This window comes from Leptodactylus fuscus, chromosome 4, assembly GCF_031893055.1.
Source record: "Leptodactylus fuscus isolate aLepFus1 chromosome 4, aLepFus1.hap2, whole genome shotgun sequence".
NCBI classification, from domain to species: Eukaryota; Metazoa; Chordata; class Amphibia; order Anura; family Leptodactylidae; genus Leptodactylus; species Leptodactylus fuscus.
In genome coordinates, this window is record NC_134268.1 from 1,437,246 (window position 1) to 1,578,994 (window position 141,749).

The following is a 141,749-nucleotide window of genomic DNA, read 5'->3' on the forward strand; positions in this document are numbered from 1 at the left end:
ACCCCAGATATACAGCCTCCTCCATTATACCACATGTACCCCAGATATACAGCCTCCTCCATTATACCACATGTACCCCAGATATACAGCCTCCTCCATTATACCTCATGTACCCCAGATATACAGCCTCCTCCATTATACCACATGTACCCCAGATATACAGCCTCCTCTATTATACCTCATGTACCCCAGATATACAGCCTCCTCCATTATACCTCATGTACCCCAGATATACAGCCTCCTCCATTATACCACATGTACCCCAGATATACAGCCTCCTCCATTATACCTCATGTACCCCAGATATACAGCCTCCTCCATTATACCTCATGTACCCCCAGATATACAGCCTCCTCCATTATACCACATGTACCCCAGATATACAGCCTCCTCCATTATACCACATGTACCCCAGATATACAGCCTCCTCCATTATACCTCATGTACCCCAGATATACAGCCTCCTCCATTATACCTCATGTACCCCCAGATATACAGCCTCCTCCATTATACCTCATGTACCCCAGATATACAGCCTCCTCCATTATACCTCATGTACCCCCAGATATACAGCCTCCTCCATTATACCTCATGTACACCAGATATACAGCCTCCTCCATTATACCTCATGTACCCCAGATATACAGCCTCCTCCATTATACCTCATGTACCCCAGATATACAGCCTCCTCTATTATACCACATGTACACCAGATATACAGCCTCCTCCATTATACCTCATGTACCCCAGATATACAGCCTCCTCCATTATACCTCATGTACCCCCAGATATACAGCCTCCTCCATTATACCTCATGTACCCCAGATATACAGCCTCCTCTATTATACCACATGTACACCAGATATACAGCCTCCTCCATTATACCTCATGTACCCCAGATATACAGCCTCCTCCATTATACCTCATGTACCCCAGATATACAGCCTCCTCCATTATACCACATGTACCCCAGATATACAGCCTCCTCCATTATACCTCATGTACCCCAGATATACAGCCTCCTCCATTATACCTCATGTACCCCCAGATATACAGCCTCCTCCATTATACCACATGTACCCCAGATATACAGCCTCCTCCATTATACCTCATGTTCCCCAGATATACAGCCTCCTCCATTATACCACATGTACCCCCAGATATACAGCCTCCTCCATTATACCACATGTACCCCCAGATATACAGCCTCCTCCATTATACCTCATGTACACCAGATATACAGCCTCCTCCATTATACCACATGTACACCAGATATACAGCCTCCTCCATTATACCTCATGTACCCCAGATATACAGCCTCCTCCATTATACCACATGTACCCCAGATATACAGCCTCCTCCATTATACCACATGTACCCCAGATATACAGCCTCCTCCATTATACCTCATGTACCCCAGATATACAGCCTCCTCCATTATACCTCATGTACCCCCAGATATACAGCCTCCTCCATTATACCTCATGTACCCCAGATATACAGCCTCCTCCATTATACCTCATGTACCCCAGATATACAGCCTCCTCCATTATACCTCATGTACCCCCAGATATACAGCCTCCTCCATTATACCTCATGTACCCCCAGATATACAGCCTCCTCCATTATACCTCATGTACCCCCAGATATACAGCCTCCTCCATTATACCTCATGTACACCAGATATACAGCCTCCTCCATTATACCTCATGTACCCCCAGATATACAGCCTCCTCCATTATACCTCATGTACACCAGATATACAGCCTCCTCCATTATACCTCATGTACACCAGATATACAGCCTCCTCCATTATACCTCATGTACCCCAGATATATAGCCTCCTCCATTATACCTCATGTACCCCCAGATATACAGCCTCCTCTATTATACCTCATGTACACCCAGATATACAGCCTCCTCCATTATACCTCATGTACCCCAGATATACAGCCTCCTCCATTATACCTCATGTATCCCAGATATACAGCCTCCTCCATTATACCACATGTACCCCAGATATACAGCCTCCTCCATTATACCTCATGTACCCCAGATATACAGCCTCCTCCATTATACCTCATGTACCCCAGATATACAGCCTCCTCCATTATACCACATGTACCCCAGATATACAGCCTCCTCCATTATACCTCATGTACACCAGATATACAGCCTCCTCCATTATACCTCATGTACCCCCAGCTATACAGCCTCCTCCATTATACCTCATGTATCCCCAGATATACAGCCTCCTCCATTATACCTCATGTACCCCCAGATATACAGCCTCCTCTATTATACCACATGTACCCCCAGATATACAGCCTCCTCCATTATACCTCATGTACCCCAGATATACAGCCTCCTCCATTATACCTCATGTACCCCCAGATATACAGCCCCCTCCATTATACCTCATGTACCCCCAGATATACAGCCTCCTCCATTATACCTCATGTACACCAGATATACAGCCTCCTCCATTATACCTCATGTACACCAGATATACAGCCTCCTCCATTATACCTCATGTACCCCCAGATATACAGCCTCCTCCATTATACCTCATGTACCCCAGATATACAGCCTCCTCCATTATACCTCATGTTCCCCAGATATACAGCCTCCTCCATTATACCTCATGTACCCCCAGATATACAGCCTCCTCCATTATACCACATGTACCCCAGATATACAGCCTCCTCCTCCATTATACCTCATGTACACCAGATATACAGCCTCCTCCATTATACCTCATGTACCCCCAGATATACAGCCTCCTCCATTATACCTCATGTACCCCAGATATACAGCCTCCTCTATTATACCTCATGTACACCAGATATACAGCCTCCTCCATTATACCTCATGTACCCCCAGATGTACAGCCTCCTCCATTATACCTCATGTACCCCCAGATATACAGCCTCCTCTATTATACCACATGTACACCAGATATACAGCCTCCTCCATTATACCTCATGTACCCCAGATATACAGCCTCCTCCATTATACCTCATGTACCCCAGATATACAGCCTCCTCCATTATACCACATGTACCCCAGATATACAGCCTCCTCCATTATACCTCATGTACCCCAGATATACAGCCTCCTCCATTATACCTCATGTACCCCAGATATACAGCCTCCTCCATTATACCTCATGTACCCCAGATATACAGCCTCCTCCATTATACCTCATGTACCCCCAGATATACAGCCTCCTCCATTATACCTCATGTACCCCCAGATATACAGCCTCCTCCATTATACCTCATGTACCCCCAGATATACAGCCTCCTCCATTATACCTCATGTACCCCAGATATACAGCCTCCTCTATTATACCTCATGTACCCCCAGATATACAGCCTCCTCCATTATACCACATGTACCCCCAGATATACAGCCTCCTCCATTATACCTCATGTACCCCAGATATACAGCCTCCTCTATTATACCTCATGTACACCAGATATACAGCCTCCTCTATTATACCTCATGTACCCCCAGATATACAGCCTCCTCTATTATACCTCATGTACACCAGATATACAGCCTCCTCTATTATACCTCATGTACCCCAGATATACAGCCCCCTCCATTATACCTCATGTACCCCATATATACAGCCTCCTCCATTATACCTCATGTACCCCAGATATACAGCCTCCTCCATTATACCTCATGTACCCCAGATATACAGCCTCCTCCATTATACCTCATGTACCCCCAGATATACAGCCTCCTCCATTATACCTCATGTACCCCCAGATATACAGCCTCCTCCATTATACCTCATGTACCCCAGATATACAGCCTCCTCCATTATACCTCATGTACCCCAGATATACAGCCTCCTCCATTATACCTCATGTACCCCCAGATATACAGCCTCCTCCATTATACCTCATGTACACCAGATATACAGCCTCCTCCATTATACCTCATGTACCCCCAGATATACAGCCTCCTCCATTATACCACATGTACCCCAGATATACAGCCTCCTCCATTATACCTCATGTACCCCAGATATACAGCCTCCTCCATTATACCTCATGTACCCCAGATATACAGCCTCCTCCATTATACCTCATGTACCCCCAGATATACAGCCTCCTCCATTATACCTCATGTACACCAGATATACAGCCTCCTCCATTATACCTCATGTACACCAGATATACAGCCTCCTCCATTATACCTCATGTACCCCCAGATATACAGCCTCCTCCATTATACCTCATGTACACCAGATATACAGCCTCCTCCATTATACCTCATGTACACCAGATATACAGCCTCCTCCATTATACCTCATGTACCCCCAGATATACAGCCTCCTCCATTATACCTCATGTACACCAGATATACAGCCTCCTCTATTATACCTCATGTACACCAGATATATAGCCTCCTCTATTATACCTCATGTACACCAGATATACAGCCTCCTCTATTATACCTCATGTACACCAGATATACAGCCTCCTCCATTATACCTCATGTACACCAGATATACAGCCTCCTCTATTATACCTCATGTACACCAGATATATAGCCTCCTCTATTATACCTCATGTACACCAGATATACAGCCTCCTCCATTATACCTCATGTACCCCCAGATATACAGCCTCCTCCATTATACCTCATGTACCCCCAGATATACAGCCTCCTCCATTATACCTCATGTACACCAGATATACAGCCTCCTCCATTATACCTCATGTACCCCCAGATATACAGCCTCCTCCATTATACCTCATGTACCCCCAGATATACAGCCTCCTCCATTATACCTCATGTACCCCCAGATATACAGCCTCCTCCATTATACCTCATGTACCCCAGATATACAGCCTCCTCCATTATACCTCATGTACCCCCAGATATACAGCCTCCTCCATTATACCTCATGTACACCAGATATACAGCCCCCTCTATTATACCTCATGTACCCCAGATATACAGCCTCCTCCATTATACCTCATGTACCCCCAGATATACAGCCTCCTCCATTATACCTCATGTACCCCCAGATATACAGCCTCCTCCATTATACCTCATGTACCCCCAGATATACAGCCTCCTCCATTATACCTCATGTACCCCCAGATATACAGCCTCCTCCATTATACCTCATGTACCCCCAGATATACAGCCTCCTCCATTATACCTCATGTACACCAGATATACAGCCTCCTCCATTATACCTCATGTACACCAGATATACAGCCTCCTCCATTATACCTCATGTACCCCAGATATACAGCCTCCTCCATTATACCTCATGTACCCCCAGATATACAGCCTCCTCCATTATATCTCATGTACCCCCAGATATACAGCCTCCTCCATTATACCTCATGTACCCCCAGATATACAGCCTCCTCCATTATACCTAATGTACCCCCAGATATACAGCCCCCTCCATTATACCTCATGTACCCCAGATATACAGCCTCCTCCATTACACCTCATGTACCCCAGATATACAGCCTCCTCCATTACACCTCATGTACCCCCAGATATACAGCCCCCTCCATTATACCTCATGTACCCCCAGATATACAGCCTCCTCCATTATACCTCATGTACCCCCAGATATACAGCCTCCTCCATTATACCTCATGTACCCCCAGATATACAGCCTCCTCCATTATACCTCATGTACCCCAGATATACAGCCTCCTCCATTACACCTCATGTACCCCCAGATATACAGCCTCCTCCATTATACCTCATGTACACCAGATATACAGCCTCCTCCATTATACCTCATGTACACCAGATATACAGCCTCCTCCATTATACCTCATGTACCCCAGATATACAGCCTCCTCCATTATACCTCATGTACCCCCAGATATACAGCCTCCTCCATTATACCTCATGTACACCAGATATACAGCCTCCTCCATTATACCTCATGTACACCAGATATACAGCCTCCTCCATTATACCTCATGTACCCCAGATATACAGCCTCCTCCATTATACCTCATGTACCCCCAGATATACAGCCTCCTCCATTATATCTCATGTACCCCCAGATATACAGCCTCCTCCATTATACCTCATGTACCCCCAGATATACAGCCTCCTCCATTATACCTAATGTACCCCCAGATATACAGCCCCCTCCATTATACCTCATGTACCCCAGATATACAGCCTCCTCCATTACACCTCATGTACCCCAGATATACAGCCTCCTCCATTACACCTCATGTACCCCCAGATATACAGCCCCCTCCATTATACCTCATGTACCCCCAGATATACAGCCTCCTCCATTATACCTCATGTACCCCCAGATATACAGCCTCCTCCATTATACCTCATGTACCCCCAGATATACAGCCTCCTCCATTATACCTCATGTACCCCAGATATACAGCCTCCTCCATTACACCTCATGTACCCCCAGATATACAGCCTCCTCCATTATACCTCGATGACACTTGATCTCGTGTCTCCTGAGCTCCGGTTTTCTGTAATATAATATGGACATCTCCTCACTATCACAGGGACGCGCGGCTCCCCACTATCATCTCGTTCGTTGCTTGATGTGATTTCTGCGTTCCAGCAGTTGTTGCTTCGGCCTGGTCACTACATATTTATTCTCCTCTTGCATTTCTCTCCATCCTTTGAGTCTTCAGGCTTTTTGCTTCTCCCTATTACTTGTGTAGGTCTCATGTATTCCTCTGTCCTGCCGACACCATCCTGGGATTTCGGTCTCTAGACTCCTCTGTCTCCCCCTTATCTATGTGATTTATGGATCTTGTAATTGGAGATGAATAAGATTTATACACTTTTATTATATTACTTGTCTGGTTTTTCTTGGTTTTGGTTAATGTCATATGTGGCATACACTGCTGTCTGGGCACAGGAGGGAAGGAGCTCAGTTTTTGGACAGGTTTTTGGACACCATGACACTATTGTAGAACCCTGAAATGGTCTATTGGGCGCAAAATGATAAAACCCCTTGATAATTTTCTTTAGAAAGTTTATAAAATGGGGGTCACTTCTTGGTACTGCAAACGCGACACCTGAAAACTATTCCAGCCACATGTGCCCTGCAAAAGCCAAATAGCGCTCATCCCATTCCGAGCCCCCCATACAGCAGATTATGGCCACATATGGGGTACTGCCGTGTTTAGGAGAAATTACCGAGGGGGGGGGGAGGCTTTTACTCCTTTATCCTCTTGTGAAAATAATAAAATTTGGGACTAAGTTGGCGCTTTATTAAAAAAAAAAAAAAAGGAATGTTTCATTTAGCTGTAGGGTCAAACTGCTCATTATATCATATATACAGTACACAAGGCGATATATACAGTACACGTGATTATATATATATATATATATATATATATATATTACACAAGACAATATATACAGTACACGTGATGATATATATATACAGTACACATGATGAGATATATATATATATATAGTACACAAGACGATATATACAGTACACGTGATGATATATACAGTATACATTATGATATATATACAGTATACATGATATGTCCCGGTTGGAGGGAGGTATGTCCCGATTTAAACTCAGATCTGTGTCCAGGGGACGCAGATCTGAGTTGAACACATACACGGCTAAAGCAAGGAGCTGTCACAGTTCAGCTCCTTGCTTCGCCGCTGCTACTGGCTGTGTAGACGTGATGTGATGATGTCACATCGCGCCTACAACTGTGTGCGAGAGAGAGAGAGAGGTACAGAGAGAGCAGCGGGGGAGCGAAGGAGAAGGTAAGTGTAATGTGTACACTGAGGTGGAACGTGAAATTGGGGGCAGATGAAGGAGAGGACAGCATGACACTGGGGGCAGAGATGGGGGGGGACATGAATCTGGGGGCAGAGATGGGGGGGACATGAATCTGGGGGCAGAGATGGGGGGGACATGAATCTGGGGGCAGAGATGGGGGGGACATGAATCTGGGGGCAGAGATGGGGGGGACATGAATCTGGGGGCAGAGATGGGGGGGACATGAATCTGGGGGCAGAGATGGGGGGGACATGAATCTGGGGGCAGAGATGGAGGGGACATGAATCTGGGGGCAGAGATGGAGGGGACATGAATCTGGGGGCAGAGATGGAGGGGACATGAATCTGGGGGCAGAGATGGAGGGGACATGAATCTGGGGGCAGAGATGGAGGGGACATGAATCTGGGGGCAGAGATGGAGGGGACATGAATCTGGGGGCAGAGATGGAGGGGACATGAATCTGGGGGCAGAGATGGAGGGGACATGAATCTGGGGGCAGAGATGGAGGGGACATGAATCTGGGGGCAGAGATGGAGGGGACATGAATCTGGGGGCAGAGATGGAGGGGACATGAATCTGGGGGCAGAGATGGAGGGGACATGAATCTGGGGGCAGAGATGGAGGGGACATGAATCTGGGGGCAGAGATGGAGGGGACATGAATCTGGGGGCAGAGATGGAGGGGACATGAATCTGGGGGCAGAGATGGAGGGGACATGAATCTTGGGGCAGAGCTTATTTTTGCACATAGCGCCGCATTAACGTTGGGCAACGCCACTGCAAAATAGCGCGGCGTTAACGCAGCGCTATGTGCAAAAATAAGCACAAAAAACGCCAGCGTTACTCAATGTGAATACAGCCTAAGTTTGCAGAGTTTTCCTCCACGGACTTTGTTACAATTATTTCTATGGGGAAACTGCCGGCGTCTCCATAGACTTAGACTTAGACCATGACTGCAGAGTGTGCATAGACGTCACTAGACTCTCCTCCACTTTGCAGGGACTGTAACACACAGTGATTTTTCCCGCAGTGTTTTCTGCCCCCGGGGCCTCGGCCATAATGAGATTCTATCATTGGGAATCTCCTTTGTTCCTGCGCATATAGTGGCCGGCCTATAGGAAGGATATGCCACAGGTCGCTTTGTATGGAAATCTCCTCACTGGCTAGTGAATGAGGCCGCTTTATTAATATGCTAATGAGCTTCCAGCGAGCACCAGGAAGTGTCTGAGGCTAATTAACTAACAGGAGGGATGTGAGGAATGGCCTCTAAAGACGTGCAAATATATGCGCAGGAACCCAGGAGTCTCCCACTGATAGATCAATGTATGAGCAGATTTATTGTTCTATGTGACCCAGGGGAGGGGCGGCGGGGACGTTACACTTGTGTCTGTAGAATAAATATATATATATGACTGTCCCTTCATGTGCTTGTACATTGTAATCCGGTCGCCCCTAAAACGTCTATTTTTCTGAACTGACCAACCCCAAGTTTGATAATCTCTCTCCGCTATTCCGCCCCACAGTGTCCCCATATACTGTCCCCCCACACAGTGTCCCCATATAGCGGCCCCCACACAGTGTCCCCATATACTGTCCCCCCACACAGTGTCCCCATATAGCGGCCCCCACACAGTGTCCCCATATACTGTCCCCCCACACAGTGTCCCCATATAGCGGCCCCCACACAGTGTCCCCATATACTGTCCCCCCACACAGTGTCCCCATATACTGTCCCCCCACACAGTGTCCCCATATACTGTCCCCCCACACAGTGTCCCCATATACTGTCCCCCCACACAGTGTCCCCATATACTGTCCCCCCACACAGTGTCCCCATATACTGTCCCCCCACACAGTGTCCCCATATACTGTCCCCCCACACAGTGTCCCCATATACTGTCCCCCCACACAGTGTCCCCATATACTGTCCCCCCACACAGTGTCCCCATATACTGTCCCCCACACAGTGTCCCCATATACTGTCCCTCACACAGTGTCCCCATATACTGTCCCCCCACACAGTGTCCCCATATAGCGGCCCCCACACAGTGTCCCCATATAGCGGCCCCCACACAGTGTCCCCATATACTGTCCCCCCACACAGTGTCCCCATATAGCATATAGTCCAGTAGGCCGCAGCCTAATGGTGTCTGTGCTGAGGCCTATGTCCTATGGTCGGTCTCCTGTAGGTTTCATTCAGACATAAAGAACCAGGAGAACATTTACTGTGAAAAACTATTTATTTAGTGCAAAAAAATTATAAAGTGCAAAGAGAAATAAAACTACAAATATTACTGACAAGCAGATCCTCGAAAGTGAGAAATCCTTGGTGCGGGGGGAGGTCCGGGGATGTCAAACACTGTTTTGTTGGGGGGGAAATCGATTGAAGTATTTATGTCCAGGGGCGGCGGGGGGAGGGGTAATTGTGACCAGATTTGGTAAGGGGGATTACTAGAGGTGCTGGCCATGTAACTCTGCATGGATAAGGCAAAATTGGGGTAAAGCTGGAAAGGGTGAATGCTGGGAGGGGCCACCACATTAGGGGCCACACAGGTGGTGTATGAGGTGGGTAAGTTCCACAGGATATTCGGGAAGGTCGCTGCCGGGTCTGGAACAGAAGAATTGGTCTGTGTGATGGGATCTCTGATGGGCTCTGGAGGATGATGATGATGGGATTCCTGGGGTCTGTAGGGCTGTCCATGGAGAATGTAGGGGGCGAGGTCATAGTCATAGAGACACTCCTGCCGCGTCACCGCCGTGTTCTGCAGCTTCATGGCGTCCGCAGGAATCCGACTCACATCCACTGCCCAGTAGTTTCCTTTGCCTTGAGGTCTGGCCGGATCTTTCAGAACCTGAAACAAAAAGAAAAGTCCGGTCCTGGTTTACAATCAAATTCTAACTCAGAAAGTAAATGAATAATTGTGTAAATGTGAGCGAATGAACAGAATGAAGACTAAGTATTGTACAATCATCTCCCCGGCCATAGAGAACGCTCTAGCACGAGCCCCATTCAGTTCTTACCTTTATGAAGCAGTCATTGGCTGACAAGTTGTGTCTGATGGAGTCTTTCCAGCCTTTGTATCCGCCTTGGAAAAACGAGAACAAGGCGCTGATGTCTCGTAGAATCTGAGAACAAAAACATTCAGTCCTGGAATCTGTCAGGAGATCGTGACCGGCGCTCACCACTGACTATGTGATGGACATGATGGACTTCTATGGGGTTAGGACTTCTCCCCTAAGATGGCTGATAGTGATTGTATAACATCTACAGGTGCACTCACATGGTGCAGTCCATGGTCCAACCTGGTTCTTACCTGGGGCAGCTTGAGCCGCTTCTCTGGGGCCTGCTGGATAACCAAGGCGATCAGGGCCAGGTAGGAATATGGAGGTTTGTCGTATCTCTGGTAATTCTTCTTCCCAGGCGTCTTCTCCATTTTCTTAGGAACCTCTGAGTCTTGTGGGTTCTCTGGAGGATTTGTCTTCTCTCTGTTGGAAGGGCCAGTTTGTGGAGCCATAGCCAAATGTTGTCCTCACAGCTTGTAGTGCTGGGTGTGATGTGAGCTTGGAGCAGGGAAGGAGCCTTGATATCTGCAGGTCACCTCACCTAGGACATTGTTATGTAGATCCCCCAACACAAGCAGATCCCAATGCTAGAGAGAAGCCCTGTCCAGGAAAACAAAACCAGGAGCCGACACCAAAAGATTCATTTCCTGGGAGAGCCCCATGTGTAAATGTGTGAGTGTGTGTTATGTGCTGTATTGTTCGGACTATAAGATGCGCCGGACTATAAGACGCGCTGGACTATAAGACGCACCTAGGATTTAGAGGAGGAAAATAGGGGAAAAAATTTTAAAGCACAAAATGATAAAATATTTAATATATGGGAGTTGTAGTTTTGCATTTATAGGGGCCAGATGTAGTTTTTAGTTCTACCATTTTGGGGAATGTCTATCGCTTAGATCACCTTTTATTTAATTCAGAGGCAAAACGGTGAAAAAAACCCGGCGGTTTGGCACTTTTGATGTTGGCGTTCACCGTACAGGAAAAATATTAGTAGATCGGGTGTTTTCGGACACAGGATAACTAATGTGTTTCATAGTCATTTCATGTGTTCTAGGGAAGGAGGTGATTTAGAACTTTTCTTTATTTTATTTTTAAAGATTTTTTTAGATAGCAGTGACAGGCCTGGAGCCAGTCTGCAACTTTACAGGTATAGGAAGGGTGGGAACCGGCCCCGGGGGTAATTAACACTTTGGGGGGAGGGGGGGGGTAAGTTTTTATAAACACAGTCCACAGCCAGACTCCACAGTGGTTGTATAAACAAAGCCTTCACATATGCAAGGATACATCCTCCTCCTCCTCCTCCGGGCAAGGACTTGTAAACAGGAAAACAAGTAGAAATGTATCTCGCACCACGTAATTACAGTCTCTAAAACATCGCTTTTATTATAGCGCCAATTAGTCCAGAAAAATTTCATTACGACACGACATTAAGCATAAAAAATGAAATCCAGGGACATCCCAGACTACACGAGACGTTCAACACGACATATTGGTCATATTAGCAGATCATATTAGCCGACCAATATGTCGTGTTGAAGCAAATTTTTCTGGACTAATTGGCGCTATAATAAAAGCGATGTTTTAGAGACTTTCATTACCTGGTGCTGGATACAATTTTTTCGACTTGTTTTCCTGCAGTTAGAATGCTTTCTGATTGCAGGCTTTAGCTTCGGGCCTCCGCATATAGCGCAAACTCAGTTGCAATGGTGGCTGCTCTGCAGCAGAGCGGCCGCCATTACAGACCCGGGATTCGCTATAATAGAACAATGAATGCTGGGGAGGGGTTTAGAGGCTGACACAGGTGCCGGGGCCTGCAGCATTGCTACCCTGCAGGAAGCCGCCAGCGGCAGGAGAATGCTGATACTGCAATTCTGCTCCTCCGCCCTCCCTTATAGGACTATTCAGACTATTCTTATAGTTATATTCTTATTCTATATATAGCTTGTATATACTGTGTGTTATGTATATAGCTTGTATATACTATGTGTTATATATATAGCTTGTATATACTGTGTGTTATGTATATAGCTTGTATATACTATGTGTTATGTATATAGCTTGTATATACTGTGTGTTATGTATATAGCTTGTATATACAGTGTGGGTTATGTATGTAGCTTGTATATACTGTGTGTTATGTATATAGCCAGGGTCGGATTGGCCCGCCGGAGCACCGGGGGATCCCCCGGTGGGCCCCCGGGCCCCGACTATACTACTAATCATTTTAGCATAGGCAGGGGCCCGATCGGGCCCCTAACCACCCCATTGATGATCGGGCCCCTGCCTATGCTAAAATGATTTCAATCGGGCCCCTGCCCATGTCAGAGGAGGATTAGGGGAGGCGCTTAGGGCGCCTCCCCTAATCCTAAGAACCAGAGCAAGGAGAGCTACCGATCTCCTTGCGCTTGTTCAGCCATCTACGTATCAGCTTAGGCGGCGTCATCACGCCGCCTACGCTGATACACAGACGTCTGAGAGAAGAGCATGCGGCAGCAGCGGGAGTAGCAGCGCGCGGTCGGACGGTAAGTATAATAACTTTTTTTTTGGTTTATACCAACCCGGACCTGCTCACTGCCGCCCCCGCTTCCCCTTGTATTTTAGGCCGCGGCAGGCGGTAGTGAATAGGCCCGGGCCAGGCCGCGATCCCACTGCCGCTAATATTATACTCAGGGGTCTTTTCAGACCCCCGAGTATAACAATCGGGGCCCCAAGGGAGGTGAGAGAACATAATAAACACTGTTACTCACCTCTCCGGGATCCGGTGTTACTCCTAGCTGGCATCGGGGCTATATGGTAATGCCCAGACGTCACGTGGTCTGGAATATAGGCCCGGAGCCTGTTCTAGCAGTAACATATAGGCCCGAAGCCTGTGGTAGTAGTAATAACCTGTTACTGCGAGCACAGGCTTTGGGCCTGTATGGTAACAGGCTGTTACTGCTACCACAGGCTTTGGGCCTATATGTTACTGCTAGTACAGGCTTTGGGCCTATATGGTAATATCCCAGACCACATGACGTCTGACACATTACCATATAGGCCCAAAGCCTGCTAGGAGTAAAATCGGATCCCGGCGAGGTGAGTAACAGTGTTTATTATGTTCTCTCGCCTCCCCTGAGGCTCCGATTATTATACTCAGGGTCTGAAAAGACCCCCGAGTATAATAATAGTTCATGGGTGTGCAACTGTGGGGCATAATAGAGCTTGAAAGATCCACTGTGGCCCCTGTAACCTCTATTATGCCCTACAGTGGCCCCCCTGCAACCTCTATTATGCCCCACAGTCTATTGTGCCACCGTGGGGCATAATATAGGCTGCAGGGGCTGCTGTGATATATATATATATATATATATATATATATGGGTTGGATGTGTGGAGAAGTGAGGAGTCAAAGATGTCTGTGTTTCAAACTTTACAGAGTCAAGTCACAGCTGGAAGAAGTGGTCATGGCGGTCCAAAGGGAAGAGACGGGAAATGTGGGAAGACGTCTCCTGTGAGTATTACTGCACAAAATATTACTGCATTGTATTTATTGTAATGTTGTGATTTATTGTAATGGTACTGCTAGCACCCTCAATCCCCCCGCTGTCTGAGGTGGACAATTGAAAGATGCCCCCAAATCTTTCAATTACTGCAACTCCCAGCAGCTCCAGATGCCCTGGAACTGTTGAGAGTTGTAGTCCACCCACCCCATAGATAATGTCCCACTCTATTGTTATGCTGGTGCCCTTTTCTAGAGCTCCAGCATAACAATATCCAAGTTTCAGAAACGCTGAGGACTTAGGATATGTTCACACATCAGTATGCCATCCGACCGTTTGAATTCAGTTTGACACTTCAAAACGGACTGATACACATACTGATCTCTACTCTGGTTACAATTGCTACTTGTAATCCCCTTATCTGTCCTCTAGGGGGCGCACAGCGTTTGCTATCAGTATACAATCAGTATGTGCATCAGTCTGGTGTCAGTATACAATCAGTATGTGCCTCAGTCCGTTTTGAAGTGTCAAACTGAATTCAAACGGACGGATGGCATACTGATGTGTGAACATACCCTTATCTGCCTGACAATGCCTGAAAATGGCTGACACCTGGCGGACCTCATTATGTTAATGAGGTCTGCCACTGTCTGTCTGTAACCGCCATTTTGATAGTCCACCTCTCCGTCATTTTGGTCCCATTGTGGACCTGTATGACGGAGAGCTTGCTGCTGTTGTGAACCTAGCATAAGGCTATGGCTACACTATAACTTCTGTCATACAACCAAAGATGTGTCGCCCTGTGATTCTTTCACTCATGTTAGTGAATGGAGTCACATTGCAACCTGAGGGACCCAATGCGACTCCATTCACTAATGTGAAAGAGTCCCAAAGGGACACTGCGATCTTTGGTTGCATGAAGGAAGTAGTAGTGTAGCCATAGCTGTTTTGCACACTGTATTGTGCGTGAAAATGCACTTTAAACGTGTATAATGGCAAAAACTGGACGGGCGATATTACATATGGCAGTAGGGTGGGCCCCTGGAAATAATCCCACTGGTGGGCCCTAGGCACCCCAGTCCGACCCTGTATATAGCTTGTATATACTGTGTGTTATGTATATAGCTTGTATATACTGTGTGTTATGTATATACTGTAGCTTGTATATACTGTGTGTTATGAATATAGCTTGTATATACTGTGTGTTATGTATATAGCTTGTATATACTGTGTGTTATGTATATACTGTAGCTTGTATATACTGTGTATTATGTACACAGCTTGGAAGCTGCGCCCCCTAAACTAATGTATGAAGAGATATTTTAACCCTACAGATGCTGTACATTATATTAATCCCATGGTGCTCTGTACATTATTATATTAATCCCATGGTGCTCTGTACATTATTATATTAATCCCATGGTGCTCTGTACATTATTATATTAATCCCATGGTGCTCTGTACATTATTATATTAATCTCATGGTGCTCTGTACATTATTATATTAATCCCATGGTGCTGTACATTATTATTTTGATCCTTTGGTGCTCTGTACATTATTATATTAATCCCATGGTGCTCTGTACATTATTAAAATAATCCCATGGTGCTCCGTACATTATTATATTACTCCTATGGTGCTCCGTACATTATTATATTACTCCCATGGTGCTGTACATTATTATATTAATCCCTTGGTGCTGTACATTATTACATTAATCCCATGGTGCTCTGTACATTATTATATTAATCCCATGGTGCTCTGTACATTATTATATCAATCCCATGGTGCTCTGTACATTATTATATTAATCCCATGGTGCTCTGTACATTATTATATCAATCCCATGGTGCTCTGTACATTATTATATCAATCCCATGGTGCTCTGTACATTATTATATTAATCCTATGGTGCTGTATATTATTATATCAATCCCATGGTGCTCTGTACATTATTATATTAATCCTATGGTGCTGTACATTATTATATTAATCCCTTGGTGCTGTACATTATTATATTACTCCCATGGTGCTGTACATTATTAAATTAATCCCTTGGTGCTGTACATTAGTATAGTAATCCCATGATGCTCTATATATTATATTAATCCCATGGTGCTGTACATTATTATATTAATCCCTTGATGCTGTACATTATTATATTAATCCCATGGTGTTCTGTATATTATTATATTATACCGTGGTGCTGTACATTATTAAATTAATCCCATGGTGCTCTGTACATTATTATATTAGTCCCATGGTGCTCTGTACATTATATTAATCCCTTGGTGCTCTGTACATTATTATATTATACCATGGTGCTGTACATTATTAAATTAATCCCATGCTGCTGTACATTATTAAATTAATCCCTTGGTGCTGTACATTATTATATTACTCCCATGGTGCTGTACATTATTAAATTAATCCCTTGGTGCTGTACATTATTAAATTAATCCCTTGGTGCTGTACATTATTACATTAATCCCATGGTGCTCTGTACATTATTATATTAATCCTATGGTGCTGTACATTATTAAATTAATCCCATGGTGCTCTGTACATTATTATATTAATCCCATGGTGCTCTGTACATTATTATATTAATCCTATGGTGCTGTACATTATTATATTATTCCCATGGTGCTCTGTACATTATTATATTAATCCCATGGTGCTCTGTACATTATTATATTAATCCCATGGTGCTCTGTACATTATAATATTAATCCTATGGTGCTGTACATTATTATATTAATCCCATGGTGCTCTGTACATTATTAAATTAATCCCATGCTGCTGTACATTATTAAATTAATCCCTTGGTGATGTACATTATTATATTAATCCCATGCTGCTGTACATTATTAAATTAATCCCTTGGTGCTGTACATTATTATATTAATCCCATGGTGCTGTACATTATTAAATTAATCCCTTGGTGCTGTACATTATTATATTAATCCCATGCTGCTGTACATTATTAAATTAATCCCTTGGTGCTGTACATTATTATATTAATCCCATGCTGCTGTACATTATTAAATTAATCCCTTGGTGCTGTACATTATTATATTAATCCCATGGTGCTGTACATTATTAAATTAATCCCTTGGTGCTGTACATTATTATATTAATCCCATGGTGCTGTACATTATTAAATTAATCCCTTGGTTCTGTACATTATTATATTATACCGTGGTGCTGTACATTATTAAATTAATCCCATGGTGCTCTGTACATTATTATATTAGTCCCATGGTGCTCTGTACATTATATTAATCCCTTGGTGCTCTGTACATTATTATATTATACCATGGTGCTGTACATTATTAAATTAATCCCATGCTTCTGTACATTATTAAATTAATCCCTTGGTGCTGTACATTATTATATTACTCCCATGGTGCTGTACATTATTAAATTAATCCCTTGGTGCTGTACATTATTAAATTAATCCCTTGGTGCTCTGTACATTAGTATAGTAATCCCATGATGCTCTATATATTATTATATTAATCCCATGGTGCTGTACATTATTATATTAATCCCTTGGTGCTGTACATTATTAAATTAATCCCATGGTGCTCTGTACATTATTATATTAGTCCCATGGTGCTCTGTACATTATATTAATCCCTTGGTGCTCTGTATATTATTATTTTATACCATGGTGCTGTACATTATTAAATTAATCCCATGCTGCTGTACATTATTAAATTAATCCCTTGGTGCTGTACATTATTATATTAATCCCATGGTGCTGTACATTATTATATTAATGCCATAGTGCTCTGTACATTATTATATCAATCCCATGGTGCTCTGTACATTATTAAATTAATCCCTTGGTGCTGTACATTATTATATTACTCCCATGGTGCTGTACATTATTAAATTAATCCCTTGGTGCTGTACATTATTATATTAATCCCATGGTGCTGTACATTATTATATTAATCCCATGGTGCTCTGTACATTATTATATTACTCCCATGGTGCTGTACATTATTATATTAATCCCTTGGTGCTGTACATTATTAAATTAATCCCTTGGTGCTGTACATTATTATATTATTCCCATGGTGCTGTACATTATTATATTAATCCGATGGTGCTCTGTACATTATTAAATTAATCCCATGGTGCTCTGTACATTATTATATTAATCCCATGGTGCTGTACATTATTAAATTAATCCCTTGGTGCTGTACATTATTACATTAATCCCATGGTGCTCTGTACATTATTATATTAATCCCATGGTGCTCTGTACATTATTATATTAATCCTATGGTGCTGTACATTATTATATTATTCCCATGGTGCTGTACATTATTATATTAATCCCATGGTGCTCTGTACATTATTATATTAATCCCATGGTGCTGTACATTATTAAATTAATCCCATGCTGCTGTACATTATTAAATTAATCCCATGCTGCTGTACATTATTATATTAATCCCATGGTGCTCTGTACATTATTATATCAATCCCATGGTGCTCTGTACATTATTATATTAATCCTATGGTGCTGTATATTATATCAATCCCATGGTGCTCTGTACATTATTATATTAATCCTATGGTGCTGTACATTATAATATTAATCCCTTGGTGCTGTACATTATTATATTACTCCCATGGTGCTGTACATTATTAAATTAATCCCTTGGTGCTGTACATTATTAAATTAATCCCTTGGTGCTGTACATTAGTATAGTAATCCCATGATGCTCTGTACATTATTATATTAATCCCATGGTGCTGTACATTATTATATTAATCCCTTGATGCTGTACATTATTATATTAATCCCATGGTGTTCTGTACATTATTATATTATACCGTGGTGATGTACATTATTAAATTAATCCCATGGTGCTCTGTACATTATTATATTAATCCTATGGTGCTGTATATTATATCAATCCCATGGTGCTCTGTACATTATTATATTAATCCTATGGTGCTGTACATTATAATATTAATCCCTTGGTGCTGTACATTATTATATTACTCCCATGGTGCTGTACATTATTAAATTAATCCCTTGGTGCTGTACATTATTAAATTAATCCCATGGTGCTGTACATTATTATATTAATCCCTTGATGCTGTACATTATTATATTAATCCCATGGTGTTCTGTACATTATTATATTATACCGTGGTGATGTACATTATTAAATTAATCCCATGGTGCTCTGTACATTATTATATTAGTCCCATGGTGCTCTGTACATTATATTAATCCCTTGGTGCTCTGTACATTATTATATTATACCATGGTGCTGTACATTATTAAATTAATCCCATGCTGCTGTACATTATTAAATTAATCCCTTGGTGCTGTACATTATTATATTACTCCCATGGTGCTGTACATTATTAAATTAATCCCTTGGTGCTGTACATTAGTATAGTAATCCCATGATGCTCTATATATTATTATATTAATCCCATGGTGCTGTACATTATTATATTAATCCCTTGGTGCTGTACATTATTATATTAATCCCATGGTGTTCTGTACATTATTATATTATACCGTGGTGCTGTACATTATTAAATTAATCCCATGGTGCTCTGTACATTAGTATATTAGTCCCATGGTGCTCTGTACATTATATTAATCCCTTGGTGCTCTGTACATTATTATTTTATACCATGGTGCTGTACATTATTAAATTAATCCCATGCTGCTGTACATTATTAAATTAATCCCTTGGTGCTGTACATTATTATATTAATCCCATGGTGCTCTGTACATTATTATATTAATCCTATGGTGCTGTACATTATTATATTATTCCCATGGTGCTGTACATTATTATATTAATCCGATGGTGCTCTGTACATTATTATATTAATCCCATGGTGCTGTACATTATTAAATTAATCCCTTGGTGCTGTACATTATTACATTAATCCCATGGTGCTCTGTACATTATTATATTAATCCCATGGTGCTCTGTACATTATTATATTAATCCTATGGTGCTGTACATTATTATATTATTCCCATGGTGCTGTACATTATTATATTAATCCCTTGGTGCTGTACATTATTATATTAATCCCATGGTGTTCTGTACATTATTATATTATACCGTGGTGCTGTACATTATTAAATTAATCCCATGGTGCTCTGTACATTAGTATATTAGTCCCATGGTGCTCTGTACATTATATTAATCCCTTGGTGCTCTGTACATTATTATTTTATACCATGGTGCTGTACATTATTAAATTAATCCCATGCTGCTGTACATTATTAAATTAATCCCTTGGTGCTGTACATTATTATATTAATCCCATGGTGCTGTACATTATTATATTAATCCCATGGTGCTCTGTACATTATTATATTAATCCTATGGTGCTGTACATTATTATATTATTCCCATGGTGCTGTACATTATTATATTAATCCCATGGTGCTCTGTACATTATTAAATTAATCCCATGGTGCTCTGTACATTATTATATTAATCCCATGGTGCTGTACATTATTAAATTAATCCCTTGGTGCTGTACATTATTACATTAATCCCATGGTGCTCTGTACATTATTATATTAATCCCATGGTGCTCTGTACATTATTATATTAATCCTATGGTGCTGTACATTATTATTTTATTCCCATGGTGCTGTACATTATTATATTAATCCCATGGTGCTCTGTACATTATTAAATTAATCCCTTGGTGCTGTACATTATTATATTAATCCCATGGTGCTGTACATTATTATATTAATCCCATGGTGCTCTGTACATTATTATATTACTCCTATGGTGCTGTACATTATTATATTACTCCGATGGTGCTGTACATTATTAAATTAATCCCTTGGTGCTGTACATTATTAAATTAATCCCTTGGTGCTGTACATTATTATATTAATCCCATGGTGCTCTGTACATTATTATATTAATCCTATGGTGCTGTACATTATTAAATTAATCCCATGGTGCTCTGTACATTATTATATTAATCCCATGGTGCTGTACATTATTATATTAATCCCATGGTGCTCTGTACATTATTATATTAATCCCATGGTGCTGTACATTATTATATTAATCCCATGGTGCTGTACATTATTAAATTAATCCCATGGTGCTCTGTACATTATTATATTAATCCCATGGTGCTGTACATTATTAAATTAATCCCATGGTGCTCTGTACATTATTATATTAATCCCATGGTGCTCTGTACATTATTATATTAATCCCATGGTGCTCTGTACATTATTATATTAATCCCATGGTGCTCTGTACATTAATATATTAATCCCATGGTGCTCTGTACATTATTATATTAATCCCATGGTGCTGTACATTATTATATTAATCCCATGGTGCTCTGTACATTATTATATTAATCCCATGGTGCTCTGTACATTATATTAATCCCATGGTGCTCTGTACATTATTATATTAATCTCATGATGCTCTGTACATTATTATATTAATCCCATGGTGCTCTGTACATTATTATATTAATCCCATGGTGCTCTGTACATTAATATATTAATCCCATGGTGCTCTGTACATTATTATATTAATCCCATGGTGCTCTGTACATTATTGTATTAATCCCATGGTGCTCTGTACATTATTGTATTAATCCCATGGTGCTCTGTACATTATTGTATTAATCCCATGGTGCTGTACATTATTGTATTAATCCCATGGTGCTCTGTACATTATTATAGTAATCCCATGGTGCTCTGTACATTATTATAGTAATCCCATGGTGCTCTGTACATTATTATAGTAATCCCATGGTGCTCTGTACATTATTATATTAATCCCATGGTGCTGTACATTATTATATTAAGTGCAGAGAAAAAGAATGCCAAGAGTGTGTAAAGCAGGAATCAAAGCAAAAGGAAGTGAGAATAGAAGACAGATTGTCAGCTGTGTCACACTGTTTGGTAAGTCTATAATCTCACATGTTACTTCAGTGTCATCTACAATTGTCATAGTCATGGAAATACAGAAAACTCACAGAATGAGAAGGTGCGGCCAAACTTTTGGTCTGTATTGTATATAGATATATTTGATATATATATATATATATATATATATATATATATATATATATATATCACACATGTATAGTTTTACAGGGGCGGGTGTTAAAGAAACAGCCAACGCCATCCCATTGTGTGCATGCAGATTAAATAGGACTTTACATAAGAATATTATTTTCCATCCCCCTATAGTATTGTACAATCTATCCGTCATCTCTAGTGATAATTGTTATTACTATTATATTAGCGTGTAACAGATATCGCTAGAGACGTATATTACTGTAGCAAGCTCCGGTATGGACAGGACAGGGATTGGGTGAAATGTAAACTTTATCCATGACTTTGTATATGTTGTGTAAGTGTTTGGTGAGACTTATTTTTTTGGTGCTGTGACCTGGACAATGGTAAACGTCTGGGTCACAGCGCCAATAACCTTCCTGGTTATGTTCAGGGGGTATAACATAAGAATACCCCACTAGTAAAGCTCAGGGGGGAATTACATTACACCTGTATGTGACAATCAGAGAGCAAAAGTACAGTATGCTCTCTGATAGGAGGGGGGTAACAGGGACAGAAGCCCCTGCTACCGGGGGGAAGCATCCTGGGGTCACCTACAGGTTAGGCACAGGTAATGCTGATCTTTCATTATCACTGTGCAGGCTGCAGGGCTCCTCATCCCCCCCTCCCCTTCCTACTACAGTTCAAAAGATGCTTCCTTAGACAGGAGGGGGGATTTTAGAGCCCTATATTTCAGGGCTGGATGGGGCTATCATGATGGTTTAAGATTCATTTTAAAGATGAGAATCTCTTCTCTAAAATGATACCAAGGTCTTCATGATAGCCCTTATAGTAAGGGAGCGATTCACTGTTGAATATGCTGTCGGGAATTGAGATCTGCAATTGGCTCTCAATGCCAAATATCATTTTCAACAGCGAATCGCTCCCTAACTATAAGGGCTATCATGAAGACCTTGGTATCATTGTAAAGATGAGATTCTAATCTTTAAAATGAATCTTAAACCATCAATATAACGTCCAAGGCAGGGAAAAGGTTAAAATGGTTTATATATCTTCAGACTGAGGGAAGAAGCGAAACTTCCCGTATTCCTCATGTTCCGTCTATGGGGGTTATCAACATCTGCTCGTCTCTACCTACTAATCCAGATTGAGAATTAGAGAGACTGTAAAGAGGAAACCGGCCAAATACAGAGTAGAACGGCCAGAAGTAATGTTACTCCTCATGGACACCAATGTGACAGCTTATTCCTAATTCACATGACAGGGCGGGGCTTTATTTTATAAGTTATCACCAATATAACTGCACGTCTGTACAATAAGAGAAAGAAACCATCATGAGAACTGTTACAAATATCAGCCATCGGCTACACTCGGTGTTACACAATAAGTTACACATTAAATAGCTTTAAACATTCCACGTCCTCATTTGTAACCCTTTAGATACCCCCACGTGGTTGGATACTGAACAGGTAGTGTAGACAGTCTGACTACACTGAACAGGCGGTACAGACAGTCTGACTACACTGAACAGGCGGTACAGACAGTCTGACTACACTGAACAGGCGGTACAGACAGTCTGACTACACTGAACAGGCGGTACGGACAGCCTGACAACACTGAACAGGCGGTACGGACAGTCTGACTACCCTGAACAGGCGGTACGGACAGTCTGACTACCCTGAACAGGCGGTACGGACAGTCTGACTACCCTGAACAGGCGGTACGGACAGTCTGACTACCCTGAACAGGCGGTACAGACAGTCTGACAAACCTGAACAGGCGGTACAGACAGTCTGACAAACCTGAACAGGCGGTATAGACAGGGTGATGCTACAGAAGTTTTTGTCTTCTTTTACGTTGACTCTACAAAGTTGCAGATGGCGTTGAGGAAATCCTGTGGCCGCTCGGCGTGTACCCAGTGTCCTGCACCTTCGATGTACTCCACGCTGGCGTTTGGAAAGAGACGTTCTATGTCTGGATAATTCTCTGAGCTGGAAATATAAGTAACAGCAGTTAAACACGGTATATATGTGTTATATACAAGCTATGAGTGATACATGTTATGTGTTCTATATGGATAACAGATACACCGATCCTGTCTGAGATATCAGGTGGACAATGAAGGAGAAACAATGAAACCTTACAGAGGAGACTCCGCTTTCTCAGGACCCCGAGATCACCGGCTCTACCTGTGTTACTTCCAGAGATATCAGCAGAGGAGAACTAAGTCAGGACTGGAGTCATCTGCCTAAAAATACGCCCGTCCTGACCGGGTGATCAACTGGTGATGTCTCTGGATATAAAGCAGATAGAACTGCAATGTGAGCTGAGAATCTCATCCTTCATGTGACCCCAGAATCCCTGGCCTGTGTTATAAGGAGCCCGGAATAGAAGCGATGAGCAGGAAACTGAGTGGATTTCACAGACCGGAGCCATTACAGTGTGTATTAAATGCACGGCCGCAAACTACCGCGGCGCATACGATCCCCGCTCGAAATGAATGGGAGCGTGTACGGCACGCAAAGGGTCACGCGGCGTACACGTGCCACATCACGCGGCACATTACACCGTGTGAACGAGCCCTTAATGTCACAAATGTGGCCAGAATGTAGATATACACTCACCGGCCACTTTATTAGGTCCACCATGCTAGTAACGGGTTGGACCCCCTTTTGCCTTCAGAACTGCCTCAATTCTTCGTGGCATAGATACAACAAGGTGCTGGAAGCATTCCTCAGAGATTTTGGTCCATATTGACATGATGGCATCACACAGTTGCAGTCGCAGATTTGTCGGCTGCACATCCATGATGCGAATCTCCCGTTCCACCACATCCCAAAGATGCTCCTCTATTGGATTGAGATCTGGTGACTGTGGAGGCCATTGGAGTACAGTGAACTCATTGTCATGTTCAAGAAACCAGTCTGAGATGATTCCAGCTTTATGACATGGCATTGCATTATCCTGCTGAAAGTAGCCATCAGATGTTGGGTACATTGTGGTCATAAAGGGATGGACATGGTCAGCAACAATACTCAGGTAGGCTTTGGCGTTGCAACGATGCTCAATTGGTACCAAGGGGCCCAAAGAGTGCCAAGAAAATATTCCCCACACCATGACACCACCACCACCAGCCTGAACCGTTACCGATACAAGGCAGGATGGATCCATGCTTTCATGTTGTTGACGCCAAATTCTGACCCTACCATCCGAATGTCGCAGCAGAAATCGAGACTCATCAGACCAGGCAACGTTTTTCCAATCTTCAATTGTCCAATTTCGATGAGCTTGTGCAAATTGTAGCCTCAGTTTCCTGTTCTTAGCTGAAAGGAGTGGCACTCGGTGTGGTCTTCTGCTGCTGTAGCCCATCTGTAGCCTCAAAGTTGGACGTACTGTGCGGCGTTCAGAGATGCTCTTCTGGCTACCTTGGTTGTAACGGGTGGCTATTTGAGTCACTGTTGCCTTTCTATCAGCTCGAACCAGTCTGGCCATTCTCCTCTGACCTCTGGCATCAACAACGCATTTCCGCCCCCCACAGAACTGCCCCTCACTGGATGTTTTTTCTTTTTCGGACCATTCTCTGTAAACCCTAGAGATGGTTGTGCGTGAAAATCCCAGTAGATCAGCAGTTTCTGAAATACTCAGACCAGCCCTTCTGGCACCAACAACCATGCCACGTTCAAAGGCACTCAAATCACCTTTCTTCCCCCCCATACTGATGCTCGGTTTGAACTGCAGGAGATTGTCTTGACCATGTCTACATGCCGAAATGCACTGAGTTGCCGCCATGTGATTGGCTGATTAGAAATTAAGTGTTAACGAGCAGTTGGACAGGTGTACCTAATAAAGTGGCCGGTGAGTGTATACAACATTGTCCTCGGTCCATCTATGTACTCACCATCTTCTAGTAATGTCCGTGCAGGATATCACTGCTTCATCCCGGTGGGGTAATAGCATGAAGCTGCCACCCTGCACACTGGCCCCCTCTACTGGTAAGTGCACTGGAATTGGGGCTCTTTACTAGAAAAATGGAGCTCCAATCACTAGAATAGAGAACTTTGCACTGAATTTAGTGTTTTGGTTTTTTTTTAAGCTGCTGTAGACAGGACATCTTAGCAGGTCGATATCACAGATGTCGGGGTAACACGGCTTTTACGGGCGGTGTTACTCCATACATGTAAAATCTACAAGCTGTACTTCGGGAGATGTTCAGTCATGGTTATGGATAGTAAATGTATTTGTGATATTTAATAACAATGTTGCAGGGCTCAGAAATCCGAAAATCTCTCCTTACCTAATATACGGAGAATTGGCTCCTCCCAGGAAGAGCGTCGGCCCGGTGTAAGAGGAATGACACTCCGGGAAGTCTAAGATGTCTTGCAGATGATTTGAGATGGCGTCAAGATTGACTCTCCACTTAAAGTGACCGTTCTCTTGCACAAGGTTGGTTAATAAAAACTGGCGAATAGAAGATTCCTGTACAAAGACAATAACAACATGGCTGAAACGTCACGTCCTGACTTATGTGACATGCGAGAGCAGATCTGGGTGTGGACGGATCCTGCACAGACGAGTGCACAAGTGTGACAAATGTGCAACCCTATGGTCTGTGCAATGTGCATCTCCAACCACAAGTGGTCCCCATAGGGCGGTGTACAAAAGTGTATAAAGATGATATTTAGCAGAATGAGATCCTTAATTCATTGGTTACAAAATTGGCAACTGAGCATGGAGTGTCAGTGAAACCCAAGATAGTGAAGTGATGTTGCGTCATTTCTAGTCACCTGACTAATGCAGTGAATTAATGTCCTCAGCCGCTACACGTGCTTAAAGGGGTTATCCAGTTTTTAAAAATAATGGGACAGGAGATATCCGTACACAACACTTCCTCATAGACCCTGTTTAAATTCAGCCCCGCTTATGTGATTTATTGTCAGGGCATTGACCACAGCTGGGAAGTTTCATTTACAAGCTCACTACCCCTCCCTGTTAGCAGTTCAGCCAGCAAAGGAACCATCACAGCAGCACATGATAACTGAGTCCCTCCTATAGACCTCAGATGTGGGAGAGATTTATTACCTGGTCAGATATGTAGCGCTACAGGGATTGAAATGTGACACAACACAAACCCCGGGAGGGAGAGAGTGTGAGCGTGTCCAGGGATTTCAGTCCAGGGGAGAGTGTAGAAGGGAGCAGGCAGATGAATCCACAGATTAACTGCATGCAACTAACAGGGATACAAGGAGCAGCAAGTAAAATGAGGCCAAGCAAAGACTGCACAAGGGGACTGCTGCGGATGTATCTGGAGATAATTTTTGGAAGGTGGAGACCCCCTTTAAATGGCCCATTATTAGTAGCAGACGACCCCCACCAAATACAATTATTATGTCGCTCCCAATAAGTGTGACTAGATCGGCCCCGCGCACATGACTGCTGCTCCATAGTGATTATGGGAGTCCCAACACTGTAACATCTGACAGCTATGGGGTCTATAGGGTTAACCATACGTGTGAAAGAATAGGCAGACAATGGTCTCCTCCAACCATGGACTGAACGTGATCCATCCGCACCTTGACTGTTGTGCTGAGCTGCTCATCTGCCAGTCTCCTGGCCGTAGACCTCGGCATCTTCCCTTCCAAGCTCACATTCTGCATCACCCGGATATACTGAGGGAATCCCGTCTGCGGTCGTGTAGGACTAGGACTAATGTCCACCGATACCAAGCGCTCCACCATGGCCGGCTGACAAAGAGGAAAGAACTAAGTCATTTAGGTCGATATATTGGTATAAGAGGCAGGTCACATTGTGAAGGTTGTAAATATATGATCGCAAAAACATTGTTATCCTTAAAATTAAATGCAGTATAATTATTTACATTTGAGACTGGATACATAACAAGATGGCCTCCAGGGGGTGCTCAGGTGTAGCTTTCAACAATGTGGAGAGTCGCATGTTCAGAAGCCACACCCACAGAATCACATAGCAAGAAGTCACTCCCACAGGAAATGACATCAGATAAGCCACACGGCAAGGAGCTACATCACTTCCTGGTCGCGGCAGGCGGGTTTTGACAAGAGAGAGACGCAGCTCACCGCATCTCTCTCGGTGTCAAAACCCGCGCGGGCAGTTCACGTGTGAACTGACCCTTATACCAACTCTCCTCGTGTGGTGTGAGATTTCATTGAGAGCTCTTAGTCTTTGAATTTGGCCAGCAATAGTCACTCACAGCTTAGCTGCTGAACAGGGGACCACAAAATGGCCTTGTGTCTGACAATTGGTGCCGTGACTCGGATCACACTCGAGGGGGACCGGAGGCTCTTTGGACCGAACAAGTGTCACACCCAACAACCGGGAGGTGCCCAAACCTGGAACTTGATCAACTCCTCTTTAGAACACAGTAAGTTTACTGATTTTTTCCTAATCATTAACTTACCTGTGTCTTTGGGCATTTTCCGTAAGTTGGGGCCTGACGGGGTCGATCCTGGGGGGCCAGTCCTTACGACGGGACCCCTCCCCCGCTGTGTGATCTAAAGAACTTGATATTTGTAGTCGTGTGTGACTGACTATTGGCTGTATATTTTGGTGCTGTGTGGGGTCAGGGGCACTGGAGTGGCTGAGAGATCCAGAGGTTAAATAAGTTGTGCGTGCAAGAAAAAATAAAAAATATATATATAGGGGTTGTTGCCCCAGGGTTGGTGCCCATGAGTGTTAGAGGGGTTGGTGCCCCTAAAAAGGTTCTTGTAATAGGGGTTGTTGCCCTTTTTGTAAATTGTGAGGACTGAGTTTCTGACCAGTATATAATACACCACTGAGTAGTCAGCAGATTGTAGGATACGCCCTCTTAGCAGCATTGAGAATAGCTCAGTGCCATCAGTGAGGGTAAGGCTGGTTAGACTGTCAGTCAGGTGTCCCTTCAGTGGACACAGACTTAGGGAAACTGCATCTCTCTGCCACTTTAGATCCTGTGATTACTCTCCACCAATGATGGACTCCTTTAAGTCCATGTTCATAGGCAGCACGGTGGCTCAGTGGTTAGCACTGCAGCATTACAGGACAACATCTGCAAAGAGTTTGTATGTTCCCCCCGTGTTTGTGTGGATTTCCTCTCAGAATCCAAAGACATACTGAAGAAAAACAACAACAAAAAAACCCAAAACCCCTCATGTCTGTGTGTGGGATACAAAAGAAAGGTAGAGTGCAGGCTACTGAATGGGGGTGGGTACACAGAGGTACAGTGCCTACAAGTAGTATTCAACCCCCTGCAGATTTAGCAGGTTTGATAAGATGCAAATAAGTTAGAGCCTTCAAACAAGAGCAGGATTTATTAACAGATGCATAAATCTTACGAACCAAAAAGTTATGTTGCTCCGTTAAATTTTAATAAATTTTAAACATAAAAGTGTGGGTCAATTATTATTCAACCCCTCGGTGTAATATTTTGTGGAATAACCCTTGTTTGCAATTCCAGCTAATAATCGTCTTTTATAAGAGCTGATCAGGCCGGCACAGGTCTCTGGAGTTATCTTGGCCCACTCCTCCATGCAGATCTTCTCCAAGTTATCTAGGTTCTTTGGGTGTCTCATGTGGACTTTAATCTTGAGCTCCTTCCACAAGTTTTCAATTGGGTTACGGTCAGGAGACTGACTAGGCCACTGCAACACCTTGATTTTTTCCCTCTTGAACCAGGCCTTGGTTTTCTTGGCTGTGTGCTTTGGGTCGTTGTCTTGTTGGAAGATGAAATGACGACCCATCTTAAGATCCTTGATGTAGGAGCAGAGGTTCTTGGCCAAAATCTCCAGGTAGGCCGTGCTATCCATCTTTCCATGGATGCGGACCAGATGGCCAGGCCCCTTGGCTGAGAAGCAGCCCCACAGCATGATGCTGCCACCACCATGCTTGACTGTAGGGATGGTATTCTTGGGGTCATATGCAGTGCCATCCAGTCTCCAAACGTCACGTGTGTGGTTGGCACCAAAGATCTCGATCTTGGTCTCATCAGACCAGAGAACCTTGAACCAGTCTGTCTCAGAGTCCTCCAAGTGATCATGAGCAAACTGTAGACGAGCCTTGACATGACGCTTTGAAAGTAAAGGTACCTTACGGGCTCGTCTGGAACGGAGACCATTGCGGTGGAGTACGTTACTTATGGTATTGACTGAAACCAATGTCCCCACTGCCATGAGATCTTCCCGGAGCTCCTTCCTTGTTGTCCTTGGGTTAGCCTTGACTCTTCGGACAAGCCTGGCCTCGGCATGGGAGGAAACTTTCAAAGGCTGTCCAGGCCGTGGAAGGCTAACAGTAGTTCCATAAGCCTTCCACTTCCGGATGAAGCTCCCAACAGTGGAGACAGGTAGGCCCAACTCCTTGGAAAGGGTTTTGTACCCCTTGCCAGCCTTGTGACCCTCCACCATCTTGTCTCTGATGGCCTTGGAATGCTCCTTTGTCTTTCCCATGTTGACCATGTATGAGTGCTGCTCACAAGTTTGGGGAGGGTCTTAAATAGTCAGAAAAGGCTGGAAAAAGAGAGAATTCATCCAAACATGTGAAGCTCATTGTTCTTTGTGCCTGAACTACTTCTTAATACTTTAGGAGAACCAAACAGAATTCTGGTGGTTTGAGGGGTTGAATAATAAATGACCCTCTGAAGAAACTTTTCACAATTAAAAAAAAAATTAAACAAAGAAATAACATTCAGCTGCAGAGCATTTCACACTTCCAGGCTGATCTACAGTCCAAATGTCACAATGCCAAGTTATTCCGAATGTGTAAACCTGCTAAATCTGCAGGGGGGTGAATACTACTTGTAGGCACTGTATATGTGAGAGAGACTGTATCCCCCGCTGATAATATGTGACATGGAGGAGAGACTGTATCCCCCGCTGTATACATGAGAGAGACTGTATCCCCCGCTGTATACATGAGAGAGACTGTATCCCCCGCTGTATACATGAGAGAGACTGTATCCCCTGCTGTATACATGTGAGAGACTGTATCCCCTGCTGTATACATGTGAGAGAGACTGTATCCCCCGCTGTATACATGTGAGAGAGACTGTATACCCCGCTGTATACATGTGAGAGAGACTGTATACCCTGCTGTATACATGTGAGAGAGACTGTATCCCCCGCTGTATACATGTGAGAGACTGTATACCCTGCTGTATACATGTGAGAGAGACTGTATCCCCTGCTGTATACATGTGAGAGAGACTGTATACCCTGCTGTATACATGTGAGAGAGACTGTATACCCTGCTGTATACATGTGAGAGAGACTGTATACCCCGCTGTATACCCCGCTGTATACATGTGAGAGAGACTGTATCCCCCGCTGTATACATGTGAGAGAGACTGTATACCCCGCTGTATACATGTGAGAGAGACTGTATACCCTGCTGTATACATGTGAGAGAGACTGTATCCCCCGCTGTATACATGTGAGAGACTGTATACCCTGCTGTATACATGTGAGAGAGACTGTATCCCCTGCTGTATACATGTGAGAGAGACTGTATACCCTGCTGTATACATGTGAGAGAGACTGTATACCCTGCTGTATACATGTGAGAGAGACTGTATACCCTGCTGTATACAGTGCCTACAAGTAGTATTCAACCCCCTGCAGATTTAGCAGGTTTGATAAGATGCAAATAAGTTAGAGCCTTCAAACAAGAGCAGGATTTAGTAACAGATGCATAAATCTTACAAACCAAAAAGTTCTGTTGCTCCGTTAAATTTTAATAAATGTTAAACATAAAAGTGTGGGTCAATTATTATTCAACCCCTCGGTGTAATATTTTGTGGAATAACCCTTGTTTGCAATTCCAGCTAATAATCGTCTTTTATAAGAGCTGATCAGGCCGGCACAGGTCTCTGGAGTTATCTTGGCCCACTCCTCCATGCAGATCTTCTCCAAGTTATCTCGGTTCTTTGGGTGTCTCATGTGGACTTTAATCTTGAGCTCCTTCCACAAGTTTTCAATTGGGTTACGGTCAGGAGACTGACTAGGCCACTGCAACACCTTGATTTTTTCCCTCTTGAACCAGGCCTTGGTTCTCTTGGCTGTGTGCTTTGGGTCGTTGTCTTGTTGGAAGATGAAATGACGACCCATCTTAAGATCCTTGATGTAGGAGCAGAGGTTCTTGGCCAAAATCTCCAGGTAGGCCGTGCTATCCATCTTTCCATGGATGCGGACCAGATGGCCAGGCCCCTTGGCTGAGAAGCAGCCCCACCGCATGATGCTGCCACCACCATGCTTGACTGTAGGGATGGTATTCTTGGGGTCGTATGCAGTGCCATCCAGTCTCCAAACGTCACGTGTGTGGTTGGCACCAAAGATCTCGATCTTGGTCTCATCAGACCAGAGAACCTTGAACCAGTCTGTCTCAGAGTCCTCCAAGTGATCATGAGCAAACTGTAGACGAGCCTTGACATGACGCTTTGAAAGTAAAGGTACCTTACGGGCTCGTCTGGAACGGAGACCATTGCGGTGGAGTACGTTACTTATGGTATTGACTGAAACCAATGTCCCCACTGCCATGAGATCTTCCCGGAGCTCCTTCCTTGTTGTCCTTGGGTTAGCCTTGACTCTTCGGACAAGCCTGGCCTCGGCACGGGAGGAAACTTTCAAAGGCTGTCCAGGCCGTGGAAGGCTAACAGTAGTTCCATAAGCCTTCCACTTCCGGATGAAGCTCCCAACAGTGGAGACAGGTAGGCCCAACTCCTTGGAAAGGGTTTTGTACCCCTTGCCAGCCTTGTGACCCTCCACCATCTTGTCTCTGATGGCCTTGGAATGCTCCTTTGTCTTTCCCATGTTGACCATGTATGAGTGCTGCTCACAAGTTTGGGGAGGGTCTTAAATAGTCAGAAAAGGCTGGAAAAAGAGAGAATTAATCCAAACATGTGAAGCTCATTGTTCTTTGTGCCTGAACTACTTCTTAATACTTTAGGAGAACCAAACAGAATTCTGGTGGTTTGAGGGGTTGAATAATAAATGACCCTCTGAATAAACTTTTCACAATTAAAAAAAAAATTAAACAAAGAAATAACATTCAGCTGCAGAGCATTTCACACTTCCAGGCTGATCTACAGTCCAAATGTCACAATGCCAAGTTATTCCGAATGTGTAAACCTGCTAAATCTGCAGGGGGGTGAATACTACTTGTAGGCACTGTATATTAGAGGAGCTGAAGTTTGGTGTTAGAAAGTGTGTTTGGACAGCCCCCCCCCCGTACTGTAAATAGAAGGCCTAAGATAGAGAATCTGTGTACACATGTATAGCAGAGAATCCTTTGTTTCAGAATTAGAAGTAACTCCTATGTCTGTTTTGTAATGTCTTTTTGTTTGTATTGCGCATTTTAAGGAATTTCTGAGTGTGACTGAGTGAAGGCTGTGGTTTGCAGGAGAGATAGTCATGTATATTGTCTATTAGCAGATGTTGTGTGGTAAATGAATTGGGAGACCAGTGGCCACTAAAAAAAAAAACCTCTCCCATTTCTTTTGCCTGCTGCACTGATTGGCAATGTCGTGTGTGTGTGTGTGTGTGTGTGTGTGTGTGTGTGTGTGTGTGTGTGTGTGTGTGTGTGTGTGTGTTTACTAAGGTCATTGAGTTGTTAATTAGTTAGTTTCTGATAGTTGGAAAGATGGCTAAACTTAGACCATGTGTTTCTACACCAGTTTAACTAGTTTGATGACTCAGGAAGGAGAGATAACGGCAGAGATTTCTGGACACAGAAAAGGAATCTAATTGGTTTTGGAGACCATTGTTTGGAGCCTGGGTGATTGGAGGTGCGACAGAGACTTTCAGAAGACCAGAGGGGATGGGTGAAAGATGATAAACTAGTTGAACAATGCAAAATATAGATGAAAGTAATGAAGGAAAATATATATATATATGTATAGAAAGATGAGAAATAAGGTGTTATAAGAGGGTTTTACAGGAAATACTCCAAGCCCATGTGAGGAGGGGGAGGTGCTAAATAACTCAAAAGAGGGTCCATTAACACCCTCAGAGGAGAGGCTTCAAATATGGTGGACAGACCCTGGAGCCCATGTGTTTAGCTGGCAATATTAAAAATGTTGGAACATATTAATGAGACGTGTAATTGTAGATGGTTAGACCTTGAGCACATTGTTGCTTTGAGAGCAGGAGACATGTGATACAAGCTTCAGTATCTGTGTCCTGCTTGGATGTAAAGCATCTAAGTCTGCAGTTCTGCCTTACTAAGGTTATTGTTGTATGTCATTCAGGTGCTAGACTTCAGCCATACAAGAGCTCACGCCCCCTAATGGTGGGGCACAACTTAGGACATTGTTAGGCCTTGTGTCCTGCTGCAGTACATCTGTAATGCATCCCTGTGAATACAACCTTGTTATGACTGCATTACTAAACTAGAACAGGTCCGCTCCCTCAAGTGTGCAATCTTATTTATGTGAATTTTAGAGCTTCCTAATTATGACAAGATCTTTTCTTTCTGCTGTACTTGAGATTTTAGGATATGAAGCAGCAGCAGCGCTTACTCAATGCCATGGACACCAGCAGCCTACTATTCTGCTAGATTAGACCCAGTGTCCAGAGGAGAAGCTTCCTGGGTCAGGGCTGTATCTGCGGTCTAACTGTCCCTGGAGGAAAGTGCCGACATCGTACTGGACTTCCCTGTCACAGTGCTTCCTCCTCATAATGGACATGGTATATAATGTCCCAGGTCCAGACTAAGCACATTGCAATGGCCAGACGACTCAGACTGCCATATTTATGCTACACTTCATCCCTCTACCCTGTTAGCAATAGATTCAAGGGAGGAAGGACAACCAATGTATTGTCTGATGAACTGTATTTACCTGATGCAACAAGAAATTCTAGGATTTGGTCATGTGCATCTATTGTTAATTTAGAATTTTGAGACTCTTTTATAGATGTTTTGGATTTGGGAAAAATGGCGGATCCTGCACCAGATATGCTGTGGTCACTGAAAACAAGGTAAAGCAAGCAGAACCATTACCCCACAGGCCTCAGCTCAAGAAGCTGAGGTGGAAACAGTCACTGAAACGGTGTAAAACAGCTGGGGGTAGGCCCGCTATGCCCCTGATATAGAATACGACTATGGTCTGATCTGGAGAGCGAGCTTTCCTTATGGTTAATGGTAAGCCTATAAAGGATTCCCAGGCAGGTCAGGAACTGATGGAGGCCTTATCGCTACCCGAACTGGTGGATATAGTCAAAGTCAAGGCACACACCAAGGCTGATACAAAATAAAGTAAAGTTAACATAAAGGCAGATGGTGCCGCCAAACTAGCTGCAGATAAAGCCTAGGGAACGTCTCAGCACCAGTGATCACCATACCAGAGAAAGTGTCTCCGATCTCTTTTCAGGTTTTCAAAACATTGCAAGACCAAACTGATCCAGAAGGAAATACGACTTGGGAGCAGCAAGGTGCACAAGGCCTGATGGGCAGAGGTAAGAGGGGATATGGTTTCCAATGATGGCGCAGGCAGCTCATTCTTAAGTGCACCACCAATAACAGCCATGTGTGACCTGGTGGACAAACGATAGGCAGCTCCGGGTTGTAGCATGTGATAGGCACAATATGGGCCAAAAAGTAAGCTTCCTTAAGAACACGACCCAAAGCCTTGTACCCATTTCAGAGATTGCAGGTTGACTATATACAGTTACCAAAGGTGGGAAGGTAGGAGTACGTGCTTGTGTGTGTTGATGGCTGGAGGCATATACGGTACAGAAAGCCATCGCAAAAGCAACTGCAGATAAGCTGTTGAAGTAGTATGCAAGTATGGGTCCCAAGACCTTCGAGAGTGATAGTAGAGCTCACTTCACTGGACAGTTTTCTTCTAGATCCAAACTGAGTACTGGAAACACATGAGAGCTTTGATCCACGGTTTGCTGATCCCTTCCAAGTGCTTCTGACAACATCGACTTCAGTCAAATTGGAAGGAAAGTTGATGTGTAACCATGCAAGCGACTGCAAGAACGTGACCTGCCCAGAAGGAGGACTGAGAAGATGTGGCGCCCACTAGTGATCCTACTTCTGTTAATGCACCAGTGGGCTGGATACATGAGGTTCTAAAAGACCATCCGGTGATAACTGATAACATGGATAACAGTCCTGGTGCTGCAAAGACTAGGCTTTATGTATCTCTTCATCTAGATGAGGTTTTCTTTATATGACTCCTGTTTTCATAATGTACCGTATTTTGCGGACTATAAGGCGCACCGGACTATAAGGCGCAGCGCTGTCCAGTGCGCCTTATATGTGATGAAAAGCGGCGGCACACCAATTTTGCCGGCGGCCGCTTAACCCCCCACATGCCAGCCGCTTCTATTAATTTCAATGGCACGCTTCCATTGAAATGAATGGAAGCGCTCAGCACGCAAGGAGTTAAAGGGATTCTACCATTAAAAAGTTCTGTCCTCTTGTCCACGTCGGAATAGCCTTAAAGGCTATTCGTCTCCTACCTCCTGCCAGCGCCGCCTTCTTCCCGGGCTGCGTCCGCCCCTTCTGTGTTGTCTTCTTTGGGCCTCATGGATGACACATGCGCAGCCAGCTTTAACAGGCTCTCGCAGCCAGAGCCGACTGCGCATGCGTCATCCATGAGGCCCATAGAAGACAACACAGAAGGGGCGGACGCAGCTCGGGAAGAAGGCGGTGCTGGCTATGGTAACAGGTAGGAGACGAATAGCCTTTAAGGCTATTCCGACGTGGTCTGAGGAAAGAACTTCTTTTAATGGTAGAATCATTTGAAGCGGCAGTCAGACTTTGCCGGCGGTTGTCGCTTCCATACATTGCAATGGGAGCGCGCTATTCAAATAGCAATCGCGCATCTCTAACTTCAATTGTAAGAAGTTACAATTGAAGTTAGAGATGAACGAATACTATTTGAATAGCGCGCTCCCATTGCAATGTATGGAAGCGGCAGGCAGACTTTGCCGACGGCCGCCGCTTAACTCCTCGTGTGCTGCCGCTTCCATATATAAGGCGCACCGGACTATAAGGCGCACTTACGATTTCTGAGGAAATTGTAGGATTTTATGTGCGCCTTATAGTCTGGAAAATACGGTATGTTGGAGTTCAGTGACTGAATATCAGTAATAATCACTTTGTTCCAATTCCCATAGCAGGATCGGTGACCCTCCCATGGTTAGAGATAAACCTGACAGGGAGATCAAGCAAGTGGTATGATTGGAATGGGGTAAAAGGGAAATTTGAAGATAAATGCAAAGTCCCAGTGCATAGCGGTACCCTTCCCACAGAAGAGCTGAATATTAGCTTAGGTCTGCCAACTACCTCTAGTGTAAGGTCAGGTAAAGAGGAGTGCATTTTTAAGATAAAGATTCATGCCCTGTATAAGATAGTGACAGATGGTTCACAGAGGGAAGAAAGGGTTGTCCAGAGAAGAACTAGTCAGGGGTGTCACCAGACCCCAAAGAGACCTAGAGACGGGGGATAAGTGGTGTTCAGCTTCAGAAAGTCTTCATATTGCCCAAGGATGTATATCTAGTATGTGGCCACCAGGCACACAAGTGGCTACCTGGGAACAGAGGAGGGACTTGGCACTAAGACACTACAGTCATTTATCATGAAGAATACCGCACCTGTAATTAGGGATAGTTAGTGGAGGCCCCTGGACCATGGATAAGTCCAAGTACAAAGGGGGGTGATCCACAAGGGGTCACTCGTCTCAAATTGGTGAAGCATCCTCCTACACTTTCCCGTCGTGGTCCAGGCAGCCTACAGGCCCCAAGGGACTTAGGGAGAGTACAACAATGTTTTTAGGGGGGACTGTGAAGGTTGTAAATATATGATCGCAAAAACATTCTTATCCTTAAAATTAAATGCAGTATAATTATTTACATTTGAGACTGAATACATAACAAGATGGCCTCCAGGGGGTGCTCAGGTGTAGCTTTCAACCATGTGGAGAGTCGCATGTTCAGAAGCCACACCCACAGAATCACATAGCAAGAAGTCACTCCCACAGGAAATGACATCAGATAAGCCACACGGCAAGGAGCTACATCACTTCCTGGAGGTGGTGCCCTGGAGCTGATGTCACAGAAGGCGGATACCTCAACCAACCAATCAGAGCTTGCTGTTTGTTTACTTCCTGTATGTGGCTATAAACACCTTGATACCAACTCTCCTCGTGTGCTGTGGGATTTCATGGAGAGCACTTAGTCTTTGAATTGGGCCAGCAATAGTCACTCACAGGTTACTGAACGGGACCACAAAATGGCCTTGTGTCTGACAACATGAGCAATGGACAGAGAACTAGAGAGTCCACGAGCGGGCCAAAGGACGGAGACCCCAGGTCTTGTGTCTGACTAGAGGTCGTGCGTATGTGCCAACACATCATGGAGTCTGGTTTAACCCCTTAAGGGCACAGCGTGGTTGGTTTGTGCTCAGCAACTTTAATATTTTATTTTTAATATTTAATAATTTTTAGCATTTTGTATTTATGGCATTACACATGACATGGCGGCTTCTCTGGCCGGTCACTACGATGACCCCAATAAGAGACACAGGATGAGGGTCACAGTTTGTACGACCTCCATGGTTGGTCCTCATGGTCCACTCATGAGACACGTTACTAGTCACACATTATTGTATTTAAGCTACATGTTCTTTATTCTCTATCTCTACCATTTGCCCCACTCACCTCCTCTAGCGCCAGGGTCATCGCAGTTTTGCCGCCCATGCTGTGACCAATTAGGACACAAGTAGAAATCTTCAGCTGCCGCAGGAGGTGCCGCACATCAGCGCTCATAGCAGGGTACGTGACAACATCACAATGTGGACTGGTGCCGTGGTTGCGAGCGTCTACTGTCAGCACCTGCACAACATAAACCACAAGTAACCATGGGGCCCCCATAGCACAACTTGTAAGTGTATTATTATATGGGTCTCCTCTATACGTACAGGGATAATTCACAGTATATAAAGTAATTATAATGATGTCACATGCAGATATTATGATGTCCCAGTAAAGTAATGGAGGAGCATATTCTGTTTTTTATATTTCTGCCAATCACCCAAAGCTTTCACTAACTGCACCCTAGGAAATGCCCCCCATAGCAGCTGGTACGTGTGTTACCCTGGTAGTTACCCCACTATCATACTGGTATTATTGCCTTCTGTGCACACACTTATGCATATAACACATATATATATCAATAACAGGACCTTGCTGGGCATTGGGAAGTTAAAGGGGTCCTCCTACCAGGTCAGGAGTTACAGACACATCTGGACGAGGGTGTTCTATTTGGTTTCTGTAACTCCCATACAGGTACATTATGTCTATAGTAGTTACAGAACCCACAGATCACAGTGAGCCGTGCCATGTCCCCATCTCAGGGTTTCTCCTGCTCTCTTGTCTCCTCTCCCCTTCACTTCCAGGTTTCCATATTCACTATGAGATAGAACCGGGGCAGATGAAGTATTGTTGTAGAGAGCCTAGATATGGAGGACAGTGACGGAGGCGACCAGCCTAGAGCCAGATATCAGAGGTGATCGGAGCCACGAAGCTAAAGACACCCAGGACACATATCCAGCCGGATCTGACAAACAGCAATGTATTAGTAGAAATATAATCCAAGAGACGGGAATATGGTGGAAACGTCAGAGGTTACAGACACAGCATAGCTCACCGTGCCGCGCCGTCTCCATAACTAATATACACCTCTATGGGCGTTACAAGAGCGGCGTAAGACAGCGGCACCTGGCCATCTCTGACCCCCCCATCCCCCAGGGGGTAGAGACGACTCATCTCTTCATTGTGCCCCATAGGGACATACATTACTAGGAGGAGGGTTTATATTCGGATTTGCAACAGAATTGAGATACAAGACGATTTCTGAAGACACCCGAGGTGCCGGCACTTACCTTTCTGCCAGTCCGCCGCACCAAAGCTCGAGCAATAGACTGAAAGTTTGATTTACTACCGAACAATCCATGAAGCAAAACCAGGGGTGACCCGGGCGCCGTTCCGTCATACAAGTCATAGGACAAAGTGACAATGCTGTGAATAACAAACAGATCACATGTTACATGAGAACGCAAAAGATTGAAAGAAACCTAAAGGCCCCTTCACATGACAACACAACGGCCGGCACGCGGCCCCATAGACTTCAATGCATCTAGTCACATGACCATTGACCATGGCCTAGGTTTAGCTAAAGGGGTTTCTGGACCAAAAGTAGAAAAGCACAATGGGTTAAAAAACAAACAAAACCATACTCACCTCTCCTATGATCCTCCCTCACAGTGGCTGCTCGTGTCTCGCCCTGACGTGGCTTCTGCAACCTGTCACTGGCCCCAGAGGTCACATCATTGCTGCTGAGGTAGCCATGATTAGTTCTGGATTTGGGTGGCTTGGGTCCCTGATTTGTTTCAGGTGAAACAACTTCAGATAAAACCAGAGGTGAAATTATTCTAAAGAGACCCCGGAGTGTAACAGGTGGCGGCCCGGGGGGAAGGTGTAGAAAAAATGTAAAAAACAGTCCTATCCTTCCGTTACCTCGTTTAAGTCTCCTTATAAAGGCCCACTGAGCATCATCAGAGGCCCCTGCAGTGACCCCAGGTCCATGATGTCACCAGCAGAGCAACTGACCCCGCAAGGAGACCCGAAAGAGGAAACAGAAGGAGAGTAGAAGTGGCAGATAGAGATTTATATATATATATATATATATTTATTTATTTTTTTACACCTCCTCTTGGCCTCCATAAGAACAGACCAAGTTTGTCTAAGACGAATTCCCAATTGTTTGGTTTTTTGAGACAACTCCGGCACATGAGAAAGCCGCTCATCCAAGTCTAGTGGAGATCCGGAGCGGGAATATTGGTGATGTTCAGTTTCTGGAAATGTGGGAAACAGAACGTCGCCGGATGATCAGAAAGTGTCGGCCTGGCGATCAGGGTCATGATATATATATGTATATTTTCAAAACTAAGTAAATTAGAAGCTGTCGGGGGAGGAGGGGGGTTAGTTTTGTGTATAATTTTTATTTTATCCTGGACAACTCTTTTAAACGAAGAAAAAACAAAGTCACATAAAAGACCCCGAGTCTCGGCAATGAACTGAATGATCCAGAGCTCCAGCAGTGCACTGACATACATGACACATACTAGGGAGCAGAGATACACACACATGTAATGACGCCATCACGTACTCACCCGCCATGGGTTTTCCGGTGAGTTAGATGCGAAGGTCTTCTTAATGCTCCGAATACGATCCTTGTTAACAGTTCCCGAGTCCGGTTGCCCCCGCCACACACCTGAGACACCGGTAGCGGCATTTTAGGCGTCTATGGCGGCTCGGTTACAGCATAAAGATTGGGAACGGATTGGGAGACTCTGCGGCCTGCGCGGGTGGGACTTCGGTAGGTGGTTGTACTGGAAGAAGGATAATAGAGCCTTGATTACTTCTGGCAGGAGCAGTGATACAGATATGGCCGTATCTAGAATGGATGAGGTCACATGAAGGGGTGCAGGACCATGGAATAATGGGGAATAATCAGGCTGGATCACAGACACCAGGGAGCAGCATTGGATGGGTCAGAAATCGTTGGACGGGATTCTGGCTGATCTCATCCACACATTGCAGAGAAATATCCGGAGTGGAAATGCTGCAATTTCAAAATCTGTCACATTTTTGTAAATCACAGTTCGTCAGCTCGTCACTCATACCGACAGAAATGCTGGCATGTTCCCATATAGTTATTATATGGACAGAAAGTACAGAGAGAAAATCAGGGCTCAGTCCTCGGCCCCTGCTCTTCTCTCTACACAGACCCAGTTGGACAAACCATCAGTAGATTTGGCTTCTAGTCCCATCTTTCTGCAGATGACACCCAATTCTATGTTATATATACCTCCTGCAGTGACATCACGTCTGCACTAATACACAACCCCAGTGACTGTCTCTGTGATATTTATAACATCATTTCTTCTCTTTATCTGAAACGGAATCTTTCCAACACTAGAAGTTCCCTCCATCTAGTAACAGACCTCACCCTGATACCTCCATGTCTGCTGGGGCCTTACTATTACACTGAGCGGCATGCCCGCTGTCTGGGCTCGTATAACACTCACATTTACCTCATATATTCAGACACTCGCTCTTGCCACCTGCACCACAAATATCTCCTCTTTGGTTACTGTCTAGCACCCTAACCGTCCTCTCTGTCTGCCAATGACCTTTGCCTTGTATTCTCTGTTATCTGAGCATCCCACTCATGTCTCCAAGGTTTTTCTCCAGCTGCCCTGGTGATCTGCAACTTTTTACTCCGGACAGTCCGATTAATCCCCAACTACAGCAGCTTCAATAATGCCCGAAAATCCCATCTGTATAGTCAGGCGTACCCTGTGTCCTGATCAGGGTGTAGTGTGTGCAAGATGTCTTATCCTCTTCTGTCCTTCCTCCTCTGTTCCTCAGACTCCTCCATCTAGAAGTTTCCCTGCACTTAGTATCTATATAGTCACATAGAGCGGCTGGTGACGGCTCAGACAGCTTCACTTATATCACCTTATGTATTAATAGATGGCTGGAGCATTGTATCAAGCAAGCCCCCCTGACCTCCTGTGTCCCTCTATCTCCTCATAGATTGTAAGCTCTTGTGCCCAGCCCCCTGATCTCTTGTTTCCCTCGATCTCCTGTTTGATATGTTTATTTCTTTGTCACATTGTAATCTCTCATATTGTCTGTTCATGTGTCCTCTGACATGAATACGCTGACACTATAGAAATAAAGTTATTATTATTATTAGACCTCGGCACAATATAATTCAATTTGCAATTTAAGGGTTCAGTTTGTTCCACTGAGGTGTATGTAAGATATACGGCAGATCAGACACCAAATATACACGAGGTCACAGGAAACCCCAGATGATAAATATGAACCAATAACATACACTGGAACTCTAAAGGTAAATGGAGGAACTACCCCGACATCCTGGAGAAGAAGAACGGGAAGAAATAAGAAACAAAGAAAAAAAATTAATAATAAAAAAATAGAAACAAAAAGAAATAAATCAAACAAATAAATGATAGAAATAGGAAAACCACAAGTGACAGAGAATCCTAGCCAGTGTATAATGAGCAGTATAGGAGGCTCCATGTATAGAGCGCCCCCTGTCACACAGTGAGACATTACACAGTGTATAGACCGCACTGCATAGTATGAGCTTGTACTAATAATCCAGCCCTGCACTGAGCGGCTCCGTATTACCTGCGGGTACAATGGCTGCATGAGCCGGCAGGGAAGTGCAGGGCACCCGGAAGTGCAGACGCGCAGGAGGGAATGGTTGGCAATGGAGGGCGGAAGTACCTGAGACACAGAGCTCATGTGACCACACCTCACTGAGCATGTGCAGTAAGACCAGAGGTCACGTGATCACGATGTCCAGTCTATGGAGGAGAAAAGAACAGAAGGACGAAGGAGATGAAGTGGTAGAAAAGTCTGACTGAGATACAGGGGCGGGGCATACCTCAGGTGGGGGGCTGGATGGGGCGGGGCATACCTCAGGTGGGGGGCTGGATGGGCGGGGCTTCCCTTAGGTGGGGACTGGATGGGGCGGGGCTTCCCTTAGGTGGCCCCCCTGGATGGGCGGGGCTTCCCTTAGGTGGGGACTGCATGAGGCGGGGCTTCCCTTAGGTGGGGACTGCATGAGGCGGGGCTTCCCTTAGGTGGGGACTGCATGAGGCGGGGCTTCCCTTAGGTGGCCCCTGGATGGGGCGGGGCTTCCCTTAGGTGGGGACTGCATGAGGCGGGGCTTCCCTTAGGTGGGGACTGGATGGAGCGGGGCTTCCCTTAGGTGGGGACTGGATGAGGCGGGGCTTCCCTTAGGTGGGGACTGGATGGGCGGGGCTTCCCTTAGGTGGGGACTGGATGGGCGGGGCTTCCCTTAGGTGGGGACTGGATGGGGCGGGGCTTCCCTTAGGTGGCCCCTGGATGGGCGGGGCTTCCCTTAGGTGGGGACTGGATGGGGCGGGGCTTCCCTTAGGTGGGGACTGGATGGGGCGGGGCTTCCCTTAGGTGGGGACTGGATGAGGCGGGGCTTCCCTTAGGTGGGGACTGGATGGAGCGGGGCTTCCCTTAGGTGGGGACTGGATGGGGCGGGGCTTCCCTTAGGTGGCCCCTGGATGGGCGGGGCTTCCCTTAGGTGGGGACTGCATGAGGCGGGGCTTCCCTTAGATGGGGACTGGATGGGGCGGGGCTTCCCTTAGGTGGGGACTGGATGGGGCGGGGCTTCCCTTAGGTGGGGACTGGATGCGGCGGGGCTTCCCTTAGGTGGGGACTGGATGGGGCGGGGCTTCCCTTAGGTGGGGACTGGATGGGGCGGGGCTTCCCTTAGGTGGGGACTGAATGAGGCGGGGCTTCCCTTAGGTGGGGACTGGATGGGGCGGGGCTTCCCTTAGGTGGCCCCTGGATGGGCGGGGCTTCCCTTAGGTGGGGACTGGATGGGGCGGGGCTTCCCTTAGGTGGGGACTGGATGGGGCGGGGCTTCCCTTAGGTGGGGACTGCATGAGGCGGGGCTTCCCTTAGGTGGGGACTGCATGAGGCGGGGCTTCCCTTAGGTGGCCCCTGGATGGGCGGGGCTTCCCTTAGGTGGGGACTGGATGGGGCGGGGCTTCCCTTAGGTGGGGACTGGATGGGGCGGGGCTTCCCTTAGGTGGCCCCTGGATGGGCGGGGCTTCCCTTAGGTGGGGACTGGATGGGGCGGGGCTTCCCTTAGGTGGGGACTGGATGGGGCTTCCCTTAGGTGGCCCCTGGATGGGCGGGGCTTCCCTTAGGTGGCCCCTGGATGGGCGGGGCTTCCCTTAGGTGGGGACTGGATGGGGCTTCCCTTAGGTGGCCCCTGGATGGGCGGGGCTTTCCTTAGGTGGCCCTCTGGTAGATGTCTCGCTCTGAGTGTCTCCCCCTCTTTCCTAGTGTATATCAGCTCCTCACTAATATCCTGGGAGATTATTATTATTATATACATATGGCCTCCGTCCTGCTACTTATAAGGTCTATAATACAACCCCCCATAATGTATAATATTACTGCCATGTTTATATACATAACGTCCCTGCGCACCCCCATAGGCGCCTCCTTATTGAGCATTGTGTAATAGCTGCACCGATAGACTCCTGGGTTTCAGCTGATCTTATGTCGGGGTTATGTGAACAATTCTCGGGGCGGTTGTGGCGGACATTTTGGTTGGTACCTGAGTGGTTTGGTTGTTACTGAGCCGCTGAGATTCCATTCGTTACTCACAGTGTGAACACGGCCGACCAGCATTAGCAATCCCTTGGAGATCTCTTTGGATCCCGTTCCTGTTTATACAGTTCTTCCACCTTTTCCCGTAGATCTGAGGACACCTGTGTGAGCTTCTGGGCCAAAATCACCGGGGGAGGGGAACGTCTGACCAGGGGCATGAGAAAACCCAGAAGTCAGACAATAAATGGCATCACCCGACCACTGACCAGGAGCGAGGAGAAGGCTTTGTGTTATCTTCAGATTGTCTGAGAAAAGGCCAAAAAATCTGGCGGGGGATGGAAACTTTTATCACAGCTGTATACAGTGCACGGATGATACTGATCTATGTATACTGACATACAGCTCAATATACAGTATAACAGCTATAAGTGCTGCCCATATAGTCAGCGGCATAGAACATACACTCACCGGCCACTTTATTAGGTACACCTGTCCAACTGCTCGTTAACACTTAATTTCTAATCAGCCAATCACGTGGCGGCAACTCAGTGCATTTCGGCATGTAGACATGGTCAAGACAATCTCCTGCAGTTCAAACCGAGCATCAGTATGGGGGGGAAGAAAGGTGATTTGAGTGCCTTTGAACGTGGCATGGTTGTTGGTGCCAGAAGGGCTGGTCTGAGTATTTCAGAAACTGCTGATCTACTGGGATTTTCACGCACAACCATCTCTAGGGTTTACAGAGAATGGTCCGAAAAAGAAAAAACATCCAGTGAGCGGCAGTTCTGTGGGGGGCGGAAATGCGTTGTTGATGCCAGAGGTCAGAGGAGAATGGCCAGACTGGTTCGAGCTGATAGAAAGGCAACAGTGACTCAAATAGCCACCCGTTACACCAAGGTAGCCAGAAGAGCATCTCTGAACGCCGCACAGTACGTCCAACTTTGAGGCTACAGATGGGCTACAGCAGCAGAAGACCACACCGGGTGCCACTCCTTTCAGCTAAGAACAGGAAACTGAGGCTACAATTTGCACAAGCTCATCGAAATTGGACAATTGAAGATTGGAAAAACGTTGCCTGGTCTGATGAGTCTCGATTTCTGCTGCGACATTCGGATGGTAGGGTCAGAATTTGGCGTCAACAACATGAAAGCATGGATCCATCCTGCCTTGTATCGGTAACGGTTCAGGCTGGTGGTGGTGGTGTCATGGTGTGGGGAATATTTTCTTGGCACTCTTTGGGCCCCTTGGTACCAATTGAGCATTGTTGCAACGCCAAAGCCTACCTGAGTATTGTTGCTGACCATGTCCATCCCTTTATGACCACAATGTACCCAACATCTGATGGCTACTTTCAGCAGGATAATGCAATGCCATGTCATAAAGCTGGAATCATCTCAGACTGGTTTCTTGAACATGACAATGAGTTCACTGTACTCCAATGGCCTCCACAGTCACCAGATCTCAATCCAATAGAGGAGCATCTTTGGGATGTGGTGGAACGGGAGATTCGCATCATGGATGTGCAGCCGACAAATCTGCGACTGCAACTGTGTGATGTCATCATGTCAATATGGAGCAAAATCTCTGAGGAATGCTTCCAGCACCTTGTTGTAGCTATGCCACGAAGAATTGAGGCAGTTCTGAAGGCAAAAGGGGGTCCAACCCGTTACTAGCATGGTGGACCTAATAAAGTGGCCGGTGAGTGTATATATTACTAGCCCCTGCCAGAGACTTCTGTTTGCTTTCACAGAATGGACTCAGTGTTATCTGTGTGTTTACATAGAGAGATAACAGACCTGGGAGCTGAGATAAGCGGCTGCAGGAGCAGTGTAATATAGTATGTGACCATAAATCCAGAACAGTAGTGAAGCCATGTCATTTACCAGGATACAAAGTAGCCGATGTGTTACTGCAGGTTACAGAGTATCTATGGGGCAAATCTCATCCAAATCCAATTGAGGAACAAACATCCAAACTCTCACATGTAGTACTCTTACACTGTGTGCAGAATTATTAGGCAGGTTGTATTTCAGAGGATTCTTTTTATTATTGTTCTCCATCAACCCAAAAGACTCCTAAATATCACAGCTTAATATTTTTGGAAGTTGGAGTGGGGTTATTAGATTGGGCTCTTAGGAGGATCTGTCTGTGCAAGTCACTATTACTGTGCAGAATTATTAGGCAACTTCATAAAACCCCAATCTCTCCCCATCTCACTTGTTTATTGTCACCAGGTAAAGCAATAGAACAGAAAAGATAGAAATAAATATTTCTGAAATTCAAAAAATAAAAATATATATATATATATATCAGTGCCCGTTCTGGCCGCCTTTCTTTACGCTGACACTCACCAGCCTTCCATCCATAGATTGTGTCGGTTCCTTGATCTGTTTGCGTTGCGTGCAGCAGCACCACGGCCTCCCTGTAGATCTCACAGGTTCTCTATGGGGCTCAGATCAGGTGAACAAGGCGGCCATGTCATTATTTTGTCTTCTTTTAGACCTCTCCTGGCCGCCACGCTGTAGAGTATTCGGACGCATGTGATGGAACGATGTCCTGCATGAAAATCAGGTTTTTCTTGAATGATACCGACTTCTTCCTGTAGCACTGCCTGAAGAAGGCGTCTTCCAGAAACCGGCAGTAGGTCTGGGAGTTGAGCTTCACTCCATCCTCAACCCAAAAAGGTCCCACAAGTTCATCTTTGATCCCGGCCCATCCCAGTCCCCCTCCTCCACCCTGCTCCAGCTCTCTGCCCGTTACTGATCCAGCCTCGGGCCCGTCCACAGTCGCTCTCACTTCATCAGTCCATAAAACCTTAGAATAATCAGTCTTAAGCTCTTTCTTGGCCCAGTCTTGCTGTTTTATCTTATGTTCTTCAGCCTTCCTTCCCTCGGCCACGTCCCTGAGTATCGCTCGCCTTGTACTCTTTGATACTCCAGTAACGTTGCAGCTCTGAAATACGGCAAACCTGATGGCCAATGGCAGCTTCATGCCTCATTTTCCTCAAATCATGGGCAGTTATTTTGCGCCTTTTTTTATCCGCACGCTTCTTGCGACCCTGTTGGCAATTTGCCATGAAACGCTCAATGGTTCGGCGATAACACTTCAAAAGTTTGGCAATTTCCAGACTGCTCCCTCCCTCTGCAGGACATCGCACAAGTTGTGAAATTTCAGACTCCGTCACCTCTCTCTTCTGAGCTATTTTGCCAAAGGAAAGGAAGTTGCCTAATAATTAAACACACCTTATATAGGGTGATGATGTCATTAGACCACACCCCTCCTCATTACAGAGATGCAAATCACCTGATTTACATAATTGGTAGTTGGCTTTGAAGCCTGGAGGACAACATGTATAACAAGGAGGATGTGATCAAATACTCATGTGCCTAATAATTCTGCACACAGTGTAGTTGGATAGGATTGTTCCATCTATTACTTATAGGAGACCTCCCAGTGATGCAGAGCTCAGTATAGAACTGCAGAGGTATAATGTCTGCGATTCTTGAGACTACGGCCGGGTGTGCGCTGCTCTCCCCATGAGACTACGGCCGGGCTTGCGCTGCTCTCCCCATGAGAATACGGCCGGGTGTGCGCTGCTTTCCCCATGAGACTACGGCCGGGCGTGCGCTGATCTCTCTATGAGACTACGGCCGGGCTTGCGCTGCTCTCCCCATGAGACTACGGCCGGGCGTGCGCTGCTCTCCCCATGAGACTACGGCCGGGTGTGTGCTGCTTTCCCCATGAGACTACGGCCGGGTGTGCGCTGCTCTCCCCATGAGACTACGGCCGGGCGTGCGCTGCTCTCCCCATGAGACTACGGCCGGGCTTGCGCTGCTCTCCCCATGAGACTACGGCCTGGCGTGCGCTGCTCTCCCCATGAGACTACGGCCGGGTGTGTGCTGCTTTCCCCATGAGACTACGGCCGGGCGTGCGCTGCTCTCCCCATGAGACTACGGCCGGGGGTGCGCTGCTCTCCCCATGAGACTACGGCCGGGCGTGCGCTGCTCTCCCCATGAGACTACGGCCGGGGGTGCGCTGCTCTCCCCATGAGACTACGGCTGGGTGTGCGCTGCTCTCCCCATGAGACTACGCCGGGCTTGCGCTGCTTTCCCCATGAGACTACGGCCGGGTGTGCGCTGCTTTCCCCATGAGACTACGGCCGGGCGTGCGCTGATCTCTCTATGAGACTACGGCCGGGCGTGCGCTGCTCTCCCCATGAGACTACGGCCGGGCTTGCGCTGCTCTCCCCATGAGACTACGGCCGGGCGTGCGCTGCTCTCCCCATGAGACTACGGCCGGGCGTGCGCTGCTCTCCCCATGAGACTACGGCCGGGCGTGCGCTGCTCTCCCCATGAGACTACGGCCGGGCGTGCGCTGCTCTCCCCATGAGACTACGGCCTGGCGTGCGCTGCTCTCCCCATGAGACTACGGCCGGGCGTGCGCTGCTCTCCCCATGAGACTACGGCCGGGCGTGCGCTGCTCTCCCCATGGGACTACAACTGGGCGTGCGCTGCTTTCCCCATGAGACTACAACTGGGCGTGCGCTGCTTTCCCCATGAGACTACGGCCGGGCGTGCGCTGCTCTCCCCATGAGACTACAGCCGGGCGTGCGCTGCTCTCCCCATGGGACTACAACTGGGCGTGCGCTGCTCTCCCCATGAGACTACGGCCGGGTGTGCGCTGCTCTCTCCATGAGACTACGGTCGGGCGTGCGCTGCTCTCCCCATGAGACTACGGCCGGGTGTGTTCTGCTCTCCCCATGAGACTACGGCCGGGGGTGCGCTGCTCTCCCCATGAGACTACGGCCTGGCGTGCGCTGCTCTCCCCATGAGACTACGGCCGGGCGTGCGCTGCTCTCCCCATGAGACTACGGCCGGGCGTGCGCTGCTCTCCCCATGAGACTACGGCTGGGCGTGCGCTGCTCTCCCCATGAGACTACGGCCGGGCGTGCGCTGCTCTCCCCATGAGACTACGGCCGGGCGTGCGCTGCTCTCCCCATGAGACTACGGCCGGGCGTGCGCTGCTCTCCCCATGAGACTACGGCCGGGCGTGCGCTGCTCTCCCCATGAGACTACAACTGGGCGTGCGCTGCTTTCCCCATGAGACTACGGCCGGGCGTGCGCTGCTTTCCCCATGAGACTACGGCCGGGCGTGCGCTGCTCTCCCCATGAGACTACGGCCGGGCGTGCGCTGCTCTCCCCATGAGACTACAACTGGGCGCTGCTCTCCCCATGAGACTACGGCCGGGCATGCGCTGCTCTCCCCATGAGACTACGGCCGGGCGTGTGCTGCTCTCTCCATGAGACTACGGCCGGGCGTGCGCTGCTCTCCCCATGAGACTACGGCCGGGCGTGCGCTGCTCTCCCCATGAGACTACAACTGGGCGTGCGCTGCTCTCCCCATGAGACTACGGCCGGGCGTGCGCTGCTCTCCCCATGAGACTACGGCCGGGGTGTGCGCTGCTCTCCCCATGAGACTACGACGGGGCGTGCGCTGCTCTCCCCATGAGACTACGGCCGGGCGTGTGCTGCTCTCTCCATGAGACTACGACGGGGCGTGCGCTGCTCTCCCCATGAGACTACGGCCGGGTGTGCGCTGCTCTCCCCATGAGACTACGGCCGGGTGTGCGCTGCTCTCTCTATGAGACTACGGCCGGGCGTGCGCTGCTCTCCCCATGAGACTACGGCCGGGCGTGCGCTGCTCTCCCCATGAGACTACGGCCGGGCGTGCGCTGCTCTCCCCATGAGACTACGGCCGGGCGTGCGCTGCTCTCTCTATGAGACTACGGCCGGGCGTGCGCTGCTCTCTCTATGAGACTACGGCCGGGCGTGCGCTGCTCTCCCCATGAGACTACGGCCGGGCGTGCGCTGCTCTCTCTATGAGACTACGGCCGGGCGTGCGCTGCTCTCCCCCATGAGACTACGGCCGGGCGTGCGCTGCTCTCCCCATGAGACTACGGCCGGGCGTGCGCTGCTCTCCCCATGAGACTACAACTGGGCGTGCGCTGCTCTCTCTATGAGACTACGGCCGGGCGTGCGCTGCTCTCCCCATGAGACTACGGCCGGGCGTGCGCTGCTCTCTCTATGAGACTATGGCCGGGCGTGCGCTGCTCTCCCGATGAGACTACGGCCGGGCGTGCGCTGCTCTCCCCATGAGACTACGGCCGGGCGTGCGCTGCTCTCCCCATGAGACTACGGCCGGGCGTGCGCTGCTCTCCCCATGAGACTACGGCCGGGCGTGCGCTGCTCTCCCCATGAGACTACGGCCGGGGGTGCGCTGCTCTCCCCATGAGACTACGGCCGGGCGTGCGCTGCTCTCCCCATGAGACTACGGCCGGGCGTGTGCTGCTCTCTCCATGAGACTACGGCCAGGCGTGCGCTGCTCTCCCCATGAGACTACGGCCGGGCGTGCGCTGCTCTCCCCATGAGACTACAACTGGGCGTGCGCTGATCTCTCCATGAGACTACGGCCGGGCGTGCGCTGCTCTCCCCATGAGACTACGGCCGGGCGTGCGCTGCTCTCCCCATGAGACTACGGCCGGGCGTGCGCTGCTCTCCCCATGAGACTACAACTGGGCGTGCGCTGCTTTCCCCATGAGACTACGGCCGGGCGTGCGCTGCTTTCCCCATGAGACTACGGCCGGGCGTGCGCTGCTCTCCCCATGAGACTACGGCCGGGCGTGCGCTGCTCTCCCCATGAGACTACGGCCGGGCGTGCGCTGCTCTCCCCATGAGACTACGGCCGGGCGTGCGCTGCTCTCCCCATGAGACTACAACTGGGCGTGCGCTGCTTTCCCCATGAGACTACGGCCGGGCGTGCGCTGCTTTCCCCATGAGACTACGGCCGGGCGTGCGCTGCTCTCCCCATGAGACTACGGCCGGGCGTGCGCTGCTCTCCCCATGAGACTACGGCCGGGCGTGCGCTGCTCTCCCCATGAGACTACGGCCGGGCGTGCGCTGCTCTCCCCATGAGACTACAACTGGGCGTGCGCTGCTCTCCCCATGAGACTACGGCCGGGCGTGCGCTGCTCTCCCCATGAGACTACGGCCGGGTGTGCGCTGCTCTCCCCATGAGACTACGGCCGGGCGTGTGCTGCTCTCTCCATGAGACTACGACGGGGCATGCGCTGCTCTCCCCATGAGACTACAACTGGGCGCTGCTCTCCCCATGAGACTACGGCCGGGTGTGCGCTGCTCTCCCCATGAGACTACGGCCGGGTGTGCGCTGCTCTCTCTATGAGACTACGGCCGGGCGTGCGCTGCTCTCCCCATGAGACTACGGCCGGGCGTGCGCTGCTCTCCCCATGAGACTACGGCCGGGCGTGCGCTGCTCTCCCCATGAGACTACGGCCGGGTGTGCGCTGCTCTCTCTATGAGACTACGGCCGGGCGTGCGCTGCTCTCTCTATGAGACTACGGCCGGGTGTGCGCTGCTCTCCCCATGAGACTACAACTGGGCGTGCGCTGCTCTCTCTATGAGACTACGGCCGGGCGTGCGCTGCTCTCCCCATGAGACTACGGCCGGGCGTGCGCTGCTCTCTCTATGAGACTATGGCCGGGCGTGCGCTGCTCTCCCCATGAGACTACGGCCGGGCGTGCGCTGCTCTCCCCATGAGACTACAACTGGGCGTGCGCTGCTCTCCCCATGAGACTACGGCCGGGCGTGCGCTGCTCTCCCCATGAGACTATGGCCGGGCGTGCGCTGCTCTCCCCATGAGACTACGGCCGGGCGTGCGCTGCTCTCCCCATGAGACTACGGCCGGGCGTGCGCTGCTCTCCCCATGAGACTACGGCCGGGCGTGCGCTGCTCTCCCCATGAGACTACGGCCGGGCGTGCGCTGCTCTCCCCATGAGACTACGGCCGGGTGTGCGCTGCTCTCTCTATGAGACTACGGCCGGGCGTGCGCTGCTCTCTCTATGAGACTACGGCCGGGTGTGCGCTGCTCTCCCCATGAGACTACAACTGGGCGTGCGCTGCTCTCTCTATGAGACTACGGCCGGGCGTGCGCTGCTCTCCCCATGAGACTACGGCCGGGCGTGCGCTGCTCTCTCTATGAGACTATGGCCGGGCGTGCGCTGCTCTCCCCATGAGACTACGGCCGGGCGTGCGCTGCTATCCCCATGAGACTACGGCCGGGCGTGTGCGCTGCTCTCCCCATGAGACTACGGCCGGGCGTGCGCTGCTCTCCCCATGAGACTACGGCCGGGCGTGCGCTGCTCTCCCCATGAGACTACGGCCGGGGGTGCGCTGCTCTCTCCATGAGACTACGGCCGGGCGTGCGCTGCTCTCTCCATGAGACTACGGCCGGGTGTGCGCTGCTCTCTCCATGAGACTACGGCCGGGCGTGCGCTGCTCTCTCCATGAGACTACGGCCGGGCGTGCGCTGCTCTCCCCATGAGACTACGGCCGGGGGTGCGCTGCTCTCCCCATGAGACTACGGCCGGGGGTGCGCTGCTCTCCCCATGAGACTACGACGGGGCGTGCGCTGCTCTCCCCATGAGACTACAACTGGGCGTGCGCTGCTCTCCCCATGAGACTACAACTGGGCGTGCGCTGCTCTCCCCATGAGACTACGGCCGGTCGTGCGCTGCTCTCCCCATGAGACTACGGCCGGGCGTGCGCTGCTCTCTCCATGAGACTACGGCCGGGCGTGCGCTGCTCTCCCCATGAGACTACGGCCGGGGGTGCGCTGCTCTCCCCATGAGACTACGGCCGGGCGTGCGCTGATCTCTCCATGAGACTACGGCCGGGCGTGCACTGCTCTCCCCATGAGACTACGGCCGGGGGTGCGCTGCTCTCTCCATGAGACTACGGCCGGGCGTGCGCTGCTCTCTCCATGAGACTACGGCCGGGCGTGCGCTGCTCTCCCCATGAGACTACGGCCGGGGGTGCGCTGCTCTCCCCATGAGACTACGGCCGGGGGGTGCGCTGCTCTCCCCATGAGACTACGACGGGGCGTGCGCTGCTCTCCCCATGAGACTACAACTGGGCGTGCGCTGCTCTCCCCATGAGACTACAACTGGGCGTGCGCTGCTCTCCCCATGAGACTACGGCCGGTCGTGCGCTGCTCTCTCTATGAGACTACGGCCGGGCGTGCGCTGCTCTCTCTATGAGACTACGGCCGGGTGTGCGCTGCTCTCCCCATGAGACTACAACTGGGCGTGCGCTGCTCTCTCTATGAGACTACGGCCGGGCGTGCGCTGCTCTCCCCATGAGACTACGGCCGGGCGTGCGCTGCTCTCTCTATGAGACTATGGCCGGGCGTGCGCTGCTCTCCCCATGAGACTACGGCCGGGCGTGCGCTGCTATCCCCATGAGACTACGGCCGGGCGTGCGCTGCTCTCCCCATGAGACTACGGCCGGGCGTGCGCTGCTCTCCCCATGAGACTACGGCCGGGCGTGCGCTGCTCTCCCCATGAGACTACGGCCGGGGGTGCGCTGCTCTCTCCATGAGACTACGGCCGGGCGTGTGCTGCTCTCTCCATGAGACTACGGCCAGGCGTGCGCTGCTCTCCCCATGAGACTACGGCCGGGCGTGCGCTGCTCTCCCCATGAGACTACGGCCGGGCGTGCGCTGCTCTCCCCATGAGACTACGGCCGGGGGTGCGCTGCTCTCCCCATGAGACTACAACTGGGCGTGCGCTGCTCTCCCCATGAGACTACAACTGGGCGTGCGCTGCTCTCCCCATGAGACTACGGCCGGGCGTGCGCTGCTCTCCCCATGAGACTACGGCCGGGCGTGCGCTGCTCTCCCCATGAGACTACGGCCGGGCGTGCGCTGCTCTCCCCATGAGACTACAACTGGGCGTGCGCTGCTTTCCCCATGAGACTACGGCCGGGCGTGCGCTGCTTTCCCCATGAGACTACGGCCGGGCGTGCGCTGCTCTCCCCATGAGACTACGGCCGGGCGTGCGCTGCTCTCCCCATGAGACTACGGCCGGGCGTGCGCTGCTCTCCCCATGAGACTACGGCCGGGCGTGCGCTGCTCTCCCCATGAGACTACAACTGGGCGTGCGCTGCTCTCCCCATGAGACTACGGCCGGGCGTGCGCTGCTCTCCCCATGAGACTACGGCCGGGTGTGCGCTGCTCTCCCCATGAGACTACGGCCGGGCGTGTGCTGCTCTCTCCATGAGACTACGACGGGGCGTGCGCTGCTCTCCCCATGAGACTACAACTGGGCGCTGCTCTCCCCATGAGACTACGGCCGGGTGTGCGCTGCTCTCCCCATGAGACTACGGCCGGGTGTGTGCTGCTCTCTCTATGAGACTACGGCCGGGTGTGTGCTGCTCTCTCTATGAGACTACGGCCGGGCGTGCGCTGTTCTCCCCATGAGACTACGGCCGGGCGTGCGCTGCTCTCCCCATGAGACTACAACTGGGCGTGCGCTGCTTTCCCCATGAGACTACGGCCGGGCGTGCGCTGCTTTCCCCATGAGACTACGGCCGGGCGTGCGCTGCTCTCCCCATGAGACTACGGCCGGGCGTGCGCTGCTCTCCCCATGAGACTACAACTGGGCGTGCGCTGCTCTCCCCATGAGACTACGGCCGGGCGTGCGCTGCTCTCCCCATGAGACTACGGCCGGGTGTGTGCTGCTCTCTCTATGAGACTACGGCCGGGTGTGTGCTGCTCTCTCTATGAGACTACGGCCGGGCGTGCGCTGCTCTCCCCATGAGACTACGGCCGGGCGTGCGCTGCTCTCCCCATGAGACTACGGCCGGGTGTGTGCTGCTCTCTCTATGAGACTACGGCCGGGCGTGCGCTGCTCTCCCCATGAGACTACGGCCGGGCGTGCGCTGCTCTCCCCATGAGACTACGGCCGGGCGTGCGCTGCTCTCCCCATGAGACTACGGCCGGGTGTGCGCTGCTCTCTCTATGAGACTACGGCCGGGCGTGCGCTGCTCTCTCTATGAGACTACGGCCGGGTGTGCGCTGCTCTGTCCATGAGACTACGGCCGGGCGTGCGCTGCTCTCCCCATGAGACTACGGCCGGGCGTGCGCTGCTCTCCCCATGAGACTACGGCCGGGCGTGCGCTGCTCTCCCCATGAGACTACAACTGGGCGTGCGCTGCTCTATGAGACTACGGCCGGGCGTGCGCTGCTCTCCCCATGAGACTACGGCCGGGCGTGCGCTGCTCTCTCTATGAGACTATGGCCGGGCGTGCGCTGCTCTCTCTATGAGACTATGGCCGGGCGTGCGCTGCTCTCCCCATGAGACTACGGCCGGGCGTGCGCTGCTCTCCCCATGAGACTACGGCCGGGCGTGTGCTGCTCTCTCCATGAGACTACGGCCGGGCGTGCGCTGCTCTCCCCATGAGACTACGGCCGGGGGTGCGCTGCTCTCTCCATGAGACTACGGCCGGGCGTGTGCTGCTCTCTCCATGAGACTACGGCCGGGTGTGCGCTGCTCTCCCCATGAGACTACGGCCAGGCGTGCGCTGCTCTCCCCATGAGACTACGGCCGGGTGTGCGCTGCTCTCCCCATGAGACTACGGCCGGGGGTGCGCTGCTCTCTCCATGAGACTACGGCCGGGCGTGTGCTGCTCTCCCCATGAGACTACGGCCGGGCGTGCGCTGCTCTCCCCATGAGACTACGGCCGGGGGTGCGCTGCTCTCTCCATGAGACTACGGCCGGGCGTGTGCTGCTCTCTCCATGAGACTACGGCCGGGTGTGCGCTGCTCTCCCCATGAGACTACGGCCAGGCGTGCGCTGCTCTCCCCATGAGACTACGGCCGGGCGTGCGCTGCTCTCCCCATGAGACTACGGCCGGGCGTGCGCTGCTCTCCCCATGAGACTACAACTGGGCGTGCGCTGATCTCTCCATGAGACTACGGCCGGGCGTGCGCTGCTCTCCCCATGAGACTACGGCCGGGCGTGCGCTGCTCTCCCCATGAGACTACAACTGGGCGTGCGCTGCTCTCCCCATGAGACTACGGCCGGGCGTGCGCTGCTCTCCCCATGAGACTACGGCCGGGCGTGCGCTGCTCTCCCCATGAGACTACGGCCGGGCGTGCGCTGCTCTCCCCATGAGACTACGGCCGGGCGTGCGCTGCTCTCCCCATGAGACTACGGCCGGGCGTGCGCTGCTCTCCCCATGAGACTACGGCCGGGCGTGCGCTGCTCTCCCCATGAGACTACAACTGGGCGCTGCTCTCCCCATGAGACTACAACTGGGCGTGCGCTGATCTCTCCATGAGACTACGGCCGGGCGTGCGCTGCTTTCCCCATGAGACTACGGCCGGGCGTGCGCTGCTCTCCCCATGAGACTACGGCCGGGCGTGCGCTGCTCTCCCCATGAGACTACGGCCGGGTGTGCGCTGCTCTCCCCATGAGACTACGGCCGGGGTGTGCGCTGCTCTCCCCATGAGACTACGGCCGGGCGTGCGCTGCTCTCCCCATGAGACTACGGCCGGGTGTGCGCTGCTCTCCCCATGAGACTACGGCCGGGTGTGCGCTGCTCTCCCCATGAGACTATGGCCGGGCGTGCGCTGCTCTCCCCATGAGACTACGGCCGGGTGTGCGCTGCTCTCCCCATGAGACTACGGCCGGGCGTGCGCTGCTCTCCCCATGAGACTACGGCCGGGCGTGCGCTGCTCTCCCCATGAGACTACGGCCGGGCGTGCGCTGCTCTCTTCATCTGCTCCTGTTACTTAGAATGTAGTTTGTAGATGAAGATTCCCACAGCGTCTTCCTCCTCTTCCTCTTCCTCACCACTACCTAGCCCCGCCCCCTAACACACTGATCACATGACTATGACATCACCACAGGTCCTTCATCCACCATTTATCTTCTCCACTGCCAAGCCCCGCCCCTATACTGATCACATGACACCCCGCAGCTCCTGTGCTGTGCAGTGGATGGCGCTCTCTAGTTTTCTCTGTTATCAGGCACCAGCCCTGAGGTGAGTGACAGCAGGAGGGCGCTCTGGGACTTGTAGTGCTTATTGCAGTAATCCATAGGCGGGGGTCACAGTGTTGCAAATAAATGCATCTGAGGGGTTAAATATCTGTAAAAAATCTGTAATGCACCTCAGTCTGTGGCACCCGAGAGGTTAATTGTGCAGGTTCGGGGGTCGTCTCTGATTGGCAGCATTGCAGCGCCATAAAGTGCAACATCCACTGGACATGTATGACAGTAAGGGGTTAATCCATGTGCTGTTGGCTGTCAGCTCCTGTATGTGACACGTGATGTGGCCCCTGGAGGATTTCGAGCCCTCCATTACCTGACCCCTCCATTACCTGACCCCTCCATTACCTGACCCCCCCATTACCTGACCCCCCCATTACCTGACCCCTCCATTACCTGACCCCCCCCATTACCTGACCCCCCCATTACCTGACCCCCCCCCATTACCTGACCCCTCCATTACCTGACCCCTCCATTACCTGACCCCCCCATTACCTGACCCCCCCATTACCTGATCCCCCCATTACCTGACCCCTCCATTACCTGACCCCCCCATTACCTGACCCCCCCATTACCTGACCCCCCCATTACCTGACCCCCCCATTACCTGACCCTCCATTACCTGACCCCCCATTACCTGACCCCCCATTACCTGATCCCCCATTACCTGACCCCTCCATTACCTGACCCCCCCATTACCTGACCCCTCCATTACCTGACCCCTCCATTACCTGACCCCCCCCCCCCATTACCTGACCCCCCCCATTACCTGACCCCCCATTACCTGACCCCTCCATTACCTGACCCCCCCCCCATTACCTGACCCTCCATTACCTGACCCCCCATTACCTGACCCCTCCATTACCTGACCCCTCTATTACCTGACCCCCCCCATTACCTGATCCCCCCATTACCTGACCCCTCCATTACCTGACCCCCCCATTACCTGACCCCCCCATTACCTGACCCCCCCATTACCTGACCCCCCCATTACCTGACCCTCCATTACCTGACCCCCCCATTACCTGACCCCCCATTACCTGATCCCCCATTACCTGACCCCTCCATTACCTGACCCCCCCATTACCTGACCCCTCCATTACCTGACCCCTCCATTACCTGACCCCCCCCCCCATTACCTGACCCCCCCCATTACCTGACCCCCCATTACCTGACCCCTCCATTACCTGACCCCCCCCCCATTACCTGACCCTCCATTACCTGACCCTCCATTACCTGACCCCCCATTACCTGACCCCTCCATTACCTGACCCCCTCCATTACCTGACCCCCCCATTACCTGACCCCCCCCCATTACCTGACCCCCCCCATTACCTGACCCCCCATTACCTGACCCCCCCATTACCTGACCCCCCCATTACCTGACCCCCCCATTACCTGACCCTCCATTACCTGATCCCCCATTACCTGACCCCTCCATTACCTGACCCCCCCATTACCTGACCCCCCCATTACCTGACCCCCCCATTACCTGACCCCCCCATTACCTGACCCCCCCCATTACCTGACCCCTCCATTACCTGACCCCTCCATTACCTGACCCCTCCATTACCTGACCCCCCCATTACCTGACCCCTCCATTACCTGACCCCTCCATTACCTGACCCCTCCATTACCTGACCCCCCCATTACCTGACCCCCCCCCCATTACCTGACCCCTCCATTACCTGACCCCCCCCCATTACCTGACCCCCCCATTACCTGACCCCCCCATTACCTGACCCCCCAGTTCATCCAGTCTCCCCCTCTTCTCCTCTAGTGCTCCGACTGACCCTCCGAGGATGGACGAGGACAGGACGGAGATGACCAGACGATTATTAGACGTCACCTTAGAGATCATGTGCCTGCTGCGTGGAGAGGTGACCTCACAACATGGCTGCCTGTGTAACTCCTTCCCGCTCTACAACTAGAAGGTCACAGTATATAGTTAGCGCCAGCGTCCTAGTAGTTCTGCACAGGAGCGAGGCCAGCCACATGGCTTGAGGGTTACAGTATTATGCACCTGGGACCAGCTCAAACTGTTAGCAATAGTGATCACCGGATCTGGCATCTAGGGGGGACGAGAGCGCCCCCGTCATCTGATCAGGGCCCCCACACTCAGGTGCCAGGTATCAAGGTGTTACCAGTCAACGGCCTCCTGACTGTGACCCTGGTGAACATAGGCAGCCTGTGTACAATGTACTGCAGCAATATGGAGGTATAGCAGTATACGGTGCTGGAGAGCCCAGGCTCAAGTATATAGAAGGAATAATAATAATAAGAGAATAATAAACACATTAGGAAAAATAATCCTTCAGAAATAACTAAAGTTTCCATCTCATTTTGAATACAGAATCAACCCCATAAATGTGATAAATATCGGGGTCTCTCCATACACAGGACTACACACTGGTGAGGAAGACATCAGGGGACTGCGGGGCCCCCAGCAACCATGTCCAGGAGTCTGGAGGATGGAGCAGGAGCCGGGGCCCCATCACAGAGCCAGGAGGAGGAGGGAGCAGGAGCCGGGGCCCCATCACAGAGCCAGGAGGAGGAGGGAGCAGGAGCCGGGGCCCCATCACAGAGCCAGGAGGAGGATGGAGCAGGAGTCGGGGCCCCATCACAGAGCCAGGAGGAGGAGGGAGCAGGAGCCGGGGCCCCATCACAGAGCCAGGAGGAGGAGGGAGCAGGAGCTGGGGCCCCATCACAGAGCCAGGAGGAGGAGGGAGCAGGAGCCGGGGCCCCATCACAGCCCCTCCCCCTCCCCCCCTGATACATAAGAAGAAGATCCTAGACCTCACCTACAAGATGCTGGAGCTGCTGACTGGAGAGGTGACCGTGCGGGGGACGCGGGGACATTATACAGTAACTGGAGGGGGAGGGGTGATGACTGTATCATTGTGTTGTCAGGTTCCTATAAGGTGTCAGGATGTCGCTGTCTATTTCTCCATGGAGGAGTGGGAGTATTTAGAGGGACACGAGGATCGGTACAAGGAGGAGATGATGGAGGACCCCCGGCCCCCCCGGACATCACATGGTAAGAGGAGATATATATATTATATACAGACCCCCGGCCCCCCCAGACATCACATGGTAAGGACAGACTATATATATATTATATACAGACCCCCGGCCCCCCCGGACATCACATGGTAAGAGGAGATATATATATTATATACAGACCCCCGCCCCCCCGGACATCACATGGTAAGAGGAGATATATATATTATATACAGACCCCCGGCCCCCCCGGACATCACATGGTAAGAGGAGATATATATATTATATACAGACCCCCGGCCCCCCCGGACATCACATGGTAAGAGGAGATATATATATTATATACAGACCCCCGGCCCCCCCGCACATCACATGGTAAGAGGAGATATATATATTATATACAGACCCCCGGCCCCCCCGCACATCACATGGTAAGAGGAGATATATATATTATATACAGACCCCCGGCCCCCCCAGACATCACATGGTAAGAGGAGATATATATATTATATACAGACCCCCGGCCCCCCCGGACATCACATGGTAAGAGGAGATATATATATTATATACAGACCCCCGGCCCCCCCGGACATCACATGGTAAGAGGAGATATATATATTATATACAGACCCCCGGCCCCCCCGCACATCACATGGTAAGAGGAGATATATATATTATATACAGACTCCCGGCCCCCCCCCCCCCCGGACATCACATGGTAAGAGGAGATATATATATTATATACAGACTCCCGGCCCCCCCCCCCCGGACATCACATGGTAAGAGGAGATATATATATTATATACAGACCCCCGGCCCCCCCGGACATCACATGGTAAGAGGAGATATATATATTATATACAGACCCCCGACCCCCCCCGGACATCACATGGTAAGAGGAGATATATATTATATACAGACCCCCGGCCCCCCCGGACATCACATGGTAAGAGGAGATATATATATTATATACAGACTCCCGGCCCCCCCGGACATCACATGGTAAGAGGAGATATATATATTATATACAGACCCCCGGCCCCCCCGGACATCACATGGTAAGAGGAGATATATATTATATACAGACCCCCGGCCCCCCCGGACATCACATGGTAAGAGGAGATATATATATTATATACAGACTCCCGGCCCCCCCGGACATCACATGGTAAGAGGAGATATATATATTATATACAGACTCCCGGCCCCCCCGGACATCACATGGTAAGAGGAGATATATATATTATATACAGACTCCCGGCCCCCCCGGACATCACATGGTAAGAGGAGATATATATATTATATACAGACCCCCGACCCCTCATATCAGCAGGTAGGAGGAGATGTGTCGTATACATTAACCCTTTTATTCTAGTCTTGGCCATTCCTGCAGGCGCTATCAGCCATGTCAGGTATTACCAGCAGAACTGCTCCTCCTTTATCACTGACAGACACGTCTGATCTATAGAGAGATCTGCAGCGGTGCAGCGGTTCCGTCACTGTGTGATTGTCTCCCCACAGATGGGTCCAGTAGGAGGAATCCACCAGAGAGATGTCCCCTGAGTCCTCTGTATACCCAGGACTGCCCAGAGGAACATCCCAATATCCCAGAGACTGAGCAGGTAGAGGGTCCTAAAGTCTCCCCAATATCTGACCATAAAGTCACTGACCCATAATACAGCTTCTATCTCCTTCTTGTCTGTTTAGGGTGAAAATGAAGTAAATATAAAGGTTGTGGTAATAGATGAAGAGGAGACGGAGAGTCAGGTAGGTGGCGCCGAGCCCCCGACCACATCTCTATCCGGGACTTTTGGTCCTGCAGTGACAGATGCTTTTTGTTGTTTCTTATTGTTAATGTAATAGATTTTATTGTGCTGAATTGTTCCCCATCTCACACCAGGGCAAAGATCTGACTAATGTTAAAGTGGAGGCTGAAGAGGAGAGGATGATGGGCAATCACCCGTACATGAGCGTGATGGACGAGGAAATGCCAGGAGGTGTTACCAGAGGTATGTACTAATGTAGAAAATGAACTCAGGGGTTTCTTAAATGGTTATTCTCATCTAAGTCAATATGCAAATGAACTGTTTGGAGCAATGCTGATACCCCCATTACTCCAAAGTACTTAGATGAACCCAGTGCTATCTCAGCAACAGAGGCAGTGATACGCAAGGGGAAAACCTGCTTGATTCATGTGACAGTAACTTATCTATCTGCAGGGCTGGGGTGATTTACTGGTTCTGGTGACAGTAACCTATCTATCTGCAGGGCTGGGGTGATATGCTGGGTCTGGTGACAGTAACCTATCTATCTGCAGGGCTGGGGTGATATGCTGGGTCTGGTGACAGTAACCTATCTATCTGCAGGGCTGGGGTGATATGCTGGGTCTGGTGACAGTAACCTATCTATCTGCAGGGCAGGGGTGATATGCTGGTTCTGATGACAGTAACCTATCTATCTGCAGGACTGGGGTGATATGCTGGTGACAGTAACCTATCTATCTGCAGGGCTGGGGTGATATGCTGGTTCTGGTGACAGTAACCTATCTATCTGCAGGGCTGGGGTGATATGCTGGGTCTGGTGATATAACCTATCTATCTGCAGGGCTGGGGTGATATGCTAGATCTGGTGACAGTAACCTATCTATCTGCAAGGCTGGGGTGATATGCTGGGTCTGGTGACAGTAACCTATTTATCTGCAGGGCTGGGGTGATATGCTGGTTCTGGTGACTATAACATATCTATCTGCAGGGCTGGGGTGATATGCTGGGTCTGGTGACAGTAACCTATCTATCTGCAGGGCTGGGGTGATATGCTGGGTCTGGTGACAGTAACCTATCTATCTGCAGGGCTGGGGTGATATGCTGGTTCTGGTGACAGTAACCTATCTATCTGCAGGACTGGGGTGATATGCTGGGTCTGGTGACAGTAACCTATCTATCTGCAGGGCTGGGGTGATATGCTGGCTCTGGTGACACTAACCTATCTATCTGCAGGGCTGGGGTGATATTTCTGGTGACAGTAACCTATCTATCTGCAGGGCGGGGGTGATATGCTGGTTCTGGTGACAGTAACCTATCTATCTGCAGGGCTGGGGTGATATGCTAGATCTGGTGACAGTAACCTATCTATCTGCAGGGCTGGGGTGATATGCTGGCTCTGGTGACACTAACCTATCTATCTGCAGGGCTGGGGTGATATTTCTGGTGACAGTAACCTATCTATCTGCAGGGCTGGGGTGATATGCTGGTTCTGGTGACAGTAACCTATCTATCTGCAGGGCTGGGGTGATATGCTAGATCTGGTGACAGTAACCTATCTATCTGCAGGGCTGGGGGATATGCTGGTTCTGGTGACTATAACCTATCTATCTGCAGGGCTGGGGTGATATGCTGGTTCTGGTGACAGTAACCTATCTATCTGCAGGGCTGGCGTGATATGCTGGTTCTGGTGACAGTAACCTATCTATCTGCAGGGCTGGGGTGATATGCTGGATCTGGTGACAGTAACCTATCTATCTGCAGGGCTGGGGTGATATGCTGGGTCTGGTGACAGTAACCTATCTATCTGCAGGGCTGGGGTGATATGCTGGATCTGGTGACAGTAACCTATCTATCTGCAGGGCTGGCGTGATATGCTGGATCTGGTGACAGTAACCTATCTATCTGCAGGGCTGGGGTGATATGCTGGTTCTGGTGACAGTAACCTATCTATCTGCAGGGCTGGCGTGATATGCTGGATCTGGTGACAGTAACCTATCTATCTGCAGGGCTGGGGTGATATGCTGGTTCTGGTGACAGTAACCTATCTATCTGCAGGGCTGGGGTGATATGCTGGGTCTGGTGACAGTAACCTATCTATCTGCAGGGCTGGGGTGATATGCTGGTTCTGGTGACAGTAACCTATCTATCTGCAGGGCTGGGGTGATATGCTGGTTCTGGTGACACTAACCTATCTATCTGCAGGGCGGGGGTGATATGCTGGCTCTGGTGACACTAACCTATCTATCTGCAGGGCTGGGGTGATATGCTGGGTCTGGTGACAGTAACCTATCTATCTGCAGGGCTGGGGTGATATGCTGGTTCTGGTGACTATAACCTATCTATCTGCAGGGCTGGGGTGATATACTGGTTCTGTTGACTATAACCTATCTATCTGCAGGGCTGGGGTGATATACTGGTTCTGGTGATAGTAACCTATCTATCTGCAGGGCTGGGGTGATATGCTGGTTCTGGTGATAGTAACCTATCTATCTGCAGGGCTGGGGTGATATGCTGGTTCTGTTGACTATAACCTATCTATCTGCAGGGCTGGGGTGATATGCTGGTTCTGGTGATAGTAACCTATCTATCTGCAGGGCTGGGGTGATATACTGGTTCTGGTGACAGTAACCTATCTATCTGCAGGGCTGGGGGGATATGCTGGGTCTGGTGACACTAACCTATATATCTGCAGGGCTGGGGTGATATGCTGGTTCTGGTGACAGTAACCTATCTATCTGCAGGGCTGGGGGGATATGCTGGGTCTGGTGACACTAACCTATATATCTGCAGGGCTGGGGTGATATGCTGGTTCTGGTGACAGTAACCTATCTATCTGCAGGGCTGGGGTGATATGCTGGTTCTGGTGACAGTAACCTATCTATCTGCAGGGCTGGGTTGATATGCTGGTTCTGGTGACAGTAACCTACCTATCTGCAGGGCTGGGGTGATATGCTGGTTCTGGTGCCTATAACCTATCTATCTGCAGGGCTGGGGTGATATACTGGTTCTGGTGACAGTAACCTATCTATCTGCAGGGCTGGCGTGATATGCTGGATCTGGTGACAGTAACCTATCTATCTGCAGGGCTGGGGTGATATGCTGGTTCTGGTGACAGTAACCTATCTATCTGCAGGGCTGGGGTGATATGCTGGTTCTGGTGACAGTAACCTATCTATCTGCAGGGCTGGGGTGATATGCTGGTTCTGGTGATAGTAACCTATCTATCTGCAGGGCTGGGGTGATATGCTGGATCTGGTGACAGTAACCTATCTATCTGCAGGGCTGGGGGATATGCTGGTTCTGGTGACTATAACCTATCTATCTGCAGGGCTGGGGTGATATGCTGGTTCTGGTGACAGTAACCTATCTATCTGCAGGGCTGGCATGATATGCTGGTTCTGGTGACAGTAACCTATCTATCTGCAGGGCTGGCGTGATATGCTGGATCTGGTGACAGTAACCTATCTATCTGCAGGGCTGGGGTGATATGCTGGGTCTGGTGACAGTAACCTATCTATCTGCAGGGCTGGGGTGATATGCTGGTTCTGGTAACAGTAACCTATCTATCTGCAGGGCTGGGGTGATATGCTGGTTCTGGTGACAGTAACCTATCTATCTGCAGGGCTGGGGTGATATGCTGGTTCTGGTGACACTAACCTATCTATCTGCAGGGCGGGGGTGATATGCTGGCTCTGGTGACACTAACCTATCTATCTGCAGGGCTGGGGTGATATGCTGGGTCTGGTGACAGTAACCTATCTATCTGCAGGGCTGGGGTGATATGCTGGTTCTGGTGACAGTAACCTATCTATCTGCAGGGCTGGGGTGATATGCTGGGTCTGGTGACAGTAACCTATCTATCTGCAGGGCTGGGGTGATATGCTGGTTCTGGTGACAGTAACCTATCTATCTGCAGGGCTGGGGTGATATGCTGGGTCTGGTGACAGTAACCTATCTATCTGCAGGGCTGGGGTGATATGCTGGTTCTGGTGACAGTAACCTATCTATCTGCAGGACTGGGGTGATATGCTGGTTCTGGTGACTACTTTTAAAGTCAAATTCTGTTTTTAATCCTTACAGAAAACGTCTTGCTATCGCTGAACTATAAAGTAGAAGATTCCCACCCAGGATGTCTCAGTTCGGGTCCATCATATAATCCCCTGAGTCACGAGGAACCTTCTTCAGACCAGTCACACATTGGGAATACAAGTAACAGCCAAAGAATAGGGGAACGGTGTCAGTGCGGCGAATGCGGAAAATGGTTTACGAACAGTTTGGGTCTTTCTATACACCAGAGAATTCACACGGGGGAGAAGCCGCACGCCTGCTCCGAATGTGGGAAACGCTTCACGCATAAATCAAGTCTTGGTCTGCACATGAGAATTCACACAGGGAAGAGTCTTTACTCGTGTTCAGTATGTGGGAAATGTTTTACCAAAAAAACTAATCTAGAAATCCACGAGAGAAGTCATAATGGAGAGAAACCGTATTCCTGCTCGGAATGTGGGAAAAGTTTTACCAAAAAATCTAATGTCATTAAACATCAGAGAATTCACACGGGAGAGAAGCCATTCCCATGTTCACAATGCGGGAGATGTTTCACAAATAAATCAAATCTTATTGCGCATGAGAGGAGTCACAAAGGCGAGCGGCCGTATCCGTGTCCAGAATGTGGGAAATGTTTTACCAAAAAGTCAAATGTGGTGAAACATCAGAGAATCCACACAGGAGAGCGGCCATTTTCATGCTCCCAATGCGGAAAAACCTACACGAACAAAGCAAACCTTGTAGCACATGAGAAAAGCCACAAAGAGGAAAAGACGTTGTCACACTCGGCGTATGGGAAAGGCTTTGTCGATGAATCCTATGAGAGAATCCACACAGAGAGGAGGCCGTTTTTGTGTTCAGAATGTGGGAACTGCTTTACAGAGAAATCAAGTCTTCTCAAACATCTTAGAATTCACACAGGAGAGAAGCCCTATCCATGCTCAGAGTGTAGGAAATCCTTTACTAACAAATCCGATCTTGTTAAACATCAGAGAATTCACACGGGAGAGAAGCCATATTCATGTTCACTATGCGGTAAGTGCTTTACGGATAAATCAAATCACGTTAAACATGAGAGAAGTCACATGAAGAAGACATTGTGATGTCCCGTATGTGGAAACTGATAAATTCAGAAAAACTGGATCTCCTCAGAAAACAGAGAATTCACACAGAGAGGAGCTCGATTACGGTCCAAAATGTGTGAAATAGTAGAAGAGTGAAAAATTAGATTCCGATCAGGTTATTCACAGACATAAATCGGCCAATAAGAGGGTTTATTTTTTGGGGGGTGAACTTGGCCTGGATCTGCTAAACCTCCCAATTCTATTCACCTGAGGTCAGAGGTAACCACTGGGGGTCACGGAGGAGAAGTCTGATGGATATAAGGAAGAACAGAAGTGCCATGTTTGTTCCACAGCCATGACCCTGGCGGATTCTTATTCTAGTCACCCCACCAACCCCAGCACTGCAGAACGACATAGAGGAAAGGAAAGGACGCCCCCTGTAGGCTTCATATTGTATAACGTGGACATGACAATAGCTGAACAAAAACGATCAGAAATTGAATTTCCATTAATTTATTACATAAAATAATTCTCAGCTGTCGTTTCTTTCTGAGGCCTGAACCCCCGGCCCCGCCATGATGGTAAAACCCCCCAGTGAGTGATTATTGTAAGACGTCGTTCACACTTGGTCAGTATTCTGCAGAATTACTTGTGAGCCCCAACAAGGAGCAGATCCGAAACCTGATGAAGATCTTTCTGGGACATTTTCTATGTTTTTCACTTCCAGGCTCAAAGGTAATGATGGAGGAAACTGACCAAAGCGCGCAAATGTGAACAGGGTTCTATAGTTCAGTTGTCACCTTTGCCGCCTGCTTGTCCTGGTGGACGTCCGGGGTGGGAGAGGCTCCTTCTCGGCTTCTTAGAGATTCTTTTCACCCTCTTGCTTTCTGTTCTCGGTTGATCTTGCTGGGACAGACCGGCCTGGGAGAATTTTCACTTTCTGTCGATGGTTTCCTGGAGATTGCAATGAGTGATCTTCTTCTTCTTCTAGCCTCGGACATCCATCACCGTTCTGGAGGCCTCGGAGCGCTCTGTACAATGTGGCCGATCATCTTGCCAAACATTCATATTTTCATCCAACATCCAGCCCAAAAATATCCGGCGTGGCCGATCTGTCGTTGGTCAGAAGACAAAAGTTGACTAGTCAGTCTTGAGGTTTTGGCTCTGACACTTGGTGACACATCCGGTGGATATTTAGACTTTCTGATCAAAGTTTATTCCACCTCAGGCTAAGCGCATACTGTCATCAAAACAGGCCGTTGCTCTAATCCCTCCCTACTCACCATAATGTTCCTGATCAGATGGTACGGAAATGCGCCAATTTTCAGGCAGAATTCAGCATCTTACCCCCCCCCCCATGTACCAAATGTAATGACATAGCGGCAGGTGCTGTCCTCTCTCTGCTACCTCAGTGGTGTAGATTTGGTACTTCTTTGGTCTCAGACTCTTTTTTTTTTTTGTACAAAGATGTCCACGTTGCTCTTTCTTGCGGGACGCGTCATCCTGTCCAATCTTCTATAAGTTGCACCAGAAGAATGGCGCTATATATCTGAAATCTATGGCAGTCCCTACAAAGGAGGAGGACCTTCCACAATGCACCAGGATTACTAAGAGGCCGGAGCCCATTGTGCCAGATGGGGAATAATCAAAGGGAAGCACTGAGCCACACACAGATCTTTAGGCGGTTTCCAAATTAGCCCTGTTCTTCCACCTTATAAAAACTAGATGGTGTTATACTCACCCAGTTCCTGCCGGAGCAGAGCACTTCGGCTTCAGTGTGTGCACCAGACCTGGGGCACGTGTGCAGTGACGTGGGCGGTGTACGGCTCTGGGACTCATCGCTAAGTACGTATAAAGAATAGTCTTATTTAATGCAGCCCTTGATGGTGTTTCTTTGGGGGTAGTTGGGACTTTCCCATGAGTTTCACCCCAATATTCCAAATTGTTTGGTCTTCAACAAATCCGAATAACTGACGATTCATTTCATACTAACTATAATGGCCGCCATGACATGCACTGAGCAGTGAAAATACAGAAGATACCCGTGTGTGTGCGCAAGTCACTGTGACGTTCTTTCTTCTCAGCCGATAGTGTTAGGTGGACATCGTACAGTGCTGATGTCATACACGGTATATAAGGTGCTGCTGGTAGGAACACGAGGCCTATTGGTGATATATGTACCGTGGAGACCTGGAGCCAATGCCCTCGACCAGAGTCCGCTGGACTATAATATCAGTGATTGCTTCCTGTGATGGTAGATCTGTAACAAACCTACATCTAATGATAGAATATCAATCATTGTATCATTTTATTTCTATAGTTTTATTTTTTATGACTTGTCTCCACCTTCACCAGGTCTGTGGGTTGTTGGAGGTCACTGGTCACTGCCCGCGCGTCGTCTGGTTTTATGGATCCAAAACATTCACTATTTTGTACAATTGCTAAATCAGTGACAAACCGATCACACGTGGACACGACACATCCAGAAAGGCGATAGGAGCTTCTATTGTCCGTGGAGAACAAGTGCAGCGCGTGTCTGTGATTTACAAAGTGTGAATAAGGTCTTACATGGAGGACCTCTGACTGATGGAGGGTAAGGCGATGTTCACATCTGTCGCAGTGTACGTAGGAATATACTCCTGCAAGTCCAACTCATTTGTCCAATGGTTTCAGTGTTGAAGACTCCAATTATAGTTACTGGAGTCTGTCAGACTCCATATGTGACCAGTGCTGTAGAAGGCTGCCTGTCCGTTGTTCTGGTCCTCTGATGCTAAAATGATCCTAGTGAAGTGCTGCGCTCCCCAGAACTCAGGAAGCCACCGCTGCCGCAGATATGGACGGTCTGAGGACACTTGTGTCCCAATCAGTGTGAAGTGGACGCCATTAGAGGAAATACCTCCCCCAGTCCCTGCACAATGTCTGTCCATCCGTCTGTCCTTGATGTTTTTCTTGGAGAGAAGAGACTTCTGGCAGAAGGTGCGGAGGAGAAAAGGTGAAGTCACTGCGAGTCCTGTGTCCTGCCGCAGACCGTCCAGGTGGAGGCTTCTCATCAAGGAGAGAGACTAAGAACAAGGGCGGGAACAAAGAAACATTCTCCAGGAGGAAGAAATCCCCACCCTGCAGGAGAGTCTGGTGATGGACAATACAGAGAGAGGGACAATACGGAGCAAGAGCCAACAAAGACTGATGGACAATACGGAGAGAGGGACAATACGGAGCGAGGGACAGCAAAGACTGACGGACAATACGGAGCGAGGGACAATACGGAGCGAGGGACAATACGGAGAGAGGGACAATACGGAGCAAGAAACAGCAAAGACTGACGGACAATACGGAGAGAGGGACAATACGGAGCGAGGGACAATACGGAGAGAGGGACAATACGGAGCAAGAGCCAACAAAGACTGATGGACAATACGGAGAGAGGGACAATACGGAGAGAGGGACAATACGGAGCAAGAAACAGCAAAGACTGACGGACAATACGGAGCAAGAGCCAACAAAGACTGATGGACAATACGGAGAGAGGGACAATACGGAGAGAGGGACAATACGGAGCGAGGGACAATACGGAGAGAGGGACAATACGGAGCAAGAAACAGCAAAGACTGACGGACAATACGGAGAGAGGGACAATACGGAGCGAGGGACAATACGGAGAGAGGGACAATACGGAGCAAGAGCCAACAAAGACTGATGGACAATACGGAGAGAGGGACAATACGGAGCGAGGGACAATACGGAGAGAGGGACAATACGGAGCAAGAAACAGCAAAGACTGACGGACAATACGGAGAGAGGGACAATACGGAGCGAGGGACAATACGGAGAGAGGGACAATACGGAGCGAGGGACAATACGGAGCAAGAGCCAACAAAGACTGACGGACAATACGGAGAGAGGGACAATACGGAGCGAGGGACAATACGGAGCGAGGGACAATACGGAGCAAGAGCCAACAAAGACTGACGGACAATACGGAGAGAGGGACAATACGGAGCGAGGGACAATACGGAGAGAGGGACAATACGGAGCGAGGGACAATACGGAGCGAGGGACAATACGGAGCAAGAGCCAACAAAGACTGACGGACAATACGGAGAGAGGGACAATACGGAGCGAGGGACAATACGGAGAGAGGGACAATACGGAGCAAGAGCCAACAAAGACTGATGGACAATACGGAGCGAGGGACAATACGGAGAGAGGGACAATACGGAGCGAGGGACAATACGGAGCGAGGGACAATACGGAGCAAGAGCCAACAAAGACTGACGGACAATACGGAGAGAGGGACAATACGGAGCGAGGGACAATACGGAGAGAGGGACAATACGGAGCGAGGGACAATACGGAGAGAGGGACAATACGGAGCGAGGGACAATACGGAGCGAGGGACAATACGGAGCGAGGGACAATACGGAGCAAGAGCCAACAAAGACTGATGGACAATACGGAGAGAGGGACAATACGGAGCGAGGGACAATACGGAGAGAGGGACAATACGGAGCAAGAGCCAACAAAGACTGATGGACAATACGGAGAGAGGGACAATACGGAGCGAGGGACAATACGGAGAGAGGGACAATACGGAGCAAGAAACAGCAAAGACTGACGGACAATACGGAGAGAGGGACAATACGGAGCGAGGGACAATACGGAGAGAGGGACAATACGGAGCGAGGGACAATACGGAGCAAGAGCCAACAAAGACTGACGGACAATACGGAGAGAGGGACAATACGGAGCGAGGGACAATACGGAGCGAGGGACAATACGGAGCAAGAGCCAACAAAGACTGACGGACAATACGGAGAGAGGGACAATACGGAGCGAGGGACAATACGGAGAGAGGGACAATACGGAGCGAGGGACAATACGGAGCGAGGGACAATACGGAGCAAGAGCCAACAAAGACTGACGGACAATACGGAGAGAGGGACAATACGGAGCGAGGGACAATACGGAGAGAGGGACAATACGGAGCAAGAGCCAACAAAGACTGATGGACAATACGGAGCGAGGGACAATACGGAGAGAGGGACAATACGGAGCGAGGGACAATACGGAGCAAGAGCCAACAAAGACTGACGGACAATACGGAGAGAGGGACAATACGGAGCGAGGGACAATACGGAGAGAGGGACAATACGGAGCGAGGGACAATACGGAGAGAGGGACAATACGGAGCGAGGGACAATACGGAGCGAGGGACAATACGGAGCAAGAGCCAACAAAGACTGACGGACAATACGGAGAGAGGGACAATAAAGACTGAAGAACAATACAGAGCGATGGAGAGGGGGACAGTACAGTGTGACGGACACAATATCACATGTGAGGACCCAGAGGCTCCAGGACCTTAACCCTGAGATCAGTGCAGAAGTCAGGGGAAGTAAGGGTTAACCCCGCCACTATTACTATAGAGGGGAACCTTGTGCTGTCTGTGATTGTACTCCAGTAACCATAGACACAGCCACATGTGAGAGGAGCTCAGACTGAGAGAACTACAAGTCCCAGCAGCCTCCGCCTGTCACTGTGATGTCACTGCACTGAGGAGCACCGCCTCTTACTGATCACATGACATGACGTCACCGCAGGTCCTCCAGTCACCACGTTACCCCTAGCCCCGCCCCTATACACTGATCACATGACGGTGACGTCACCGCAGGTCCTCCAGCCCCTCTTCTGCAGTCCGCTCCTGTGCTGTGCAGTGGATGGCGCTCTCTAGCTCTCTCTGTTATCAGGCAGCAGCCCTGAGGTGAGTGACAGCAGGAGGGCGCTCTGGGACTTGTAGTGCTTATTCTCCTCCATTACCTGACACAATAGAGAGCCGGTGCAGGATGTGAGGAGGAGTCCTGGAGATCTGCAGATACACACACACATATATACTGTATATATTACAGGGGGGAATTGTGGGATCTGTCACATGGCACAGTGTTACAGACCCCGCCTCCTTCTGTCACATGACATGTTTCTGACCCCGCCTCCTCCTGTCACATGACATTACAAGACTCCGCCTCCTCCTGTCACATGACATGTTTCTGACCCCCCCTCCTCCTGTCACATGACATTACAAGACTCCGCCTCCTCCTGTCACATGACATGTTTCTGACTCCGCCTCCTCCTGTCACCTGACACGTTTCTGACTCCGCCTCCTGTCTCCTCCCCTAGCTCCTCCACACACTGAGGATGGACAAGGACCGGAATAAGATCCCCAGAAGGCTACTAAGCTTCACCCTGGAGATCATCTACCTGCTGAGCGGAGAGGTGACGGCACTGACTGGGTCATTACCCCCCGCCCCTCCCCCCACTGTAGTTTTGGTGCGTGATATTGACTAATCTCCCTAATGGCAGGGGGTGTGACTTCTAGCACCAATCAGAGGCAGGCAGAGCTCTGAGCCACGCCCTCCTTCCTGCCTGACACCGCCCACTGCACATTAGGGAGTCTAGTTATCATATCAGGCACCAAAACTACCAGCACTGACTGCTCAGGAAGGGGGAGGGCAAGAGAACAGATCCTACCTGAGCCGGAATCAGATGTTACAGGGGGCAAAGAGCTTAAAGTGTCCTGGAGGCCCGGGAGGGGGGGATGTTATAGGGGGATCTAGGGACTAGACCGGTAGAGAAGGGTCAGTTAGGCTTCCGGCTACCTGGATGCACATGGCAGGAGAATGGGGTGCTTGGAGCTGTCTATGCTCCTCCCTCTCTGGGGTGGGGGTGGGGGTCTGGTCCTGCCAGAGTGTTAGGGTAGTAGAAGGGCGGATTGTAAGAGGGAGGTGACATCACCTGATCTGTTTATAAAGGCAATAGTGTATATAATAAGATAATAGTCCCACAATGGGTACATTCAGTGATACAGTTTCATAGATGGTACAGTAGTATATAACAAGAGAGAAACACATAGAAGCTCATGGCAGATAGAGAAATCCTAGGAATCAGAGCAACTAAAAAGAAAGAAACAGACACACTGCAGGATCATATAGTTCTCTGTGTGAAGTGATGTTAATAATACAGCCGACTGTGGTTGGAGGACACGAGGAGGGGGAGGGGTCACAGCATGTAGATATAACAGGCAGAGGTGGGGGACATAGGTAGCTATCATGATAACATGTGGCAGTTCCTATGGTAGGTGGTGAGATCTCCTGCTCACAGCTGATAGTTCGGTATCTTGTATCAGCGCTATTGTCCATTAACCATAAAAAAAGTGTGTTACTGATATGTGTCCGGGTCTCTCCATACACAGGACTACACACTGGTGAAGAAGACATCGAGGGACTGTGTGGCCCCCAGCAGCCATATCCAGGAATTAGGAGGATGGAGCAGGAGCCGGGGCCCCATCACAGCCCCTCCCCCCCTGATACATAAGAAGAAGATCCTAGACCTCACCTATAAGATGCTGGAGCTGCTGACTGGAGAGGTGACCGTGCGGGGGACGCGGGGACATTATACAGTAACTGGAGGGGGAGGGGTGATGACTGTATCATTGTGTTGTCAGGTTCCTATAAGGTGTCAGGATGTCGCTGTCTATTTCTCCATGGAGGAGTGGGAGTATTTAGAGGGACACGAGGATCGGTACAAGGAGGTGATGATGGAGGACCCCCGACCCCTCACATCACCAGGTAGGAGGAGACATAGTTACATTCTAGAAGAGTCTTGTGGCCCATTCCTGTGGGCACTGGGTGGTGCTGGCAGCCATCTTGGAGCCCTAATACTGTCATTGTCACACACAGCCTATTGGAATCTCTCAGACCACTGCAGTAGCCCTCGCTGTTCTGTGCAGTAGGATATGCTGGGTTGTATCTGTATGCAGACCTCTGAGCAGTATATACCACAGGCCGGCACATGGTGGTGATGGGACACATCAGGGCGTCTTGCTCTAATCCCATCAATACATTAGTTTGTAAGTAACACAAAGGCCAAATGTTTCTCAGTACAAGTCGCAGCTGTCTGACCTATGAGGCTGGATGATAAGACGCCATGTAAGACGTCCTAGAGAAGTGGCAGACATGGAAGCAGCTCTGCCGGAATCCACCACAACCCTTCTATGTCACTGTCATCGTATTGGTGGAGCCGGACAATGGAAATCCTCCCCAGCGTTTCCTCAAACTACTGTTCCCCATTTGACATAACACCGGCTGAGAATAATCTCCGCAGGGGAGGGATGGGGTGAAAACCGACATCAGCAGCTCCAGGCCTGGGCTGTCCATATGGGGTGGACTGGAGTAGTTTGGGGTCACTGAGGTCCCAGTAACCCTGACAGACGTGTCTGATCTATGGGCAGATCTGCAGTGGTGCAGAGGTTCCGTCACTATGTGTTTGTGTCCCCACAGATGGATCCAGTAGGAGGAATCCACCAGAGAGATGTCCCCGTCCTCTGTATACCCAGGACTGCCTGGAGGAACATCCCAATATCCCAGAGACTGAGCAGGTAGAGGGTCCTAAAGTCTCACCAATATCTGACCGTAAAGTCACCGACCCAAAGTTGTTACTTTTTTGTCTCTTTAGGATGAAAATCTGCTGGATATTAAGATTGAGGTGATCGATGAGGAAGAGGAGGAGGCGGAGTTTATGGCTGAACATCAGTATAAAGATCTGACTATTATTAAAGAGGAGGATGAGGCTGAAGAGGAGCCGATGAGGGGCCTTCGCCTGTGTATGAGTGACGTGGAGGAGGACATGCCAGGAGGTGTTACCAGAGGTACGGAGTCATGTAGACGTGAGCTCAGAGGTGACGGCAGGTTCAGTCCCACCTTGGAGATCCATTCCCTGAGTCATTTGTAAATCTTGGACTGTTCTCTGCTCTTCCACTTCTTCCTCTGTATTACACAGCCAGCTGGCATTAGGGGTAAATGTGAAGGCTCAAATCCAAACAAGGTTTTTCTTTTCCTAAATTTTTGGATTTTTTAAGTCTAGGTTTACCTAATGTAAGGTGTGACTAAGACTAGAGCAGAATCCAGACGACACTTATGGCTACAATCACACCTGACACGAAGCAGTGTGTGTGGCTATAGGGGGCAGCAGAGGTATCAATCAGTACTGGGCCCCGGACCCCTCTCTACAACATAAGATACCAGTATTATAGATGGAGCAGTAAAAGGGGCCCCCTTACATATTTGGCATTGGGCTCCAGGATCTTCATGTTACACCTTTGATTGGCTCTATGAGGGAGGAGAGGTATAAAGCCTTGCTATATACTGTATATACTGGAGTATAAGCCGACCCGAATATAAGCCGAGGCCCCTAATTTTACCACAAAAAACTGGGATAACTTATTGACTCGAGTATAAGCCGAGGGGGAAAATGGAGCAGCTACTGGAAAATTTCAAAAATTAAAATGGCCGGAGTTTTCGGGTGCAGTAGATGCTGGGAGAGGGGAGGGGGTGTTTTGGTTGTCTGTCTGCCCCTTCCCTGAGCTTGAGGACTGGGTTTTTTTCTTCCCCCTACTTGGAACTCAGTCTGGCTGACTATAGGGAATCTGCAGTGCTCCTATTAACCCCTTCCCGACAGAACAGGAGCACTGCAGACCCCCTATATTCAGTAGACACAAGGAGACCTCATGTGTATGTTTCACAGTAATTTTCTACTTTGAGGGCGGGTTCACACCTGCACCCGCATCATGGTGGCGCCCATAGCTGGGTATATTATGCTCATTGAGCGCTGTATACACAGTGATCGGGAAGGCAGGGAAGGGAATAAACCTTCTCTCCGGGAGCTCCGGCTGAGCTTACAACCACTCCCCGTTTCAGCAGCTGCACGATCTCGTACCGGCAAGTCCTGTCAGAACAAGGCAACCACTTCCCGGACGTGTATAGTGTATGCTCGGTCCGGAAGTGGTTAATCTGCACCAGTAACTACACGTGTGTTTCCAGCCTAATAGGAATGTGATTCAGTTTTCTACTTTGTGATATGAATTTAAAAAAAAAATCACAAAATCCGTTTTAATCCTGACAGATCCGTCCTGTGAGAACTCTGCAGAAAACTTCCTGAAATTGGTGAATTATAAAGAAGACGAAGCGATGACGGGAAGAAACCTCCTCACCTGTAGTGTACACCCAGGGCGTCACAGTACAGATCCTCCCCCAAATCACAAGGACCCCTCCCCTGACCAGTCACACATTGTCACCACAAGTACCAGCCAGAAAGGGGAGAAAAACTTCCAATGTGACGACTGTGGGAAACGGTTTACAAAAAGTTCAGGTCTTTCAATCCACCAGAGAATTCACACAGGAGAGAAGCCCTACTCCTGCTCCGAATGTGGAAAGTGTTTTACCAGCAAATCGGGTCTTAATCAGCATGAGAGAAGCCACACAGGAGAGAACCAGAACTCGTGTTTCTATTGTGGGAAGTGTTTTGCCTGGAAGACGGTCCTTCTGAAACATCTGAGAATTCACACAGGGGAGAAACCATATCCATGCTCGGAGTGCGGGAAGTGTTTCACAGATAAGTCAAATCTTGTTACACATGAGAGGAGTCACACGGGAGAGAAGCCGTACTCATGTTCTGAATGTGGGAAATGTTTTACAACAAAATCAAACCTTGTGAAACATCAGAGAATTCACACAGGGGAGAAGCAGTTTTCGTGTTCTGAATGTGGCAAGTGTTTTTACCAGAAATCCCATCTTATTATGCACCAAAGAATTCACACGGGGGAGAAGCCCTTCTCATGTTTAGAATGTGGAAAATGTTTTTACCAGAAATCCTATCTGGCCATACATCAGAGAATTCACACAGGAGAGAAGCCCTTTTCATGTCTGCTGTGTGGGAAATGCTTCACAGATAAATCAAGTCTTGTTTTACACGAGAGAATCCACACGGGGGAGAAACTATTTCCATGTTCGGAATGTGGAAAGTGCTTTACCAGTAAATCGAAACGTGTTATACATGAGAGAATTCACACGGGAGAGAAGCCATTCCCATGTTCAGTCTGTAAGAAATGCTTTTCAAATAAATCTGATCTGGCGAAACATGAAAGAATTCACACGGGAGAGAAGCCACATTCATGTCCAGAATGTGGGAAGTGCTTCACCTATAAATCAGACCTTGTTAAACATGAGAGAATTCACACAGGAGAGAAGCTTTCTTGAGGATATGTATAATGTAAATACTGTATATTCTTATGTAGAATCAAGGAAATAAGAGCAAAAAAGGTCACTGATACCTCAGCCCTGGTCAGCTGTTTAGAGCGCGGTGGGCGGAGACGGAAGTAGACGGCTCTTTACGTGGCATAGTGGCCATGTGGTACTATTGCAGCTCATCTTGTAATCACATGAATGCACAAATCAGCTGATCGGTGGGGGTGCCGGAGATCGTACCCCGCCACCATCTAAGGATATCCTAAGGTTAGGCCATCAATAGGAAATTTGGGATGACCCCACTAACTGCTGTTTTTGTTCTTATTGTGTTATTTTGCATCCACTGTTGAACCTTTGGGATTTCTCCTCTTCTCTCCCCCCCCAAGATGATTTCTGCTGATCTAAGCAATCCGTGCAGTCAGGTGCCTGATATGTCAAATGGGTGGTGTCAGGTAGGAGCTCAAAGCTCTAAGTCACACCCCCTTGCCCGCTCCTGCCTGACACCACCCACTTGTCATTAGGGAGTCTAGTTCACATCAAGCACAAAACTGCCAGCACTGATCGCTCAGGAATGGTGGGGGCTAGAGGAAAAATTCCAACTGTTCCGGAATCAGTGAAGATGCAGAAAGGTCCCCCTTAAGCCGTGTCTATTGCCATGACTTATGTAGATTCTTGATACCTCGTCCTAGACTGTATCGTCTTAAGTGTCCTGTGATCTTCTTTGTGTTCTTGGAATTTTTGTTCATTTAAAACCTAATAAAGAAATAAAAAAGACCAGTGTGGTGGAAATAACGAAGAACAGATGAGCCTTGTATACAGCCGGGAACCTGCGGCCCCATCCCCCACACGGCAGCAGATCCAGGACACCCCCTGGAGGCGATATACTGTATAACACATCTCTGATCTACCATCACACAGAGTAGAAAGAGGAAGGAACCGATCGGCTGAATTTCCAAGACTTTATGATGTAATATAAGTCACAGACCTCGGCCCCTTCTGTGTCTCACTTACTTTACTAGCAGCCTGCTTTATTATAAGGCGTCAGTCACACTTGTAGTCTTCATCCCAGTATCTGTAACCCACTAAGGGCCGGTCTGAGGCCCGGGAGCCCTGCAGATCCTGGTGTCATACAAGGTCATTCAATGAGGACAATTCTCGGCCTCTCCTCCCAGAATGATTGAGCTGCTACTTTTCTCCAGTGTAGGGAATTACTTATGGCTCATTTACATGTATGGGATGTGGAGTGTACGCACTTATATACATATGACAAGTCATCTCTACAGAGCAGGAAGGGCCCATCTATAGGCTTAGTGGGCAGAGTGAAAACTGCAGGATTATAGGTCAAACTACCAAGACTTATGATTATTTACTGGAAAGAGAGGAGGATAAATCTGCGTCCCAGTCTCAGGGCTTTTGCAGACTCCAGTCTCAGGTTTTCTTCCAGACTGGTCCTGGATTTGGCTCCATCTTCCCTGTCCCTGCTGAAGAAAAGCCCAAACCCTGATGCCGCCCCCGCCATGTGTGACACGAGGGGATCAGGGGGTGTTCAGGGGGATGGGCTGCTTTTACACCAATCATATGGTTTTGCATTGTGGCCATACAGTTGTATTTTGGTTCCTCTGAGCAGAGCCCCTCCTCCCACATGTTTGGGGTCTCCCCGGGGGTTTGTGACAAACGTTACACCAGACTCTTTCTGGATATCTGTGAGTCATGGCTTCTTCTTGCCGCTCTTTGTGCAGTGTACAGGGACTGATTGTTGTCCTATGGACAGACTCTCCTTGCAGGTCCTCCAGAGTGATCCTGGGCCTCTCGGCTCCATCTCTGATCAGTCTTCTCCTTGTTTAGAGGGACAGCCGGGTCTTGGTAGACTTGCAGTGGTCTGATCCTCCTTCCATTAGATATAATGTAAGACATCCCGGGCACTGGCTCAGCCCGGCAGACATCCTCACAAATGGCCTCCTCACTGCCAGCAATCACTACAGAGGAGACAGCAGCGGCGCCCTGCACTACAAGAGTGTGAGGAGGCTGCAGGGGGCGCTACCCCCCACCTCACAGCACCGGCCCTGCCACTACTAGCACAGGGAATAGCAAGAAAGAACTACAAGGCCCAGCAGGTGAGCAGCGCCACCACTGACAGACAGCACTGAAGCTCCGCCTACACAGGGCCTTCACTAGTTATCCGCGAATATATTTCGCTCCGCCCCATTTGTATTAATCACATGATAGGACGTCACCGCAGGTCCTCCAGTCACCACTTTACCAATATCCCCGCCCCCTTATACACTGATCACATGACGTCACCGCAGGTCCTCCAGCCCCTCTTCTGCAGTCCGCTCCTGTGCTGTGCAGTGGATGGCGCTCTCTAGCTCTCTCTGTTATCAGGCAGCAGCCCTGAGGTGAGTGACAGCAGGAGGGCGCTCTGGGACTTGTAGTGCTTATTCTCCTCCATTACCTGACACAACAGAGAGCCGGTGCAGGATGTGAGGAGGATTCCTGGAGATCTGCACACACCAGCAGAGATATAGTGGGGGAGGGGGAGGGATAGGTGATCAGTCACATGATGCAGGGTTTTCTGCAGGCTCCTCCTCCTTATGTCACATGATGCAATGTATGATCCAGTCTCCTCCTCTCCTCATGTCACATGACCTGGTGCCTTACACAGACTCCTCCTCCTCATGTCACCTGACCTGGTGCTTTAGACTCCTCCTCCTGTCACCTGACCTGGTGCCTTAGACTTCTCCTCCTCCTGTCACCTGACCTGGTGCCTTACACAGACTCCTCCTCCTCATGTCACCTGACCTGGTGCCTTAGACTCCTCCTCCTCATGTCACCTGACCTGGTGCCTTAGACTCCTCCTCCTCATGTCACCTGACCTGGTGCCTTAGACTTCTCCTCCTCCTGTCACCTGACCTGGTGCCTTACACAGACTCCTCCTCCTCATGTCACCTGACCTGGTGCCTTAGACTCCTCCTCCTCATGTCACCTGACCTGGTGCCTCACACAGACTCCTCCTCCTCCTGTCACCTGACCTGGTGCCTTACACAGACTCCTCCTCCTCCTGTCACCTGACCTGGTGCCTCACACAGACTCCTCCTGTCACCTGACCTGGTGCCTTACACAGACTCCTCCTCCTCCTGTCACCTGACCTGGTGCCTCACACAGACTCCTCCTGTCACCTGACCTGGTGCCTCACACAGACTCCTCCTCCTCCTGTCACCTGACCTGGTGCCTTACACAGACTCCTCCTCCTCCTCATGTCACCTGACCTGGTGCCTTACACAGACTCCTCCTCCTCCTGTCACCTGACCTGGTGCCTCACACAGACTCCTCCTGTCACCTGACCTGGTGCCTCACACAGACTCCTCCTCCTCCTCATGTCACCTGACCTGGTGCCTTAGACTCCTCCTCCTCCTGTCACCTGACCTGGTGCCTCACACAGACTCCTCCTCCTCCTGTCACCTGACCTGGTGCCTTACACAGACTCCTCCTCCTCCTCATGTCACCTGACCTGGTGCCTTACACAGACTCCTCCTCCTCCTGTCACCTGACCTGGTGCCTCACACAGACTCCTCCTGTCACCTGACCTGGTGCCTCACACAGACTCCTCCTCCTCCTCATGTCACCTGACCTGGTGCCTTAGACTCCTCCTCCTCCTGTCACCTGACCTGGTGCCTTACACAGACTCCTCCTACTCATGTCACCTGACCTGGTGCTTTAGACTCCTCCTCCTCCTGTCACATGACCTGGTGCCTTAGACTCCTCCTCCTGTCACCTGACCTGGTGCCTTACACAGACTCCTCCTCCTCATGTCACATGACCTGGTGCCTTACACAGACTCCTCCTCCTCCTGTCACATGACCTGGTGCCTTAGACTCCTCCTCCTGTCACCTGACCTGGTGCCTTACACAGACTCCTCCTCCTCCTGTCACATGACCTGGGTCCTTAGACTCCTCCTCCTCCTGTCACATGACATAGCCTCTTCCTAGGGCCCTTCCTTGGGGCCACCACTCTCCATAGTTGATGTTCCTGTGAGGTTTCGGGGCGTTTCCTGTTATCTGGTCACATGATGGTGTGATGGCGGACGGTACAGCCGCGCCCTGCGGTATTACAGCATCATTACAAGTTCTACAAAGTCTTGGGCCTGATTCTCCTCCCAGATCTCCCGCTGTATCTGAGGATTGTGGGGATCTCCCTGCAGCGGGGCCTGGTGGGGGGCAATGTCACCCTAAGCGGGGATCTACCTCAGTATCCCCCCCCTCTGGCTCCCCCTATTGGCCCTAGCCCTGCACTTCTACCTCCTGACCCCAGAGCTTTGTCTTTCCTCCTACAAGGAGTCGCTTCTTCTTCTTGACTTTCCCCTCAGCCCTCACATAATGGGGACAACATACAATGATTGTCTGGATCTGATTGCTGGACGACCTCGCTGCTAGTGCCGCCCGCTGATCCCGCAGATTGTCCTCTGGTCCTCAGTACTGTCAGTGGTCAGATCTCTCCTGTAGCCGCCACATCGGGTTCTCTCCTGTCTTCTTTCCATGTACACAGGGATACTTCCTTCCTCCTGCCTTTCACATCTCCATCACTAGGGAGCGCTCTCTGCACCACCTGCCCGTGGCCAGGACTCTCCTCACTTACCCCCCTGTCCATCCTCCTTCCACCGGTCAGAATATTTCCATCACCCCGGACACCATATTCAGGGGGTCGGTGACACCATTCTCAGGGGGGCGGCCCTAATAATCTCAGTGAGACGATTGCATAGACAAGTAACATAAAGCCACTTTTATTGCCACCATTTTAGGTACGTAATCCTCATCTAGGTGGTGGGGAATCTTCAGGACCGCAGCGACTTGTGGTGTCATCCATAGGTGTCGGAGGACTCGGGGTGTGCCAAGAAAACCTTTCCTGCACCCCATTACTCCACCATCCTGATCCGCTGATACATTATGGGCGGGGGTCTTCTATACCAGCCCTTCTGCCCTTCTCATCTGGATCCACCTGACCCGGCCATGATCCTCCAGTGCTCACTGATATTTTGCTCTTTTGCCCACCGGACTACTGTCTTTCTCTTCTCTTAGCCAGTAATGCCACTTGTTGTATGTGTGGAGATGTCAGTCGGACGCCAGTGTTAGCCAAATGTCTTGTTTTATTCCTGCTCGTTTTGTGTATTGGATACATAGGGGCGTCTACCACAAAGAAAAAGCAATTGCCAAATCCTACAATGCCCTCAGGTCCCTTACAGGTAATAAAACCCCACACAGCTCACACAATACAGCACGGAGGGGCTGTTCTGTCTACACACAGTGAATGCAGCGGGAGGGGCTGTTCTGTCTTCACACAGTGAATGCAGCGGGGTGAGGCTGTTCTGTCTACACACAGTGAATGCAGCGGGGAGGGGCTGTTCTGTCTACACACAGTGAATGCAGCGGGGAGGGGCTGTTCTCTCTTCACACAGTGAATGCAGCGGGGAGGGGCTGTTCTGTCTTCACACAGTGAATGCAGCGGGGAGGGGCTGTTCTGTCTTCACACAGTGAATGCAGCGGGGTGGGGCTGTTCTGTCTACACACAGTGACTGCAGCGGGGAGGGGCTGTTCTGTCTACACACAGTGAATGCAGCGGGGAGGGGCTGTTCTGTCTACACACAGTGAATGCAGCGGGGAGGGGCTGTTCTGTCTACACACAGTGAATGCAGCGGGGAGGGGCTGTTCTGTCTACACACAGTGACTGCAGCGGGGAGTGGCTGTTCTCTCTTCACACAGTGAATGCAGCGGGAGGGGCTGTTCTGTCTACACACAGTGAATGCAGCGGGGAGGGGCTGTTCTGTCTTCACACAGTGAATGCAGCGGGGTGGGGCTGTTCTGTCTACACACAGTGACTGCAGCGGGGTGGGGCTGTTCTGTCTTCACACAGTGACTGCAGCGGGGTGGGGCTGTTCTCTCTTCACACAGTGACTGCAGCGGGGTGGGGCTGTTCTGTCTTCACACAGTGAATGCAGCGGGGTGGGGCTGTTCTGTCTACACACAGTGACTGCAGCGGGGTGGGGCTGTTCTGTCTTCACACAGTGACTGCAGCGGGGTGGGGCTGTTCTCTCTTCACACAGTGACTGCAGCGGGGTGGGGCTGTTCTGTCTACACACAGTGAATGCAGCGGGGAGGGGCTGTTCTCTCTTCACACAGTGAATGCAGCGGGGAGGGGCTGTTCTGTCTACACACAGTGAATGCAGCGGGGAGGGGCTGTTCTCTCTTCACACAGTGAATGCAGCGGGGAGGGGCTGTTCTGTCTACACACAGTGAGTGCAGCGGGGAGGGGCTGTTCTCTCTTCACACAGTGAATGCAGCGGGGAGGGGCTGTTCTCTCTACACACAGTGAATGCAGCGGGGAGGGGCTGTTCTCTCTTCACACAGTGAATGCAGCGGGGAGGGGCTGTTCTGTCTACACACAGTGAATGCAGCGGGGAGGGGCTGTTCTCTCTTCACAGTGAATGCAGCGGGGAGGGGCTGTTCTCTCTTCACACAGTGAATGCAGCGGGGAGGGGCTGTTCTGTCTTCACACAGTGAATGCAGCGGGAGGGGCTGTTCTGTCTACACACAGTGACTGCAGCGGGGAGGGGCTGTTCTCTCTTCACACAGTGAATGCAGCGGGGAGGGGCTGTTCTGTCTACACACAGTGAATGCAGCGGGGAGGGGCTGTTCTCTCTTCACACAGTGACTGCAGCGGGAGGGGCTGTTCTCTCTTCACAGTGAATGCAGCGGGGAGGGGCTGTTCTCTCTTCACACAGTGAATGCAGCGGGGAGGGGCTGTTCTCTCTTCACACAGTGAATGCAGCGGGGAGGGGCTGTTCTGTCTTCACACAGTGAATGCAGCGGGAGGGGCTGTTCTGTCTACACACAGTGACTGCAGCGGGGAGGGGCTGTTCTGTCTACACACAGTGAATGCAGCGGGGAGGGGCTGTTCTCTCTTCACACAGTGAATGCAGCGGGGAGGGGCTGTTCTCTCTACACACAGTGAATGCAGCAGGGAGGGGCTGTTCTGTCTACACACAGTGAATGCAGCGGGGAGGGGCTGTTCTGTCTACACACAGTGAATGCAGCGGGGAGGGGCTGTTCTCTCTTCACACAGTGAATGCAGCGGGGAGGGGCTGTTCTCTCTTCACACAGTGAATGCAGCGGGGAGGGGCTGTTCTCTCTTCACACAGTGAATGCAGCGGGGAGGGGCTGTTCTCTCTTCACACAGTGAATGCAGCGGGGAGGGGCTGTTCTCTCTTCACACAGTGACTGCAGCGGGGTGGGGCTGTTCTCTCTTCACACAGTGAATACAGCGGGGAGGGGCTGTTCTGTCTACACACAGTGAATGCAGCGGGGAGGGGCTGTTCTCTCTTCACACAGTGAATGCAGCGGGGAGGGGCTGTTCTCTCTTCACACAGTGAATGCAGCGGGGAGGGGCTGTTCTGTCTTCACACAGTGAATGCAGCGGGGTGGGGCTGTTCTGTCTACACACAGTGAATGCAGCGGGGAGGGGCTGTTCTGTCTACACACAGTGAATGCAGCGGGGAGGGGCTGTTCTCTCTTCACACAGTGAATGCAGCGGGGAGGGGCTGTTCTGTCTACACACAGTGACTGCAGCGGGGAGGGGCTGTTCTGTCTTCACACAGTGAATGCAGCGGGGAGGGGCTGTTCTGTCTTCACACAGTGAATGCAGCGGGGTGGGGCTGTTCTGTCTACACACAGTGACTGCAGCGGGGAGGGGCTGTTCTGTCTACACACAGTGAATGCAGCGGGGAGGGGCTGTTCTGTCTACACACAGTGAATGCAGCGGGGAGGGGCTGTTCTGTCTACACACAGTGAATGCAGCGGGGAGGGGCTGTTCTGTCTACACACAGTGACTGCAGCGGGGAGGGGCTGTTCTCTCTTCACACAGTGAATGCAGCGGGAGGGGCTGTTCTGTCTACACACAGTGAATGCAGCGGGGAGGGGCTGTTCTGTCTTCACACAGTGAATGCAGCGGGGTGGGGCTGTTCTGTCTACACACAGTGACTGCAGCGGGGTTGGGCTGTTCTGTCTTCACACAGTGACTGCAGCGGGGTGGGGCTGTTCTCTCTTCACACAGTGACTGCAGCGGGGTGGGGCTGTTCTGTCTTCACACAGTGAATGCAGCGGGGTGGGGCTGTTCTGTCTACACACAGTGACTGCAGCGGGGTGGGGCTGTTCTGTCTTCACACAGTGACTGCAGCGGGGTGGGGCTGTTCTCTCTTCACACAGTGACTGCAGCGGGGTGGGGCTGTTCTGTCTACACACAGTGAATGCAGCGGGGAGGGGCTGTTCTCTCTTCACACAGTGACTGCAGCGGGGAGGGGCTGTTCTGTCTTCACACAGTGACTGCAGCGGGGAGGGGCTGTTCTGTCTACACACAGTGAATGCAGCGGGGAGGGGCTGTTCTCTCTTCACACAGTGAATGCAGCGGGGAGGGGCTGTTCTGTCTACACACAGTGAGTGCAGCGGGGAGGGGCTGTTCTCTCTTCACACAGTGAATGCAGCGGGGAGGGGCTGTTCTCTCAACACACAGTGAATGCAGCGGGGAGGGGCTGTTCTCTCTTCACACAGTGAATGCAGCGGGGAGGGGCTGTTCTCTCTTCACAGTGAATGCAGCGGGGAGGGGCTGTTCTCTCTTCACACAGTGAATGCAGCGGGGAGGGGCTGTTCTGTCTTCACACAGTGAATGCAGCGGGAGGGGCTGTTCTGTCTACACACAGTGACTGCAGCGGGGAGGGGCTGTTCTCTCTTCACACAGTGAATGCAGCGGGGAGGGGCTGTTCTGTCTACACACAGTGAATGCAGCGGGGAGGGGCTGTTCTCTCTTCACACAGTGACTGCAGCGGGAGGGGCTGTTCTCTCTTCACAGTGAATGCAGCGGGGAGGGGCTGTTCTCTCTTCACACAGTGAATGCAGCGGGGAGGGGCTGTTCTCTCTTCACACAGTGAATGCAGCGGGGAGGGGCTGTTCTGTCTTCACACAGTGAATGCAGCGGGAGGGGCTGTTCTGTCTACACACAGTGACTGCAGCGGGGAGGGGCTGTTCTGTCTACACACAGTGAATGCAGCGGGGAGGGGCTGTTCTCTCTTCACACAGTGAATGCAGCGGGGAGGGGCTGTTCTCTCTTCACACAGTGAATGCAGCGGGGAGGGGCTGTTCTCTCTTCACACAGTGAATGCAGCGGGGAGGGGCTGTTCTCTCTTCACACAGTGACTGCAGCGGGGTGGGGCTGTTCTCTCTTCACACAGTGAATACAGCGGGGAGGGGCTGTTCTGTCTACACACAGTGAATGCAGCGGGGAGGGGCTGTTCTCTCTTCACACAGTGAATGCAGCGGGGAGGGGCTGTTCTCTCTTCACACAGTGAATGCAGCGGGGAGGGGCTGTTCTCTCTTCACACAGTGAATGCAGCGGGGAGGGACTGTTCTGTCTTCACACAGTGAATGCAGCGGGGAGGGCCTGTTCTGTCTACACACAGTGAATGCAGCGGGGAGGGGCTGTTCTCTCTTCACACAGTGAATGCAGCGGGGAGGGGCTGTTCTGTCTACACACCGTGAATGCAGCGGGGAGGGGCTGTTCTCTCTTCACACAGTGAGTGCAGCGGGGAGGGGCTGTTCTGTCTACACACAGTGAATGCAGCGGGGAGGGGCTGTTCTGTCTACACACAGTGACTGCAGCGGGGAGGGGCTGTTCTGTCTACACACAGTGAATGCAGCGGGGAGGGGCTGTTCTGTCTACACACAGTGAATGCAGCGGGGAGGGGCTGTTCTGTCTACACACAGTGACTGCAGCGGGAGGGGCTGTTCTGTCTACACACAGTGAATGCAGTGGGGAGGGGCTGTTCTCTCTTCACACAGTGAGTGCAGCGGGAGGGGCTGTTCTGTCTACACACAGTGAATGCAGTGGGGAGGGGCTGTTCTCTCTTCACACAGTGACTGCAGCGGGGAGGGGCTGTTCTGTCTACACACAGTGAATGCAGCGGGGAGGGGCTGTTCTGTCTACACACAGTGACTGCAGCGGGGAGGGGCTGTTCTGTCTACACACAGTGAATGCAGCGGGGAGGGGCTGTTCTCTCTTCACACAGTGACTGCAGCGGGGTGGGGCTGTTCTCTCTTCACACAGTGAATACAGCGGGGAGGGGCTGTTCTGTCTACACACAGTGAATGCAGCGGGGAGGGGCTGTTCTCTCTTCACACAGTGACTGCAGCGGGGAGGGGCTGTTCTGTCTACACACAGTGAATGCAGCGGGGAGGGGCTGTTCTCTCTTCACACAGTGACTGCAGCGGGGTGGGGCTGTTCTCTCTTCACACAGTGAATACAGCGGGGAGGGGCTGTTCTGTCTACACACAGTGAATGCAGCGGGGAGGGGCTGTTCTGTCTACACACAGTGAATGCAGCGGGGAGGGGCTGTTCTCTTCACACAGTGAATGCAGAGGGGAGGGGCTGTTCTCTCTTCACACAGTGAATGCAGCGGGGAGGGGCTGTTCTCTCTTCACACAGTAAATGCAGCGGGGAGGGGCTGTTCTGTCTACACACAGTGAATGCAGCGGGGAGGGGCTGTTCTGTCTACACACAGTGAATGCAGCGGGGAGGGGCTGTTCTCTCTTCACACAGTGACTGCAGCGGGGAGGGGCTGTTCTGTCTACACACAGTGAATGCAGCGGGGAGGGGCTGTTCTCTCTTCACACATTGAATGCAGCGGGAGGGGCTGTTCTCTCTTCACACAGTGAATGCAGCAGGGAGGGGCTGTTCTGTCTACACACAGTGAATGCAGCGGGGAGGGGCTGTTCTCTCTACACACAGTGAATGCAGCGGGGAGGGGCTGTTCTGTCTACACACAGTGAATACAGCGGGGAGGGGCTGTTCTGTCTTCACACAGTGACTGCAGCGGGGAGGGGCTGTTCTGTCTACACACAGTGAATGCAGCGGGGAGGGGCTGTTCTGTCTACACACAGTGACTGCAGCGGGGAGGGGCTGTTCTGTCTACACACATTGAATGCAGCGGGGAGGGGCTGTTCTGTCTACACACAGTGACTGCAGCGGGGAGGGGCTGTTCTGTCTTCACACAGTGACTGCAGCGGGGAGGGGCTGTTCTCTCTACACACAGTGAATGCAGCGGGGAGGGGCTGTTCTGTCTACACACAGTGAGTGCAGCGGGGAGGGGCTGTTCTCTCTTCACACAGTGAATGCAGTGGGGAGGGGCTGTTCTCTCTTCACACAGTGAATGCAGCGGGGAGGGGCTGTTCTGTCTTCACACATTGAATGCAGCGGGGAGGGGCTGTTCTGTCTTCACACAGTGAATGCAGCGGGGAGGGGCTGTTCTGTCTTCACACAGTGACTGCAGCGGGGAGGGGCTGTTCTCTCTTCACACAGTGACTGCAGCGGGGAGGGGCTGTTCTGTCTACACACAGTGAATGCAGCGGGGAGGGTCTGTTCTGTCTACACACAGTGACTGCAGCGGGGAGGGGCTGTTCTCTCTTCACACAGTGACTGCAGCGGGGAGGGGCTGTTCTTTCTACACACAGTGAATGCAGCGGGAGGGGCTGTTCTGTCTACACACAGTGAATGCAGCGAGGTGGGGCTGTTCTGTCTACACACAGTGAATGCAGCGGGGAGGGGCTGTTCTCTCTTCACACATTGAATGCAGCGGGAGGGGCTGTTCTCTCTTCACACATTGAATGCAGCGGGGAGGGGCTGTTCTGTCTACACACAGTGAATGCAGCGGGGAGGGGCTGTTCTGTCTACACACAGTGAATGCAGCGGGGAGGGGCTGTTCTGTTTTCACACAGTGAATGCAGCGGGGAGAGGCTGTTCTGTCTACACACAGTGAATGCAGCGGGGAGGGGCTGTTCTGTCTACACACATTGAATGCAGCGGGGAGGGGCTGTTCTGTCTACACACAGTGAATGCAGCGGGGAGGGGCTGTTCTGTCTTCACACAGTGAATGCAGCGGGGTGGGGCTGTTCTGTCTTCACACAGTGAATGCAGCGGGGAGGGGCTGTTCCGTCTACACACAGTGAATGCAGCGGGGAGGGGCTGTTCTCTCTTCACACATTGAATGCAGCGGGAGGGGCTGTTCTCTCTTCACACATTGAATGCAGCAGGGAGGGGCTGTTCTGTCTACACACAGTGAATGCAGCGGGGAGGGGCTGTTCTGTCTTCACACAGTGAATGCAGCGGGGAGGGGCTGTTTTCCCTCACAGCCTCCATACATCTGAAAATTACTTTCACTGCGCACTAGACTGAGATTTCCTACAATATCTTACATATAATGTCCCTGTACTTGTATCTACTTCTGACTAGCCGCTTGTGTTGTTACTGCTGAGATGTTAGTCACTGACTGAGCAGCTTTCCTTATTGTGCTCAGGTTTCTCTTTCCCTGTGTCAGGGATCTGTTTAGCTGCATCATGTCCTGGGTGTGCAGTCCTATATAATGGTCACTTAGGCTTTGCTTGGCTGTGAGGTCCTGTATGTGACACGTGATGTGGCCCCTGGATGATGATGAAGAGCCCTCCATTACCTGACCCTCGCGTTCATCCAGTTTCCTCCTCTTCTCCTCTAGTGCTCCGACTGACCCTCCGAGGATGGACGAGGACAGGACGGAGATGACCAGAAGATTATTAGACGTCACCTTGGAGATCATGTGCCTGCTGCGCGGAGAGGTGACCTCACGACATGGCTGCCATCTGTGTTGGTTGGGTTGGGGGTAGAAAGCATGGTAGGAAGGACCCAGTGTCCTGTAGAAGAGCGTTCAGACCTGCCAGCTGATGGAGAAGAAAATGTGAAGATCGGCTCCACTATGGTCAATTATGGATCATGGTAACCGATCAGCAGTAGTCATGTAGTAGGAGCAATGAGAATGGTGGCCCTGAGAAGGAGAAGAGGAACTAAACCTGTAACAAGGAGGTGTCTACACCAGTCTAGATGGGACATTGTAGGTATAGGCTGACCCAGATGGACACTCTCCTCCTCCGTCAGCCTTACATACCATGTGACCAGGTCATTCAGCCTGGAAGTCCACAGGGCAGGGGGTGGATATAGGTATCTAGCTGTATGGTTGCCGTAAGAGTCTCCTCAAGCTAGTGAAGACAAGATGGTGGGAAGAGAATATAATGGAGGAGACTTAGTGTCCAGGAGGATCAGTTTACAATGTCCTCCCATTGGGGTGGCAGTCAGATTTCCTGCCTGGTCTGTATTGGGTGGAGGGGCAGATTTTATAAGGATTCTACCATTAAAACCTTTTTTTTTGTAGCTAAAACGTTGGAATCGCCTTTAGAAAGGCTATTAGTCTCTTACCTGTAGACGTGGTCTCCCCCGCGCCGTTCCTTAGAAATACCGTTTTTTACTGGTATGCAGCGATGGGGGCGGGCCCCAGTGCTCAAACAGCGATGAGGGCGTCCCCACCACTGCCAGAGAAGTGTCTCCAAGCGCCGCCTCCTTCTTCGTCTGCAGCGTCATCTTCAATCTCTTCTGGCACAGGCTCGTAACTTCTAGCAGAGAAGACTGCACAGGCGCACAGGCCACGGGAAAATGGCCGCTAACAATACTGTGCAAGCGGTCATTTTCCCGTGGCCTGTGTGCCTGCACAGTCTGCTCTGCTCTGCTAGGTTCCAAGCCTGCGCCGGAAGAAGACATTGAAAATGACGTGGCGGACGAAGAAGGAGGCGGCACTTGGAGACACTTCTCTGGCAGAGGTGGGGACGCCCTCATTGCTGCGAGAGAACTCATTTGCATACCAGTAAAAAACGGTATTTCTGAGGAACGGCGCGGCGGAGATCACGTCTAAAGTTAAGAGACGAATAGCCTTTCTAAAGGCGATTCCAACGTCTTAGCCACAAAAAAAAGGTTTTAGAATCCCTTTAATCCTGTAGTAGGGGGAGGTGACATCACTGTAACTTGTGTATACAATAATGTGAATCGGGGTCTCTCCGTACACAGGACTACACACTGGTGAAGAGGACATCGAGGGACTGTGTGGCCTCCAGCAGCCATATCCAGGAATCAGGAGGATGGAGCAGGAGCCGGGGCCCCATCACAGAGCCTGGAGGAGGAGGGAGCAGGAGCCGGGGCCCCATCACAGAGCCTGGAGGAGGAGGGAGCAGGAGCTGGGGCCCCATCACAGAGCCTGGAGGAGGAGGGAGCAGGAGCCGGGGCCCCATCACAGAGCCAGGAGGAGGAGGGAGCAGGAGCCGGGGCCCCATCACAGCCCCTCCCCCTCACCCCCTGATACATAAGAAGAAGATCCTAGACCTCACCTATAAGATGCTGGAGCTGCTGACTGGAGAGGTGACCGTGCAGGGGACGCGGGGACATTATACAGCACTGGAGGGGGAGGGGTGATGACTGTATCATTGTGTTGTCAGGTTCCTATAAGGTGTCAGGATGTCGCTGTCTATTTCTCCATGGAGGAGTGGGAGTATTTAGAGGGACACGAGGATCGGTACAAGGAGGTGATGATGGAGGACCCCCGACCCCCCCGGACATCACATGGTAAGAGGAGATATATATATTATATACAGACCCCCGGCCCCCCCGGACATCACATGGTAAGGACAGACTATATATATATTATATACAGACCCCCGGCCCCTCACATCAGCAGGTAGGAGGAGATGTATGGAATCTGCCTTTCTTGGTACTTACATGGGCAACTCCTTTCTGTTTTTCCCATCTCAGTGAAGCTTCTCCGCCATCCTAGCAGGCTCTTCAGTAGTCACAGATATATCGGTATATCCTCGCCTCTCACAGTTCTGTTTTAGGGTAGGTCATAGCTGGATCTGAGATCCGGGGCCTCCTTTAAAGCTCAGGATCAATATGGCTCAGCCCCAGATCACTGTCACGTGTGTTACTACAAGATCTATGTCCAGACAAGGAGTTGTGAGGATGAGGCAAACAAAAAAAATAAAAAACAGGTTCAGATGTGTCTAAGGATTGTGTCTGTAACTTCATCTAATCTCCATTAAAGTGTGTAAGCCTACCTGCAGTACCATATGCAGCCTGTGGACTGGTGTGGCGCTGTTTTTGAAATAAATCTTGGAAATCTCTTTAAAGAAGTGCTGAAAACATTTTTGTGTCCTCCAATGGGTACTGTAACATTCCTATTGTGAGGTTATGTGCTCACCTCTGGAGGACTGATCCCTCCTCTGCATGAACAAGAGGTCACACGGATAATGCCGGTGTATTAGAGACTGCTTGTTACTCTCCTAGAACTGCATTGTTTCTACAGGAGACGCTGTGTGTATCAGAGGAGGTCAGTGATCACCGTGATGTATAGACAGATCTGCAGCGGTGCAGGGGTTCCGTCACTATGTGTTTGTCTCTCCACAGATGGGTCCAGTAGGAGGAATCCACCAGAGAGATGTCCCCTGAGTCCTCTGTATACCCAGGACTGCCCAGAGGAACATCCCAATATCCCAGAGCTTGAGCAGGTAGATGGCGCTAAGGTCTGACCAATCCCTGACTACAGGTATAACCCCCACGTCCCGCTTACACCCCTCTCGTCTCTTTAGGGTGAACATCTGATGGATATTAAGATTGAGGTTATAGATGATGAAGAGGAGGAGACGGAGTTCGGGACTAGTATCAAAGTGGAGGAGGAGACGGAAGAGGAGCGGATGATGGGCGATAACTCCTTTATGAGCGACGCGGAGGAGGAAATGCCAGGAGGTGTTACCAGAGGTACGGAGTCATGTAGACGTGAGCTCAGAGGTTTCTCAGATCTCTGCTCCTCAGTGTTATGTATAATATACAGGGGTGTGAATGGGAATTTCTCTCCTCGGTGTCCTCCATGTCTTGTCCTGTACCAGGCTATACACTAGGACCAGCCTCATATATTGGGGTGCACCAGCAGCAACAAACAGCTACACAAACCTGAGACCGTATCGGGAACACCCCGTAAATTTATAAACTGGACTATTTCAGAATTTCCTTTGTTGTTCATCCCTCCTCACAAAGCAAAGAACAAAAAGTCCTCTAACATGTGTATACTGTATATAAATGTGTATACTGTATATATAGATGTGTATACTGTATATATAGAAGTGTATACTGTATATATAGATGTGTATACTGTATATATAATGGTTCCAGTTATACAGATACACTACAGCTTGTACAGAAAAAAACAAGTCCCCCCCCCCCCCCAACGGTTAGTGGGAAAAGTGAGAAGTGATGGATCTCGGGATAAGACGACTCAAAACAAACCATTCCTTAAAGAGTTTTTATTGTGTAGTAGTAAAACATAAAAAAAAAATACAGATTTGGAATTGTTGTGATTGGTCGGACCGAGTAACATCTTGTAGACGAGACAGCGATAGAGGTAAAAACCTAAAAAAACAAGAGTAGTTTATTCATTCGATGAAGGGTTAATACACATAAACAGGTTCCATCTACCACAAAGGATCGCTATTGAAAAATTCAGCTCATCCCACATTAAACACCCCCCCCCCCCCCGCCTACGGCTAACTTAGAATACAGAGGAGGATTATAACGTGTTCCTAAACCATGTGATAGAATTTATTAGAGGAAATTGCCTGTTTTTTTCACTTTTTCCCACCTTTTGTGTATGGATTCGATCTGGGGCAGAAGTCTGTTCAGCTTTAAGCTGCAGCAATAGAAGTCTATGAAGACGGGAAGGGGGAAGAGAAGGACAGCTCTGGAGGCAGAGAGAAGCGACACTTATTATCAGGTGAATTCTAACCAGCTCTGTTGTGAGATAAATGACTCACTAGATGCTGTAGACGGCCTCATGCCTTCCTCTGCCTTGGGTCCTCCTCCCTCTCCATAGACGTCATTGTAAACTGATCTCTCTATGTACAGACAGGAGCACTGAATGCAGAGGCAGGGAATAACTAAAGTCTTTAATAAAGTATAAGGTTGTTACCGACCTGCTTCATAGGTTATACTTTGGTATGATGTGATCACCGCCGTGTGTCTGCCGTAAATGAATAGTTCAGGGAATTATACAAAACTTTTATATCTTATCTAAAAAAAATCCTTCTAGCTGTTTCCCTGATCTCCCTGTTGGGGCTAAACTGACTTTCACTCTGAAATATCTGCATAGACGTCTCAGATGACACCTCTATGGCATTCTAAGGAGGGGGAAGGACTCTGCAGTCAGTACAATTAGAAACAGGCTTAGGGAGTGTTCACATGGTGGAAAGTGAAGAGGAATTTGAGGCCGATTTCCTCTTTCCACCTCTCCAGCCTCCTGTGACAGAAAGCGGACACAGAACTTTGTCTTTCCTCCATGACTTTGACTCTCTGATGAGGCTCAGACGAATGGGACAAGTTAGTGGATTGTCTCGGGTTCTGCGGATGAATCGGCGGCACGGTGGAGCAGGACATGTATGTTTTTATAGCATCTGCTTCAGCCTCTGCCTCTCTTAGTCTGGTGCTGATGCAGAGTAAGAGCTTTCTGCCACAACCCAAGTCACCAGTACAAGTCAGGACTTCTCTCTATATGCCCTGCATGATCCCCGGGTCTTCATGAATGTCATAGAGACAGTTATAGAGCAGATTCTCCTTTACTTACTGTGTGTAGTGTATGGCAGCTGAGCTCTACTACAGATACTGAAGGGGGGGGGGCTGCTCAAATTGTAAAATATAAGTCATGGCCATAGCTCGTGTTACTCATCATGTGTCCTGATAAGTCAAAGGAAACAACCGCTACACTTTACAGAGGACCCTTCACCACCTCCACCAAATCCAGCGCTCTCCTTCATGTAATAGCCGCCTCTCCACTGATCTGGCACAGCGGGAATTTATCTTCACTCCCACCATTCCTGAGTAATGAGTTCTGTTAGTTTTGATGTCTAATATCCTAATTAAACTCTAATGTCAAGTGGGTGGTGTCAGGCAGGAGCAGACAAGGGGGCGTGACTCAGAACTATTATACTGTTTGACTCTGATTGGAGCTGTCAGTCATGCCCCGTTGCTGCTTCTGCCTGACACCACCCACTGGGCATTAGGGAGTCTAGTTAGCGTATCAGCCATCAAAATTAACAGCACCGATGGCTCAGGAACAAAGGGGGCGAGAGAAAAAAAATCCAACTTTTCTTCCGGTTCTGCAAGCGATGGAAGACCATAGAGCTGACCTGTAATACGCTGCAGAAGATTAAGTGAAAAAAGTTTTAAAATATTTAAAAAGAGAAAAATAACAGAAATATTATTCTGCCCAAAAAACTGCGAGACAAAAATAACTATATAAAAAATACTCGTAATTATTCTAGGCACGTCTGGAGCAAAGTGAGCTATAAAATAATCCAATATCAACAGAAGCAGAGCCAGGATCGGCATTATTAGGTCACCTCCTAAACAGTTATTACTCCCATGGTGCTCTGTACATTATTATATTAATTCCATGGTGCTCTGTACATTATTATATTACTCCCATGGTGCTCTGTACATTATTATATTAATTCCATGGTGCTCTGTACATTATTATATTACTCCCATGGTGCTCTGTACATTATTATATTAATCCCATGGTGCTCTGTACATTATTATATTAATCCCATGGTGCTCTGTACATTATTATATTACTCCCATGGCGCTCTGTACATTATTATATTACTCCCATGGTGCTCTGTACATTATTATATTACTCCCATGGTGCTCTGTACATTATTATATTACTTCCATGGTGATCTGTACATTATTACATTAATCCCAAGGTGCTGTACATTATTATATTAATCCCATGGTGCTCTGTACATTATTATATTACTCCCATGGTGCTGCACATTATTATATTAATCCCATGGTGCTCTGTACATTATTATATTAATCCCATGGTGCTGTACATTATTATATTAATCCCATGGTGCTGTACATTATTATATTAATCCCATGGTGCTCTGTACATTATTATATTAATCCCATGGTGCTCTGTACATTATTATATTAATCCCATGGTGCTCTGTACATTATTATATTACTCCCATGGTGCTCTGTACATTATTATATTAATCCCATGGTGCTCTGTACATTATTATATTACTCCCATGGTGCTCTGTACATTATTATATTATTCCCATGGTGCTCTGTACATTATTATATTACTCCCATGGTGCTCTGTACATTATTATATTAATCCCATGGTGCTCTGTACATTATTATATTAATCCCATGGTGCTCTGTACATTATTATATTACTCCCATGGCGCTCTGTACATTATTATATTACTCCCATGGTGCTCTGTACATTATTATATTACTCCCATGGTGCTCTGTACATTATTATATTACTTCCATGGTGATCTGTACATTATTACATTAATCCCAAGGTGCTGTACATTATTATATTAATCCCATGGTGCTCTGTACATTATTATATTACTCCCATGGTGCTGCACATTATTATATTAATCCCATGGTGCTCTGTACATTATTATATTAATCCCATGGTGCTGTACATTATTATATTAATCCCATGGTGCTGTACATTATTATATTAATCCCATGGTGCTCTGTACATTATTATATTAATCCCATGGTGCTCTGTACATTATTATATTACTCCCATGGTGCTCTGTACATTATTATATTAATCCCATGGTGCTCTGTACATTATTATATTAATCCCATGGTGCTCTGTACATTATTATATTACTCCCATGGTGCTCTGTACATTATTATATTACTCCCATGGTGCTCTGTACATTATTATATTACTCCCATGGTGCTCTGTACATTATTATATTACTTCCATGGTGATCTGTACATTATTATATTAATCCCAAGGTGCTGTACATTATTATATTAATCCCATGGTGCTCTGTACATTATTATATTACTCCCATGGTGCTGCACATTATTATATTAATCCCATGGTGCTCTGTACATTATTATATTAATCCCATGGTGCTCTGTACATTATTATATTAATCCCATGGTGCTCTGTACATTATTATATTACTTCCATGGTGATCTGTACATTATTATATTAATCCCAAGGTGCTGTACATTATTATATTAATCCCATGGTGCTCTGTACATTATTATATTAATCCCATGGTGCTCTGTACATTATTATATTAATCCCATGGTGCTCTGTACATTATTATATTAATCCCATGGTGCTCTGTACATTATTATATTAATCCCATGGTGCTCTGTACATTATTATATTAATCCCATGGTGCTCTGTACATTATTATATTATTCCCATGGTGCTCTGTACATTATTATATTAATCCCATGGTGCTCTGTACATTATTATATTAATCCCATGGTGGTCTGTACATTATTATATTAATGGTGCTCTGTACATTATTATATTATTCCCATGGTGCTCTGTACATTATTATATTAATCCCATGGTGCTCTGTACATTATTATATTAATCCCATGGTGCTGTACATTATTATATTAATCCCATGGTGCTGTACATTATTATATTAATGGTGCTCTGTACATTATTATATTATTCCCATGGTGCTCTGTACATTATTATATTAATCCCATGGTGCTCTGTACATTATTATATTAATCCCATGGTGCTCTGTACATTATTATATTAATCCCATGGTGCTCTGTACATTATTATATTAATCCCATAGTGCTCTGTACATTATTATATTAATCCCATGGTGCTCTGTACATTATTATATTAATCCCATAGTGCTCTGTACATTATTATATTAATCCCATGGTGCTCTGTACATTATTATATTACTCCCATGGTGCCATGTACATTATTATATTACTTCCATGGTGATCTGTACATTATTATATTAATTCCAAGGTGCTGTACATTATTATATTAATCCCATGGTGCTCTGTACATTATTATATTACTGCCATGGTGCTCTGTACATTATTATATTAATCCCATGGTGCTCTGTACATTATTATATTACTCCCATGGTGCTCTGTACATTATTATATTAATCCCATGGTGCTCTGTACATTATTATATTATTCCCATGGTGCTCTGTACATTATTATATTAATTCCATGGTGCTCTGTACATTATTATATTAATCCCATGGTGCAGTACATTATTATATTAATCCCATGGTGCTGTACATTATTATATTAATCCCATGGTGCTGTACATTATTATATTAATCCCATGGTGCTGTACATTAATATATTAATCCCATGGTGCTCTGTACATTATTATATTAATGGTGCTCTGTACATTATTATATTATTCCCATGGTGCTCTGTACATTATTATATTAATCCCATGGTGCTCTGTACATTATTATATTAATCCCATGGTGCTCTGTACATTATTATATTAATCCCATAGTGCTCTGTACATTATTATATTAATCACATGGTGCTGTACATTATTATATTAATCCCATGGTGCTCTGTACATTATTATATTACTCCCATGGTGCTCTGTACATTATTATATTAATCCCATGGTGCTCTGTACATTATTATATTAATCCCATGGTGCTCTGTACATTATTATATTAATCCCATGGTGCTCTGTACATTATTATATTAATCCCATGGTGCTGTACATTATTATATTAATCCCATGGTGCTCTGTACATTATTATATTAATCCCATGGTGCTCTGTACATTATTATATTAATCCCATGGTGCTCTGTACATTATTATATTAATCCCATGGTGCTGTACATTATTATATTAATCCCATGGTGCTGTACATTATTATATTAATCCCATGGTGCTGTACATTATTATATTAATCCCATGGTGCTCTGTACATTATTATATTAATCCCATAGTGCTCTGTACATTATTATATTAATCCCATGGTGCTCTGTACATTATTATATTAATCCCATACTGCTCTGTACATTATTATATTAATCCCATGGTGCTCTGTACATTATTATATTATTCCCATGGTGCTCTGTACATTATTATATTAATTCCATGGTGCTCTGTACATTATTATATTAATCCCATGGTGCAGTACATTATTATATTAATCCCATGGTGCTGTACATTATTATATTAATCCCATGGTGCTGTACATTATTATATTAATCCCATGGTGCTGTACATTATTATATTAATCCCATGGTGCTGTACATTATTATATTAATGGTGCTCTGTACATTATTATATTATTCCCATGGTGCTCTGTACATTATTATATTAATCCCATGGTGCTCTGTACATTATTATATTAATCCCATGGTGCTCTGTACATTATTATATTAATCCCATAGTGCTCTGTACATTATTATATTAATCCCATGGTGCTCTGTACATTATTATATTACTCCCATGGTGCTCTGTACATTATTATATTACTTCCATGGTGATCTGTACATTATTATATTAATCCCAAGGTGCTGTACATTATTATATTAATCCCATGGTGCTCTGTACATTATTATATTACTCCCATGGTGCTCTGTACATTATTATATTAATCCCATGGTGCTCTGTACATTATTATATTAATCCCATGGTGCTCTGTACATTATTATATTACTCCCATGGTGCTCTGTACATTATTATATTAATCCCATGGTGCTCTGTACATTATTATATTAATCCCATGGTGCTCTGTACATTATTATTATTCCCATGGTGCTCTGTACATTATTATATTAATTCCATGGTGCTCTGTACATTATTATATTAATCCCATGGTGCAGTACATTATTATATTAATCCCATGGTGCTGTACATTATTATATTAATCCCATGGTGCTGTACATTATTATATTAATCCCATGGTGCTGTACATTATTATATTAATCCCATGGTGCTGTACATTATTATATTAATGGTGCTCTGTACATTATTATATTATTCCCATGGTGCTCTGTACATTATTATATTAATCCCATGGTGCTCTGTACATTATTATGTTAATCCCATGGTGCTCTGTACATTATTATATTAATCCCATAGTGCTCTGTACATTATTATATTAATCACATGGTGCTGTACATTATTATATTAATCCCATGGTGCTCTGTACATTATTATATTACTCCCATGGTGCTCTGTACATTATTATATTAATCCCATGGTGCTCTGTACATTATTATATTAATCCTATGGTGCTCTGTACATTATTATATTAATCCCATGGTGCTCTGTACATTATTATATTAATCCCATGGTGCTGTACATTATTATATTAATCCCATGGTGCTCTGTACATTATTATATTAATCCCATGGTGCTCTGTACATTATTATATTAATCCCATGGTGCTCTGTACATTATTATATTAATCCCATGGTGCTGTACATTATTATATTAATCCCATGGTGCTGTACATTATTATATTAATCCCATGGTGCTGTACATTATTATATTAATCCCATGGTGCTGTACATTATTATATTAATCCCATGGTGCTCTGTACATTATTATATTAATCCCATGGTTCTGTACATTATTATATTAATCCCATGGTGCTGTACATTATTATATTAATCCCATGGTGCTGTACATTATTATATTAATTCCATGGTGCTCTGTACATTATTATATTAATCCCATGGTGCTCTGTACATTATTATATTAATCCCATGGTGCTCTGTTCATTATTATATTAATCCCATGGTGCTCTGTACATTATTATATTACTCCCATGGTGCTCTGTACATTATTATATTAATCCCATGGTGCTCTGTACATTATTATATTGATCCCATGGTGCTCTGTACATTATTATATTACTCCCATGGTGCTCTGTACATTATTATATTACTTCCATGGTGATCTGTACATTATTATAATAATCCCAAAGTGCTGTACATTATTATATTAATCCCATGGTGCTCTGTACATTATTATATTACTCCCATGGTGATCTGTACATTATTATATTAATCCCATGGTGCTCTGTACATTATTATATTACTCCCATGGTGCTCTGTACATTATTATATTAATCCCATGGTGCTCTGTACATTATTATATTAATCCCATGGTGCTCTGTACATTATTATATTATTCCCATGGTGCTCTGTACATTATTATATTAATTCCATGGTGCTCTGTACATTATTATATTAATCCCATGGCGCTGTTCATTATTATATTAATCCCATGGTGCTCGGTACATTATTATATTAATCCCATGGTACTGTACATTATTATATTAATCCCATGGTGCTCTGTACATTATTATATTACTCCCATGGTGCTCTGTACATTATTATATTAATCCCATGGTGGTCTGTACATTATTATATTAATCCCATGGTGCTCTGTACATTATTATATTAATCTCATGGTGCTCTGTACATTATTATATTAATCCCATGGTGCTGTACATTATTATATTAATCCCATGGTGCTGTACATTATTATATTAATCCCATGGTGCTGTACATTATTATATTAATTCCATGGTGCTCTGTACATTATTATATTAATCCCATGGTGCTCTGTACATTATTATATTAATCCCATGGTGCTCTGTACATTATTATATTAATTCCATGGTGCTCTGTACATTATTATATTAATCCCATGGTGCTCTGTACATTATTATATTAATTCTATGGTGCTCTGTACATTATTATATTAATCTCATGGTGCTCTGTACATTATTATATTAATCCCATGGTGCTCTGTACATTATTATATTAATCCCATGGTGCTCTGTACATTATTATATTAATCCCATGGTGCTGTACATTATTATATTAATCCCATGGTGCTCTGTACATTATTATATTAATCCCATGGTGCTGTACATTATTGTATTTCTCCCATGGTGCTCTGTACATTATTATATTAATCCCATGGTGCTGTACATTATTATATTAATCCCATGGTGCTCTGTACATTATTATATTAATCCCATGGTGCTCTGTACATTATTATATTAATCCCATGGTGGTCTGTACATTATTATATTAATCCCATGGTGCTCTGTACATTATTATATTAATCTCATGGTGCTCTGTACATTATTATATTAATCCCATGGTGCTGTACATTATTATATTAATCCCATGGTGCTCTGTACATTATTATATTACTCCCATGGTGCTCTGTACATTATTATATTAATCCCATGGTGCTCTGTACATTATTATATTAATCCTATGGTGCTCTGTACATTATTATATTAATCCCATGGTGCTCTGTACATTATTATATTAATCCCATGGTGCTGTACATTATTATATTAATCCCATGGTGCTCTGTACATTATTATATTAATCCCATGGTGCTCTGTACATTATTATATTAATCCCATGGTGCTCTGTACATTATTATATTAATCCCATGGTGCTGTACATTATTATATTAATCCCATGGTGCTGTACATTATTATATTAATCCCATGGTGCTGTACATTATTATATTAATCCCATGGTGCTCTGTACATTATTATATTAATCCCATGGTGCTGTACATTATTATATTAATCCCATGGTGCTGTACATTATTATATTAATCCCATGGTGCTGTACATTATTATATTAATTCCATGGTGCTCTGTACATTATTATATTAATCCCATGGTGCTCTGTACATTATTATATTAATTCTATGGTGCTCTGTACATTATTATATTAATCCCATGGTGCTCTGTACATTATTATATTAATCCCATGGTGCTCTGTACATTATTATATTACTCCCATGGTGCTCTGTACATTATTATATTAATCCCATGGTGCTCTGTACATTATTATATTGATCCCATGGTGCTCTGTACATTATTATATTACTCCCATGGTGCTCTGTACATTATTATATTACTTCCATGGTGATCTGTACATTATTATAATAATCCCAAAGTGCTGTACATTATTATGTTAATCCCATGGTGCTCTGTACATTATTATATTACTCCCATGGTGATCTGTACATTATTATATTAATCCCATGGTGCTCTGTACATTATTATATTACTCCCATGGTGCTCTGTACATTATTATATTAATCCCATGGTGCTCTGTACATTATTATATTATTCCCATGGTGCTCTGTACATTATTATATTAATTCCATGGTGCTCTGTACATTATTATATTAATCCCATGGTGCTGTTCATTATTATATTAATCCCATGGTGCTCTGTACATTATTATATTAATCCCATGGTGCTGTACATTATTATATTAATCCCATGGTGCTGTATATTATTATATTAATCCCATGGTGCTGTACATTATTATATTAATTCCATGGTGCTCTGTACATTATTATATTAATCCCATGGTGCTCTGTACATTATTATATTAATTCTATGGTGCTCTGTACATTATTATATTAATCCCATGGTGCTCTGTACATTATTATATTAATTCCATGGTGCTCTGTACATTATTATATTAATCTCATGGTGCTCTGTACATTATTATATTAATCCCATGGTGCTCTGTACATTATTATATTAATCCCATGGTGCTGTACATTATTATATTAATCCCATGGTGCTGTACATTATTATATTAATTCCATGGTGCTCTGTACATTATTATATTAATCCCATGGTGCTCTGTACATTATTATATTAATTCTATGGTGCTCTGTACATTATTATATTAATCTCATGGTGCTCTGTACATTATTATATTAATCCCATGGTTCTCTGTACATTATTATATTAATCCCATGGTGCTCTGTACATTATTATATTAATCCCATGGTGCTGTACATTATTATATTAATCCCATGGTGCTCTGTACATTATTATATTAATCCCATGGTGCTGTACATTATTGTATTTCTCCCATGGTGCTCTGTACATTATTATATTAATCCCATGGTGCTGTACATTATTATATTAATCCCATGGTGCTCTGTACATTATTATATTAATCCCATGGTGCTGTACATTATTATATTAATCCCATGGTGCTCTGTACATTATTATATTAATCCCATGGTGCTGTACATTATTATATTAATCCCATGGTGCTGTACATTATTATATTAATCCCATGGTGCTGTACATTATTATATTAATCCCATGGTGCTCTGTACATTATTATATTACTCCCATGGTGCTCTGTACATTATTATATTAATCCCATGGTGGTCTGTACATTATTATATTAATCCCATGGTGCTCTGTACATTATTATATTAATCTCATGGTGCTCTGTACATTATTATATTAATCCCATGGTGCTGTACATTATTATATTAATCCCATGGTGCTGTACATTATTATATTAATCCCATGGTGCTGTACATTATTATATTAATTCCATGGTGCTCTGTACATTATTATATTAATCCCATGGTGCTCTGTACATTATTATATTAATCCCATGGTGCTCTGTACATTATTATATTAATTCCATGGTGCTCTGTACATTATTATATTATACCATGGTGCTCTGTACATTATTATACTAATCCCATGGTGCTGTACATTATTATATTAATCCCATGGTGCTGTACATTATTATATTAATCCCATGGTGCTCTGTACATTATTATATTAATTCCATGGTGATCTGTACTTTATTATATTAATCCCATGGTGCTCTGTACATTATTATATTAATCCCATGGTGCTCTGTACATTATTATATTAATCCCATGGTGCTCTGTACATTATTATATTACTCCCATGGTGCTCTGTACATTATTATATTAATCCCATGGTGCTCTGTACATTATTATATTAATCCCATGGTGCTCTGTACATTATTATATTAATCCCATGGTGCTCTGTACATTATTATATTAATCCCATGGTGCTCTGTACATTATTATATTACTCCCATGGTGCTCTGTACATTATTATATTAATCCCATGGTGCTCTGTACATTATTATATTAATTCCATGGTGATCTGTACATTATTATATTAATCCTATGGTGCTGTACATTATTATATTAATCCCATGGTGCTCTGTACATTATTATATTACTCCCATGGTGCTGTACATTATTATATTACTCCCATGGTGCTCTGTACATTATTATATTACTCCCATGGTGCTGTACATTATTATATTACTCCCATGGTGCTGTACATTATTATATTACTCCCATGGTGCTGTACATTTGAGGATTTAGATACAGTGAATCCATCCTATGGTTGTGTGTAGAGCAGGGGATTGGCGGTTATATGTGGGCAGGAGATCAGGTCAGAGATGTAAGGAGGGGCAGGTTGTGATTGGCTTTACATGTTCACCTTCGTCGTGGCTTCTTCACCTGTATTTAGGCCACCATCCTTTCTTTCCGGTTCTTGCACGGACATCTGTGACATCACTATTATACGAGGCCTCACCACTGCTGTGTTTGTCGGGTCAGATCTGATAGACCTTGTGGACTCTGTCCTGACTTCTTGGGGAATCTTCTTCATGGCTGATCCTGAGACCTGTCACTTGGGAATCTCCTAATCACACCCTGAGCTATCGGGAAGGTGAGGCCAGGAGGTCACGTATCTACCACCAGGAACATTGAGAAGAGTCTGCAGAACTGATCACATGATCAATAGTCACATGTATGGGAGAGCCCAGAGGAACGTCTGGAACATGGTGCCAAAAAGAACAAGCCCTCGGCTTCCCGGCACATTCACTCTGTAACTCGAGGGGCGCACAGGAAAATCGTCAAAAACTTTGATATCTATTGGCAAAATGTTTTTAGCCCAAAATAAATTCCACAAAATAATTATGAGATGTCAGAGGCGTCCACAGGCCTCACATACTGTATATAAGAAGACGTCTCCCTGCAGCCTCAAAATGACTTATACTTCAGACCAAATTTCAGTGTTCAGCAGATTTTTTATTTTCGATGTATATTTCATCTTCATCTGTATATTTCGGTGTTCCATATAAATCCGCTCTGGCCTCGGGGCCTAATAATAACCTGACACTTTCCAGTCCTGTTTCTATGCAGAAGCTTTTACATCACAGACAGGGATACAATAGAAGATAACACCTCTATAGATAACACCACTGAGCCATCATTACATTACCACTGACAATAGATGATGTCACAGCTTAGCTCCTTCCAGGTTTTTTGGGGTCAAATTTTTTATATAAAAATTAAATTAAATAATAGTAATTTAATTTAGAAAAAAAAATAAGTCCCATCTGCCGTAGGTTTTATTTTTTTTTCCTGTGTTCATTTATATTCTATGGTCAGTAAATATAATATTCAGTAATATGATGTGTTAGTTTTTTAGGCTTTGTTCTTAAAAATTAAATAAAAATGTTGTTTTTTTTTTTGGTTTTTTTTGCATGGCCAAATTCTGACCCAAATTCTGACCCAAAAAACTTCTTTATATTTCTGTCTCCAGAGCTGTTTATTAAATGCTCGTTTTTTGTGGGCTGAGTTGTAGTTTTTATTGGTACTTAGTAGGGACCTGCTGATTTGCTTTTTATTCCATTTTTGACAGGCGGTGTGGTATCAAAAATAAACCAAACCTGCATTTTGGGCATTTTCAATTTTATTTTTTTATTACAGCATTGACTATAGGGGTGCTATACTTTTATATTCTGCCAGTTCAGGCCTTGTCAGTTGTGCTGATGTCTATATTCTGCATTTGTTGTTTATTTTTGTATAAATTTATACAAATATACTAATATTATTTTTATATGTAAAATTGCAAAATAAGCTGATATGGATTTTTAGTTTTTTTTTAAATTTTATTTTTTTAATTTTACTTATAATTTTAGTCCCCCCCAATATAATGCAGATAGGCGGGTACCAGTCAGTAAGAGAACTGAACAGATATCCACTATACAACCCTTTAAGTGCCACGGTCACAATTGACCATGACATCTAAAGGGTTAGTAGCCCTGACCTGTGCAGTCGCCGTTCCTGGTTGTTAATGGGGGGAGGGGGGGGTTTCTCCCTGAGCCCGCCCACTGTACATTTATGGTGAATGGTCACAAAGGCTGACACTCAGCTGGGATTGAAGGGCCCGATTACAGGATCAATAGTAATACAGTAAATTTACCACCGTAGTATTGTAGTCTATGGCGTACGTGCAATCTAGTGAATGTAAGTTCAAGTCTCCGGGGAACGGGGGGGGGAGCTAGAGGAAATGGAAAAAAAAAAAAAACCTGTTTTATAAAAAAGTTTTCTCATCCCTTTCCCTAGAATATCCATAAAATAACCGTAATCACTTTCGGTATCTCCATGTCACAAAACATCTACAAAAATAGTGAAACACCGCAGCTCAAAAAAATTATAAATGGTCAAATTTCCATTTTTTCACTTTTTCAACTCCAAAAAATGTAACATCGCGCCTTACATAGCTCTATACACGGAAATCTAAAAAAACATGACAGGGGTCACCGGAAGCAAACTCAGTTTTATTTCTATCATCAAGGTTTATTTTTTCATGTATCAATCACTGTAAGAATTTGCCGTCACTGTGATTGTTACGATTGTGTCATTTGCGGTAAAATTGAAATCCATAAGAAAATGGGAAAATTTTATTTTTTTCCAATTTCCACCCATTCCGATTTATTTTTTTCCAGCCTCCCGGTATTGCACAAAATATTAAACACTGCCCTTATGAAGTAAAATTTGTCTCACAAAAACTAAGCCTCCATTCAATTCTGAGCGAAAAAAATAAAAAAGTTCTGGTTTGGAAGGTGTACAATAAAAATGGAGAATGTAAAAATAAAGTGACCACAGTGGGAAAGGGATAATCTGCATCAGAAACTGCATGTGTGTCTCCAGCCTAATAGGAATGATAGAAATTTTTCTAACTTTGTATTTAAAAAAAGAAAAATCACAAAATCCATTTTAATTCTGACAGAAAATCCCTGTGAGGACTCTGAGGACAACTTCATGATATCTCTAAATTATCAAGATGATGAAGAGATCGCGCAGCGCTCCCCAGGAGAAAACCTCATCACCCGTAATGTACACCCAAGATGTCACACTACAGATCCAACATATAACCTACCGAATCACAAGGACCCATCCCCTGACCAGTCGCAGGTTGTCACCACAAGTACCCGCAAGAAAGGGGGGAAAAGCTTTCACCCAGGGCCGAAGCCATACTCCTGTTCAGGGGAATCGGGCCTCGACCAACATGGGAAAAACCAGACAGAAGAGAATCCATATTCATGTTTTCAGTGTGGAAGTTGTTTTGCCCAAAGAACAGACCTTGTTAAACATCAGAGAATTCACACAGGAGAGAAGCTATATCCATGTTCTGAATGTGGGGAGTATTTCACAGATGAATCAGATTTTGTTTCACACGAGAGAAGTCACACTAGAGAGAAGCCATTTCCATGTTCAGTTTGTGGGAAATGTTTTCCGAAAAAGGCAAATCTTTTTAAACATGAGAGAATTCACACAGAAGAGAAGCCATTCTCATGTTCTGAGTGTGGCAAAGGTTTTTACCAGAAGTTGCATCTAGTTATACATCTAAGAACTCACACTGGGGAGAAGCCGTTTTCGTGTTCAGAATGTGGAAGATGTTTTACTAATAAATCGAATCTTGTGAAACATCAAGGAACCCACATGGGAGAGAAGCCATTTTCGTGTTCATTATGTGGGAAGTGCTTTACAAAGAAATCTAATCTTATTAAGCATCAGAGAACTCACACAGGGGAGAAGCCATATTCATGCTCTGAGTGTGGAAAGCGCTTTCACCAAAAATCACACCTGGTTATACATCAGAGAACTCACACAGGGGAGAAGCCATTCTCATGTTCTGAATGTAGCAAATCCTTTTGTCAGAAAGAACATCTTGTTATACATCAAAGAACTCACACGGGAGAGAAGCCATTCTCATGTTCAGAATGTGGCCGATGTTTTACAAAGAAATCAAACCTTGTGAAACATCAGAGAGTTCACATAGGAGAGAAGCCATGTCCATGATCCGCAAGAAACCACAACTTGTCAGAAGTGAGAGAACTCACATAGGAAAGAAGCCATTTATGGGGTCAGAATGTGGGAGATGCTCAATATTTCGGTTTCGGCCTTCTTGATTCCAAAGCCATGACGTGGAAATGTCGCCATGAACCTCTCGGCATAGATAAAAGGGTAGACCGCCCCCTATAGGCTTTATATACTGTAGCACACAGCAGTTTGTTGCAGAAATCTCTGTGTCCGTCCCATTTGTCTGAAAGTGTCTTGTAGAATCCATGTACGTAATTCATAAACCGCCACGTTCGGAGGTGTGGAGTGGATTTTCAGTGGCAGAAATTTGTACGCAAAATCAGCCTGGTGTGGATATACACTAACAATACATTCTTCCCCTTCATCTGAAGAAGAGATATTGATGGAACACGTATGTTACATGAACCGTACATGGGACGTCCATACATTATCACGTGACTGTAGGGCGAGACTTGGACTCTGCCGACTCCATAAACTTGAAGACTGGAGAACGACTGGAAGAAAACCTTAAGCCACGCCGATGACTTTTACCGGGGTTACGTGACGCTCTGGCCTCCTCCGCACCATGACTCTCATTGTCCTCCTCTGAGTATTATCTGTAACCTTCCTGTCACGTAGGGTTTTATTTCCGTATAAATGGCTTTATAATCACGTTGTGTGAATTGTTTCCTTATAATCGGCATTTGGTACGTTTTGTCTACCCAAGGGATTGTGCACACGGAGGAATTTGATGCAGATTTTGCCTAAATATTAGCGCCAAATTCCATCTCGAAAAAAATAAGTGTCCTCCATGATACTGCCCCAAATTCTGTGACTGATTCAGCCGCAGACCCCACGATATAAGTCTATTCACATGAGACTAATCGAGGAGTACCAGCCACAAGAGAGTCGGCCTCCAAAATCACCAAAAGACCAGACACCTGAAGGACCCCGTTATGGTCATTGGGCTTTATTTTAATGGGGTCCATTTATTTTGGTCCTCCGATGTACCAGAAGAACGGACACCCTAGTACTCGTGTGATACAATAGTAGTGGATGGAGAGCATTGCAGACATACGTGGCCGCCTCTACAGTCATTCATTGCCCAGATGTGGTCGGGGAGGCCAAAAAACACATTCTTCAGATAAGTCCCAGGTCAGGACTCACCTCATTCAAAAATTTCTGAAGTTTCCCGTTGGGTTAAATCCAATACCTTCACCTCCGGGCTCTCCGCTCCTCCTGAAATAGGGCAGAGTTTTGGACACTTGTATATAGGTAGGATATAGAACAGGCGCAGAGGAGGACAATACAGGGGATGAAGGATGTTCAGTTTAAGGGCGACCTAATCACAATGTCCTAATCACAATGTCCTAATCACAATGTAGAGTTATATGAATGGACGGAGGTCTTTCCAATGGTCTTTCTAGGCCCAGGCCCATATCAAGGGCATCCTCTATATTCCATAGTCATAGATGGAGATTCTTTACAGTGAGACTATTGATCTGGCTGCCATGGTATGTTGTGATGGCTGAGCGCTGGTGTCCTGGGGTGGGATCAGCATCCAGAGAACTATTGCCCTTTTTTGAGTTTAGAAGTTTTCCCTCTAATATGGGGTAAATGGTGTCAGCCTCGTGGGGAGTTGCCTTTCTCTGGATCAACGTGGTAGGTTTATAGTTTGGACTTGTGTCTTTATCAGGGTTGAGCCGATCTTGAGATTTCAGGATCAATTTTAAAATCCGATTTCTGATCATTTTCCAGCCGATCGCGATCATGAAATTTGCTCGATCACCGATCGGAATCCGATCTTTTCTGATCCCGATCGCTCAACCCTACTCAATGCTTCTCTATGGGAAAAGTCACTTTTAGGGTTGAGCCGATCTTGAGATAACCTCCGACCTCGATCCCGCTGGAAAAGATCAGGATCAGAATTCCGATCACGATCGTGAAATTTACTCGATCGGCGATCGGAATCCAATCTTTTCTGGTCCCGATCGCTCAACCCTAGTCTTTATCGATCCCTATCAACTTCACTGATATAGACATTCAGGTTTTACGCTCAAAGGGCAACTTTGTGGGTGACATGGAATCAAAACCCAGCCACTTCCCGTCAGACAGACGCCACAGACTGGGGTTGGTTATTCTAAGATCTAGATCGAGCTTTTTCTATCCAACTTGTAGCCATATTGCTGTGAGAAAACATGAAAAACTGCACAGATTATTATTTTGCTAATAATTTTTTAAAATATTTTTTAAAATTCTTTTTATGTGACTGTTGATATAAAATGTGATGAAATATTGAGTACTATATAATTGACATACTGGACACTAGAGCAGACACAAGCTCAGAGCTCCAGGTGTTTGTCGCTCACCTCTCTGCTATGCTGAATAGATTGGGGAAGATTGCGCAGAGTCATCTCATTGTTCTACGCAGGTGGGCAGGTTAGTGATGGCTCTATGGTGATGCCGGAGATCTAGGTAAGACAGAATAATAACACTACATACTATATACACAAATATGACTCTGTATACAACTCTTTTGTCTGTCTACTTGTCAGCTTTGCTGTATAGACTGAGAGAGTTTGTGCAGAGTCATCTCATTGGCATTAGCAGGTTATTGATAATTCTATTGTGATGTTGGAGGTCTAGCTAAGGCAGGTTGGTAACACTACTGTACATACAAATATGGGTCTGTATACAGCTCCCCCTGTGTACACAGACGTTACCGATACGGCAACTGTGTCTCCAATATGGCCGCCCCCAGGGGACTAAGCATAAACTGCTACGGTATGTAAAGAGCAAAGATTTTCTACAAATTACCAACTAATGAATGCAAAGAAAATACACAACACATTTAATCCTATGGATTTTCAGGGATTGTAGCGGTTGTCATAGTTATGGTGGTGCCGAATATCTGTGTTTTTTTATATTATTAGCATTAGAAAAAAAAATATTTTTGATTCTGGATTCAAAGATCCATCAAGATCCATAAAGATCCGTGCCAGTCTAATTCTGACATCAGTGGAGATGTGTGAGGGCTTGTTTTTTTTTTTTTTTTTGTTATTATTTTTTTTGGCCACTTTTTCTTCCATTCTTTGGTACGAACATGAAGAACAATAAAAAATTGTGAAATTTCGTTTTTTTAAACAATGTTCAGTCTTTGGGATAAATAGTATTTCGGCACAAGGGTCGTTATGTTTAGTTTATAGATCTTTTGTTGTTATATTTTATTTTTTCGGGATAAAGATTTTTGGGTTTTCCTTGAATTTTTTTTCTCTTCTGCCAAGCCTTTTTGAACTATAATAAGCTGCAATCCCCGGGGCTGAGGGTTGGTTTTCGCTGTTATTGTGGACATACAAAGCTACCAAGAAAAACACATAAAAGCAGATTTCACACAGTTATCAATGTATTTAGTTGGGAAAAAATAGTAAAACAAAGAAAAAATTTTAAAAAAATGACTGTAGTGTTACTGACCACAGAATGCCATTAAAGGGATCCTATCATTAAAACTAATTTTTTTCTGGGTACCACATAGGAATAGCCTTCAGAACGACTATTCGTCTCCTACCCTTAGATGTCTTCTTCGCGCCACTGTTCCATAGAAATCCTGTTTTTTGTCGGTATGCAAATGATTTCTCTCGCAGCACTGGGGGCGGGCCCAGAGCTCAAACAGCACTGGAGGCATACCCAATGCTGCGACAGAACTCGTCATTAGAAAATACAACTTGTCCCACACAAAAGAAGCTCCAATCCAACTACATTATGGCTCTGAGAATTCAGTGATGGAAAAATTGCCATGTCCTCAATGCCCAAAAATAGCCGTGTCCTTAAGGGGTTAAATACATCAATGTCTGAGCCTCTTCCATGACTTGGAATGGATTTCCTCGAGAATGGGTAGATAGCCGAGTCTCTGGATGGATCGGAAGCCCCAAGCCTGGGCAGACTGGATTATCTTGGGGTTCAGTTGTTGAGCGACCCAATAGGGGCCCCGATAACCCTGACAGAAGTGTCTGATGTACAGACAGATCTACAGCAGCGCAGGGGTTCCGTCACTGTGTGATTGTCTCTTCATAGATGGATCCAGTTGGAGGAATCCACCAGAGAGATGTCCCCGTCCTCTGTATTCTCAGGACTGCCCAGAGGAACATCCCAATATCCCAGAGCCTGAGCAGGTAGATGACGCCAAAGTCTGAACAAGATCTGACCGTAAAGTCGTCAACCCAAAGTTAATTCCACTTTCTTTCTTGTTCGTTTAGGGCGACAATCTGATGGACATTAAGGTTGTGGAAGTAGATGAAGAACAGATGAAGAGTCGTCAGGTAGATGGCGCGGAGTCCCGGACCACATATAGACTGGGGCGGACGGAGCCGTCATTGGTGTTGGGTTTGGGGGTTTCTTATGTTGATGTGTTAGGTTTTCTGTATTGTACTAAATGTTTCCACATCTCACACCAGGAAGGTCTGACGGTTATCAAAGTGGAGGCTGCAGAGGAGAGGATGGTGGGCGACCACCCGTGTACGAGAGACGTGAAGGAGGAAACGCCAAGAGGTGTTACCACAGGTACGTAATACTGAAATCAGAAAGGTCATTCTGAGGCTTCATCAAGGGGCTGCCCCACGATGTGACGTCTACAGGAGCTTTGTCCTGCACCATATTCATCCCAAGCACAGTCCAGCTGGTAGGACTGGTGGTCGATGCTCCCAATCACTACAATGGGAACATGGAGGTAACTGAAGTACTCGGCTATCTCTGGTGCTCCTACTGAACTGAATGGGAGCAGTGACCGCCACTAGTTCTGTCCTGGCTGTGCTCAGGTGAATATGGAGGGGGACGAGGGTCCTTTATGGGTCCACCTCTCTATCGGAGAGTCAGCGCTAGTGTGACCCTGGTGTCAGCAAACAGCCTCTCATATCAAGCTAAATCCAAACGAAGAAACAATACTCCACCAAAAAATAATCCAACAACCAATGACGTCCAGGATAGTAACCAGGTCTTATCGTTCCTGGATTAATTTCTTTAAAAAATCCAAATTGTTCACTTTATTCCATATAAAACCAATCCCAATAATCATGTAAGATGTGCACTGAGGTGAAAGACTACGGGCTGAGCGCGAGTAAGAGCAGGTTGTGTGCGGACGAGATAACCAACATGGCGGCGCTCCCTCGTGTACAGAACGTGAGCCTGTATGGTGAGAAAAGATTAAATACATGTACGTACCCTGAAGATGGCGAGTGATAAATATATCGGTAAAGACACATATAGATGTCCCCTATAGAAAGATACAGCTTCCATTTTGGATATTCACTATTGTAATAACAGAACAGTAATACTTTATAGCATCCGGGGAGGACATTATTTAACTACTTATTATTATTGGTTCTGTTAATTTCACCATCAGTGTTAATCGTAATCGTCAATAGATTTTTTTATTATTGTCCTAACGGCTTCTAACTTGGTTATTGGGATCATTTTTATATAGTATTGATTGATTGATTATGACGCTGCTATCTTGAATCCAGTTCATTTAATAATATCAGGCTTACAGTCCGGTTTCTTCCAATGAGCATGATGCCATTAGGGCGTCGCTTCCAATCCGAATTGCCATAATACAGTATATGATACGTAGAATAGAAAACAGTTACTGGTGCCAGTAGAAAGTCTTTCAAAGAGAAGTTTGGGATTTATATAAAGGTATTAAACATAAAAACTAAATAAATTTGGTCTTACTGAGATCTTGTCATCTCACAGTGTAAAGTTTTGGCGGCACAACGTAAAAATAAAACCCAAAAGAAAATAGTGCAAATTCATTTTTTAATACTTCCTCCATATTTTCAGCTTCCCAGTATAGACAGTAGGATAGTATATTAGAATACTAGCTTCTGCCCGCGACTTTGTCTGCGAGTTGTTGTTGGCGATGAGCCGCTTATAATTAGCCAAATGTGGTTGGTGGTGATCCGCCTGCATCTGCGTGTCGGCTCTGCTACATCTGTACATATGTGCAGCAGCCCCAGCTGTATGCACATCCGTATGGAGAGCAGAGCAAGCTGTGGTACCGCACTGCCTCAGCTCGGCTACATCGGGCAATTTGGATCAGAGGGGTTGTCTTGTCTGAGTGTCCTAGCAACGTCTGTGTTAGACACAGTTGAATGGCTGCTGCTGAACTTTGACACAGTTCGCCCTCCCCCCAGCACAGTCCGAAGACCACATGCCCTTGTGTTACACACACAAATGGCTCAGCTCTGCTACATCTGCTAATTTGGATTACAGGGCTTGTGTTGTGTGAGAGTGTCGCTCAGTATTGCTGAAATGTACAACAGTTCTCCACCTTCCCCCATCTGAAGCAGAACAACAGATTCCCCATCCTACTTACTGAAACTCTACACCCGATATACTCCTCTTGGCCACACACAGCCTGTATGTTCTGTAGTCTCCTGATCTTCTATGAGACTCCATTTTCTTCAGCTTTCACAATGTCCAGCTCCCTCCTGTTTAGCTCCGCTCCCAAATTAGTGTGTAGCTCCACCCACCACATAGCGATGTCATTTACCGGGATAAAAAGTAGTCTATATTTTAATCGGGGTTCTTATCTATGTGTGTGCCAAATTTCAGCCAAGTCCGTTCAGCCGTTTTTGCGTGATTGAGTAACAAACATCCAAACACACAAACTTTCATATGTATATACAGTATGTATAGTATAGTAGGATAGTAGGATTATATGGTACCATTACCAAGTACAGTTTGTCCTGCAAAAAAAGACCACATACAGCTCATGGAAGGCAGGGAGAAAAAAAACAAAAATGTTATAGAATAGGGTTAAAAATATTCTACAGATGTCCACAGTGTGATATTTCTGTTCCACTTTAATTCCGACAGATAATCCCTGTGAGAACTCTGCCGAAAAATTCCTGATTTCTTTAAAATGCAAAGAAGAAGATGAAGAGATGATGCAGCGCTCCTCGGGAATAAATGCCACCACTCGTAATGTCCACCCAGGACGTCACAGGACAGATCCATCATATAATCCCCCAAATCCCAAGGAACCGTCTCCTGACCAGTCACAGATTATCACTACAACTACCGGCCCAAAACTGGAGGAAAGTGACAAATACGGAAAACAGTTTGCAAACAACTCAGGAGAAAACCAAAATCCTTGTCAAGGTGAGAGTAGTTTTACCGAGAACGCAGATCTTGTTAAACATCAGAGAATTCACACAGGAGACAAACTCTATCCGTGCTCCGAATGTGGGAAATGCTTTACAGATAAATTTAATCATTATACGCATGAGAGAAGTCACACGAGGGAAAAGCCATATTCATGTTCTGTATGCGGGAAAGCATTTACAAAAAAATCTAATCTTGTTAAACATGAGAGAATTCACACAGGAGAGAAGCCATTCTCATGTTCGGAATGTGGGAAATGTTTTTACCAGAAATCCCATCTTGTTAGACATGAGAGAAGTCACACGGGGGAGAAGCCCTTCTCATGCTCAGAATGTGGTAGATGTTTTTACCAGAAATCCCATCTTGTTATACACCAGAGAATTCACACGGGAGAGAAGCCCTTTTCATGCTTGCTGTGCGGAAAATGCTTTACAGATAAATCAAGTCTTGTTATACACGAGAGAATCCACACAGGAGACAAGCTATTTTCATGTTCGGAATGTGGGAAATGTTTTACAGTTAAATCAAATTTTATTATACATGAAAGAATTCACACGGGAGAGAAGCCATTCTCATGCTCGGTCTGTGGGAAAAGCTTTACCAACAAATCAAGTCTCGTTAAACACGAAAGAATTCACACAGGAGAGAAGCCATATTCATGTTCAGAATGTGGAAAGAGCTGTACAAATAAATCAGATCTGGTTAAGCATCAGAGAATTCACACGGGAGAGAAGCCCTTCTCATGTTCAGTATGTGGCAAATGCTTTACATTTAAATCAAGTCATGTTAAACATGAGAGAAGTCACACAGGAGAGAAGCCATCTTAGTGTTCTACATGTGAACAATGAAATCAAAGATTTCACTATGAGAGCGGTCAGAGGGTTTACACCGCACCTTATGTCCCACGAGCTTCCAGTTCTTATAGCCAACCCCATAACCATGAAGGGTGGAGAGTGACTGAACGTTGTGATATTTTACTTTTATAAAAACCTTCTCGAGTCGGATTCACATGAACACACCTGAGACCCCCGCACAGTAACCCCCCTCACCCTGCAGTAAGTGCAGCCCTTATGTCAGGAGGGTTTTGTAATAAACTGGTTTTCTCACTTTGAATCTTTTTGTAAACTTTATTGTGTTATCCCCTTATATTTAAAGCAGGCAATGTACAAAGCTCCGAGTACAAACACTACACTGATGTCTGACGGGATCTGGTGCAGCCCCAATAAAACACAGATCACATATGGGAAGTGACCGGTTCAGAATAGAGCGAAGATCAGGTATCGAAAGGGGAACGTTGTATCAAAACAAGAACTAAAAACCCGAATAAGATGCTTTAGAATCAATATTGTAATAGTTCTAAGAACATCACTCTTCAGCCTTCTTACTCCGTAAAGGCTTCCAGGCCTGGCGCATACAGACAGACCCCCAAAGCCTAGGGATATGTTTGGCGTATCTATACTATTGTCCAGTCACATGATACGATATATATATACTCATATATATTCACCAAGCAATATATCACCATAAGGGGAAACAAACTGGGCTCCGGGCCTCTGTCTGTGTGCGCCGGTGTCTGGATACTTTTAAGGATTAAGAAGGCTGAGAAATGAATTTTTTATAGAAATTAACTATTAAAATTCTGATTTTAAATAGTTTTATTCAGGCTTCGAGTTGGAAGGGAAGTTAGACAATAGAGCACAGGTGACAAAAACACTAAAAACTGTGGTGCAATTCTAGGCAAATGTTCCTCAGTATGAAAATGCAAAGACTTGGAAAATCTCACAATCTACAGTAAGAAAATCATCAGAAGATTCAGAGAATCGGGAGAAGTCCACGAGCACAAGTGACAAGGCCAACGCTCAATACTGGATGCAGGTGATCAGAGATGAGGGAACAGTAAAATATTCGATGTTCGTTATCCGTTCCGAATATCATCTGAATATGGGACTATTGGAAGGAATATGGAACCCTATTATAGTCTATGGGAGACAATGCTTAGTTTCAGGGGATCCCACCATTCACCTCAGGAGAGTCACCAAGTCCACTATGACACCCCAGGAAATGATGCAACACCTCTGCAATGTAACTGGGCCAGCAGGGGGCGCATGTCTGGGGGCATCTAACACCCCAAAGCCCCTCTATTACCCCACTATCACAGCCTAACAACTACACACTATACACACTCACTACAACCTCTATCAAAGGGGGAAATACCTGGAAACCTTCTTTACTCCCCAAATGGAGGGACACAAACCCCAATGTAAGCTCCACAAACATTACCAAGCCCCCCTTTATATCACATTACCCATGACAAGCACAGATGGAATAGACAATGGGAAATCCTTCATTCCCCCCCTGACCTGTCATTGTGGATGTGTGTGATGTGTATATATGTATGTATATATGTGTGTGTACTGTATATATATATGTGTGTGATGGGGGGAGACCTTCCAAAATTCACTGTTATGGCCCTTAACATGAGCCCGTACAAATGAAGTGCCAGGCCCTTAAGCTGAGCTCCAGCAGAGATTGGGGCCCTTCCGGTGACTTCAGCCTTTAAACAGCAGAGTTGTTTGACCTTCAGGTGAGTTGAGCCTTGTAGCAGCAGAGTTTTATTTTTTGGCCCTTGGGGTGACCCCTAAAAAAATAGATTTGCAGGCCCTTGGGGGGTATCCATGAAACATTAATTAAAATTGTTTTTTACAATTACATAACGGAGAAAGGGCTGGGGTTGGAGGAGGAGGAAGAGTGAATCAGGTGCTGGCAGCCCCTCTCCAGTACCTGGACTATGGAGTGGATACCCAGCTGGATATCCATGTCCACGTCCTCGCCCACGTCCCCTGCGGCACGATTTGCAGTTTCAGTGTATGTATACAGTCTTCCTGCAGTGTGGCTCTGAAAAGATCTGTTATTCCTGCCTATAAAACACTGCAATCTGTTTCTCACACTGAGACTGCGCTCTCCCTATCACTCCAAAACAAAAATGAGACGAAGATGGCCGACACTATTCTTATGAATCAGAGGTCACATGTTTTCGGCAGCCAATGGGTTTTTCCAATTCCTCCGTTGTCATAGTTCCTGTCAGGGCCGCCGATAGGCCAGTACTACTGCTACTGGCGTCAGGGGCCCGGCCAAATTGAAAAAGGTGGGGGGGCCCGGGCCCCCTGGCGCCCGTAGCAGTCATTGTGTATGTCCTATTTCAACTCAGATCTGCATCCAGAGGACGCAGATCTGAGTTGAAGACATACGCGGCTGAAGCAAGGAGCTGACACAGGTCAGCTCCTCGCTTCGCCGCTGCGTGCCTCTCTCGCTGACACATATGCGGCTGAAGCGAGGAGCTGACCTGTGTCAGCTCCTCGCTTCGCCGCCGCCGCTGCTACTGGCTTGTAGGCGCGATGTGATGACGTCACATCGCGTCTATAACTGTGCGCCAGTGAGAGAGAGGCGCGCAGCGAGGGAACGAAGGAGAAGGTAAGTCAGTCAGTGTAATGTGGAATGTGAAACTGGGGGCAGAGAGAGGACGGCATGACAATGGGGGCAGAGATGGAGGGACATGAATATGGGGGCAGAGATGGAGAGGACGGCATGACAATGGGGGCAGAGACGGAGGGACATGAATATGGGGGCAGAGATGGAGGGACATGAATATGGGGGCAGAGATGGAGGGACATGAATATGGGGGCAGAGATGGAGGGACATGAATATGGGGGCAGAGATGGAGAGGACATGAATATGGGGGCAGAGATGGAGGGACATGAATATGGGGGCAGAGATGGAGGGACATGAATATGGGGGCAGAGATGGAGGGACATGAATATGGGGGCAGAGATGGAGGGACATGAATATGGGGGCAGAGATGGAGGGACATGAATATGGGGGCAGAGATGGAGGGACATGAATATGGGGGCAGAGATGGAGAGGACATGAATATGGGGGCAGAGATGGAGGGACATGAATATGGGGGCAGAGATGGAGGGACATGAATATGGGGGCAGAGATGGAGAGGACGGCATGACAATGGGGGCAGAGATGGAGGGGACATGAATCTGGGGGCAGAAATGGAGGGACATGAATATGGGGGCAGAGATGGAGGGACATGAATATGGGGGCAGAGATGGAGGGACATGAATATGGGGGCAGAGATGGAGAGGACATGAATATGGGGGCAGAGATGGAGGGACATGAATATGGGGGCAGAGATGGAGGGACATGAATATGGGGGCAGAGATGGAGAGGACGGCATGACAATGGGGGCAGAGATGGAGGGGACATGAATCTGGGGGCAGAAATGGAGGGACATGAATATGGGGGCAGAGATGGAGGGACATGAATATGGGGGCAGAGATGGAGGGGACATGAATATGGGGGCAGAGATGGAGGGACATGAATCTGGGGGGCAGAGATGGAGGGACATGAAACAGCACAGAGATGGAGGGGGGGACATGAAACTGGGGGCAGAAATGGATGGGCGGACATGAATCTGGGGCAGAGATTGGGTGGGAGACATGAAACTGGGGACAGATGAAGGGTGTATATGAAGCTGGGGGAGAGATAGAGGGGGGACATATAATGTATGGGTGACTGTAGGAGGATTATACAGTGTGCGGGCACATGAAAAATTAATGAGAATGGGTGGAGTCAACATAACAGTGGGTGGGGCTAAATTTGCCGTGGCGCGCAAAGTGCGCCGCACATTTTGTCCCTCTTTTGGTTCTTCAAAAGTTGGGAGGTATGGGTACAGGGGGCAGTGGAAAGATGTTAGAAGGTGGACGGGGGGGGGGGGAGGGGGATTGTTGGGGCATCGGGTGTGCGGCACTGCGGAGAGGGAACGTCTGGGGCAATAATATATAAGTTTTTAGCTGGAGAACTACAAAGCGCACAATACCTCCAAAGGTATGTGTGCTTTGTATTAATAATGATGCAGGCCGCTGTGTTACTAGCATAGCAGCCTGTTTGGGGGTGGGACTTTCACTATAAAGGAGTGTTCACATTGTGTTTTTGGCCTCCCTTGCCGGGATACGTTGGTAACCAGTCACAATCAGCTCCCCACTTATCCCTGCACAGAGAACTGCAGGCCCCCCTTTTTTGCAGGGATAAGTTGACAGCTGATTCTGACTGGTTACCAACGTATCCCGGCAAGGGAGGCCAAAAACGCAATGTGAATAAGCCCTGAGAATTTATTAGGAGGCTCTTATAGATGGTGCTGGCTCTCTATAGGCGCTGTCACACGGAGCAGATTTTACCTGCAAATAGAATCTGATTAAGCCTTGTAATGCTGCTAAATAAAGGGAAATGTAATACAGAATTGGTATGTCGCAAAATAAAGTAGTTTTAAAATGGCGGTGGGGGGGGGCAGACACTTAGGCTGTATGGGGCCCCAAAATTCCTGATGGCAGCCTTGGTTCCTGTCCCTCCTCCTCTGCACAGTTATTGGTGCAAAAAAAGCGCCAGGGAAGGGGGGAGGGGATACGAATTTTACTGCGTATGCGGCCTTGTATTCGATTGGAATCAAATATCCCGAACGGCCTGATATTCCATCAAACGGCGTTCGCTCATCTCTAGTCACAGTCTGTGAACCTGTAGTTGTTCTAACAAGACAAGGTAACAACCGGGACGTGGCAATTATTATTCCTCTATCTTTGGAACGAATGAATAACGTTGAATATTGTGTCTTCAATAAAGAACAGCACACTATGTAATAAAGTCCTGTGTAATGTAAGATTATTATATAAAGGATAATAAAGTGACTGCGCTCTAACAATGTCTGAGAACAGAATCCTATCAGGACAGAGCGACACTTAGTATATATGTGACAAGTTGTAATCAAAGACTGAATATTGGTAACAAAGAAATAAATCACAGTCTGTTTGTAGATTATGTTACAATTTGTCATCACAAGTTACCACAGCACGTATATACACTAACCGGCCACTTTATTAGGTACACCTGTCCAACTGCTCGTTAACACTTAATTTCTAATCAGCCAATCACATGGCGGCAACTCAGTGCATTTCGGCATGTAGACATGGTCAAGACAATCTCCTGCAGTTCAAACCGAGCATCAGTATGGGGAAGAAAGGTGATTTGAGTGCCTTTGAACGTGGCATGGTTGTTGGTGCCAGAAGGGCTGGTCTGAGTATTTCAGAAACTGCTGATCTACTGGGATTTTCACGCACAACCATCTCTAGGGTTTACAGAGAATGGTCCGAAAAAGAAAAAACATCCAGTGAGCGGCAGTTCTGTGGGGGGCGGAAATGCGTTGTTGATGCCAGAGGTCAGAGGAGAATGGCCAGACTGGTTCGAGCTGATAGAAAGGCAACAGTGACTCAAATAGCCACCCGTTACAACCAAGGTAGCCAGAAGAGCATCTCTGAACGCCGCACAGTACGTCCAACTTTGAGGCTACAGATGGGCTACAGCAGCAGAAGACCACACCGGGGGCCACTCCTTTCAGCTAAGAACAGGAAACTGAGGCTACAATTTGCACAAGCTCATCGAAATTGGACAATTGAAGATTGGAAAAACGTTGCCTGGTCTGATGAGTCTCGATTTCTGCTGCGACATTCGGATGGTAGGGTCAGAATTTGGCGTCAACAACATGAAAGCATGGATCCATCCTGCCTTGTATCGGTAACGGTTCAGGCTGGTGGTGGTGGTGTCATGGTGTGGGGAATATTTTCTTGGCACTCTTTGGGCCCCTTGGTACCAATTGAGCATCGTTGCAACGCCAAAGCCTACCTGAGTATTGTTGCTGACCATGTCCATCCCTTTATGACCACAATGTACCCAACATCTGATGGCTACTTTCAGCAGGATAATGCAATGCCATGTCATAAAGCTGGAATCATCTCAGACTGGTTTCTTGAACATGACAATGAGTTCACTGTACTCCAATGGCCTCCACAGTCACCAGATCTCAATCCAATAGAGGAGCATCTTTGGGATGTGGTGGAACGGGAGATTCGCATCATGGATGTGCAGCCGACAAATCTGCGACTGCAACTGTGTGATGTCATCATGTCAATATGGAGCAAAATCTCTGAGGAATGCTTCCAGCACCTTGTTGTATCTATGCCACGAAGAATTGAGGCAGTTCTGAAGGCAAAAGGGGGTCCAACCCGTTACTAGCATGGTGGACCTAATAAAGTGGCCGGTGAGTGTATAATATAATATTGTATCCAATGTCCTGGGATGTGATAGATGAGACTATAGATATGTGGCAGATAAATGTAATATACAATGATACGGCACGCAGTGATATTATACGGTCAGTAAGTCACCTAGGCAGGGCGGAGTGTTAGAGAGATGATCTGCAATCAACCGCAAAACCTCAAAGAAAGTCGGTGAGAGAAAGTTCTGGCCGATACAACCCGACACATTGCAGCTTTGCTCCGCCCACACAGAAGTCTGATCACGTGGTCAGCGCAGGTCTCTCGCACAGCAGGAGGGCCTGGACTACACTTCCCGGCAGGCTGTGGGCGCAGGGGGCGGGACTTCCGGTTCCCCTCTCGCTGTCATTGGCCGCTCGGTGACAGGTTCTCCGCAGGCATGGAGCTGCCGCTACTTACCGATCTCTACCAGTTCACTATGGCTTACGGTTACTGGAGCAGCGGGCGGCACCGGGAGGCGGCGGAGTTCGAGCTCTTCTTCCGGGAGGCGCCATTCAGTGGCGGCTTCACCTTGTTCTGTGGTCTGGAGGAGACGCTGCGATTCCTGCGGGACTTTCGGTTCTCTGCGGCGGGTGAGCGGCCCCGAACCTTGTGATGATCCGATCCTCAGTGCTCTGCCCCGCCCCCTGTGCTCTCCTCAGTGCTCTGCCCCGCCCCTGTACTCTCCTCAGTGCTCTGCCCCGCCCCCTGTGCTCCTCAGTGCTCTGCCCCGCCCCCTGTGCTCCTCAGTGCTCTGCCCCGCCCCCTGTGCTCCTCAGTGCTCTGCCCCGCCCCCTGTGCTCCTCAGTGCTCTGCCCCGCCCCCTGTGCGCTCCTCAGTGCTCTACCCCGCCCCCTGTGCTCTCGTCAGTGCTCTGCCCCGCCCCCGTGCTCTCCTCAGTGCTATGCCCCGCCCCCCGTGCTCTCCTCAGTGCTATGCCCCGCCCCCCGTACTCTCCTCAGTGCTTTGCCCCGCCCCCAGTGTTCTCCTCAGTGCTCTGCCCCGCCCCCCGTGCTCTCCTCAGTGCTCTGCCCCGCCCCCGTGCTCTCCTCAGTGCTCTGCCCCGCCCCCTCCTCTGACCTCTCCCCTCTCTGCCCCCCTCCTCTGACCCCCTTCCTCTGACCTCTCCCTCTCTGCCCCCCTCCTCTGACCTCTCCCCTCTGCGCCCCCTCCTCTGACCTCTCCCCTCTGCCCCCCTCCTCTGACCTCTCTCCTCTGACCTCTCCCCTCTGCGCCCCTCCTCTGACCTCTCCCCTCTCCGCCCCCCTCCTCTGACCTCCCCTCTCCGCCCCCTCCTCTGACCTCCTCCCCTCTCCGCCCCCCTCCTCTGACCTCCCCTCTCCGCCCCCCTCCTCTGACCTCCCCTCTCCGCCCCCCTCCTCTGACCTCCCCTCTTCCCCCATCCTCTGACCTCTCCCCTCTTCCCCCTCCTCTGACCTCTCCCCTCTGCCCCCCTCCTCTGACCTCTCCCCTCTCCCCCCCTCCTCTGACCTCTCCCTCTGCCCCCCTCCTCTGACCTCTCCCTCTCCGCCCCCCCTCCTCTGACCTCCCCTCTTCCCCTCCTCTGACCTCTCCCCTCTGCCCCCCTCCTCTGACCTCTCCCCTCTCCGCCCCCCTCCTCTGACCTCCCCTCTCCGCCCCCCTCCTCTGACCTCCCCTCTCCGCCCCCCTCCTCTGACCTCCCCTCTCCGCCCCCCTCCTCTGACCTCCACTCTCCGCCCCCCTCCTCTGACCTCCCCTCTTCCCCCCTCCTCTGACCTCTCCCCTCTTCCCCCTCCTCTGACCTCTCCCCTCTGCCCCCCTCCTCTGACCTCTCCCCTCTCCGCCCCCCTCCTCTGACCTCCCCTCTTCCCCCTCCTCTGACCTCTCCCCTCTGCCCCCCTCCTCTGACCTCTCCCCTCTCCGCCCCCCCTCCTCTGACCTCTCCCCTCTCTGCGCCCCCTCCTCTGACCTCTCCCCTCCTCTGACCTCTCCCTCCTCTGACCTCTCCCCTCCTCTGACCTCTCCCTCTCTGCGCCCCCTTCCTCTGACCTCTCCCCTCTGCGCCCCCTTCCTCTGACCTCTCCCCTCTCCGCCCCTTCCTCTGACCTCTCCCCTCTGCGCCCCCTCCTCTGACCTCTCCCCTCTCCGCCCCCCTCCTCTGACTTCCCCTCTTCCCCCTCCTCTGACCTCTCCCCTCTCCGCCCCTTCCTCTGACCTCTCCCCTCTCTGCCCCCCTCTTCTGACCTCCCTCTTCGCCCTCCTCTGTCCTCTCCCCTCTCCGCCCCCCTCCTCTGACCTCTCCCCCTCTCTGCCCCCCTCCTCTGACCTCTCCCCTCTCCGCCCCCTCCTCTGACCTCTCCCCTCTCTGCCCCCTCTCTGCCCCCCTCCTCTGACCTCTCCCCTCCTCTGACCTCTCCCCTCCTCTGACCTCTCCCCTCTCCGCCCCCTCCTCTGACCTCTCCCCTCTCTGCCCCCTCCTCTGACCTCTCCCCTCTGCGCCCCCTCCTCTGACCTCTCCCCTCTACGCCCCCTCCTCTGACCTCTCCCCTCTGCGCCCCCTCCTCTGACCTCTCCCCTCTGCCCCCCTCCTCTGACCTCTCCCCTCTGCCCCCCTCGTCTGACCTCTCCCCTCTGCGCCCCTCCTCTGACCTCTCCCCTCTCCGCCCCCCTCCTCTGACCTCCCCTCTCCGCCCCCCTCCTCTGACCTCCCCTCTCCGCCCCCCTCCTCTGACCTCCCTCTCCGCCCCCCTCCTCTGACCTCCCCTCTCCGCCCCCCTCCTCTGACCTCTCCCTCTTCCCCCTCCTCTGACCTCTCCCCTCTTCCCCCTCCTCTGACCTCTCCCCTCTGCCCCCCTCCTCTGACCTCTCCCCTCTCCGCCCCCTCCTCTGACCTCCTCTCCCTCTTCCCCTCCTCTGACCTCTCCCCTCTGCCCCCCTCCTCTGACCTCTCCCCTCTCCGCCCCCCTCCTCTGACCTCTCCCCTCTCTGCGCCCCCTCCTCTGACCTCTCCCCTCCTCTGACCTCTCCCCTCTCTGCGCCCCCTTCCTCTGACCTCTCCCCTCTGCGCCCCTTCCTCTGACCTCTCCCCTCTCCGCCCCTTCCTCTGACCTCTCCCCTCTGCGCCCCCTCCTCTGACCTCTCCCCTCTCCGCCCCCCTCCTCTGACCTCCCCTCTTCCCCCTCCTCTGACCTCTCCCCTCTCCGCCCCTTCCTCTGACCTCTCCCCTCTCTGCCCCCCTCCTCTGACCTCCCCTCTTCCCCCTCCTCTGTCCTCTCCCCTCTCCGCCCCCTCCTCTGACCTCTCCCCTCTCTGCCCCCCTCCTCTGACCTCTCCCCTCTCCGCCCCCTCCTCTGACCTCTCCCCTCTCTGCCCCTCTCTGCCCCCCTCCTCTGACCTCTCCCCTCCTCTGACCTCTCCCCTCTCCGCCCCCTCCTCTGACCTCTCCCCTCTCTGCCCCTCCTCTGACCTCTCCCCTCTGCGCCCCCTCCTCTGACCTCTCCCCTCTGCGCCCCCTCCTCTGACCTCTCCCCTCTGCGCCCCCTCCTCTGACCTCTCCCCTCTGCGCCCCCTCCTCTGACCTCTCCCCTCTGCGCCCCCTCCTCTGACCTCTCCCCTCTGCGCCCCCTCCTCTGACCTCTCCCCTCTGCGCCCCCTCCTCTGACCTCTCCCCTCTGCGCCCCCTCCTCTGACCTCTCCCCTCTCTGCCCCCCTCCTCTGACCTCTCCCCTCCTCTGACCTCTCCCTCCTCTGACCTCTCCCCTCTCCGCCCCCCTCCTCTGACCTCTCCCCTCTCCGCCCCCCTCCTCGACCTCTCCCCTCTCTGCCCCCTCCTCTGACCTCTCCCTTCTGCGCCCCCTCCTCTGACCTCTCCCCTCTGCCCCCCTTCCTCTGACCTCTCCCCTCTGCCCCCTCCTCTGACCTCTCCCTCTGCCCCCTCCTCTGACCTCTCCCCTCTCTGCGCCCCTCCTCTGACCTCTCCCCTCTCTGCGCCCCTCCTCTGACCTCTCCCCTCTGCCCCCCTCCTCTGACCTCTCCCCTCTCTGCGCCCCTCCTCTGACCTCTCCCCTCTGCCCCCCTCCTCTGACCTCTCCCCTCTGCGACCCCTCCTCTGACCTCTCCCCTCTCCTCGACCCCCTCCTCTGGCCTCTCCCCTCTCTGCGCCCCCTCCTCTGACCTCTCCCCTCCTCTGACCTCTCCCCCCTCTGCGCCCCCTCCTCTGACCTCTCCCCTCCTCTGACCTCTCCCCTCCTCTGACCTCTCCCCTCCTCTGACCTCTCCCCTCCTCTGACCTCTCCCCTCCTCTGACCTCTCCCCTCCTCTGACCTCTCCCCTCCCCTCTCTGCCCCCTCCTCTGACCTCTCCCCTCTGCCCCCCTCCTCTGACCTCTCCCCTCCTCTGACCTCTCCCCTCCTCTGACCTCTCCCCTCCTCTGACCTCTCCCCTCCTCTGACCTCTCCCCTCTGCCCCCCTCCTCTGACCTCTCCCCTCCCCTCTCTGCACCCTCCTCTGACCTCTCCCTCTGCCCCCCTCCTCTGACCTCTCCCCTCTGCGACCCCTCCTCTGACCTCTCCCCTCTCCTCGACCCCCTCCTCTGGCCTCTCCCCTCTCTGCGCCCCTCCTCTGACCTCTCCCCTCTCTGCCCTCTCCTCTGACCTCTCCCCTCCTCTGACCTCTCCCCCCTCTGCGCCCCCTCCTCTGACCTCTCCCCTCCTCTGACCTCTCCCCTTTATTGGCAGACCTCCAGTACTTGGCCTCCATCCTGCCCCCCCTCAGTGGACCGCGGCTTCTATGAATACCTGGAGACGGTGGATGCCTCGGAGGTGACTTTGGCCTCTTTCCCGGAGGGGTCCGTTGTGTTTCCAGAGTAGGTATGGCGTCAGATAATCCCCACAGCGGGGGTGGGGGAGGTCTGGGGGGGGGGGATGTCAGGCGCAGGCATGCTGAGATTTGTGGTTCCTCAGAGGTCGGAGTCACATCCAGGTCTCCTGGTTACACCTGACTAGCTTGGGCTCTGGATTATCAGGTAATTCCTCAGTAGTCCTGCACTAGAGGGGGCGCCAGAGAGGCAGCGCCGGTGCTGTGGCAATCACACTGATCTCGGCTGAGCAGTGTCCAGACCCTTTGGTGTCGGTGATGAGATGCTCTGATTGGTCGCAGCGTGCAGTGACCGGCGCTCGGAGGCCGCCAGGGCAGGAGGGATTTTTGTGATTCCTCCAGCCAATCAGAATGCCGTATCTGTAATTGTCAGGTGACTCTCTGTCAGATCTGCGTGGTCTCATGTGTGTGATCTCCTGCAGGAGCCGCTGATGAAGGTGCGGGGCCCCCTACTGGTGGTGCAGCTTCTGGAGACCACCCTGCTCTGCTTGGTGAATTATGCCAGGTACGTATTGCACCCCAAAGGTCAGAGGAGGGCAAGACAGCAGAGACCCCACTGGGAATGAATCTTGGGTAATGAATAGAATGCTAGAACTGCATTAAAGACTGACATCTATCCAGAACAGCAGGAGCGAGCAGATGATCAAGGCCCAGTCACAGATCAGTGTAATGGTCGCCTCTGCTGACTGACTATTCCTCACGTGACTGAGGGGTTTCGTTGCGATGTATCGGTGCGGGGCTGATCTGCCTATACTGATACACTGTAACAAACCCCTCAGCTGACAGCGAGCAGAGGACATGTTAGTAAGATCCACGTATTTCTTCTTCCCTCAGCCTGGTCGCCACCAACGCTGCTCGTTTCCGCCTTTCGGTTGGTCCAGAGAAGAAGCTGCTCGAGATGGGTCTGAGGAGGGCGCAGGGACCTGACGGGGGGCTGTCCGCCTCCAAATATTCCTACATAGGGGGTGAGTGTGGCCGACAACCTGCTGACACGCGCAGAATCCGAGGTCCGCAGGGGTCGCTCTGCTCACTGACTTTCCGTTCTCCTCTTCAGGCTTTGACTGCACCAGTAACGTCCTGGCGGGCAGGCGGTTCGGCATCCCAGTGGCGGGCACCGTGGCTCACTCCTACGTGGCGGCTTTTTCCTCTCTTGATGACGTCCAACATCAGGTAAGGACATAAGAAGTCCCGCCCCCTACAGTACGGAGTGTGAGCGCCCCCCGCAGGAGTCCCTGCACTTACACACCCCGGCCGGCTATCACTGAGGGTATTAATGCTTGTCAGGATTGTTATGTCTCACTGACTGTACTTGGGGGGCGGATTGTCTGCTGAGCGCGCCCTATACAATGGCCGACCAATGGCGACAAGTCCGGAGAGGCCGCAGGTCACGGTGACACGTTCAGGCTGCTCATAGTAACACGAGGACCCCTCACTATAGAGGATAGACCTCCAATACCAGGACCCCTCACTATATAGAGGATAGACCTCCAATACCAGGACCCCTCACTATATAGAGGATAGACCTCCAATACCAGGACCCCTCACTATAGAGGATAGACCTCCAATACCAGGACCCCTCACTATAGAGGATAGACCTCCAATACCAGGACCCCTCACTATATAGAGGATAGACCTCCAATACCAGGACCCCTCACTATATAGAGGATAGACCTCCAATACCAGGACCCCTCACTATAGAGGATAGACCTCCAATACCAGGACCCCTCACTATAGAGGATAGACCTCCAATACCAGGACTCCTCACTATATAGAGGATAGACCTCCAATACCAGGACTCCTCACTATAGAGGATAGACCTCCAATACCAGGACCCCTCACTATAGAGGATAGACCTCCAATACCAGGACCCCTCACTATAGAGGATAGACTTCCAATACCAGGACCCCTCACTATAGAGGATAGACCTCCAATACCAGGACCCCTCACTATAGAGGATAGACCTCCAATACCAGGACTCCTCACTATATAGAGGATAGACCTCCAATACCAGGACTCCTCACTATAGAGGATAGACCTCCAATACCAGGACCCCTCACTATAGAGGATAGACCTCCAATACCAGGACCCCTCACTATAGAGGATAGACCTCCAATACCAGGACTCCTCACTATAGAGGATAGACCTCCAATACCAGGACTCCTCACTATAGAGGATAGACCTCCAATACCAGGACTCCTCACTATATAGAGGATAGACCTCCAATACCAGGACCCCTCACTATAGAGGATAGACCTCCAATACCAGGACCCCTCACTATAGAGGATAGACCTCCAATACCAGGACCCCTCACTATAGAGGATAGACCTCCAATACCAGGACTCCTCACTATAGAGGATAGACCTCCAATACCAGGACCCCTCACTATAGAGGATAGACCTCCAATACCAGGACCCCTCACTATAGAGGATAGACCTCCAATACCAGGACCCCTCACTATAGAGGATAGACCTCCAATACCAGGACCCCTCACTATAGAGGATAGACCTCCAATACCAGGACCCCTCACTATATAGAGGATAGACCTCCAATACCAGGACCCCTCACTATAGAGGATAGACCTCCAATACCAGGACCCCTCACTATAGAGGATAGACCTCCAATACCAGGACCCCTCACTATATAGAGGATAGACCTCCAATACCAGGACCCCTCACTATAGAGGATAGACCTCCAATACCAGGACCCCTCGCTATAGAGGATAGACCTCCAATACCAGGACCCCTCACTATAGAGGATAGACCTCCAATACCAGGACCCCTCACTATAGAGGATAGACCTCCAATACCAGGACCTCCTCACTATAGAGGATAGACCTCCAATACCAGGACTCCTCACTATATAGAGGATAGACCTCCAATACCAGGACTCCTCACTATAGAGGATAGACCTCCAATACCAGGACCCCTCACTATAGAGGATAGACCTCCAATACCAGGACCCCTCACTATAGAGGATAGACCTCCAATACCAGGACTCCTCACTATAGAGGATAGACCTCCAATACCAGGACCCCTCACTATAGAGGATAGACCTCCAATACCAGGACCCCTCACTATAGAGGATAGACTTCCAATACCAGGACTCCTCACTATATAGAGGATGGACCTCCAATACCAGGACTCCTCACTATAGAGGATAGACCTCCAATACCAGGACCCCTCACTATAGAGGATAGACCTCCAATACCAGGACTCCTCACTATATAGAGGATAGACCTCCAATACCAGGACCCCTCACTATAGAGGATAGACCTCCAATACCAGGACTCCTCACTATATAGAGGATAGACCTCCAATACCAGGACCCCTCACTATAGAGGATAGACCTCCAATACCAGGACCCCTCACTATAGAGGATAGACCTCCAATACCAGGACCCCTCACTATAGAGGATAGACCTCCAATACCAGGACCCCTCACTATAGAGGATAGACCTCCAATACCAGGACCCCTCACTATAGAGGATAGACCTCCAATACCAGGACTCCTCACTATAGAGGATAGACCTCCAATACCAGGACCCCTCACTATAGAGGATAGACCTCCAATACCAGGACCCCTCACTATAGAGGATAGACCTCCAATACCAGGACCCCTCACTATAGAGGATAGACCTCCAATACCAGGACCCCTCACTATAGAGGATAGACCTCCAATACCAGGACCCCTCACTATAGAGGATAGACCTCCAATACCAGGACCCCTCACTATAGAGGATAGACCTCCAATACCAGGACCCCTCACTATAGAGGATAGACCTCCAATACCAGGACCCCTCACTATAGAGGATAGACTTCCAATACCAGGACTCCTCACTATATAGAGGATAGACCTCCAATACCAGGACCCCTCACTATAGAGGATAGACCTCCAATACCAGGACCCCTCACTATAGAGGATAGACCTCCAATACCAGGACTCCTCACTATAGAGGATAGACCTCCAATACCAGGACCCCTCACTATAGAGGATAGACCTCCAATACCAGGACCCCTCACTATAGAGGATAGACTTCCAATACCAGGACTCCTCACTATATAGAGGATGACCTCCAATACCAGGACTCCTCACTATAGAGGATAGACCTCCAATACCAGGACCCCTCACTATAGAGGATAGACCTCCAATACCAGGACTCCTCACTATATAGAGGATAGACCTCCAATACCAGGACCCCTCACTATAGAGGATAGACCTCCAATACCAGGACTCCTCACTATATAGAGGATAGACCTCCAATACCAGGACCCCTCACTATAGAGGATAGACCTCCAATACCAGGACCCCTCACTATAGAGGATAGACCTCCAATACCAGGACCCCTCACTATAGAGGATAGACCTCCAATACCAGGACCCCTCACTATAGAGGATAGACCTCCAATACCAGGACCCCTCACTATAGAGGATAGACCTCCAATACCAGGACTCCTCACTATAGAGGATAGACCTCCAATACCAGGACCCCTCACTATAGAGGATAGAACTCCAATACCAGGACTCCTCACTATAGAGGATAGACCTCCAATACCAGGACCCCCCACTATAGAGGATAGACCTCCAATACCAGGACTCCTCACTATAGAGGATAGACCTCCAATACCAGGACTCCTCACTATAGAGGATAGACCTCCAATACCAGGACTCCTCACTATAGAGGATAGACCTCCAATACCAGGACCCCTCACTATAGAGGATAGACCTCCAATACCAGGACCCCTCACTATATAGAGGATAGACCTCCAATACCAGGACCCCTCACTATAGAGGATAGACCTCCAATACCAGGACCCCCTCACTATAGAGGATAGACCTCCAATACCAGGACTCCTCACTATAGAGGATAGACCTCCAATACCAGGACTCCTCACTATAGAGGATAGACCTCCAATACCAGGACCCCTCACTATAGAGGATAGACCTCCAATACCAGGACCCCTCACTATAGAGGATAGACCTCCAATACCAGGACTCCTCACTATAGAGGATAGACCTCCAATACCAGGACCCCTCACTATATAGAGGATAGACCTCCAATACCAGGACCCCTCACTATAGAGGATAGACCTCCAATACCAGGACTCCTCACTATAGAGGATAGACCTCCAATACCAGGACCCCTCACTATAGAGGATAGACCTCCAATACCAGGACCCCTCACTATAGAGGATAGACCTCCAATACCAGGACCCCTCACTATAGAGGATAGACCTCCAATACCAGGACCCCTCACTATATAGAGGATAGACCTCCAATACCAGGACTCCTCACTATATAGAGGATAGACCTCCAATACCAGGACTCCTCACTATAGAGGATAGACCTCCAATACCAGGACCCCTCACTATAGAGGATAGACCTCCAATACCAGGACCCCTCACTATATAGAGGATAGACCTCCAATACCAGGACCCCTCACTATATAGAGGATAGACCTCCAATACCAGGACTCCTCACTATAGAGGATAGACCTCCAATACCAGGACCCCTCACTATAGAGGATAGACCTCCAATACCAGGACCCCTCACTATATAGAGGATAGACCTCCAATACCAGGACCCCTCACTATAGAGGATAGACCTCCAATACCAGGACCCCTCACTATAGAGGATAGACCTCCAATACCAGGACCCCTCACTATAGAGGATAGACCTCCAATACCAGGACCCCTCACTATAGAGGATAGACCTCCAATACCAGGACCCCTCACTATATAGAGGATAGACCTCCAATACCAGGACCCCTCACTATATAGAGGATAGACCTCCATTCCAGGACCCCTCACTATATAGAGGATAGACCTCCAATACCAGGACTCCTCACTATAGAGGATAGACCTCCAATACCAGGACCCCTCACTATAGAGGATAGACCTTCCAATACCAGGACTCCTCACTATATAGAGGATAGACCTCCAATACCAGGACTCCTCACTATAGAGGATAGACCTCCAATACCAGGACCCCTCACTATAGAGGATAGACCTCCAATACCAGGACCCCTCACTATAGAGGATAGACCTCCAATACCAGGACCCCTCACTATAGAGGATAGACCTCCAATACCAGGACTCCTCACTATAGAGGATAGACCTCCAATACCAGGACTCCTCACTATAGAGGATAGACCTCCAATACCAGGACTCCTCACTATAGAGGATAGACCTCCAATACCAGGACTCCTCACTATAGAGGATAGACCTCCAATACCAGGACCCCTCACTATAGAGGATAGACCTCCAATACCAGGACCCCTCACTATAGAGGATAGACCTCCAATACCAGGACCCCTCACTATATAGAGGATAGACCTCCAATACCAGGACCCCTCACTATATAGAGGATAGACCTCCAATACCAGGACTCCTCACTATAGAGGATAGACCTCCAATACCAGGACCCCTCACTATAGAGGATAGACCTCCAATACCAGGACCCCTCACTATAGAGGATAGACCTCCAATACCAGGACCCCTCACTATAGAGGATAGACCTCCAATACCAGGACCCCTCACTATAGAGGATAGACCTCCAATACCAGGACCCCTCACTATAGAGGATAGACCTCCAATACCAGGACTCCTCACTATAGAGGATAGACCTCCAATACCAGGACCCCTCACTATAGAGGATAGACCTCCAATACCAGGACCCCTCACTATAGAGAGATAGACCTCCAATACCAGGACCCCTCACTATAGAGGATAGACCTCCAATACCAGGACCCCTCACTATAGAGGATAGACCTCCAATACCAGGACTCCTCACTATAGAGGATAGACCTCCAATACCAGGACCCCTCACTATAGAGGATAGACCTCCAATACCAGGACCCCTCACTATAGAGGATAGACCTCCAATACCAGGACTCCTCACTATAGAGGATAGACCTCCAATACCAGGACCCCTCACTATAGAGGATAGACCTCCAATACCAGGACTCCTCACTATAGAGGATAGACCTCCAATACCAGGACCCCTCACTATAGAGGATAGACCTCCAATACCAGGACTCCTCACTATAGAGGATAGACCTCCAATACCAGGACCCCTCACTATAGAGGATAGACCTCCAATACCAGGACCCCTCACTATATAGAGGATAGACCTCCAATACCAGGACCCCTCACTATAGAGGATAGACCTCCAATACCAGGACCCCTCACTATAGAGGATAGACCTCCAATACCAGGACCCCTCACTATAGAGGATAGACCTCCAATACCAGGACTCCTCACTATAGAGGATAGACCTCCAATACCAGGACCCCTCACTATAGAGGATAGACCTCCAATACCAGGACTCCTCACTATAGAGGATAGACCTCCAATACCAGGACCCCTCACTATATAGAGGATAGACCTCCAATACCAGGACCCCTCACTATAGAGGATAGACCTCCAATACCAGGACCCCTCACTATAGAGGATAGACCTCCAATACCAGGACCCCTCACTATAGAGGATAGACCTCCAATACCAGGACCCCTCACTATAGAGGATAGACCTCCAATACCAGGACCCCTCACTATAGAGGATAGACCTCCAATACCAGGACTCCTCACTATAGAGGATAGACCTCCAATACCAGGACTCCTCACTACATAGAGGATAGACCTCCAATACCAGGACTCCTCACTATAGAGGATAGACCTCCAATACCAGGACTCCTCACTATATAGAGGATAGACCTCCAATACCAGGACCCCTCACTATAGAGGATAGACCTCCAATACCAGGACCCCTCACTATAGAGGATAGACCTCCAATACCAGGACCCCTCACTATATAGAGGATAGACCTCCAATACCAGGACTCCTCACTATAGAGGATAGACCTCCAATACCAGGACCCCCTCACTATAGAGGATAGACCTCCAATACCAGGACCCCTCACTATAGAGGATAGACCTCCAATACCAGGACCCCTCACTATAGAGGATAGACCTCCAATACCAGGACCCCCTCACTATAGAGGATAGACCTCCAATACCAGGACTCCTCACTATAGAGGATAGACCTCCAATACCAGGACTCCTCACTATAGAGGATAGACCTCCAATACCAGGACTCCTCACTATAGAGGATAGACCTCCAATACCAGGACTCCTCACTATAGAGGATAGACCTCCAATACCAGGACTCCTCACTATAGAGGATAGACCTCCAATACCAGGACCCCTCACTATAGAGGATAGACCTCCAATACCAGGACTCCTCACTATAGAGGATAGACCTCCAATACCAGGACCCCTCACTATAGAGGATAGACCTCCAATACCAGGACTCCTCACTATAGAGGATAGACCTCCAATACCAGGACCCCTCACTATAGAGGATAGACCTCCAATACCAGGACCCCTCACTATATAGAGGATAGACCTCCAATACCAGGACCCCTCACTATAGAGGATAGACCTCCAATACCAGGACTCCTCACTATAGAGGATAGACCTCCAATACCAGGACCCCTCACTATAGAGGATAGACCTCCAATACCAGGACTCCTCACTATAGAGGATAGACCTCCAATACCAGGACCCCTCACTATAGAGGATAGACCTCCAATACCAGGACCCCTCACTATAGAGGATAGACCTCCAATACCAGGACTCCTCACTATAGAGGACAGACCTTCAATACCAGGACCCCTCACTATATAGAGGATAGACCTCCAATACCAGGACTCCTCACTATAGAGGATAGACCTCCAATACCAGGACCCCTCACTATAGAGGATAGACCTCCAATACCAGGACCCCTCACTATAGAGGATAGACCTCCAATACCAGGACCCCTCACTATAGAGGATAGACCTCCAATACCAGGACACATCACTATAACCTCCAATACCAGGACACATCACTATATAGAGGATAGACCTCCAATACCAGGACCCCTCACTATATAGAGGATAGACCTCCAATACCAGGACTCCCTCACCATAGAGGATAGACCTCCAATACCAGGACTCCTCACTATAGAGGATAGACCTCCAATACCAGGACCCCTCACTATAGAGGATAGACCTCCAATACCAGGACCCCTCACTATAGAGGATAGACCTCCAATACCAGGACCCCTCACTATAGAGGATAGACCTCCAATACCAGGACCCCTCACTATAGAGGATAGACCTCCAATACCAGGACCCCTCACTATAGAGGATAGACCTCCAATACCAGGACCCCTCACTATAGAGGATAGACCTCCAATACCAGGACTCCTCACTATAGAGGATAGACCTCCAATACCAGGACTCCTCACTATATAGAGGATAGACCTCCAATACCAGGACCCCTCACTATATAGAGGATAGACCTCCAATACCAGGACCCCTCACTATAGAGGATAGACCTCCAATACCAGGACCCCTCACTATATAGAGGATAGACCTCCATTCCAGGACCCCTCACTATAGAGGATAGACCTCCAATACCAGGACTCCCTCACTATATAGAGGATAGACCTCCAATACCAGGACCCCTCACTATAGAGGATAGACCTCCAATACCAGGACCCCCTCACTATATAGAGGATAGACCTCCAATACCAGGACCCCTCACTATATAGAGGATAGACCTCCATTCCAGGACTCCCTCACTATAGAGGATAGACCTCCAATACCAGGACCCCTCACTATAGAGGATAGACCTCCAATACCAGGACCCCTCACTATAGAGGATAGACCTCCAATACCAGGACCCCTCACTATATAGAGGATAGACCTCCAATACCAGGACCCCTCACTATAGAGGATAGACCTCCAATACCAGGACCCCTCACTATAGAGGATAGACCTCCAATACCAGGACTCCCTCACTATAGAGGATAGACCCTCCAATACCAGGACTCCTCACTATAGAGGATAGACCTCCAATACCAGGACCCCTCACTATAGAGGATAGACCTCCAATACCAGGACTCCTCACTATAGAGGATAGACCTCCCAATACCAGGACCTCCTCACTATAGAGGATAGACCTCCAATACCAGGACCCCTCACTATATAGAGGATAGACCTCCAATACCAGGACCCTCACTATATAGAGGATAGACCTCCATACCAGGACTCCCTCACTATAGAGGATAGACCTCCAATACCAGGACCCCTCACTATATAGAGGATAGACCTCCAATACCAGGACCCTCACTATATAGAGGATAGACCTCCAATACCAGGACTCCCTCACTATAGAGGATAGACCTCCAATACCAGGACCCCTCACTATATAGAGGATAGACCTCCAATACCAGGACCCCTCACTATATAGAGGATAGACCTCCAATACCAGGACCCCTCACTATAGAGGATAGACCTCCAATACCAGGACCCCTCACTATAGAGGATAGACCTCCAATACCAGGACCCCTCACTATAGAGGATAGACCTCCAATACCAGGACCCCTCACTATAGAGGATAGACCTCCAATACCAGGACCCCTCACTATAGAGGATAGACCTCCAATACCAGGACCCCTCACTATAGAGGATAGACCTCCAATACCAGGACCCCTCACTATAGAGGATAGACCTCCAATACCAGGACCCCTCACTATAGAGGATAGACCTCCAATACCAGGACCCCTCACTATAGAGGATAGACCCTCCAATACCAGGACCTCCTCACTATAGAGGATAGACCTCCAATACCAGGACCCCTCACTATAGAGGATAGACCTCCAATACCAGGACCCCTCACTATATAGAGGATAGACCTCCAATACCAGGACCTCCTCACTATAGAGGATAGACCTCCAATACCAGGACCCCTCACTATAGAGGATAGACCTCCAATACCAGGACTCCTCACTATAGAGGATAGACCTCCAATACCAGGACCCCTCACTATAGAGGATAGACCTCCAATACCAGGACCCCTCACTATAGAGGATAGACCTCCAATACCAGGACTCCTCACTATATAGAGGATAGACCTCCAATACCAGGGACTCCCTCACTATAGAGGATAGACCTCCAATACCAGGACCCCTCACTATAGAGGATAGACCTCCAATACCAGGACCCCTCACTATAGAGGATAGACCTCCAATACCAGGACCCCTCACTATAGAGGATAGACCTCCAATACCAGGACTCCCTCACTATAGAGGATAGACCTCCAATACCAGGACCTCCTCACTATAGAGGATAGACCTCCAATACCAGGACTCCTCACTATAGAGGATAGACCTCCAATACCCAGGACTCCCTCACTATAGAGGATAGACCTCCAATACCAGGACCCCTTCACTATATAGAGGATAGACCTCCAATACCAGGACCCTCACTATATAGAGGATAGACCTCCAATACCAGGACTCCTCACTATAGAGGATAGACCA

The 141,749-nt window shown here is 48.3% G+C and overlaps 5 protein-coding genes across 8 annotated transcripts in view; 3 read left to right on the forward strand and 2 right to left on the reverse strand.

Annotated features, from left to right (window-relative positions):
- Window positions 1–10,085: 10,085 nt before the first annotated feature.
- LOC142201106 (forkhead activin signal transducer 3-like) lies at window positions 10,086–11,519 on the reverse strand. Its single transcript, XM_075271934.1, is given in 6 exon segments — window positions 10,086–10,646; window positions 10,816–10,920; window positions 11,109–11,317; window positions 11,320–11,368; window positions 11,370–11,398; window positions 11,477–11,519. Coding segments are annotated over 6 exon segments (996 nt in total).
- Window positions 11,520–23,667: 12,148 nt separating this feature from the next.
- On the reverse strand, window positions 23,668–43,722 carry ABHD11 (abhydrolase domain containing 11). The gene is made up of 8 exons (XM_075269985.1): window positions 43,644–43,722; window positions 41,591–41,809; window positions 40,301–40,436; window positions 39,078–39,251; window positions 27,979–28,149; window positions 26,703–26,884; window positions 24,211–24,399; window positions 23,668–23,869 (listed from the first exon to the last, which is right to left on the reverse strand). Exons 2-7 carry the CDS (start codon window positions 41,710–41,712, stop codon window positions 24,261–24,263), a joined length of 924 nt encoding a protein of 307 aa, XP_075126086.1. The 5' UTR covers window positions 41,713–41,809; window positions 43,644–43,722; the 3' UTR covers window positions 23,668–23,869; window positions 24,211–24,260.
- A 14,710-nt stretch (window positions 43,723–58,432) lies between these two features.
- On the forward strand, window positions 58,433–80,169 carry LOC142200004 (uncharacterized). 3 transcript variants are annotated; one of them, XM_075269987.1, is made up of 10 exons: window positions 58,433–58,516; window positions 60,302–60,401; window positions 60,922–61,353; window positions 61,432–61,558; window positions 63,043–63,143; window positions 63,229–63,288; window positions 63,422–63,530; window positions 76,729–76,826; window positions 76,904–77,096; window positions 78,350–80,159. In XM_075269987.1, exons 1-10 carry the CDS (start codon window positions 58,440–58,442, stop codon window positions 79,480–79,482), a joined length of 2,430 nt encoding a protein of 809 aa, XP_075126088.1. In that variant the 5' UTR covers window positions 58,433–58,439; the 3' UTR covers window positions 79,483–80,159. The 3 variants fall into 3 exon arrangements, with proteins under 3 accessions (XP_075126088.1, XP_075126089.1, XP_075126090.1); XM_075269988.1 differs by lacking the exons at window positions 76,729–76,826; window positions 76,904–77,096; window positions 78,350–80,159 and adding an exon at window positions 67,365–68,869; XM_075269989.1 differs by lacking the exons at window positions 58,433–58,516; window positions 60,302–60,401; window positions 60,922–61,353; ... (2 more) ...; window positions 63,229–63,288; window positions 63,422–63,530 and adding exons at window positions 74,567–74,665; window positions 75,642–75,815; window positions 75,894–76,017 and having other exon boundaries at window positions 78,350–80,169.
- Window positions 80,170–81,787: 1,618 nt separating this feature from the next.
- On the forward strand, window positions 81,788–119,420 carry LOC142200005 (uncharacterized). Of its 2 annotated transcripts, XM_075269990.1 has the most exons (10): window positions 81,788–81,866; window positions 92,054–92,153; window positions 93,430–93,777; window positions 93,855–93,981; window positions 94,819–94,919; window positions 95,001–95,169; window positions 115,295–115,392; window positions 115,477–115,539; window positions 115,675–115,780; window positions 118,094–119,420. In XM_075269990.1, the coding sequence occupies exons 1-10, from the start codon at window positions 81,823–81,825 to the stop codon at window positions 119,206–119,208; spliced, it is 2,271 nt and encodes a 756-aa protein (XP_075126091.1). In that variant the 5' UTR covers window positions 81,788–81,822; the 3' UTR covers window positions 119,209–119,420. The 2 variants fall into 2 exon arrangements, with proteins under 2 accessions (XP_075126091.1, XP_075126092.1); XM_075269991.1 differs by lacking the exons at window positions 115,295–115,392; window positions 115,477–115,539; window positions 115,675–115,780 and adding an exon at window positions 110,151–111,215 and having other exon boundaries at window positions 118,439–119,420.
- Window positions 119,421–125,891: 6,471 nt separating this feature from the next.
- Window positions 125,892–141,749, forward strand: part of NAPRT (nicotinate phosphoribosyltransferase) — a 34,550-nt gene continuing 18,692 nt past the window's right edge. The window contains 6 exon segments of the mRNA XM_075272038.1: window positions 125,892–126,122; window positions 130,248–130,273; window positions 130,275–130,379; window positions 130,812–130,891; window positions 131,221–131,351; window positions 131,441–131,556. Of these exon segments, the coding sequence (XP_075128139.1) occupies window positions 125,930–126,122; window positions 130,248–130,273; window positions 130,275–130,379; window positions 130,812–130,891; window positions 131,221–131,351; window positions 131,441–131,556 (651 nt within the window). The 5' untranslated portion in view covers window positions 125,892–125,929.

Excerpts from the sequence above, each read along its gene's own strand:
- ABHD11 (XM_075269985.1), bottom strand. The coding sequence starts at position 41,712 with ATGCCGCTACCGGTGTCTCAGGTGTGTGGCGGGGGCAACCGGACTCGG. Across the intron at positions 28,150-39,077 it reads TGACCCTGGCGCTAGAGGAG|CCGGCCATGGTGGAGCGCTT; the intron begins GTGAGTGGGGCA and ends CCTCTTTGTCAG. Across the intron at positions 24,400-26,702 it reads GCCAATTCTCCGTATATTAG|CTCAGAGAATTATCCAGACA; the intron begins GTAAGGAGAGAT and ends TTATATTTCCAG.
- LOC142200004 (XM_075269987.1), top strand. The coding sequence starts at position 58,440 with ATGACACCCCGCAGCTCCTGTGCTGTGCAGTGGATGGCGCTCTCTAGT. Across the intron at positions 61,354-61,431 it reads TGGAGCTGCTGACTGGAGAG|GTTCCTATAAGGTGTCAGGA; the intron begins GTGACCGTGCGG and ends TTGTGTTGTCAG. Across the intron at positions 63,531-76,728 it reads GCCAGGAGGTGTTACCAGAG|ATGGATCCAGTAGGAGGAAT; the intron begins GTATGTACTAAT and ends GTGTCCCCACAG.
- LOC142200005 (XM_075269991.1), top strand. The coding sequence starts at position 81,823 with ATGGCGCTCTCTAGCTCTCTCTGTTATCAGGCAGCAGCCCTGAG. Across the intron at positions 93,982-94,818 it reads ACCCCCCCGGACATCACATG|ATGGGTCCAGTAGGAGGAAT; the intron begins GTAAGAGGAGAT and ends GTCTCTCCACAG. Across the intron at positions 94,920-95,000 it reads ATATCCCAGAGCTTGAGCAG|GGTGAACATCTGATGGATAT; the intron begins GTAGATGGCGCT and ends TCGTCTCTTTAG.